The 144,179-nt window shown below is 34.0% G+C and overlaps 3 protein-coding genes, 1 long non-coding RNA gene and 1 pseudogene across 4 annotated transcripts in view; 1 reads left to right on the plus strand and 4 right to left on the minus strand.

The window, feature by feature from the left end:
- LOC100917620 (transmembrane protease serine 11G-like) overlaps window positions 1-8,964 on the minus strand; it is a 22,937-nt gene extending 13,973 nt beyond the window's left edge. The window contains exons 1-4 of the mRNA XM_031942200.1: window positions 8,808-8,964; window positions 4,576-4,682; window positions 1,429-1,496; window positions 507-670 (exon numbers count right to left, since the gene is read on the minus strand). Coding sequence (XP_031798060.1) covers window positions 507-670; window positions 1,429-1,496; window positions 4,576-4,682; window positions 8,808-8,952 — 484 coding nt within the window. The 5' untranslated portion in view covers window positions 8,953-8,964. The remainder of the gene's footprint in view (window positions 1-506; window positions 671-1,428; window positions 1,497-4,575; window positions 4,683-8,807) is intronic.
- Window positions 8,965-26,221: 17,257 nt separating this feature from the next.
- LOC100917361 (transmembrane protease serine 11F) lies at window positions 26,222-94,001 on the minus strand. Its single transcript, XM_031941598.1, has 10 exons — window positions 93,636-94,001; window positions 51,683-51,837; window positions 44,576-44,694; window positions 37,546-37,613; window positions 36,981-37,144; window positions 35,778-35,816; window positions 33,922-34,123; window positions 30,563-30,822; window positions 30,036-30,178; window positions 26,222-29,531 (listed from the first exon to the last, which is right to left on the minus strand). Exons 1-10 carry the CDS (start codon window positions 93,644-93,646, stop codon window positions 29,370-29,372), a joined length of 1,323 nt encoding a protein of 440 aa, XP_031797458.1. The 5' UTR covers window positions 93,647-94,001; the 3' UTR covers window positions 26,222-29,369.
- LOC116419738 lies at window positions 70,551-93,356 on the plus strand. Its single transcript, XR_004230027.1, has 2 exons — window positions 70,551-72,252; window positions 93,262-93,356. It is a non-coding gene; the product is annotated as an uncharacterized LOC116419738 (long non-coding RNA).
- Window positions 81,090-81,208, minus strand: LOC111721361 (annotated as a pseudogene).
- Window positions 94,002-135,992: 41,991 nt separating the features above from the next.
- LOC100916586 (transmembrane protease serine 11B-like protein) overlaps window positions 135,993-144,179 on the minus strand; it is a 13,537-nt gene continuing 5,350 nt past the window's right edge. Inside the window, exons 3-8 of the mRNA XM_031943501.1 lie at window positions 144,066-144,133; window positions 141,336-141,379; window positions 140,328-140,366; window positions 139,936-140,110; window positions 137,147-137,428; window positions 135,993-135,996 (exon numbers count right to left, since the gene is read on the minus strand). Coding sequence (XP_031799361.1) covers window positions 135,993-135,996; window positions 137,147-137,428; window positions 139,936-140,110; window positions 140,328-140,366; window positions 141,336-141,379; window positions 144,066-144,133 — 612 coding nt within the window. The remainder of the gene's footprint in view (window positions 135,997-137,146; window positions 137,429-139,935; window positions 140,111-140,327; window positions 140,367-141,335; window positions 141,380-144,065; window positions 144,134-144,179) is intronic.

Here is a 144,179-nt window from a genome sequence, read left to right on the forward strand (position 1 = left end):
AGCTTGAACTAAATGATAGCTGAGGTCCCTTTCAGCTCTATATCTACCATCTAACCAATCTACTTTGTGCAAGGCAGTATATTAGGTTCTAGGAATTCAAAAATAAGAGACACTATAGCCCAAATTCTCATGATGTTTGATCCAAGGGTTCCCCACAAACAAATGTTCAAGGTAAATTTGTGTCAAGACAAAGGGAGAGACATAAAAATGTTGTAGGAAAATATGAGGCGGGAATGGGTGCTTTTATTTCTTGAGGTAAAGAAGGTACTGGAGAGGTAGGTAGATCAAAAAAGATTTTAGAGAAAAAGTAACTGAGTAGCATAAAATTGTATGTATTGTGCGGGACCTAATTCACGTCCCAAGAGATGACAAGTTAAAAATATTTTTTAAAAACACCTTCATTTTATAAAAGTATAGAAATGAAATTATAATGGAAAGCAATGTAAAGGTTAATGAGGAAAAAACAAGGGGCCTAGTATATTGACATGAAAGAAAATACTCCTTACCTTGAAGATAAGGTGAGGAACCATCTACTTCCAAGAACTGTGTTCCATCATGTAGGTTCTCATTCAAAATCTCCTCAGCCATCTTTTTTATTGTGTTTTCATTATTGGCATAAGCAAATTGAAATTTAAGCAATACATCTGCTTTCACACTATCAATGCCTGGCCTGAAAATTAACATCAGCAAAAGAAAGTTAAATAAGGATGCAAAGCACGAGCATTTCCTTAATTTTTTTTTAACTTATCAGGAATTACATTCTCAAGAAACCATAACTTATAATTCTGGCAAGAGTTATTTTAGTTACATTTTTTACCCTCTCAAAAAAAAAAAAAAAAAAAAAAAAAATATGCTGGCAGATTTTTTTTTTAATTTTGTATTTTTGGGTATTTTGTCTAAGGTATTAGAAGCAGTTTAATTTTTTCTGAAGAAAAAGTTTTTCTTGTTATTTCAGCCAACTTTGTGTATAACTTAGACCTTTAAAATTCATATCAATTATATGAGCATGTCTGTTTGAGCACAAAATTTCCTGACAACTTGGGCTTCCTGATTGGTTTTAAAGAAACAAGCAGCCCTCCAGAAAAACTAAAAAACAGTTTCATGTTTTTCACACTTCCTATGTTTGCCAGCTTTCTGAATATTTTTCTTTTCTTTCATTGTATATGCTTTGTTGTTCTTCAGTCATTTACTTTGTAACCACATGGACCTCTCTCAGTAGGTTTTTCTTGGGAAAGATACTGGAATGTTTTGCCATGTCTTCTGTAATATATACTTAGAAATCATTTGATTGTGAAATTATTAAATTACTCATCCTCTAGGGGTATTTAAAATTATAATGATCATTTTCATACTATCAATGTATGTCCAAAGAAACACTAAAATCAAATGTCTTCTTTTTCAGCTTGTAAGATGATTATTTGTGATTACCTGAATCTGACAACATGAGAATTGATGTAGTATCCTTTTAAACTGGATTTTCTAAAAATATCATCTACCTGAAAAAAGAAAAGAGAATATTAAGGGAATTGAATTTGATACCATAAAGAACACCTTATTACTTAAATCTATTTTTAAAGGAACTTGAATGGAATAATGTTACAACGTTTATCTCAATATTTAATTTAACTGCCTTCAGAAAACATTTTGTAGATTAGGCAAGATCCTACTTGTATAAAGATCAGTTTGCATAAAGTGAAGTGGAACAGATAAATTTGTAAATTTGATTTGTAGTCAAAGATAGATGATAAAATTGGTTTAGGCTACTGCTAATATAATGTACATTGAATAATGAATACTTTAAAATTAGGCACACAGAGACAGGATATCTATTCTCACTGAAGGATCATTGTGAATAATCTTAATTCCTACTCTGCGGTCATCATTTAATCCCCAAATCATTGATTATCATTATCATTGAACCCCAAAACCTGATTCACCCACATACACATATGCACACACACACACACACACACACACACACACACACACATACAAATTGGGGACAAGTAGGTGGATAGAGTCCTGGGCCTGGGATCTGAGAGATCTGACTTCAAATCCATCCTCAGACACTTATTAGCTGTGTGACCCTGGGCATGTCACTAAACCCTGTTTGCCTCAGTTTCCTCATTTGTAAAATAAGTTGGAAAAGGAAATAATAAACCACTCTGGTAGCTTTGCCAAGGAAACCTCAAATGGGGTCAGACAGATATAATTAAAAATATTTTCGGGTTGTAATTTTTGATGGAATTTGACACTCTCATTCTTGTAAGAAGATGTTTTTGCTCTGTTGTTTGTGATTTATATTTCCTGGGGTATATATGCATTGAGCACTTTCAAGAAAAGGAAAATACTAACTATGTTAGGAGAACTATGTAGAAAAGTACAAATAGAATATAATTACAAAAAATACTTCTTTCTCTCCTTATATTGCCCCATGGGATGAACTCCTAGAGTAAATTGTTATTCCCCAAACCACAACTTGTTTTTGAAATATGTGATCTTCCCCTTTTGACTCTTTATTTACCTGTCAAACTGGATTTGGGGGAAATGACTGATCATGTGCCAAACCTTAAGTGAATGTATGGCTCAGTATCTTTTAAAAATAAAGAAAGAGGGAGGAGATGAAAAGATCCCAAAGTAGGATCATTAATTCCTTAACAATTAAGTTTTGTCTTTATTGTCTGCTGCTAAACCTTTTGACGTCAAAAATACTGCTGGATTCCCTAGTTCCTTAAAGTTCTGTTGTTAAAATTTCCTCCACCTTCACTATTTTGTCCCTTTCCTCCGTCTTTCACCAACTAATAACTTTAGACCTTAAATAATCTTCTCTCTAGATTTTTGTGGCACTGATTTCTCCTGATCCTTACCCTATCTCTCTGACCTCTCCTAGGTCTCATTTGCTATATCTTTATTCCCATCACACCCTCAATACCCATAAACTCCAATTTTACAAATGAGAAAACTGAGGCACAGAAAGGCTAAACAGCTTGCCTAAAGTCATAAGTAATTAGTAAAGAATCCAAATGTGTAAATATATGAACTTCTATGAGTACTGTTGTGCTGTAGGCCATTTATTGTATCACTTTATCTTATTCTTACCTATTACTTTTATTCCTATGTAATTTTACCCAGCTCTCCCTTCTTTTCTGTATATTCAAATTCTACCCATTTTTCAAGATCACTCTCAAGTCAAATCTTCTTCATGGAACCTTCATTCCCTGATTACTTCAAGCTGTAGTGACTTCTACCTCTTCTCAAGTTCTATCACATTTAATAACTATAATTCATTTAGTATTTAAAAATATGCCATCATACATTGTAATTTAACTACTTCATTGGTATTTGTCTTGTCTGCCTATTTATACCAAACTCTTGGGATCCACCATGAGTGTTATACATTGCTTTGCATTTTCTAGAATGATTATCGTAGTGCTGTCTTCAAAAAATTTGCATTAATATCTGTCTCTGTCAGGTTAGTTCTAGGGTTAGAAGATAGAAAGTATATAGTGGAGGTGAGATAGGATAATTATGTCTAGTTTAGAGCTATTCTGGTATAGTTATAGATGTCTAGAAGGTTAGCTTAGGGGTATGAACAATCCCAGTTCATAGTTTATAAAAATTCCTTGCTTTTGTTTCTTTCTCCCCAATTTTGGGTTATTTTTCTCTTTGTTATTCACTACTTTCCATCGATAGAATATGTAGATAGTTATAAAAAAGGAATATATAGTATTATGTTATGCTCTGTGAGTTCTGAAACTAATTAAAATGCTTAGATGTCTATAAAATTCTCCTTCTATTCAGGATGTTCCTAACTTTACTCCTAACTTAGACCTATGTAAGATTATCTTTAGTGTCCTAAAAGCTTCTGAACTAACATAGAATTTAATAATATAAATTGAATTATACATGTACACAGTGTGTTTGTCCTATAGTATACCTAACAAGCCAGTGATTCTTATATTGGCTTTCTCCTAAATGGAAATTAATAACATTGGGCACTGCCGTCTACCCCATTCCATTACTATGATACTGGTGGGTCTCATAGTTGATTACATTTTCCTAGTTAAAATGTAATAATTTAGTATTTAATTTTTTCTAAATGTTTTTGAAATGACTTATATACTCCACCTTGTTCTATCCCCTGTTCTCTTCACCGTCTGCTCATTTTCTCTTTAGAGTTTTCTGAAGAAATATTTCTGAGCCTTACAGATATGATCCAGCTAAACATCCCCTTCCTTTGTTAGTTATTATGTATGCTTTTGTTTCTGAGCAAGAGAATGGTCTAAACGACAGTTCATTCTTAATAAATTGTAATTGGTGATGAAGGTCATTGTAACTATTCAGATGTCTTCAGTAACTCTTTATTGCGATGTACTTACATACAGTATTTTCTAGCTGACTGTTGAACTCTCTAAGACTGACATAATTTTCCCTTTTGGTTATCCTTTCGTAATTATTTCAGACAGATTTACTCCAATTTACTCCAACTAACCTTTCCCTCCAGCAGAATTCTTCCCAACAGCATTCCTAGGTATGCACTGATGCTGGCAGAAGGTCAGCAAAAATCCAGCTTACCCGATTGGTGATCCTTGTTTTAACTTCAGAATGGTCTGGCTCCAGTTCTTTGCTATATTCAATACCAGGTATCCTGAAGGACGTTTGGTAGTAGTGGGGCTTTCGATCTAGAAAGGAAAGTAAGATCAGAGGGGTTTACAGTGTATAACTGGGTTTCGAGAATAAGAAGAAATTTGCCAAGCAGAAAAGTCACAGAATGTCCCTTCTCACAACAACTATTATTCTACCACTATCATCACTACCAACAAATATTTATTTATTATTTATTATATATATTTATTATTTATTAACTAATACTATGTGCCACACACTGTGCTAAGCACTTTATGTTTATATAGTTTGATCAATATAATTCGATCAATCCTGATTAAAACCCTGGAAGATGGATGCTATTATTATTTCCATGAACCTGAGGCACATAGGGATTAAGTGACATGTCCAGGGTCATACAAATGTTAAGTGTCTGAGTCTGCATTGGTACTCAGATCTTCCAGACTCCAAGCCAAGCCCTCTATCCATTGTAGGACCAAGAGGCCCAAGTTTAGAATTATATGAATATCTGATCCAATATATCACAACCTTGATCTCTGTGTCACAGTTTCTTCATATGGAGATAATAACAGTACTTGTAGAATTTTTATGAGCTTCAAATGAGTGTAATATGTATACTATGTATATAGTGTGTATATATATATATATATATATATATACTTTATATGTGGTAAATATATATAGTACACACACAAACACATAGACATGTATGTATATGTACATACATATATAGTATACATATTTATGAATAAATAACTTAGCAAACTTTAAAGTGCTAGCTATAATGATACTAATCATTATTATTATTATCATCACTTCAAGTCCTAGGTAAGAAGTGTTCCCTGTATATCCAACACTTAATGAAGGGTCTTGGACATAATAAGTACTTAATACATTTTTGTTGAATTGAATTAAATTATAGCTGTGTCTTCCCTCACCTATTAGATTGTAAACCTATGAGCAGGGCCTTTGCTACATCTACCTTTTTATCTCCAATGTCAAATACATAGTTGATGATTAATGAATGCCTCCAAAGCTACTTAGGATTTCTTAATAGCCAAATCTCATAGCTTTTTTCTCAATCCTTGTCCTTTTTGATACTCTTTTCTCTAGATTTTTGCGGCACAGATCTCTCCTGGTTCTCACTCTGTCTCTCTGATTTCTCCTGTGTCTCTGCTAAATCTTTATTCCCATCACACCCCTAATACTGAATGTCCCCATTGCTCGTTCATAGGCCCTCTTCTTTTCTCCCTCTTGTTGTTTGTCAATCGTTCTCAGAGGACATGATATCAGGGAGTGGATATTGTGACATGCAAGTGAGTTGGATTTGAGGGAGGAAGGGCTGGGCAAGGTCACCTGCCTCAGTTTCCCCATCCAAGATATGGATCAAGGTGACTGGAGATGGTCCTCCCTCTAGGCTTTCCCTTAGTTACCATATAGTTTTAATCACCATCCCAAATCTACTTGTCCAGTCCTAAACTCTCTCCCAGACTAGAATCTCACATCTCCAACTTGCTTTTTAGATATCTTGAACTAGATACCCTATAGACATCTTAAACCTAATATGTCCAAAATTGAAATCATTTTTCCTCTTCCCCCTCCTGAAAATCCCTACTATTGTCAAGGGTACCGCCATCCTTTCAGTCACTCCAGCTAGAAACCCAGTTGTCATCCTTGACTCTTCATTCTTTCTCTCTTCCATATCCAATCACATCTTGTCATTTTTACTTGTCATATAATGTTTCTCAGGTATACCCCCTTCTTCCTTCTGATATTGTCATCCCCTGAAGCCTGGATTAATGGATTAGTATGTTTGTTGACCTGTCTGCTACAAGTCTATTTCCTATAATCCATGCACAACTTAGTTGTTAAATTCATCTTCCCAAAAAAGAGATCTGGCCATATTATCCCTATATTCAATAAGCTTCATAAGCTCCAGGATGAAATGTGAAATTCTCTGTTTCAAAGCTCTTTGACTCAACTTTATTGCTATTAACATTGCAGTATACCATCTTCTACATTATCAACAAGCTTTAACAAGTTACCTGCCAATAATAATGCTAAGCATAGGGAATAAAGTGAGAAGTAAAAATCTTTAACAAGTTACCTACTATTTGCCAATCATTGGGAATTAAGAGCTAGGTAAAACAAAAAAAAAAAAAGTCCTTTTTCTCAAGGAGCTTTCAAACTAAGGAGAGAGAAAATATGTAAATAATTGTGTGTAAACAAGATACAAACAACTACAATTGGAAATTATCTTAGAGGGAAGGCACTAGCATTGAGGGAAATCAGGAAAAGCTCATTGCAAAAGTGAGATTTTGGTACAGCCTGATGAAAAACAGAAAAACTTGGGCATAAAATAAAACTTGGGCATAAAATAAAATATAGTCCCTGTCAACTTGGTGCTCATAGTACATGGAAGAATAATGAACAGATAATTAAATTTATATAATATTATATAGGAAGTAGCGAAATGAACTCAGGAGAATACTTGATGGGTGGAGTAAATGAAGTCTATGTGCATACCCAGTATTCACCCAATGTATAATGATTGAAGATAATGTTTGTGGCTGATGAAAACTAGCAAATCATATAGGTAATTTTGTAGCCTCTTACTCTCTAAAGATGGCACATGCTTAATAAATGCTTTCTTATTATAAATAATAATGAATGACCTTTTCAATCTATAAAATGTAATATTATTCTTGTATTAATTACTGAATCATTCTTGTATTTTATTAATTTTGATGTGAAAATTATTATTGAAAAACTGAAATAATTTAGTAAAAGGAAAATGTTACAACTACTTTGTCCACTTACAGATGAGAATGTGTTGAGATAACATACATCTCTTTTTTTCTTCCTTCCTTCCTTCCTTGCTTCCTTCCTTCCTTTCTTCCTTCCTTCCCTCTTTACTTCCGTCTTTCCTTCTCTCTCCCTCCCTTCCTTCTTTCCTCCTTTCCTTTCTTCTTCTTTTCTCCTTCCTTCCTTCCTTGCTCCCTTCCTCTCACCAACCCCATCTCTGAGTAGTTCTCCCTATCTCATTCAGGCTGTAAAGTTAGGAACTATTTGTGGGATCAGTCCTGTTCTAATTGGCCCAGGAACTTTTGTCTGTTCTGTTTTTCCAACCTAGGCTAATTTTTCCCTCTTTAGGCAAACTAATAGTCCCTCATTCTTTGGGCTCATCATATTTCTTACAGATTTATTATGGATAACTGATAGACTTAACCCATTATAGATCAGAATTTCCTATCTCAAAAGATCCACCAGTATCAGTCTCCTGAGGAGCAGTGACTAAAGACATGAGCTTTACATTCAGCATTTTCATGCATTTCTAAGTAACCTAGTGACCTATCCTTTGAATGCATACATTTCAGTCCTAAAATTAGTAGTTTGTCAACTGATCTAAAGATTACAGGAGTCCATAAAAACTTAATTTTCCAAAAACTGTTGATGTGTAACAACTTGAAAAAGAAAACTTGTATAGATGGCCCCTGGTGACTGGGATAAGGGGATTTTGGGAGAATGATACAAGTTTGAAGAGCCAAATTGAATATGGTAGAGAGCAGGATAAAGATCAGGACTTGTTTTAGGTTGAATTGTAAATTTCAAGAAATGGGCTAAATCTGTGATTTCATTGCTGTAGGAAACTCTTAGTTAAGGACGCTCTCTCTACCAATGGAGGTCAGCATTCATCTTAGCAAATTGCCAGGAACATTGAAAGGTCATATGATTTGCCTACAATCATGTAGCTAATATGTGTAAGATATAGATTTGAACTTAGACCTGACTTGGAAGACACTTTCAAGGGACGATTCCATGCTGATTATCAGAATTATTAAATTATGCGATTTCATGATCACATTACTGTGAGAAATGTGAGAGATAAGAACACTAATACTTGGTGTCCTATTTGGCAAGAGATATTATGTGACAACATCTTTATATGAAATATAATTCTATATCAAGATCAATATATAAGATATTATATGGAAATAGCAATATATGAAATAAGCCAGAGTTTAAATCAAAGGGAAATTATTATTTATAGACTTGTTGCTAAGTGTGATTATATTGATTTAGATAACAATTGAATGTTGAAATCAATAGAAAATGCTATGGCATTGAAATGGAAAGGAACTGTAATAAGACTGACAAAATAAGCATAAATTAATACTTACCAAATACTAAAAAATGAACAGGGAGACCAATGACAAGTGCCAAAACCAAACCTATAGCCACAATGGTGAGACCAATCATCCAGGGATTCATAGGGAGCTTTCTGAAGCCCAGTCTTGGTGGTCTAGGAAAGAAAACAAACATCATACTTGAGATAGAGGTCTGTGGGGAAAAGGAAAGAATACTGCTTGCTCAAAGAATTAAAAAACCTCAGTGAGAAGCCTGGCCTTGATTCTCACTGATTTTGTGATTTTAAGCAAATTAACAAAACCTATTTGAAATCCAGTTTCCCTATCTGCAGAACAGGTATATATATTAATTCTGTTTTTACCTTATGAAGTTGTGAGGAAAACATTTTGTAAACCATAAAGCATTATACTAATGGGAACTCTTTTATGTAGGTAGTGGTAATAAAAATAATTATTTTAATTCTGTCAGTTTAAACTCAAGATCTATTTTTTTTAATTATGGAGGAGTTACAATTGGCTTTTAAAACATTAGATTTTCCTCTAAACATTACATTATTCTCCTAAAAATTACATTTGATTATCCTCCTAAAAGTTACATATACCTTATGAAGTTGCGAGGAAAACATTTTGTAAACCATAAAGCATTATACTAATAGAAACTCTTTTATGTATGTAGTGGTAATAAAAATAATTATTTTAATTCTGTCAGTTTAAACTCAGTATCTATCTTTTTTAATTATGGAGGAGTTACAATTTGTTTTTAAAACATTTTATTTTCCTCCTAAAAGTTACATTATCCCCTAAATCATAGTATTTTTTGATTAAGGATTTAATTCCCTATCTATCCTCTATGTTGATGAAGACATTGATCACTGTACTGCTGATAACTCATTTTAGATATCTAGTTTCCTAAGTTCTTGTGAGAAATATGCTTTATAAACTATAAGACTGTAAAAAAAAAAAAGAACAATAAAACACCAGTAATTGTTAGCTATCATCATTGCCACCATTAATTCATATTTTACTTAAAGGATAATTTTCTCATAGAAGCTCTGAACTTTTTGGTTTTATAATTTAACTAATTTCATCTCTTTGGTTCTTTAAGTCATAGCATCATAGGATTTTATACATGGGGGCAAGATGGGGGGAAGGGGAAGTAAGTAAGTTATCTAATCCAACATTATTTTGCAGAAGGTAGAACCAAGGCCCAGAGGCTGAATATCTAGACAGTGGCTGAGCTAGGAGTAGAATTCAAGTCCTTTACTCCCAGTTGTGTATTCTATCTATAAGTCTATAAGTAGATTACCATTTGGAATAGGAGGAGAGAAAATTTAGAAAGAAATAGCAATAATCTAAATCAGGAGAAAATTATCAATACACAAATAAAAGTCTCCAGCCTCTGGTGGGAGCAAAAGATTCACTGACAAAAAATAAAAATGAAGAAGTAATTGTTTCCTAAACCTGAAGGGGCAGAGCCAGGCTTAGTGCCCTTCCTACTGAGTCAGGAAACAGGAAATATTTTTGAATGAGGAAATTTATTTGGAATAGAAATATTTGTCATCAAAAATATATCAAAATGTCCCAACTGAGATGTTTGAAAAAATTGCAGCCTTGGAAGTGAATTCACTTATGAGCACTACTCATCTGATGCCCTTGGGTTATAAATTGCTCCTTTTATCATATTAACACATCTTGAGACATTTGCAGATTTCTTTTAAAGGAAAAAATTACTCTAGTGTTTTATACTTGACTTGACCCGGTTGCTTTTTGAAGACTTTTTTTGTTTATGTGCTGCTTTTCATGGGACTTCTGACCACCTCAACTCCTCAGTAGCTGTTCAGTTTTCAATTATGAGTGAATCAGGGAACAAATCACAAATTACAAGAGTTTGCAGCATGAAGACTTCTCTTGACACTGGCTTTTGTTACAAGTGACATGCTCCACCTATACCAGGAAGAGGACTAAAGAAATACATTCAAGGGGAAACAAATGCAGACTGCAAGTCTTGCATTGAAAACATCTAAGCAAATAATTATTTTTCTTCCCAGGTTTCTCTTACCACTTTCTATAAAAAATTAAGCTTTAGACTGATTCTGTTCTTAGGAAAAACTAAAAGTGTCACAGCTACAGAAGTGAACCCAATCTCATAGAAACTACTGACATCCAAACAATGTAAACCAAACAATCATGACCTCACCCTTGATGCATTCATGCCAAAGTGAAGAAGAGTAGTGACAAAAGTTGCTCTTTAAGCAGGTTGATCCAGAAAATCCTTCCAAGGAGTCAAGGCAGTTTTTGAAAGTCTCTTCCTTCTAATCCCTTCCGTACCTTTGCAGTAATTCCACATGGCTCTTTGCCTACATTGGTCTCAGGTGTTCCCTGATGCATTCCTCAAAGAATTGGAAACTGAACTGCCCTCTCTGTACTCTAGCCCTTTAGAAGCTTTCCTTTTTCACCCACTTTTATTTTCTTCATTTTTTCCCCTTTTCTCCTCTGTTTTCTTCCCTTTCTCTTTTTTTTTTCCTTTTGTTCCCTCCCACTCTGTTGAGAATTGGTGATATATGGTTTTTTCTTCCTCTTCTCTGACTTCCATCATCTCCCCTCTTTTCCTATTCTCTATCTTCTCCTCTTTTGACATTCCTCCCTTCCCACTTTTCTTCTTTAATTACAGAGCATTTCCAGGTCATAAGGATGCCATAGTCTTATATAAATTAAAACAGGCAACACCATCAACTGGAAAGGACAAGAGATTTGGAAATGGAAGACTTGAATTCAAGTTCCAGCTTCATTAATGATGAATACTTTAGCCATGATAACCCATAAAAAGAAAAAGAAAATGTTGTATTATTAATATTACTAATATTTTGGATATTTACTACCTAAGTGATTTGGGGCAATTAATTTCCTTTTTCTGAATCTTAGGGTCTGGAAAGGCCACTCAAAAATGAAAAGATTGGATGGGGGGAAGCACTGAGATCCATATCAAGTCTGTATTATCCCATGATTATAAAGTCTACAGTCATTAATTCTATGGCCTCCCTTTTCACTTATTTCTCAACCCCTTGAGAGTTGTCTTGAGACTCATTACTCATTTGAAAGTGTTCACTTGCCAAAGTTACTAATGATCTCTTAGTTTCCAAATGAGATAGATTTTCTAACTCCAAAATGCCCAATCTCTCTCTAGCATCTGACACTATTGAATAACCTTTTCTAGGTTTTCTTTCCTCTTTGAGTTTTCTTGATGCTGCTCTCTTTTGGTTCTTTTATTTTTCTGACTCTGCCATCTCATTCTCCTTTGATGTGTTATCATTTCCTTATTAGCCCTAAACTGGAGTTATTCTTCAAGACTGTTCTAGGACCTCTTCTCTTCTTTCTTTTCTCTTTCCCTTATGTATGCATCATTTTCCATAGGTTCAACATCATCTTATGCAAATGAATCCCAGACTTCTATATCTAGCCCCAGTTTTTATCCTGTATTCCAATCCTGTATCAGTTGATGTTCAGTCATGCTTCAATCATATCTGTCTCTTTGTGATTTCCTTTGGAGTTTTCTTGGCAAAGATTTTGGAGTGATTTGCCATTCTTTCTCCAGCTCATTTTACAGATGAAATACTGAGGCAAACAGTGACTTGCTCAGAGTCACATAGTTAATATTACTTGGCCTCCCAGTCCTGCATCATCAGCTGCCTTTTTAATATTTCAAACTGGACATGCCTTAGGCAACTGAAACCTAGCAAGTCCAAAACAGAACCTCTCTAAACCAGATAGATGATCCATAGATGGAGCATTTATTAGCCACTTATTGTATATCAAAAACTCTGCTTAGTGTTGGGGATATAATGAGATCTAAGAAGTAACACAATACAATAATATCAGATTCTTATAAATACAAGAAAAAGAATATGTCTTCTATTTTCATGGAGCATACATTTGAATAGAGGAAGAAAAATATGAAAAGAAGGAAGTGATGGTAAAGAGAAAGTACAAAATTTCTGAGAAAATAGAATAATCAAGAGAGTTCATTGAACTTGAAATGAAGTTGTGATGGCAACAACCTTTCAATAAACGACAATACTGGCCAATCAGGAGATTAATTCATCTCAAAGCTGGTAATAATAATGAGTAACTTCTGCATTTCCCTTAATTCCATCGAGGGCACCAGCATTCTTCCAGTCACATATATTCTAATCAAGTTCTCATCCCACGTAACTAATCTGTTTCCAAATCTTCCTAATTCCATCTCCACAACTTCTAATGGAACTGTTTCCTTCTATTCACATGGTGACCACCATACTTTATCCTCCAACACCTCTCCTCTAGATACTTGTGATAGCTAATCGGTCAACCCAATTTAGGTATCTCCCTTCTTTCTCTAACTGACAAAATGATACTCCCAAAGTGTGGGTCATACTTCATCATTTTACTCCATTGAAAATTACAATGGCTATCAATCAAATCTGTGATAAAATATGAACTACTGCATTTAAAGACATCCAAAACCTTATTTGAAACTATTTTTCCAAGTTTATTATGCATTAATTACCTTTATACATTCTGCAGTACAGACAAACTGAACTTGCTATTCTTGACATATAAAAGTCCATCTCTCATCTCCATGCATTTTGAACAGGCTGTCCTCATTGTCTTGAATTTCTTTTTTATACTCCCTACTTCATTATTTTAGAATCCCTAATTTCCTTCTAAGCTCAAATGCCATGTCCTCAGTTGATAATGCTTGAAATTACCTCAGATTCATTTTGTATATTTATATATATATATATATATATATATATATATATATATATATATATATATATTTATGTTATCTCCTCTGATAGAAAATAAGCATACGGAGAACAGAAGATGTTTGGTTTTCTTGTGTGTGTGTGTTCTCAGTTCCTAACATAATGGAATGGAATAATAATTCCAACACTTAACTATAATATCAATTGCATGACATTGATGAAGATAGTTGAAGTTTTCCAAATGCTTGATCAGAAATCATGATATCTATTCTGTCAAAAGAATAATTTGAAGTTGTCATGTTTTAGTAATAAAAATAGAAAGATAGATTTCCTTCATCTTGTTTATATGAAATTAAACAAGACATCCTATGTGTTTTGTTTACATGGTGTAGTCTTATATTATAAAAATTACATAGACAAAGTCATGAATTGAAGGGTGACTGATTTTCAGAGATGAAATGCAATTAAATTTTCTTCTTGTGGCATTAAGAGTTCCAAGACAATGATTCTACTCAAAAAGTAACTGTGATAGTAATAAAGCTGTGTACTTTTTCCTCAGGGTGATGTGCATTGTCTTACATTTGAAAATGGAGATGACAACAATTAAACCTCTGTACAGCCAAAAATTGATATCTGCAGCCAAACAAAATTTTTAAATTTTGTAAAAACAACCAAATTTATTTTATTTCATAAGAAACTGTCAAGTCTTCAACTGTTTTCTTGTTGAAGCCATTTTATGCATCACTTAAAACCCTGATAAGTGCCAACATGGTGGATTAGCTGTAGCAACCCAGTTGAACTCTCAATATTCCCCTCCAAACAACTTTCAAATAACATCTAAATCAAATTCTGGAGGGGCAGAGCCAACAGAAGGTCAAAAGGAAATATTTTTCTGACTTAAAAACACTTAGAGAGTCACACAGTGTTAAGTGTCTGAGGTCAGTTTTGAACTCAAGTCCTCCTGACTTCAGGGCTGGTGCTCTGGTCCAACAATTCTGAAGAATGATTTAGAATTATACCCAAAGGACTATAAAACTGTACATACTCCTTGATTCTACAATCCACTATTAGGTCTGTAACCCAAAGAGATCAAAGAAAAAGGAAAAGGATCTATATGAATGAAAATATTTATAGCAACTCTTGTTGTAATGGTAAAGATTTTAAGTAGCATATCAACATTGATACCTGTAATTTTGTTATGGGCAGCTAGGTGATCTAGTGGATAAAGGACCAGATCTTAAGTCAGAAAGATTAGAATTCAAAACAAGCCTCAAACACTACTAGCTTTATAATCCAAAGCAAGTCACTTAACTCTGTTTACCTTATCTGTAAAGTGAACTGGAGAAGGAAATAACAAACCACTATTATCTTTGCCAAGAAAATCCTAAATGAGGTCACAAAGAGTAGGACATAACTGAATGACAACATCAATGAAATTTTGTTAATTATAATAATGTGATGATAAAGGATAGTGTCAACATACCTCCTAGTTCACTCTTTCTCCCCACTCCAATTTTTCTACTTCTACTAAGCAAGAGAACTGAGTAAAAAGGGCAAGTTCCAAATAAGATGCATATCAGGTGTAACAGCCAGTCCTTTGTCTCCTCAGACTGCTGCTAGGGAACTAATTTTTTTTAAAGAAAATAAATAAAGAAAATGTTCCCTAAATCTCCTGCCAATCTTCATCAGCACAGGCAGTAACACTATCCAATTAAAGCCAGAATGAGTGAGAAGGGTTTCTTCCCTCTTACTAGGAAATTGAAAATGATCTTTTCCCTTGATTTGCTCTATAATTGCTTCTGGAGTCCCATGAATACAAGACCCTTGTATATAGTCTGACCAGTATGTCATTTCTTGAGTTCTTGAGTTAAGGATCAATTTTAAAAATTCACAGGTTTAAGAATTACAATTGACCCAACTAGATAAATGTTTGAAATCCTATTTAGAATTAGAATTTTCCATTTGGGAGGCAACTTAGAAATCTGCTAGTCCATCCTTTCATCTTATAGTGGAGAAAAATGAGCTCCAAAGTGATTGGGTGACTTCTCTAAGTCACAAACGTAATGAGGGGCATACCATTGAGCAAACATATACAAATTATGGATGTATATATGCATATTTCTGTATATGTGTATAGATGAATATTTATGTATAAATGTGAATATGTATATGTGTGATTGTGTGTATATGTATACGGCAGTATCCTTGCTCATTGCAGATGGACATGGAGCTGGGTCCAGAATTGACTAGATCTAAGAGGGGGCTACATTCAATCTGGGGAACTGCATGACTTTTTTGCGAGTCTAAGCTACTCCTTGCCTTAAAAACATTTCTTTTTTACATCAATATTCTCTTACATTTAACTTCTGACTATGGAACATCATAATCTTAAAAGAATAAAAATTGCAGGTAATATGGAGATCAATGAAAAGCTGCTTGGAGAATGTAAGTAGACTGTAGAATATTATTAATGGTTACTTGATCGCAAGACATGATATGAAAAAGTCTTTGAATTGTATGATTGGCAAAGGAGACAGGCCAATCTTGTATTGAGAACAAGGTTAATAAATAGCATAAATTGAATATTTATCATCAAAAATCTTAAAATAACCAGATAATGACTTTCATCATATTGATCCTCTTTGTTTTTAAACCAAGAATTGTACACAGACTAAGAAAATATGCATAGATTGTTTGGTATAGAAGTGTCCTGGTTGATATAATCACAAATCTACCAAAGAAAGGAATTTTCAACTACTTCTAACATGACCTTAGAGACTGCTGGGAAAGCTGAAGTCAGCATAACACCTAGAAGAAGAATCCCCTCAAACCCTATAAACCTCATTTCTTTATCAATCTCATAGTAAAATGATAAACAGGGACATAAATCATGTTTATAAATATAGACTTTTTTGTACCTTTGACATTCTAATTGTGGCTGGTCTCAGAATTTCAGAGGAGGAAGAGATCTCAGAGACAATCTGGTCCAATCCATAATTGCTGTACAGCTCTAGGATCTTAGCGGTTCCTAGACCTTAGAGGGACCCCTAGACCCCTAGACCTAGAGGGGTACATCTCAGCATCTCAGAACAAAGCACCTCACTCTTTGCCTTGGGAAACTAGGATTAGTACCAGAGGATTAATTCTTATGCTTCAGTGGAACTGATGAATGAATTCAAGAAAACCATAGATCGGGCAAAACATACCCCTGATAATAAGACCATTGACTTGAAGTAACCATATTTTTTTTGAAAGGGAGCAGATGTGAGTGAATAATTATATCACTGATTAACTGTTAATCCTTCACTAAAGCCTTCTTCCAATAATTCAACCTGGAATGAAGATCACAATGGGTTTTTGAAGTCTCTATACCTCACAGGACAAGCTGTAGCAGATCCCAGCAAGCTGGAAAAGTTTCAGTTATCTTCCTGGCAGCAATTTGAATGCTAATTATCCAAAAAGCAGCCTAAATATATTCACAGTTGTTTACTTAGAAATACTGACTTAATGATGAGATTTCCAGGTACTGAAAGCCCACTTTCTTGACTCTTTCAGGGTCAGAAAAGTTTTGCGCTCTCCTTGTATGACAAAGAATAACCAGAGGTATGACTTGGAGTTGTTACCTCATTCATGTGGAGGCTCACCTTCACAACTTTTATAACTATTGTTCATATCCTCACATGAAGCTGCCCAGGATTTTGGGGAGTCTGCAAATTCTATGGAGCATAGTAAACCATGAAACTATGATTTTAAAAAACCTAAACAAAAGTTTGATTGTAGATAGGCTTTGGACTCTCATATATATGTGTGTGTGTGTGTGTATACAAAGGATCCCTTTGATCCTTTCTAGTGTTCAGATTCTGTGATTCAGGAATTGCATGACTTCATTACTCACACAGGTTATGTCACTAACTAGCTACATAAAACCTTGGGCAAGTTATTTCAGTTCTCTGAGACTAATTTTTTTTTCTTTCTCTCCTCACTCCTCAAATTTCAGAATTAAGAGAACCCAATGGCCATATTTTTTAGGCCTTCCCTGAAAAACAATTCATTCTGCATAATACTCCATAAGTGAATCCCCAGACATTGTTTTAAGACTTTCAAGGAGAAGAAACTCCCTACTTCCCGAGGCAGCCTATTCTACTTTGAGATAGGTATAATTATTAGGACATCTACATTTTTTGCTTGGTAATTCTTACCCATTGCTCTTCTTTTGCCTTCTAGCACCAAAGAGAATAAGTCTAATCCATCATTCAGGTGACAACTCTTCCAATAACTATACCCTTTCCCTAATAGGTCATTCTTTCCAGTCTATCAGACTTCTTTTTTTTCCAGGTTTAATATGCTCAGTTCTTAAAACCAATACTAACAAGGTATGAATTCAAAATCCTCTCTTTGTTGTCATCCTTTGGATGCTATACAAAGTCCTTTTCAACTATAAAATTATATAATTCTGTGAAGAGCATGATTTAATCATATTTACCTTGGGAATATGCTCCTTCCAGAATGTTTCTGCCTCTTATTACATTGCAAGAAAAGCCATTTAACTTCTTCCCCCCCCCCTTATACTTTCACTCATGTTCAATTCTACCCTAATGATATCATGATGACAGCTTAGAATCAAATTACTATTAGAGAAAGAGTAAAGGAACTTGCAGTTCAAAGTTTTTTCCTAGTCTTATCTGATTTAATTTGACTCCAACAAACTTTCTCAAACTAAATGTGAGCCACTGACCACATTTTTTTTTCCTACTGACAAAATTCATTCATGTCTATCATTGTAAGAGATACAACATGGTGTAAATATTATCTTTCTATAAGAAATAATCACCAGAATGATTTCAGGAAGGCTTAGAGAGACTTTCATGAACTGATGCTGAGTGAAGTGAATAGAACCAGAAGAATACTGTACACGATGATGTGATGAATAACTCTGATCACATGGGTCTTTTCAAAATGAGGTGACTCAGGCCAATTTCAATAGACTTGGGATGAAGAGCTATCTGCATCCAGAAAGAGAATTATGGGGACAAATGTGGATCACAATATAGTATTTTCACTTTTTTTTTTTTTTTTTTTTTTTGCTGTTTGCCTGCTTTTTTCCCCTTCTTTCTCATTTTTTTCTTTTTTTGATTTGAGTTTTGCTTGTGCAGCATGATAAATGTGGAAATGTGTATAGAAGGATTGCATATGTTTAACATATATTGTATTACTTGCTATCTAAGGGAGGGGAATGGGAAAGAAAGGAGAAAATTTTGAAATACAAGTTTTTGCAGGAGCAAATGTTGAAAACTATTTTTGCATGTATTTTGAAAATAAAAAGCTATTATTTAAAAAAGGAAAAAAAGAAATACAATATGGATTTAATTCTTTGTAGATAATGTCATTGAGAGGCAGTATAATATAATAGAGGGTGTGCAAGATGAGATCAGAAGAATCTGTATTCAAATCTTAACTCTTTTAACTTTCTTAATTCTATCAGACTGGGTTACTGACTAAGACACTTTTCTTATCTGTCAAAAAATAATTTTTTTACTACCTACCTTTCAAAGGGTTCTAAGAAAAAGATTAAAGGCTTTATAAACCTCAGAGTGCAACATAAATATGTTATTATGAAAATGGATATTTTTCTCTGGGAACTAAGCACAGAGAAAGTCATAATTAGTCTCAACATCAATTATTCTCAATGTCTTGTCTTGTCTAGTAGGATCTTCCCTGTAACCAGGCCTCCAAACTATTACTTGGTCATTTCCAAATCAAGTTGTGTGGCACCCATTTAGAATATATGTGTTGTTATCTCTCATTAGAATATAATTCCATAAGGACAGAGACTGTGTTACTTGGTGGTATTTTTATCTCTAGTAATCACTTTAAAATTTGCTATTTTGGAAAAGGAACTTAACAAAATCCATCTCCTAATCATTTCATTTTGATAAAAAAGAAAAATAGAAAGGAAAATGAAAAATAGAGTTTTACAAGTCTGCAAAGTCTTCAGATTATCTATAAGCTCCTTATTGGAAGACTAAATAAGAATTTTAGAAGAATAAATATTTTAAGGAGTAGATATGTCAAAGGGTTGAAATAATACCTTAGAATGGCTAGGAAAGTAAATGATATTACTGCATGATAGAAATGGCACCTATAAAAATGGAAGGGTAGTTCAAGAAGTATGAATGGGGAAGTCCCCATTAAAGATAATGTGCAGGGCAGCTAGATGGTGCAGTGGATAGAATACCAGCCCTGAAGCTAGGAGGACCTGAGTTCAAATGTGACCTCAGACACTTAACACTTCCTAGCTGTGTGACCCTGGACAAGTCAGTTAATCTCAATTGCCTCAGAGTGATAATGTGCAAATTAGATATTAAGCAGGTCAAATGTAACAGTACATCTTAAAAATGACACAAAATCCAATAATTAAAGAGAGTTAGATTTCTTCAGGTTTTTGAGGAGTTTGGGACCTCGAGAACTACATTTTAAGCAAATTTTTGAATAAAAATTTATATATATATATTTATATTTATATATATTATGATAAGACTTGACTTTTCAAAGAATATGAGTGTAAACTCTGACAAATTTAAGCTAAAACATTTTCAGATATGAGCCTAGGAACTGTTCAAGGACCAGCCTAAACTTGGAGCAATTGGCATTCAGCTGGTGTTTTTTTTTTGGACAAAGCAAATTATAAAACCATGTTCTGAGTCATAGAGATTTTTCAATAAATATCAGTAGAGGGAGTGTTATTCACACTGATGAAATAATGGATCTCTTTATGTACTGAAGCATCATTAGGAAGGTAGACCAAAACATATAGAGAGAAGCAGAAACTTGAATGGGGTGTTTATAGGGTCGGAGAAGACTTAATGAGCAAGAGAAATTAGCCTTTTTAGATTCCCTCAATCTCTCTCATTTCCATCCCCTTCATAACTCCGTTTCATTCCTCTTTCTGTGACCTTAGTGCTGTTCTTTTACTAGATCTTTCTCTTTCTCAGATACCTTTTACATTTAATCATTTATAATTTGGAGCCAAAATATGGTTTTAAAAAGTTTTTCCTTAAAATAAAGTCCGGAGTTTTCATTATAACTTGAAATGCATATAAAGTACAGCTTAAAAAACAAAAATCCCCCATCTTTCAAAAAATAATCTCACTTTTAATTAATCTTGATTTAAATTTTTGCCCAAATAGAAGAAAAAAAAAGCCTCAAGATTAGTTCAGTATTCATTTTTTAAGTCTCACAAATTTGAAATTTAAATAAAGAATTATAAGAGAAGGTAGAGTGAGTACTTATGACTTGAAACCTGGAAAGTAGGAAAGTGGTAGGGAAGAGACACTGGGTCAGAGATTGATATGTAAATAAACAGATTAGTAAAGTTTCTAAAGGATGACAAAAGGGAGAACCTTAGGGACGAATAAATAAGTTTTACAAAACATCCAGTGGTGAAAAGTCAGTCCTTCACTCTCTGCATTCACTGCTGTCATAATAATGAATGAGAAATTCATTTTCTAAGAATGAACTATGTCAGTTTTGCTATGAGGGAAAAACAACAGGAAAGAACTAGGAATTACAAAAAATTGTAGACAATTTCCAGTAAAATTATTTTTAAATCATGTAAGTAAAAATTTCTATGAATCAAATATTTGTCTTTTTCATTTTATTTAATTTTATTTGTGAAAAAGATTTTATGATGGAATGCTATTTTTGTTTGATATATAAAATTATAAATGCATGTGTTTTCTTATGGCAAGAATTTCTGATAAGAAGTTTTCACCAAATTACTACCCAACGTGTCATTTCTTTATTTTAAAATCTCAGAATGATGATTTAACTGTAACAACAATATTTACAATAACTCTGTCTCCTCCTCCTTTTGGTAAACCATTCTTTCCTGGATTAAAAGAAAACTCAACCCAAAGCTTTATTTAACTTTTCTTTGTGGGCTTAGGTGAAAGAATGAGGAATTTTTCCTTCTTGCTACAAAGAAAGACATCCTCCTTTTTCATATCCTGCTATCTTCTTCTCAGTGTCTGTCATTATTTCTCTGTCCTCCCTTTCTGCCTTTATCTTTCTTTCACACAGATACCATACTAGATTTAATTTTCCAATTCTTAAATGTAATACCTTCAGTAGCATTCAATTTCTTTAATAGAAAATGTATACAAAGAAACTGTCAGAATTTTCTCACAAGAAAATTAAGAAAATGATATAGTTCATAAGCTTAAAAATCTTTGTGTTTGTAAACATATCCAATAAAAAAGAAAACAAATTGAACTTACTGATACATTTTGCCCTGCCGAGAATGGCCAAGTCTCTTCCACCTTTGTGCTGCTTTTACATTCTCAATCAAGTGAGTGACATCCTGAGCATTATATGAGGCTTGTACACTGACTTAAGTAAGGGTAGAGGGATTTAACCTAAAACTAGTTTAACAAGTCAGGAATAGACAACTTTAACCAACTGTATGGTTTGAAATGAAGAATCGTACGCTAACTTTTTGTAAGGAAGTAAAAATTTCCTGGTTCTACCCAATTAAAAATGTTAGAAAACAATTGCGATTTCAGCATCCCAGGAACACCTTTCTATGTTTTGGGAAGTGATCTTTTGTGAATCAGGGGTTGGTATTATCCCTTCTGAGTCAACACAGAGCTAGTCATCTATAAGTGTTGAGTTTCTGTCTTCAAGAAAGGCAAAATTCATTAAAAAAAAATTATTTAGAAAGGAGTTACTATTTGTCTTGTGTCTTCATTTCATTTTGGCAGTTAATTTTTTCTTTTGTATCTAAAAATTCATTTGAAGTCAAGCTTAAGGAGGGACCAAAATAGAGGATGGGAAACTAAAAGAACATTGATTACTACTACTATTTGTTGTTGTTGTAACTATTTCAGTCACATCTGATCCTATTTGGGCTTGATTACTACTATTATTTGTTATTGTTAATTATTTCAGTCATGTCTGACCCTATTTAGGGTTTCCCTTGCAAAGGTACTGAAGTTATTTGTCATTTCTTTCTTCAGATTATTTTATACATGAGAAAACTAAGACAAACAGTATTATAAGTGATTTGCCTGGAGTCACAGAACTATTAAGTGTGTGAGGTCACATTTGAACTCAGGTCTTCCTGACACTCTCTATTGTGAGCTGTCCCAGAAATATTTAGATACTTATTTAAAAGATTTTCACCAGCAGATTTACACAATTCATATAGTCACCTCTCACTTCTGTGATCCTAGATTCTAGATCTTAGTTGCTCCTTTTTATGACTTCTCCTCTCATTTTTCCAGCTTTCAACTTTACTTCGATTCAGGTTGCTCCAAATCCTAGGAAGAAGGTTCCCTGTAAGAGTACATCCTTTACTACCTTCAAATTACAGCTAAAATCCCCCTGGAAAACTTATTATTGTGTGGCTGTGTAATCCATATCTTTTTGTGATAATCCATGTTTGCATGCTATCCTTCCCCCTCCTGTGCACATACACCCACTCTCCCCAGATACTCTGATTTGGTTGTGATTTTAAGTCTGGGAATGCAGGAGAACCACAGACACAAGAGAGCCCCAGATAAAGCTTGGGGAGCCCCAGATCTGTGCCAGGAAGAGCATCTCACCCAGATTCTGGCCCAGCTGTGGCTTCAGGAGTCACTATCTCTTGATCAGCTGCCTTTTCCATCATTCATCATCATCATCCATCATTCCATCATTCCCTTGAGAGAAAGCCAGGGTTTACAGCCCCACCAAAGTCTCATTTTCTTCAGAACCAGGACAACTCATCAGGCTTGTAGGCCACATTGGTCCCAGGATTCTTGGGCAGTTTTTACCGGATGCCTTTCCCCAACCCCTTCCCAGTCTGTAGTCTTTCCTTCATCTCCGGGAAGGAGGACCCAGGGCAGGGCCATTTGTCACCAGAGAAGTAGAATTAGGTGGTACAATTTGCTCAAATTAAAGAGGCAACAAGATGGCTCAGTGGACAGAACATTGGGCCTGAGAGTGTCTGAAATCAAATCTGACCTCAGATACTTACTAACTGCATGACACTGGGCAAGTCACTTAGCCTCTCTTAGCCTAAATGGATTAATCCTTAATGGATTACATTAGAGAAAGTAATGGCAAAACACCCTAGTATCTTTTCTTTAAAAATCCCATGCACCGCGTGGTCCACAGGGTCACAAAGAATCAAATACAACTGAATGGTTGAACAACAACAAAGATAATTTGCTCGAGGACTCACTAAGTGGTAGCAAAATTGGGTCTATTCTCAATAAATTGAATTTTATTCTACAAGAGCTTGCTACTTTCCTAAAGGTTGTAACTAGGTTCAGAAACAGAAAAGAGTGTGGAATAAGATATTTCATCTTGCCTAAGAGTCAGAAGCATGGCCTTCTGCTACCCATGTTAGTCTGGAATCAATCCATGCAAAAATAAAACTTCCTACTATTATAAAGTTTCCAAACACATTTCTATTTGAATTTACCCTCATAAGCAGAAGATTAAATCCAATTATTAGTAGCTGAGAGTTAATGAAGGAGAATTTGTGGTATGACTTTTCTGGCCATTTGGACTGGGCTTTGAGAACTACCTAACAATTCAGTCATGATTAAGAGAACCAATAGACACTTCCTGGAAGAAGGATTAATTTAATCCAGGAGTTGTATAGATTTATAAAACAGGGATGTGTTGGAACCACCTTGAGTTTCCCTTTCAGGAGATGATTAATACATTTTCAATAGGAGCGTTTATAATTCTGAAACTGGTGAATGTTACAAATTATGGCTTGATTTGTTGTTCTGTTGATTTTTTAAACTTATGAAAATGTAGAGAAAATATTAGTAATATAGATTAAACTTATATTGTATATACTCCTCCCACCTTAACCCCTTGGAGCTCCAGTTAAACATTTATATATATAGCCCTGCTTTAAAGTCTCCATGGTCACTAAAATTTGGGCCAGGACCATAGTAGCCCTGGAAATCCAACAGTTCCAAATATTGGCTATAATGTATAAAACAGAGTACTATTCTTTCAATGCTATGGGTGTACCTACTTTTTAAAGTGATTTTTCCTAATATAATACTTGAAGAACTGAACCAATTTTATGTCATAGAATGGCAAAGATAAGCATTAAAGAATGGGCTAATTATAAATCAGAACTATTTCAAATGATCAAAATTTATTTCTACAAATTTCTATAATTTCTCCCTAAGGATCAGAGGATATTATACTATGGCATAGCAGGTGAGGGAGTGTGTATGAGGGGCACAGGGCATGGGCAGGGGTCACTGATTAATATTCCCAGGAGAGCACTGTAAACTAGAGATCCAATTCAGATTAATATGATATGTTAGAATAAATGTCCGGTTAGCTAAATTTGGACAATAGATTATCTATATTCTTTTCTTCTTATCAAAGGAATTATTGATTGGAGAGGGAATTTTTGTGCCATCCTCCTAACTTTGTGCAGTTGATAAAAGAAACAAATGCATCTCAGCGGGCATATAAGTTAAAATTCTGTCTTGATCCTAAAGGAAGGGACTACATTGGATTGAATGACAGTCTTCTCTATCTATACACATTAAACCATTATACTTTGTGTGTGTGTATGTGTGTTGGGGGGGGGGGGTGTTTCTACAAAGAAAATACTTCACAACAAATTATAATTTACAGCAGGATTTTTTTTTTTTTTTTTTTTTGGAATTCGTAATTCTTCTAACTGACCAGAAAATAAATACCTACATGTCTTAGGGATTGTCATTTTCTGCTCTTTAAGATGCTTATTTAAAATAATGTTTAAAATTGCCCTTTATGCCTCCCTTCCTATCATGTCTTTGGCAGCTGCCTATTTTTGCCTATCATCATCCCTGATTCTGTTAAGGAGACCTGAGTTGTAAGTCTGGTTCTACTGCATGTATTCAGACAAGTAATATCCCTTACCTGGATCTCAGTAGCCTTAACTATTAAAATTAGGACTCTGTGCTCTGTAAGGTCTTTTGAAACGTTTACATGCTCTCATCTATTGACTCTCAATTTCATTGTCACCAATAGTGGTTTGTAGGGTTCACATTTTGCAAATATGCACAAGAAACTGCTATCCCACATTAATTTTACACATAAAAAAGAAGTAGCAAAATATTGGGTTTGTGCAAGGGATAGAATGGTGCTAGCGTTGCAGATTTAGGTCTTGAAAAGATCACAGAGGCTTTCTGATCCAACTTTCTCATTTTACAGATGGGGAAACTGAGGCTCAGAGAAGTGAAAAAGACTTGTCTAAGGTCACACTGGTAAGAAGTAGCAGAACTGTTTGAACGGGTTTTGTTTTTAGCATGGTACACAGAGAATTTTGTAATTGTAATTCCATTGGAATTACAGGGGCAGCTAGTTGGCACAGTGGATAGAGCACCAGCCCTGAAGTCAGGAAGACCTGGGTTCAAATCTGGTCTCAGACACTTAACACGTCCTGGCTGTGTGACCTTGGGCAAGTCATTTAACCCCAATTGCCTCAGGGCAAAAAAAAAGAAAGAAAGAAAAAGAAAAAAGGAATTAAGGAATTATATGCTTAATTATTTATCCTAATTTCTAGAAACAACGAACCAGAAAAAATTATAGAATGGTTTTCTAAAATCCCAGAATGTGAATATGATTCATCATAGAAGACACAAAGACCAGGTTCTTTGTTACCATAAATATATTTGTAAAATATACAAAGTAACACCCTACATAAATAAAAATACTGACAACTGTATAAAAACTACATTAAAATATCAATACATATGGTGACAGAAAATCACCCTCTGCATTGCTAGCAGTTCACAATAATAGACTTTGCATTTTTATAATAGCTTTTATCCAAACATTCAAAGACAAGTAGATATTAATTCATGTAAGTTAAACCTCACAACAGCCCTGTGAGGTAGGCCAGTATGTCATTCAATGGAGGAATTGAGGTTAAAAGATTGATATCTTATATAATGGGCTGTAAAAGGCCATTCAACAAACTGAGACCAAGCTAGTGCTAGAGCATAAGAAGCCTGTAGTGCACTATGATGCTGGATCACCTTGGCAATGCTAAGACTTATAACTTCAACTTTTATGGTCATTTTCAAAATATGATATATTACAATATAATTGAATTAAAGGAATGGGCATATGTAAATAACATAATAACATTAGGGGAGGAAATAAACTCATATCACAGAGACCAATAGAATATCAGTCTTACTGAAATGAAAATTCGGAGTGAGAATCAGAACAATATAATAGCATGTAGCCATAAGTCCAATACAGAAACTGAGCAAACAGAAAATTTTCAAAAGTATTCTCTGCTCTTTTTTTTAATATCCAAGAGGCTCAAGGATAGCATTAGCAGATTTTGTTGTTAATCAAATATATGTCACCTATGATAGAAATTGTCCAGAAAATTTAGGAAGTTTTTGTCTAGAAAAGAGAATTATATTTTGTATTCACCTTGTTTCCCCTAGTGATAATCAGCTGTTCTCTTTGTTTTAATCTAGTACCATTTCTTTTGTGTATGCATCTCCTGGTATAGAGACTCTCTCCACAAGTGAAGATTACTGATAGGTTTTGTAAAAAACTATATATTTTATTCTTTTATGTTATATTATATATAACAATTCTTAAAGAATTGTTTCTGGAACTGAGAAATTAAGTGACTGGCCAGGCTTCATACAGTTAGCCAGGAGCCAAGTGTGTTTCAGGGGCTGGATTTGAATTTAAGTCTATTGATGTCAAAATTAATGCACTATATACTATACACAGTCTCTCTTTTTACTGTTACTTAGCTCTTTACTTAAAATTCAGGAAATAGCATCTCTGTCAAATGAAAACATAATAGAAATATTTCCTCTTAAATCTAGACAATGCTTTCAGGTAAATAATAATTAAGGGATTTTGTTCAATTTTCTGTCATTGTCACATATGGCCTCTAAAAAATAAAAACAAAAAATCACAATTGGTAGAATCTGCAGGAGTGCCTGACAGACTTTGTCAATATTTCTGGATATTTCAATTTGATTCAACAAACATTTTAAAGTCTTTACCAGGATATGTGTTTGTTTCTGAGATCAAAAAAAGGATTACCTGCTCTCAAAAAACTTGCTTACTACTGTTTGGGTAGGATAGGAGGATGTAAATGTACACAGCTAAGAAATAAACACAAGGTAATGTGGGGAAAGTAGTGGAGGGAGATCAAGACAAAAAAATGAAAAACAGAAATCAGACACTTCATTGGTAATTCACAGCTACAAGAGATGTGCTTTGCACATTAGTCCCTGAGTTGAGCACAAATATATCTGGAGTTCCCTGCTGCTGTTGAAAGCAGTAGATCTTAGTATCCCATGAAATCTTGTTTATGGGCAAAAATTTCTTGAAACATTTTATAAGACATACCAATCATTTTAAAAATGTCAATCCTGCCTTTTTTTTGCAAATGTTATGAAAAAATAGAATTATGTAGTTTTAGAAAGGAACATATAGACTTATTTCAAATTACATTAAATGAAGCCCATGAAGAATTTGTATTGCATATGATCCTCAAATATCAGCCTATTCATCTTAGTGAATCTGGCTTTCCTGTCTAAAAATCACTGAATTTTTCCTGGAGATTTAGGATGACACTATATATTGAAGAAAAGTGGGAAAGCCATCAATAGCAGACATAATAGAACACTGATCATTATACTTTGACACAGTTCTTTATAAATAAGGAATTAAATACATTATTCCACTAGTGATCTGGAAAGACCAACTTTCCTGTCTTCAAACATACTTTAAAACACACACTCAAAAGGAGATTTAGAAATCAGCTATGATTTACCTGAGGCAATCCTTTCTTCAATATCTCCCCTTTGTTCATCCATATTTATCACCAAGATTCCTTAGTTGCATTTAGCACCAAACCAATGATAAGTTTCTTATTGCAATATGAAGAATGAGTATCAGTATAGTAAATAAATGCTCTGTGCATTATATAAAAATGAAAGTTATATATTATAGCTTCAGATAGATAAATGGCAAGTTCCATAGTATAATGGTTAACATTCTGTCCTTTAGGTATTGGACTTGGATAAGATTTCCCGTTTTTATATATCAACTTCCATTCTCTGCCACTAGAAGATACTGTAAATAAGTAACATAATTCAGTTACTGTGTCCCTAGAAGAATTGGTTCTACCTATATCACCTCCAGCCTTAAATCAAGCAGCTATATTTATTATAAGAATCAGGAAGTGGAAAGAATTGCTATACAATGTTGGAGGCTCCCTAGTATCCTAGAGAAAAATGCCTCCTTCTTCACCATAGGAAAAAAAAACAGTTTATAAATATAGTTAGGAACCAAAATATCAGAGAGGTCTTCTTATCAGAGAGATATAGACACCATGGATGCAGAATGTTGAATGCATGGTCAGAGACATTACACATACATTATATAAATATGTACATATATTATATATATGTGTATGTACTAATCTTCTGAATTGGTTTTCATTGATGTAAGAGTGGGTCCAATATGGAGGCAGTAATGATATATTTGGGAATGACTCCAATCTAAAAACAAAAATCATTAGGAAAACATTTTTAAAATATCATATTTGAAAATATTTTTCATTGTTATTGACTTTGTTTTATCTGTCATTATAGATTCCGCTTTTTCATGGGAGGAAGAATATAAGTGATATGTGCAGCAAGGTAGAGAGTAATAAATCAATATGAGTTTTTGTGAAATATGACGTCTTCAGGGCATTGACCCAAACCACATGCAGATGAAAAATACATATGATGTAGGAGTTTCAGATGAACACTATTTATATACAATTCATTCATTTTACTCAACCAAAAACTTTGCATTATACACCAATTTTTGAGTTAATCCAGTTCCGATACTGAGTCACTTGGGTGTACACTCCAGGCCTTTTGGGAAGAGCGCATGATTCTCCCCAACTCACTATTCCTATAAGGTACCAGATATCATGGTGATCAGGATAAACTAGGGGTCCACCAGAATCACCCTGGGAAAAAATAAATAAGTAGATCAATATTCAGTAGAGAAGTGTCTTTTAATAAAATCACAAGCATTTCAAGAATTCTTTCCTACCAAAAGGAGATATATTGAAATTGAACTAAAACTAAATTTAATATTCTAAAATGCTTCCATAATGTGCAAGTAAGTAAATTTTGCATTGAAACACTTTATTATTCAGTTGCATGAATCAACTGCTCTATTTGGTTTTTAGAGCAATTGGATATTATCTCTAATTTTTTAAAGATGAGCAATGTTTGTTTATTAGCATATAACTAATCCTAGTTTGTGAGGACATAGGGAAAATTGCCCCTCAAATCTTTTTTTTTTCAAAAATTGACTTCATTATTTAAGATTTTAAGGATGATTTTTGTTTAACTTGGAGAATATTTATTCTCAGATAAGTTACCACAGTTCATAGTTCTGTAGTGTTTGAGAACTTTGGAATACAGAATATCTTTCTAGAAATACTTGAAGTTAACATCAAACCTACCTTACAAGCATCAACTTTTCCTTCCATGAATCCAGCACATAACATTCCTTTTTTAATAAGACCATTATACACATCTGTTCTGTTACACACATCAGTGCTAATGATTTCCACTCTGGCTTGGTGAAGAACGTTTTGGGTTGGTCCTATAAACACAAAAAGTCTTTAGTTGGCACATCATTGTATATATAGCTAAGACAAGCAAATGAATCATTAAATGTCTCAATAAATTTAGTAGAATCATTTGAATATTGTTCAATATTATTCAATTGAATAATTGTTCAATTATGGCCTTTTTCATGCCATAAAAATATGGACAGATGGAATTATGCACATGTGTGAATAAATGTAACTTACAGATAAGGAAACTAAAACTGAGAATTAACCTATATCTATCTTGACTTTAAGTTCAACATACCTTCTATTACACTAGAGTGCATCTCTTTAAAAGATAAAGCTAAATGTTTTTTCTCTATGATAAATCATTAGGTCTCTGTACAATTAAGCTATACAATTTAAAAAATACTCACCATCATCTACTACAGATCCAAATCCAGTGACAAACACACTTGTGTGAGGTGGCAATTTTATATAAGATTCTGGGAGGCAAACTCGTTGGATCTCATTAGAATATTCAACATTTTCAGCTAGTTGCATCAAGGCAATATCATTTTCATGTGTAATGTTATTATACTTTTCATGAACGATAATTGTGTCAACATTTTGTTTTCTTAAAGGTGGAATGATGGTTGTTCCAAAGGTCACAATCCATTGTGTTGGATTCTTGGTTCTGCAAAATTTAAAATGGACAAATCATATTTTGGCTGATGCAAGATTTAACCTTCATATAATGTTCTAGGTTTAAACTTTATTTTTATAAAAGGAGAGTCAAGATCAGAAGGAAAAATATTGGGGAAGGGAGAATTTATGGACAGTTTCTCAGATAAAGGTCCCATATCTCAACTATATAGATAACTTTGTCAAATCTATAAGAATATAAGTCATTCCCCAATTGAGAAATGGCCAAAGGATATGAATAAATAATTTTCCAATGAAGAAATCAAAACAATTTATAATCACATAAAAGTGATCTAAATCATTACTGATTAGAATAATGCAAATTAAAATAGCCTTGCAATATCAAGATTGCTAAATGATTGAAGGGAAAATCAACAAATATTGGAGGGAATGTGGAAAAATTGGGACACTAATTCATTGTTGGTGGAAATATAAATTGATTTAGCCGTTTTGGAAAAAAATTTAGAATTATCCTCAATGAGTTATTGAATTGCCTATACCCTTTGACCAAACAATATCACTACTAGGTCTATTGCCAAAGCTGACTAGGAAAAAGAAAAAGAATCTATGTGTTCTAAAATATGAATAGCAACTCTTATTATAGTGGCAAAAAATTGTAAATTGCAGGGATGCTCATCAATTGGGGAATAGCTGAACAAGTTGTGGGATAGTTCTGTTCCATAAGAAATGATGAACTTAATTTTTATCAGAGCAAAATAGGATAGACTTGCATGAAATAATGAAGAACAAAATGAACAGAACCAAGAGAATGTTGTATACAGTAATAGCAATGTCATTTTAAGAACATCTTTGAGTGACTAAGTCATTTTGACTATTATAAATACTCAAATACTCAAAGTAACTGCAAAAAACCTATGAAAGAAAATACTATGTGCATACTTCCAGGCAGTTAAGAAGACTTGTGGTTGCTCAAAGACCAGAGTATAAGGCAGGAGAGCAGTAAACACATTACTCCTTATATCAAACTACTTTGGAAGAAGTGAAAACTTAGAGGTCCCTAGAAATATCTTTGAAAAAAACAAACAAACCTGAAGCTTGGGACAGTGTACTTTCCACCCTGGAAGCAGGGCCTTACTCTAACAAAGAGTTAAAAAATCAAGAAATAGGCTGGGAAATGAATAAAGAACAGAAAAAATATTGACCATACAAAGTTACTATGAGACAAGGAAAAGCACAATACACATTCAGAAAAAGATAAAATCAAAGTTCCTATGTCCACAAACTCTAAGAAAATATGGGTTAGTCTCAGGTCATGGAAGAATTCAAAAAAGATATTGAAAACCAAATAAAAGAGGTAAAGGAAAAATTGTGAAGAAAAATAAGGGTAATACAAGGAAATTACAAAAAATGAGTCAACAGTTTGGCAAAAAAAGACATACACCATGCACACACACACACACACACACACACAAATACTAAAGAAAATAATACCTTTAAAAACAGACTAGGCCAAATGGTTAAAAAAAAAAAAAAGGTACAGAAAATTAATGAGGAGAAGAATGCCTTAAAAAGTTGAAATGATCAAATGGAAAAAGAAACACAAAAATTCACTAAAGAAATAAAAACTCCTTAAAAAGTAGAATTGGCCGAATGGAAAAAAGTTCAATGAAAAAAGGAATTCCTTAAAAATTAGAATTGATGAAATGGAAACTAAAAACTTTATGAGAAAGCAAGAAACAATAAAATAAAACCAAATGAATGAAAAATAGAAGAAAATATAAAAATTATCACTGGAAAATCAAAAGAACTAGAAAGTAGATCCAGGAGAGATCATTTTAAAATTATAAGACTACCTGAAGCTTACGATTGAAAAAATGTTATAACTCACTATTGATTGGTGAGATGCAAATTAAAATAATTATGAGGTACTACTTCATATCTGTTAGATTGGCCAATTATATGGCAAAAGAAAATAACAAATGTTGGTGAGGATATGGGAAAAATAAAACATGAATGCACTGTTGGTGAAGTTGTAAACTGATTCAACCATTCTACAGAACAATTTGGGACTATGCCCAAAGGGCTATAAAACCATACATACTTTTTGAATTAGCAATATCACTCTGAGGTTTGTATCCCAAAAGAAATATAAAACACAAAGGAAAAGAACAAATATATACAAAATAATTTTATTGGCTCATTTCTGGTGGCAAAGAATTGGAAATTGAAGGAATGCCAATCAATTGGGAATGGTTGGACAAATTGTGGTATGTAATTAATCTGAAATATTCTGCTACAAAAAGTGATGAGCAGGAAAAAAATAGCCATAGAAAGACTTACATGAGCTGATGAAAAGTGAAATGTACTGTGTACAAAGTAACAGCAATTTTATAAGATGACTCATCTTCTGTGAATAACAGCAATTCTCAGCCATACAATGAACCAAGACAATTCTGAAGGACTCATGATGAAAAGTGCTATCTATCCTCCAGAAAAAGAATCAATGTTGTCTACATATAGATTAAAGCATACATTTTTTTTATTTGATTTGCCTTCAGGGTTTTTTGTCCTGTGTTTTCTTTCGTGGTATGACTAATATGGAAATGTTTTGCATGAATACACATGTCTAACCTATATCAAATTATTTGCCTTTTCAATGAGGGGTGTGGTTTGGGAGAAAAGAAGAGAATTTGTAACCCAAAGTTTTAAAAATGAATATTACACACTGTTTTTACATGTAAATGGTGAAAAATTAAAAAAAAAACTAAGCAAATTTTTAAAAGATAAATATAAAGGGAAGGGAAAGACTTTTCAGGAAGGGAGGAAAGTAGAATGGAGGAGGAAGATTAGAACTATAAGAGTGATCATATTATGTGCAAAGGAAAATGAGGCTAATCTGACTGAATTGGAAGATACATATGACAGGGTTTTCTCTTCTTTACCCCACCCAATATGGTGATAAAAGACAAGTAACAGAATCATAGATTGTTAGAAATTTTAGCAATCTGAGAGAACCTGATCCAAGCTCCTCATTTCAAATATGGGAAAACTAAAGAAAAAAAATAAAAATAAGAAAATAAGTTACCCAGAATCACAGGATAGTTTTATATCATAGTCCTTTTGAACTTACTTCTGAAAGCAGTGTGCTGCAGTCACGATCCAGGTGTTACTGATCAAGCTGCCGCCACATTGATGACCAGAATCCTTTAACTGGAGGCTGGCTTGCCATGGCCACTCTCCTGTTAATGCAGCTGTAGTTCCCATGACTATCCTATCAGTTGTTGAAGCTAATGTCAATGGCAAGGATGATGCAGTCGTACGTATCCCACAGCCTGGCACAATAAAACTGATTAGTTTTTTTCCGTCAAAAAAAGAAACATATGTATTCATTTGATTTACAATTATTGACATCCTATCTGGTCAGTTCTGTGCTCTTTTCCTTAAAATGGATTTGGAGATAGAAGGACTTAATTAATTTTATAAATTAAGAATAAAATTGAGAAATAAATTAATAAATCGAGGCCCAGAGTGTTTAACTTTGGCCCTATTTTTCCATTCATTCTTGAAAAGCACCTTATAGTATTTTTATTGGTCAATAGAAAATTTAGAAAGAATCCTTTCTAATATTGAATATAATGGGATTTTTAGAGCTAGAAGAGACATTAGGGATCATCTAGTCTATCCTTTTCATTTATACAGATGAAGAAACCAATATTTCCAACTTTATGAGGGTAGTAAACAGCAGAGCCAGGATTTGGGCTCAAAGCCTCTAACATGAAACTGAGTGTTCGTTCTATCATCCTACATGATTACACTTAAACATTAAAACCCATTACACTTTGAAATCATTAAATTTAAAAATAAGACTCTAGTTCAATATCTAACATTTTTAAGAATTCATTTCACACTGCCTTTGACAGGATATTGAACTAGCTCTGTTCACTTTAAAGTGAATCAATGAAGTCTTTAGAAAATAGGCTTTTGAGCATCTCTGTTATTGTCATTTAGGGAGAGATCACTCTGATAGGAAAATACCTGGTAACATTTTCCCCAAGTGTAGGTTTATAAATTTGTAATGAATCTGTAATGTCTTCCAGGACTAAGTAGGGGCTTCATTGGAGAGAATTGTATTGGAGAATAAGTTGAAGGGAAGTATAAAGATTCAAAGATGGGAAATGTCAGCTTTTGATTCACATGCCATCCTATTTCTTCTCCAAAACAACAAAAAAAATCTTCAAATTCAAAGACAGAAAATTAGAAAAGTTCTAGTTAAGAAAATATGCTCCAAGAGAAGCCTTATCCTTTCCTTTTTTCCCCTTGTGAATTAGCATGTTATACATAATTGCCCTTTTTCTCAACATAAGAAATATGCCCCGAATCCCCAGGAAATGGAGTCTATCTAAAGGTTTTTGCTCATTAGCTGTTTCTTTCAGAGGAGAGGACTCTGGACCTATGTCTTTCTCAATATGGAGAATTTCTAGTGTGGAAGCTCCCTTCATTGATAATAACTGGCATTTATATAGCTCATTAAGATTTGAAAAGTGCTTTGTAAATGCTATCTCATTTTATCCTTATGACAATCCTGGGAGGTAGGTGCTATTATTATCATCCCCTATGTACATATGTGGATACTGAGGCAGACCGAAAGTGACTTCCCTGGGATCACACAGCAGCTAAATGTCTGAAGCTGGATTTGATTTATTCTATTCCTGATTCTGAATCTAGAGTTCTATCTACTGTACCACATGGCTCCTTCACACTAATTAATTAATTAATCTGCATAGGTGGCAGTTTGTATATGAAAGTTGCAAGAACTACTTGAAACACAAAAAAAGTGCTTTCCAAGGTTATGTCTGAAAGGCATCATTTGATCCACGTTCTCCTGCTTCCAATGTTGCCTTTTGATTAACATGTCACCCTGTTTATCGTCCTGATTATCAATTGTGGATCATGTCATGGAAAAATTAAATATGCTTTTAAACTTACGGCTGTTGAGAAGATCCCTTGTCTTCATATTATCAATGGCTAAAACAAAAGAAATATGAATTGAGTCAAATCAGATTAAGGCTATAGTCCTATGGTATTTGTTTCTCTCAAGTGCTTAGCAATAAGACAATTTGTTATCAGAAGAAGAAAAAAATCACTACTCTGAAGAGTCAAAGATGAAATATTTATCAGAGACAAGAAAAAATAAAAGTTCTGTCTGATTGCTACAAATGGAAGTATCTTCTCATTTTAGATAATGATCAAACTGACATTTTGTTTTGTTTTGCTTCTTGACTGAGCACTAGAATTCTGAAAAAAGATATGGCCAGAGTTTTCCCTTATGTAGGGCAAACTGGAATACTAGTCTCTGGCCCAGATCCTGAAGATCACATTGTTCCTAACAAAGCAATAGAGGGAAAGAGGCAGCCACTTGGAATGAGGTTGCTTTCCCAGCTCACACTAGTGATTCAGATATTCTGATTAATAAATAATTAGCACTGTTATAATATCTATTTTAAGCAATTCTTAAAGAATTGAAGTAAAATAAAATGTCTTAAAACTGGACTTGGTTAATATTATCAGCACTAGTTCTTTAAGACATATATACAGATATATATGTGTCTGTATATATATGTATATATATACATACATACATACACAGACACATATAGAAAAGCCCAGATTAATAGCTGATATATACATATAGATAGATAGGTGATAGATAGATAGATAGATAAATCTGGGCTTTTCTGCCAACCAGTGGTATGACTTCAAGAAAAATCAAGTCTCTGTATATTATTTTCTTCTATGGAATGGCAAAATCATTTTCATCTTTGAGTTGTGAGTAATAATGGCAAAATAATTGAAAAACAGTGCTACATTAGGAAGTAACTATTTCTCTCTCTATGGAAGCCCTCTCTAAGTTATTGTACCATGATACTGTGTTTCCTAAAGTTAAAACTTTTTAAGGAATTTTATTTAGTATTTGAGTAATTTTAGGATTTGAATAACTCACCCTTAAAACTAGCCTGACTTAAGGCTCTATTATAGTTCCAGGGGTAATATATGCATAAATGCACTCTTGGTGTCAGATTTTTGATGAAAGGCAGATGATGACCCCAATCTTTATAACACATAAAAAAATTACATGGAAAAACAAAAACAATGATAAAGACTGGAGGTTGAGAGGGAGGAGCCACTTACGTGTGATTTTAATTGAAGGATTACTTATGGCCAAAGAAAAATTTTTGTTTTTCAGGGCCTGATAAAGTGTATTTCCGATTTTTTTCTTAATTCTTGTTTCACCAATGGAGGAAGGGTAGCGAAAAAGGAACAACACAAGGACTTTCACGCCATCTTTATCAGGGCTATAAATCAAGAACAAAATAAAAGAGAGTTAATTTTGATATTTTCATCATCATTAATTCTATCTATCCCAGGAGTTACATTTACCATCCCAGTGTCATAGCAGATAAAGCATTGGACCTGAAGTAAAAAAGATCTCAGTTCAAATCTGGCCTTGAATATAAATATAGTACACTACTACCACTACTACTACTAATAATAATATCAGCAAACATTCATAGAACACTAACTTTTGAATTATTATGTAATTTGATTTTTACAATAATCCCGGGAGAATGGTCCTATTATAATTAACAATTAGAGTGATTTTAATACAAAACCTTATTGCACTCGTATCAAATATGATTGAATTAATTTCATCTTAAATGCAAATTTTCAGGGATAGCAAACAAGCTTTACATACCTCAGTTTGATAACATGGCATTTGATGTATCTTCCTTTATGAGATGACTGGCGAAATATCTTAGACATCTATTTTGTTAAGAAAAAAGATCAGATAAAACTAGAGATCAATAGAAGCTAACAGAATAATGCCAAATACATAGTTGTAATATAGTTTGTAAATTCTTTCAACTTGAAAACTAAGCAAATGGGATTGTTTAGTCGCAAATAGCAATTTAACTTTTCTATTTGTAAAAAAGATAATAGTGAAATTGGATGACTTCTAGTGAATTTATAGTAGTAATAAGAGAAAATAAGCATCCATGAGAATATAATTTCAACAACATAAAAAACATTCCTCATTCAAGAAACATTGTTATGAGAGGCTTATACAATAAAGTAGCTTACTAAAATCTAGAATATGTTGCTACATATACATTTATTTCTTATCCATATAGTCTTAGGAAGGTATCTTAGGAAGATATCTGTCATAGAACTCCAAGTAACCTTGAGCATTGGTTACTTCTCTGGCCCACACCCAGATTATGCTCACAATAGAGATTATACTTAAAAATTGATTTCAGTGTAGTAAGGTAAATATCTTTTTATCCAACCCTCCGAACCAGAATCATTGATGGGATTGTAAATTTTCACAGTTCCCTGAAGGAACCTGAGCTCCCACAGTTACTGCTGACAGCTAAAAAAAGGTTCCTGAAAGTGTAAATGTGTGAGATTAAAGTAGAATGCATTCTTGAGGGGAATGGGGAAAAGATGGGCATCGATCTCTTTCAATGAATGAATGAAAAAGCACTTATAAAGCACAGTGTTAGATGTAAAGGATACCAAGGAAAAATATTTAAGAGTCCATAGTCAGAGCTCCGTGAATAATTTCAGAAAGTCTGTGAATTTAGTGGGGAAAATTACATCTTTATTTTCACTCAATTCTGAATGAAACATTTTTTAATGAATATAGTCAACCCACTAGAATAGTATTACAACTCATCAGTGTCATGCAGTTGTCAAAGAGATCCATATGTTGGGCTCTTGGCTAAGGAAAGGCAAGAATTCCTTTCAATTCAGAAAATTCTCAGAAAATATTAAAATCAAATAATTTATGACATTTGATACTGATCACTTACATTAAATACCTCAGTAAAAAGTGGGCAGAGTCTAAATATGACTATGTGATGTTTGAGGTTAGAACACAGGTATTTTTTAACAATATCCAGCTCCTCCTCTGCACAAGAGACTATTCGTTAGGAGCCTGAAGCCTGAAATCATGAAGAGGATGATCTGTTTCAAGACTGCTCCATTTGCTTCATAAAAGCTATCATGAGGCAGAAGTTCATGTTCTTCAGTCACAGACTGCAACCAATTTGTGAGTGAACATAATTAATATTTATTGCATTCTTCCTCCAGGCAAGTCAAGAGTTCCTTACATACTGTTCTATCCTGGCTCAAATCTTGACTCCATTCATATAAATCAATTGTCTGCTTCAGTGGCTTCAGGCCCAAGTCATAAATTAGGTCATTTTACACTAAAGCAGTTATACTACTTTGGGCAAGACAATATCTCAAACTTTGGGCTCATGGCCATAAGAACAATCAATTCCATCAAAATCAGTTCTTACAAAAATCCAGCCCTGGTTTGAACTATGATAGTAAGAAACCAAATGACATCTGTAAAGCCATATTTCTTGTTGTATAGTTGTACACACCCAGTTACTGCCTGTTGCAAGTTTGAGCTTGAAGCTCTCCCCTGGTTTGTGATTGCTTCAGGATTAAGTATTCTAGGAAGATCATTAGTCTCAAGTTAACAACTGGGGAAGTCTTCAAGGTACACCCATGAAAAGCAGCTTTCTAAGCCCTGCAGTCCTCCTTTCTTTAGTGCAAGACAACCAGTGGTAAGTACATACCAGAGGGCAAAAAAAGTCCTTAAAGTCAAAATCTCTTCTGTGGCTCCTTTCAGAGTTGTTCCAGCCCACAGTGACCTTTCTCTCCTCAGAATCATGTTGCCTGACTTATTGATTTATGGTTTTTCTTGAATTGTTATAGTGAACGACTAGATATTATTTTGTATTACTCATTTCCTTTTCCCAATTAGGTGGTAAATTCATTTTGGGCTTGTCATTTTTCTCTGACAAATGCTTTATGCCCTGATATCAGCAACCACAGTTCTAGATAGGGTATAGATGGGAAAGGGCATCAGATCCTTTTGAGAACTCCAAAGAACTTGAGAGTCATCCAATCCAGTGCTATCACTCAGATAGAAAGAAAGACCATATATGTGAAAATCTCTGCAGGCCTCAAGTTGATTTAGAAAATCACATAGTAATGTTACCTGTGTTCTACTGTATTTTCATTTATTTTTTACAACATTCCCCAATTACATTTTAATCTGGTTCAGGCCATGCTCAAGCCTGTTGGATGTAGCTTACAGTGTGTTTGATGCCTCTGACCAGATTCCAGTTCATTCCTCTCATTTTACAGGTTAAAAAAGTCAAATCCAAAGAAATCACTCGCACAGGTAGTTTGGGGCACAGCAGGGATTAGATCTCAGGTCCCCTGATCAAGGGTTCTTTCCATGCAACCGCAAGATGAGCCCTGATTTTATTTTAGATTTTTACCAACAGAACCAGCCCAAATCAAAATCTTGAAGTAAGCATCTTTTTTTGCTCTTCCCTTGCCTTTCAGCACTTCCTGATCCTTTCATCTAGCATGATGATAAAAAAAAATTTCCAAAGTATACCAAATTCTATTATCCCTTTAGTCATTTCTGCTGTATCCATACTCATTACCCTTCGAGGTTTCATTTAGGGACAGTGCCCAGTGCTCTGATCTTCCCTGACCCCTTTCTTTTAATCAAAACATACCTTATTTTGAATTTCATCCCCTCAGGGCCTGCCAGATAGTCTATTAGCTAATTTATAAACTGATTTACTCTGAAGTCCTAATGGATGATAATGATTCGATGTGTTTTCCTTTATATTTTGACAGGAACTATAAATGCTAACCTTAAAGGGTGAGTAATTGATGAATTTTAAGGGGGTGGTAAGAGAAGAGAAGGAATAATGGACTTCTTAACCAAAATATCCCTATCATGGATACAGCAGGGAATTGCTATAACTTGTGTAGAAAATAGAAAGATTTGTAAAATATTCTTGATTGTAATGTCTAGAGACAGCCTATGAAAGGAAGACTAGAAAGGAAGAAAGACCCGAGTCCACTTCAGATTATCACCTATTAGTGTGAAGTCATTTACTCTCTCTGAGCCTGTTTCCTCTCTTGCAAATTGGAATAATAATATCAACTTGTTGGTAGGCTTACATGAAATAATGCATATAAGATACTTTACACATCTTAAAGTACTTTATAAATGTCTGCTATTTAACTCATCACATTATTTTTCCTCAACCAGGAATTTTTATCCTTGTATTCTTAGATTACTTCAGTTTCTCTTGTCCGTACACCATACTCTTGAATTTCCACACAACTGTCTACTTCTTGATGCACTTTTCTATTCCATTATCTCTTCTAACTAATCAAGTTATTTTTAATAAGATATTTACCTTTTTTAAAATCAAGTTGAATTTATTAAAAACTCTTGCTGTCCACATTAATACTCAGGCACTTGAAATCATGAGTATCTTTTCTGACTTTGAGGTCAGATGTTTTTATCCTAAATTATGGGTTAATTCCATTTATATTCATTTTGTTGTGTGTGTTTATTCTCTACAACGTCTGAATTAACAGTTTTTGGTCAAAGCTTTTTTTGACCACATTAGGAAGTCTCCAGGATAAATCTTTGGAACTAGTACTCATTAAACACAGTTCATTCCTAATCAAGATCCCATCCTTATTTAAACTTCTCAGCTAGCTATTCACTTCTTATATAAGCCTTTTTACAGGCTCTGTTCTATTTTTAATCAACTACCTGCAGTTCCACACCCTTTCTTCCCAGAACTTGATAATCCCTAAAATGGTACCTGATGTATCATAGCTTTATTACTGGCTATCACATGAATCACTAGAAATAGAAGAAATCTGAAACATCACAGATACTATCAGATTATCAAACCTGTCTCAAATCCTTGCTCTATGAATATAGTACATTTCCCAATTAACCATATCAGGTAGATATGTCCCTTAGTTTCTATCACCACCTGAAAGGAACCAGTAACCATCACAACTAATCTCTTCTGAGATTCATTAACAGATTTCTTTGGCCTGCTGATACCCACTGATTTTCCTTCTTCCAATGAATTTTGCTATTTTTAAAAGAAGATTTATAATTGCCTTCTATGGGAATAGCCTCATGTTTTTTAAGTAGCTTCACCAAAGTTCCTTCTTTGTAGTATATTTTTATATGTCCTTGATGCTTGGGAGATCCACAATGACTCTGATTCTTTTGAATGCTATTTCTTAACAGTTTGGGGGAAAATCACTTCATTTCTCAGTTCCCTCATCTGTAAAATAAAAGTACTTACACTATTACTTTCCTACTGGAAACCCTATCTTGTATAAGATAACCATAGCTATAATATATATGATGCTTTAAGGCTTACAAAATATTTTAGAAATATCCTTTTATTTGTTTTTCAGAAAATCACTGGAAGGTATTGCTATTGTTATTCCCATTTTTACAGATGAGGAAACCAAGCAGAGATTGAGTGTCTTGTCCAACTTCACACAGCTATTAAATATTTGAACCCCAATTTCTTTACTCTAGGTCCAGTACACTATCCCCTATACTACTTAGGTGGCTTATTATAAATGTTTGAACCAATATAGGTCTCTGGGGAAATACTGTTCATTGTCTGGTATTGATATATTCTATTAGCTCTGATGGTAGCTCTGTATTTTTTTCACTGGAAATAAGCTTTCTCTTCACTTAATTTTGTGAATTTTACAACTTCAAGGACAATTGATGAAAGTACACTGAATATTGTTATCCAGAAAGTTCCTAGATTCTTTCTATAGCATGTTTCCTCTCTTGCAAATTGGAATAATAATATTCTAGTTCAGGAATATTCCTTGTTCAGGAAAATGGGTTTGCCAGGAAAAAATTTCCAAAGTATACCAAATTCCTTTGTGTCAAGTGAGAACATCTAATGAAAAATTGCAATTGCTAAAAGTCAGTACTAAGGAACTTTATGAAATAGATAAAATTTGGTTTTGGTCCCATTTCATTTCTCTTTTTATCCCTTTCAGTCTAATTGCCATTTTCTTAATCTTGGTATCCTACATTCCCTTTTTCCAGGTACCCTCACTGTAGTTTCTTGTATGTGGCTTCTTTTTATGGAAGGTCCCAGACTTTAGAATTCTCCACCCATCCCTCTCAAATAAAAAGAATCTGTTATATGTTTCATTGTCCACATATCTATTAGCAGCTGAATGTCAGGTAGGAGAAGATCCTGATGAATTGATTCATACTAAAGTATTAATTGAGAATAAAATTTAATATGTTAGTCTTCACATTGGCATTTGTTTTTTACTAGGAGGAAACTCTTCAATGACCTAAGTGTGGATTTCTCAGGGTGGAATGTTGAACATTAACCACTGTCTGATGTCTTCTAAGCAGAGATCCCTTCTGGGTTCTTTCTGAAGTGATACCATACCTATTACTTTAATACTTCGCACAGTAATAGTTATGCCTGAGGTCAGATGTGCAATAAATGTAGTTTCAAGCTTACTTGAATTAAAATATGAAGCAATACTTGATTTAGTTATTAACTCTCTTTTGATGGCAAAAAAAAGCCACTACTAATTTCTGGGCTGAGTCACTTCAGATTGGGCAGCCTGGAGAAAAGCCTGAATTTATATTTTAAATAATGGGAAGGGGGAAAGTTATACCTACCACACCTGAAAATCTTAATGATACAAATAATTGAAAATATATTGATTGCAGTTGGGCCATAGCAATATAATAAAAAGGGATGATGTCTAAATTATACTTTCAGTGTTCTACCAAGAGGCAACATGACATATTGGGCAAAGAACTAGCTTTAGAGTAAGGTCCTACCTCTTACACAAACTATTGGAGTGATCCGGGAAAATCATTTGAAGTTGCTGAATATTGGCAGATCTACATTAGCATAGGGAGTTTCCTTAAGAAGAATTTCTTATACTGATGATATCAGAAGTCTGGCCCCAAACCAAAATGTGATGCCATTAAAAGTGCCAAGGGTTTTTTTTAAGAGGTAGACAAAGGAATGCCAAAATTCATCTGGAGAAAGAGATTCTTAATGCAAAAAAAAAATAGGAATGAAGAGAAAATGATATTTTAAAAGTTTTCTGGTAATGATTAAGAAAAAAATAAGAAACTCAATCAAGTCCAGATAGGATTGCTATTGAATGAAATCTGATTTTTAAAATTAGGATATATCAATCTGAAAAGACAATATTTGACACAGATTACAATTGAAATTTACAGATAAATTGATCATAGATTTGTCCACCAAACCACAATATGTCAGAAGAGAATTCTAATATGTATGAAAGAAGTCATACTAGGACAAATTCAAGAATCTGTAATAGGATATGAAGACTGGAACATCCCAAGCAGAAAAAAAAAGCTTTCTTATTTTCAAAAATGATAATGAAGAATAAAAAAGAGAAAAGAAATATAATTTTAAATAATTGCTCAGCTTTTATAACAACTACCCTGCCACTAAATGGTAATGCTTCTATTTTTTAGTCATTCAATCATGTCTAGCTCTTTGTGACTCTGTGGAGCAGAGGCCTTTCTGATCTGAGGGCTCATCTTCTGATGTCATGTCTTTTTAGCATTTTGATACTGCCCATAGCATTTTCTTGACAAAGATAATTTATTATTCCCTTCTCCAGTTAAAAAAAAAATTGGCAATACTACAGATTACTCAGTCTAAAGACATTCTATCAGCACCTCAGATATCGGGCATTTATAAGCATTATTTTGTGTGTGGTATTATGCTTACCACTGAAGCAAACTTTCAGTTTCACTGAAAGGGAAGCAAACAGCAGACACTGTCCCAAGGCTAGTATAAACATCTCATAAAGGCAATTAATCTTACCATTCTTTCAATCTGACGACTCCGTTCTACAAATTCTCTTGAAGTTTTTCTTCCATATTTCTCTTTATATTTGATATTAGTGATTTTAAAGGTGACAAGGTAATAGAAGGTCCTTTCATCTGTAAAGTAAATGAAACACCATATATATGTATGCACACGTGGACATATATGAGATGTATAAATTTCTACATGTAAACATATGTGGAATATAATGAATGGGTATGATACACCAAAGTGAAACATATTTGAAAATTATTTTTAATTTGATCACTGTAGAAAGTCCTTCAATCACCATCCCCCCCAAATACCTACTTTGCAAATTTCCCATTTTCTGGATGAATCCATTTATCAAATTAATAATCAAATTGAACAACTGACAATCTGACATCTCATTTAGTATAGTTGTAGTCATAGGCACATATTTATCGGTACATGTACAAGTGGGTATGAAAATTTTGACTATAAATTTTTAAAGTCATATTATGAAATTGTTACCACCCTTATTGAAATGCTAACTCTAAGATTTTTTTTGAGGATAAATTTACTATTCTAAGTTGTTTACACAATCACAGAGTAATTTTTCATTTCCCAAACTTGATTTGTTGTCAAGTATCTTGAAGCAGCATGATATAGTGGTAAGTGGTAGAGACTGGGAGCAAACAGCTCCCCAGTCCCCATTTGATGTTTTCTTGGCAAAGTTTTATACAGTGGTTTGTCATTTCCTCCTCCAGCTTATTTTATAAATGAGGAAATTGAGGCAAACAGTGTTAAGTGACTTGTTCAGAGTACACTTACAGCTAGTAAGTATGTGAAATTGGATTTAACCCTGACCAGGAAAAGCCCTAATGGGGTCAAGAAGAATCAGACATGACTGACCAACAACTTCCTATCTTTCATCCCAGTACTGAGGCACTTAGTTGTAACTCTCCCAGTGCTGCTGATCAATAAATCAAAGCTAGTGGGAGATATGGAGAATATATAAAGCATGAAAATAGGATACTTCTAGGAGAGAGGGAGATACTACTCTGAGAAATTACTTGAATATCACTGAGAGAGAGGAAGAAATAAATTGTCACTGAGTATAAATGAGGTGTGTTTGGGTATAGATTTCAAGAACTTTGCACCCAAATTTGAATATTGACTCTTGGAGAAATGGGTTTGTCCTAGTTTGAATCTTAATTGAGGTAATGCAAGAAAGGTAAGGATTGAGAAGATCCTCAACCTTTGAGTTAGCTGGAAAGAGGGTGTGCATATTGCATCCTAATGTTCTCCCCATGGAATCATTCCAAATGCACCAACAGTGGTGCAATATCCCTGTCATACATGGAATATCTGAACATCCAGTGTTTCCAAGTGGGAAAAATCAGTACCTAGAGTGAAATATGATGTGAAGGGAAGAGGAAGAGAGTCTAGAGCATCAGTAAGTATATTTACAACAGAAAAAGCACTAGGTTTGTTAACAGGAGACTGGGTTCAAATTCAAGTTCTGATATTTAGTAGCTATGTGACTATGTCTGAGTCACTTATCCCCTGGAACTTTTAGTTTTCTTCTCTGTAAACATTTATATTTAATAATATTTCCATGTATTTTCTCCCCTACTATATAGTAGGGACTACATAAATATGAGTTATTATCACTTATCTTATTATTTTCTTAATTTTTTCTGATGGGATCCAGATAAAAACTAATAAGGACAAGTTATTTTTCTGCTCTTATTTTTATATAGACTTTTGGCCAAGTTAATGTTTTATAACTCAACAAAATTTATTATTGTTATCAACAAACTAAAATATTAGAATTTAATTTTAATTAAAATTTAATCACTAAGATAATTTAGTTGATGATTGCCATTGTCAGTCTTGAGTCAGCAAGTAGGTATTGATTATTACCTTCATATACAGCTAATGCTAGGAGTTATGAGAATAAAGCTGATAAAACCTGATTCCTGCTCTCTAAGATGTTTTGGAGAGAGAAAACTGATAAACATGAATAGTTAAATATCAATAGAACACAATGTGCAATTTAATATTATTATATAGAAAAAAGTAGAAGAAATATATTTAAGAAAACATTAGAAAAATAAAATGGTCCTTTTTGAGAAGAAAAGGAAGAATATTGCTGGTTAGATATGTTGCACGAGCAAAATCCTAGTCCTTGTACACAACAGTATTTTTTTCAGCAATTATCTTTAAAGATTAAAAAATAACTATTTGGATTTTCCAAATCATTGCTTTAATCTGTTCCATCTATTTTAAATTGTGCTTTTCCAATAGTACAAATAAACTTTGATAGTTGCATTGCAGTAATGAGATTTCATAATACAAATAATTTTGCATAAATTAAAATGAACATTTCCTTAATGTAAAAGAACCACTGCTAATCACCATGTAATAAATATGCATTCCAATTTCTCATCCTGATTTCCCATGGCGAAACAATGTATTCCCTGGAGTCATGTAGAGGTGAAAATGAAATAATATATGAAAATGTGATTTGTACTTTAACAAGTTTATGAATTCATAGCTTGTTATTAATAGTGCATTAGTTATAATCCAGTCATATTATTCAAAGTGTCAATGAGCAATATCTGCTACTTTTTAAAAGGAGAATGTACATGTTGTCACTCTTTGTAGACATTACATCTTCAGGTTTATGGAAACAGAACAGAATTAGAATTGAATTAAAGATGAAATAAACGGGTGGGAAGACTTTTTCAGGGATTATAGGACGATAACACTGGGACAACAGAAAAGGGAAAAGAAATAAAAGACAAAGGGAGATAATGTGAAGGTCATTTGACCAGACATAATAAGAAATTGGATAGGAGTGGTGAAGGAAAAATCAGATAGCTCAACAGTGGCTGAAAGATGATATCAAAGGCAGAAACAGGAAAGTCAGAATGAGGTACAGGTTGTGTTTGAGAGGGCAGTGAGTCATCCAGGTGGAAAGAGAGAGAGGGAGAGAGACAGAGATGGAGATGTGGGTGAAGAGATGCTTGAGTCACCTAAACAGAAGTGATAGTTTGAAAAGTCCAATCTGGGAGGCAGCGGATGGAGCCCCAGCACAAGAGTCAGGAAGACCTGAGTTTAAATCCAGCCTCAGACAGTTAACACTTACTAGCTGTGTGATCCTGGGCAAATCACTTAACCCAATTGCCTCACCACAGAGAGAGAGAGAGAAAGATAAAAAAAAAAAAAAACAGAGAGAGAGATAGAAATAGAGACAGAGAGAGAGAGAGAGAGAGAGAGAGAGAGAGAGAGAGAGAGAGAGAGAGAGAGAGAGAGAGAATTCAATCCATGTAAGTGAATGAGATTACCAACAGATGGGAAAAGGAACAACCCAAGAATAGAAATTTAGGGATTATCTATACTAAAGATCAGGAAGATAAATCTCTAGTTCCTTTCACTACGGCTATCTTATAGACTCCTTTAGAACAGGATCTGTCATAGTGGTGTTTTTCTATCAGCTTTGAGCATATATATATACAGGGGTATGGACAGGAACTGGATCTCTGATTTAACTGGCAGAGAAAAAGAAAAAAGAAGAGACATTTTAAGGGCTTTTTGTGATCCACTTTCCAGGCATCATTTTATTTGATTTCCACAACAACCTTATGAGGTAGGTGCTATTGTTGTCTGCATTTTCCAGCCCGTGAGAGGCTGAAGGACTTATCCAAGATCACCAGCTAGTGTCAGAGGCAGGATTCAGGTCTTCCTGCACCTCCTGCTGCCTGACTGGTCTCCTCCCTCTCCCATTGCCCGTCCAATACCTTCTCTTAGAGTCTTAGAGAGTTACCTAATAATAATAATTATACTGATAACAATAACTAACATTATACAGCACTTACTATGCGTCAGGCAAACATCTCATTTATCCTCACAACAAACCTGCTAGAAAAATCATATTATAATTCCTATTTTACAGATGAGATAAAGAAAAACAGAGACAGAGATAGAAATAGAGACACACACGGATAGAGACAGCCAGAAAGAGAGAGATTTTAAGTTAGACCTGTCTGACTCCATGCCCCGGCAGCCTATCCATGAGCCTCTTAATTGCCTATTTATAGTGAAGAAACTCCCTCCACCATCGCTCATGTAATACCTTCTCAGCAATTTATGGTTTTGCCCACAACCCAGTGAGGTTGAGTGACTTCCCCAGAGTCACACAGCTGGTATGTGTCACAGATAGAGCTTCCAACCAGGGTTTCCTATCTCTGGGGCCTGTCTTCTGTTCACTGAGAGAAGTTATATTTCAACATTGAGTCTCTAGTTGCTATTAAATAAATACTTGTTATATTGATTTGAATTGAATAAATTGAAGGAGACCATCCCAATAAAGGAGAGAGGAGGAGTTTCAGAAACTGTGTAGTTGCCAAATTCTTATCATATAACACTTTCATAATCACATTTTCATGTGCTAGTGAAGGGAATACCTACGTGTTATAGCTAACTCTTTTACTTCAATGTGGGAAACAGTAATATTCCAAACAAGCCTGATAGTTCTCGTCACTCTTTGGTAAATTTCCACACATTATTCAAGATCTATTTTATCCAAGATGGGATATATTTTGTTTGGCTTTTCAGAAGTCCTTAAAGAAAAAAAGCAAATGTCTTCCTGATTTGGGTAGAATCTTGTAATGGTTTTAGTGGCTATCTGCTATAAATGGTACTATTAAGGGTTATTCAATCATTTTACTCATGTTCAACTCTTTGTAACCCCATTTAGGGTTTTTTTCTTGCCAAAGATACTGGAGTGGTTTGCCATTTTCTTCTCCAGTTTATGCTACAGGTGAGGAAACTGAGATAAACATGGTTAAAAGATTTGCCCAGGCTACTGGGCTACTAAATGTCTGCAGTCACATTTCCTGACTCTAGGTAGGGCTCTCTATCCTTTGAGCCATTTACCTGTATTAGTTATCAGTCTAGATGAGAAACTTCAGGAAATAAACTAGATCCAGTGTGCCATCAGAGTGTAAAGTAAGAGACAGGAAAGGGTGGATTATTTGGATGTTCCAATATGACTAATCTAGAAATGAGAATGAATTAAAGGAAAACTGTAGTTCTATAATAAGAACAAACAGTAAGTCATTTATAAATGTTTGTTGAAAGGGTCTTACATGATTCACTTTGTTTTTATTCTTTCTTTTCCTTTCCTCTCTTTTCTTTTCTTTTTTTTTTTTTTTTTTTTTTTTTTTTTTTGAGAGTAGATCTCAATCTTTTTTCCAGGCTAGAAGTGCAGGGGCTACTCATTGGTTAGAATTACTCTTACAGATCTATAATCTTTTGCATGCTCCATTTTCTGTCTTGAACCCTTAGGCAACTTGATATTTTCCCATCTACCCTGGCTCCCATTCTCAGGGACTCATCATTAATTAATGCTGCACTTAGTACAGAGACCTGGTCGGTTTAGCCCATCGAAGTCCAGAATTCATGAAATCAAAATTTTAAAATAAAGTTTAATCTTTCCAGTTTTTCATTATCTGTAATATCTTTCTAATTCTTAAACTTGCCATTTCCTTTGTTTTACTATCCCTTCTTGAAGACGATAATCCAGAAAACAAATATGAAATCCTTAATTACTTCCCCCAACCTAAGAAAGGCATGAACAAGAAAGGTTAAAAAAATCCAGGGAGGTGCCAACTTGGTTTAGATAAGTGCTTTGTGGTATCTCAGAGCTGACTGCCTCTTCCTCGGTCCAGAATGTAGTGGGCAGTAGGGAGGAGGGAGTCAAGCAGTGAGGTAAGCTGGAGACAATGAATACATTTTCAGCTCCTCCCTAGTTAGGTCTCCGCAAGACAACATTTTAATCTTGTTTGACATGATTTCCCCAAGCATCAGTCACACCCATATTTAGATGTCAGTACAAAAACATGTTCCAAAGACAAAAAATGAAGGACTTCAAGTTGTCTCTCATCTAGGATGGTGTTTCTCCCCTACATTATTAGATATAACTAAGAGTTGATTTTCTATTCATTCACTTATTCTTTGGTCATGGAGCATCTATTTCCCCAATTCCATAATTAATACATTTTGTTATGAATTAAAAATCAGCAGATACAAACATTTCCATATGCAAAAGTAAGAAAGAGAGAATTGGGCAGTGGATAGAGCACTGGATCGGGAGTCTTTCCTATATCATTTTAAATTTACCACAAGATAGTATTACACAATACTGATTTGGTGATATTTCATTAATTTTTGTATCTGTTATTAATATCTTTAGTGTGATATAATCATAGGATTAGATGTGAATAGAATTTTAGACCTTTTCTAACTTAATCCTTGTTGGGAATTTATAATAACTGGGGAAATAAAGGCTCAAGCAGTTTAAGTGATTTATCCAAGATTATACAATTGGCAAGTAGCATAGCCAGGAATCAAACTCCAGCCTGTGACTCCAAATGTAGTGCTCTTTCTATTCCATCAGTCTTTTTATTACTATTGCTTCTTTTGATAGTCTTTTGTATATGGCAGTTTATCTCCTCCTCCCCAAGGTCCTACTCCAGTATCTCAACATTTTACAGAGACTCTCCTGGTTTCTTGATGTTTATTCCAGTAGCTAAAAATTCTGAAAGTTTCCAAGACATTGAATATGGTTATGGCAACAAATTGAGCTGTCTTTCTAAGGTCCAGCTTAGCTAAGTAGAGAGAAACTCATCGTGTAAGGGGGATACTTGATGATGAAGTATTTGGCCATGGCAACAAATAAAATAAAGAATTATATTAAATGCCCTCACCATAAGTGGCACCTATCTGCTTGTACAGAACAGAATAAAAGGGGACAGAAACTCCAAAGAATCATAAATATTTTATAGCATTAATAAACTTTGACATAGTTATTTATACCTTAACTGGATTCTTATGCATTGATCAATGAGTAAACATACTACTAAAAGAAATATTTATATGTCCAGTTTAGATCATATTCTACTGGTCTAGAATCATGGCTGTTTTTGTTTTCAAACCTAAATTACAAATTATTTTCAAAAGTTAACAAATAGAAGTTTTAAATCATTCAAATATTATTCTTAAACATAAAAAAGTGTCAAAGTATTGATTCATAATTAATTTTGGTCAGAAAACAGGGAATAGATTAATACTTACCTGCAATAACAACACGAGCAACAATCCCAATGGCAATCACTATGATGATCACAATAACCACTGTGAAAATAGCTAGCCTGAGAGGGTTCCAAAATTGGTTTTGTCTTCTTGGATAGTTAATTTGTGGATACTTGTCTTGTTGGCATGCAACTGGTCTGTGGTGACAGAAAAAAATATATAAAATTTAGTTTTTTGAGAGATGCCTAAGTAGGGCAAAGTCTACCTCTTGGTAAACTCAAGTCATGTTTCCACATACTTCATAGTCATAGGCAGGAATAACTCTGGGAACTAATACCCGGTGAGCATCCATTCTAAAACATAAGGAGGCGTCCGGATGGCTTGGTGGAAAGAGTATTGGACCTGGTGTCAGAAAGACCCAGATTCAAATTCAGCCTCGGATCCTAGGCCTGTGGCCCCGGACAAGCCATTTAGTCTCTATTTGCCTTATTCCATCCACTATAGAATATAGGAAATGGTAAATGATTCCAATATCTTTGCCCAATGAGATGAGATGAGAGATTGTAATCCTATCTATATTTTTAAAAACCATCTTTATCAGGTAAAACTCCATATATGTTCAACATCATTTGAATTCCTAGACCTTGAATAAGATACTACATTTTCATTCATAGACATTTATTGTCTTATTTATTGATTTATTGAGATGAATATCCCCCTCCAATGGACTACTGATAACTAGATTTATCTTGTGTTCCTTTCATGGAGTCAATTTAACAAAGAACTCATATTTGAGCTCATGACAAATATGTTTCATATTTTCAGAGCTATTTTCTAGTTTTACACATATAAAAAATAAAAAATATTGAACTATGCGTTATTCTACCTTAGGAAAAGTTTCTGTACTGGGGTGAATCATAAATGCTTTCTCATTTGGGATAGTGGACATGGGATGGAGAAGATAGGAAGAATAAATTTTTATTGTTAAGTTATCAACATATGCAAGTGAGAATAGTTTTCCACTAAAATTCTGGCATATTGTCATTTTTGGCAGATTCAACCCACCAAATATCATTAGGAAAAATGTTAAAGGAAATTCAAAAATATTAAGATTATATGTGTTAGGAGGGAGTTTAGATTTCCAATTTCTTTGTTACTGAGAAAGGAACTCCTAATGTAGTTACTCCCTCTCCTGGTTCAGATGGGTACCTCATCTGTAACTTACAGCATCACTAGAGTTGCATAGGGACCTGGGAAGTTAAGTGACTTTAGTGATTAGACTGGTATTACTCATCAGAAGCAGGATTTGAACCCATATTTTCCTGACCCCAAAGCCAATTTTCCATCCACTTACCATGCTGCCTCTCAAAATATGGCGTTAGAACAAACATTTCCATTATATTAAACAATTCTACCAATAAAGTTAATAAAACACTCTTTTTAATTGTCCATTTCTCTTATTGCCTTATTTTTGAAGATGAGAGAAATGTTTCTTTTTATTTGTTTTTCAGATAAAGTTTGATATTCAGAATTAAGAATTTTCTATTCTCATAAAGGCCTGATTTGGTCATATGAAAAGGAGACAGCCTGGTTTTCCATTGAGCAAATGATCTCACCAATATAGAAACATATCTTCCAAATTTCCATGAGATTTCTCCACTTCTACATCTAACTCATTTTGTTGCTTCTTATTTTCCTCATTTTGGGTAGTGGTTCTTTATTTAATATATTTTAAGGAAAATATTACCTGAAGGCTTTGTTAGATATCAAGTTTCTTGAGGACATAGAATGGTCCATTAAAGGTGTCATTTCATATCATTTTAATTTACTTGTCTACTTACATTTCTAGTCTTTACCAGAAGAATGTAAGCTAATTGAAGGCAAGGATTATTTTCCCCTTGTTTACACAGAGTCTAGCAATAGTAGGTAGACACTTAAGAAATGTTTGTAAAAATAAATTGAGTTGATGTGCTTCCAGATGCTATTGATCCCTGGGCAGTTTTCTTCAGTGCTAATTTGTTGTTTGATTTTATCATTAGGTATGAATCAAAAGGAAAACATCTTTGAGACACCATCCTCCTCGCTGTCTCTGTATTATCTCAGCTTGAGTTTGAACTCTGAGGCAAGAAATAAATAAATAAATAAGAAACAAAGAAGTGTATTATATTCTAAGTTGAATGTACTGTTGTTTTTGCTTTATTTTTCAGTCCTGTCCCTTCTGGGGATTTTCTTGACAGACACTGAAGTAGTTAGTCATTTCCTTCTCCAGCTCATCTTACAAATGAGGAAACTGAGGCTAAGAGACTTAAATGGGCCACAACTAGTAACTATCTGAGGCCAGATTTGAACTCAGAAGACTTCCGACTTCAGCCCCAGTGGTCTATCTCCTGGGTCATCTAGCTGCTCTTGAATATACTGGTTTCTGACAAACTAAGGAAACATACTTTCCAAACTGTGAATCATCACCTTGAGACATGGAATAATTCTGGATAGGTTTATCCAGGATGTGCTTTATCTAACACCTTCCCCCTTTTTTTCTTCTGCTTTTTGATCTTCTCCTTTTATTACTAACCCTCGGGAAGAAAGTAGATGTGAAGAGAATCCTAGTGTCCCATATCAATATATTATGCTCATTATACTGCCTATAAACTTAACCTTTCCCTTTCTTCTCTCTCTCTCTCTCTCTCTCTCTCTCTCTCTCTTCCTCCCTCCCTTCCTCTCCCTCTCTTTCTCTCTCTATCTTTCTGTCTCTCTCTATCTCTGTAGCTCTCTCCTCTCTCTCTCTCCCTCCCTCTTCCTCTCTTTCTTTCTCTCTGTCTCTTTATCTTTCCCCTCTCACTATCTCTGTCTCTGTCTCTTTTTGTATCTCTCTCCTACTCTCTCCCTCCCTCTCCCTCCCTTTCTCTCTCTGTCTCTTTCTATGTCTCTCTCCTTTTCTCTCTCTCCCTCCCTCCCTCTTCCTCTCTTTCTCTCTCTGTCTCTGTCTCTCTTTCTCTCTGTCTCTCTCACTCACTCAACATATGTGTGTGTACACAGAGATACACACAAACACACACTCCCTGATTCAGAATTATCCCCTTTGTCTAGCAGCTACATAAAACACAATTGTGTTTTAGTTTTTGTTGTTGAGCATTCATTCCGTCATGTCCAGCTCTTCATGAGCTGAACTGAACTCTACTGTCCATGGGGATTTTTTTGGGCAAAGATATTGGAATCATTTACCATTTCCTATATTCTATAGTGGATGGAATAAGGCAAATAGAGATTAAATGGCTTGTCCGGGGTCACAGGCCTAGGATCCGAGGCTGAATTTGAATCTGGGTCTTTCTGACACCAGGTCCAATACTCTTTCCACCAAGCCATCCGGACGCCTCCTTATGTTTTAGAATGGATGCTCACCGGGTATTAGTTCCCAGAGTTATTCCTGCCTATGACTATGAAGTATGTGGAAACATGACATGAGTTTACCAAGAGGTAGACTTTGCCCTACTTAGGGAAAACATTAAAGGTCATTTAAAAAAAAAAAAGTATTTTTCAAAATGTCAGCACATTTTGAGCTAGATGTGTTAGTGATTCAAATGCAAAGTTACTTCTGGTAAACAGAGTAAACAATACAGGGCAAGCCAGGGACTTCTGAGAAATTCAGTTTAGAGACTCAATTAGACTGAATTAGATAGGCAGAGGAAGGATGCTAAACCAGTTCTCACTTGGCCCAATATTAGTTTACTCTGTTCATCTGAAGGTAGAATAAATTATCCCAGGAGGGTTGAATGGCCTTGAAAGTTTCTTCCACCTAGATGGAGGCCAATTGATCCATTTGCAGGTACATGCCATATATGGACCTATAATTGATCCAGATTTACTTTTGGATGTAAAGTTTTATTTTTTTCTACAGAATTGTGGCTACTACATTAGAATCTATATTCTGCGAATTATTTGTGACTTGGAGAACTTAAACACGTGGCTTGAATAATTTTTAAAAATTGCTTAAGTATAGCAATAATACAATGATTTATCACTTTCTGTTGTATACAGTAATCTCCTCCAACAACCCTGTAAGATAGGTAAAGCTTATACTACCAATACTCAGCCTTATAAGGAAATAAGTTGATAAATTGAAGTATTTTAGATGAGTGTCAATCCAGGCCTCTGATCTACAATGTACCAGTGTTCTTGCCACTACAGACTAAAGAACTCACTTTGGCTTCAGCTGAGTCAGACTGACTGAGGAAAAGTGTGGAACGTATTCCATTTGATCCAAGATACATTTATCTTGCTTAACTAAATTAACTAAATTTAGTTATCAATGATCTTAAAGGTAAAGAACGCTATTGAATGTTTTTTTTTCTATTTGAATCAACATAACATAGGATCAAATTTAGAATTAAAGATAGATCTTAGAAATATTTTAGCTCATTCTACTCATTTTAGGGGCAAAAAGTAAGACCCAGAAAGTTAAGTGATTTGTGCAAGATTGCATTTATAAGGAGACCCAGGAATAGGACCCAATAGTTTTTCTGCCTCTGAATACACTGCTCTTTTCACAGCAATTCTAAATGTCAGTTCAACTCATTTCAGTTAATATTACTTCAATTCATTTAAAATTTATTATATGTACAACAATATGTCTTTTTAAAGATCTCTTCCCTCAAGGAATTTACAATTTAATAAGAATGTATGCCAAAATTTGTTCCAAGATAGAAATAGTATACAATAGTGGTCTGATCAAAGCTTTATGAGAAATTTGAATAGGATGAGATCAGCAGAAGGTGTCTCAGAGAATTTCATGTAGGACAGGGGTCGGGTAAGTCCAGCCTGTGGATCACAGAATCATTTGCTAAAGCAATTCCACAGGCAATAAAGAGCTGAAAGTTAAGTACGATAACCTCCCATTGCTTGAGTTCTATAAGTTGATAATTTTGTATGATCTGCAAATGATGTTGTAAATATCTAAATGGCCCTTGACAGAAAAATGGTTACATATATATCTATATAACATGTATATATATATATATATATATATATATATTGAACAGAATATCTATATATATATAAATATACACAGACATACACACACATATATGTAATATATATGTGTATATATATGTGTGTGTGTGTGTCTGTGTGTCTGTGTGTCTGTGTATACATATATTGGACAATAAATAGCACACAGTCCAGTCTAGATGGAACACATCATGTGTAAAGCAGAATAGTTTGACATGCTGTCAAAAACGCAAATGTTCACATAAGCTCATCTATTCAGATCTTCTCTCTGACAATATGGATTGTAATATATCCATATCCGTCTATTCTATGTGACTTGTGTTTGTAACTTCCCAATATGCTGGAGTCCTTCTTGCTTTCCCCTGACATTAAAATGACAGCAAGGGAGCATTCTGGTGTCTACATCAAATTACCTTGCCCTTGCCTCATGATCATCCTATCCTTCCTTTTAATCCTACAATTATTTTTTACCACTGTTGTTTGGAGCATCATTAGTTATATGCTACCGTCTAATCACACTCATATGCCTTTGCATTATCCTTTATGCATTATTCATTTTTAAAATGTTTTAGGGACTATAAGTTGTTCAAATATTCTGGAAAATAATTTTGAATATTGCTTAGAAAATGATTATAATATCCATACCCTTAGACACAGAGATTGGCACTGTTATTCATATTATTCAAGTAAAACAAATACAGTAATTTGTTTTCTACATACTTTAAAATGTTTCTACAAACATTTTTTGATGGCAGCAAAAAACTAGAAACAACATAGATGCCCACAAATTGTAATACATGAATTTAGTAGAAAACTACTATTCCATAAGAAACAATGATTCTAAATTTCATTGATGCATAGGAGGAAATTGAATCCACTGATTTATAATAAAGTAATAGGGCGCAGAAAACAATATGCAGAATCACCATAACAATATGAATAAAATGTACAACCAAAAGAAACCAAGTGCTCTATAATTATTGTCCTATCTTATCCCAAAGAAGAGATGAAAAATATACCTATCTTATTTTTTTTGCAAGGTGGGGTAATGAATGTGGAATATTACACATACTATCACACTGTTGATATGTTAACTAATTTTGCTAAACCTCTTGCTTATTTGTTTATTTTTTTTTTAGTTATATAGATAACTCAGTAGATACAGAATTATGTGAGGTTATATTAGGAAATTCATGTAATATAAAGGTATTTTTTTAATTTAAAGAAATGAAGACCCACTGGTGTCATTACAATATCTTGAGGAAAAAACCACCATAGAAGAAATTAGATTTTCAGGAAGAAACAGATTTCAACAAATGGCATTAGGAGAAGAGCTATTCCAAGTTGTTGAGCAAGTCATGGAGATAGAAAAGTATTGAGTCAGAATGGGAGACAGAATAATACAGTTGTTCATGAGTGGATATTGTATGAGATAAGATCTGACAGCTAAATTGGCATTCAACTCTAAAGGGAACTGAATGCCAGGATACACAATTTATACTTTATTCAGTAGGTGGCAAAATGTCTCTGAAGATCTTTATTAAATGAGTGATTAAGACCAGAGATGTGCATTTGAAAGAATACTTTTGAAGTTATGTGAGTGATTAAATGGAAAAGAGGAAAAGAGAAGAAAGGGAGAGGAGAGGAAATAAAGGAGAGGAGAACAGCAGAGAGGAAGAAAAAAGGAGGGGGGGGGAAACAGAGAGAGAGAAAGACAGAGACAGAGACAGACAGAGAGAGAGACAGAGACAGAGATACAGAGAGACAGAGACAGAGAGACAGAGACAGAGAGAGAGACAGACAAAGAAAGAGAGAGACAGAGAGAGACACACAGAGAAAGAGAAAAGGGGAGAGGGAGAGAGAGAGAGAGAGAGAGAGAGAGAGAGAGAGAGAGAAAGGAAAAAGGACAGAGAGAGAGAAAGAAAGGAGAAAGAAAGAAAGAGAAAGAGAGAAAGAAAGAAAGAAAGAGAAAGAGAGAGAAAGAAAGAAAGAAAGAAAGAAAGAAGAGAGAGAGAGAGAGAGACTGACTGTGTGAGAGTGAGTTGGAGTTCAGACAGGACAGAACAGTTAGGAAACTATTGCCATAAAGAAAGGAGATGGTCTGAACTGGGGTGGTTAGAGTAGGAACAGAAGGGAAAAGGTCAGATACAAAATAGAAAGGAATTGAATAATTGGATGAAGAGGATCCAAGTCAGTGAAGAATTAAAACAGACTTTGAGGTTATAGCTTTGGCTGACTGAGAATATGGTGCTGGCCACATTGAAAGGTGGTTATAGAGAGGAGCAGGTTTTATGGGAAAGATGATAAATGCATTCTTGCATATTTACAAATAATGTAACTAGTCACTTCAAATACAGTATCAGTTTCTGAATAAGAATGGCAGCATCTGTGTACATGCTGTACGCTTAGGCAACTCAGTAAATATTGAAAGAATATGATCGCATGAGATGCCACCCTTCCTGTGAAGTTTCTGACATTTTAAGGAATAAGATCTCTGGTATACTCTGGCTGCCATTGAAATCATTGCTACTAGAAAAACAACTACAAATTGAGGATTTTTTTCCTGAATCTTTAATTTATCAGTGACAAAGAAAAGTATATCTTAATTTTCATTATATTTTGCAAATATTATTCCTGCTATATTCTTCTTTGATATTTATTGCTAATTACTAGGAACACTTTTATCTAATTGAAACTAAACAGCTGTTATTTTCCAACCCAGTCATACACCATACTATAGAGAGCCCAATAAATGCCATTGTCTGTCAGGTTAGGAAGCATGTCCTAAAATTGTGACCTAAAATCTCTTTTTATATTCTTAAACCTCCTCAACTATGAAAGAGACAAAAGCATGTCAACAATACCCTCCAAATAACCCATCTGGGTGGATGAGCAATTAAGAGTGTGAGCTATGTCTTCTTTAAGAGGCAGGTGCTTTCATGAGAGGGCCTGCAATCATGCTTAAATAGATAGGTGTGAAAGCCCACCCCCTCCCACTAATTATTTTTAATAAGCCCTGTGGTTTGTGATTTCAAAGGTGGCTCACACAGACATTAATCCTATCTCATTCAAAATTTTTAAGCTAAATAGAAATAATTGTCAAATGATAGAATTAAGTATGCTTTTTATAGTCTGCTTAACTTTCCCCAAAATAATAATTGCTAGTCTTTCTGTAGCACTTTAAATTGTGAAAAGGTCTTTGCATGTCATCTCATTTTATTTTCAAAACAATCTTTTGAGGCAAGTTCTATATAACCTCCATTTTACAGATGAAGAAACTGGGGCAAACAGATGTTAAGTGATTTGCCCTTAGTGCCAGAAGGAAGATTTGAACTCTGGTCTTCCTCAAGTCCAAAACTGTAACTACTTTGCTGCTTAGCAGACCCTCCAACAAATATACCAACACCAGAGTAGTTGGGTTTCTAACCAATTTCTTCCAGAGAGAAGATTACAAGTGGAAAAGGAAGAACTTTTGTTTTAGAAGTCAAGAAACTGAGAAACCTTAGAAGTCACCTACTCTAGCCCCTTTATTTCATAAATAAGGAATAAAACCAGACAGGTATAATGATTTCTCTAAAGGATGTGGATTTTGTTAATGGCAGACCAACCAGCAGAACCTATATCTTCTGATTTCTTGCTCTTTGTACTGCAGCATATTGGCTATTGTCACCTCATTACTCATAAGTGCAATATACTCTCCTAAGTTTTGTTATAAATACAAAGAGCAGTCCCTATCCTCAAAGAAGTAAAAGATCACCAAGACTGAGCTCCCCTAGAGCAGGAATTTGTTGTTGTATTTCTTTGTCCCTTTGTTGCTTAGCACAATGTCTGGTATGGACTAGTATTATCTTGTCTAGTAGAATTAAGAAATATAAGCTCTCTTATGGTTATCTACATTTTGCTTCTGAAGGAAAGAAAAAACCCCTTGGTGAACTCTATCATTAAGCTATCTAGCTATTTTTCAGTCTTTTTATCTGATATATAATGTGTATATATATATATATATATATATCAAGATCTATATATCCATCTTCATGTCACCTGATCTCTAGATTTTTTTTCTAAATTACTATTAGACATTTTTATTTGATTTTTCCATAGCCACATAAAACTCAATCTCACCAAAATAGAATTTAATTTTCCCCTAAAGCCCTGCCTCTTCTGAATTTCTCTGTAACTGTTAAAGAGTACCATTATCCTTATAATGACAGATTTTCAACCTTGACTCCCAGTCTTCATAACCAATCATTGTTAAGCCTTGTTGAGTTAGCTTGGATAAAATTACCCAAATCCATTTCCTTCTTTTGTTACCACCCAAGTCCAGCCCTTCATCACCTTTGGTTGGATTTTGTGATAGATTTTTAATCAGTCTCCTTGTTTCTGGTCTTGTCCCACTCCACTCCACACTCTTCATAACTGTTAAAGTGATATTTCTAATGAGTCAATAATGCCCTACTCCCTTTAATATCAAATATAACCCCCTTTGTAGGGTTTTGTAGCCCTTCCCAACTTGGTTCTTGGTAACATGGTTACATATTATTTTAACCTTATTATATATCACTTCCCTTTTTGTTGTCTTCTGCTAATTCCTTTCTGTTGACTGCACTAGCTTAGATTGTGTGTTGTTGCTCACAATATTATATGTCCCGTATTCATGCTTATGTAATGATGGCCCTACCCCACTTCATCCCCCGCACAGAATATACTCCTTCCTTACCTTTACCTCTTAGAATTTCAGTTTCCTTCAAAATTTAGCTGAAATGCCAGCTTCTACTGGAACCACCCCACAACTCACACAGATTACCTTCTGCCAATATTGTATATGTGACATTGTGGAGAAAGATCTGACCTTGAAGGCAGAAAACCTGAACTTAAGTCTTCCCTGTGACACATACTTGTCTCACATGCCCTTAAGCAAACTCACTTGACCTTTCAATATTTCTGAGCATCTTTTAAAGACTGAAAGTTGCATACAAAGCAGAAGGTTTTATTGGCAGCAACATTTTCCTCACTTGGAGTTCCCTATATCAATGAAATCACAAGTCCAGTCCCTATTCATATTTTTTGAAAATTTTGTCTCCTCACTTCTCACTTCTCATTGGATGATAGAAAATAAGCTCCTTGAAAGCAAGGAATATTTGATTTTTATCTTTATATCTATATCTCTTAGCACACTGATTAGCACATAGTAAGCATTTAATGCTTGTTGATCTATTGATTGCTTAGCAGTCCTATTCTGAACAGCAGAAATAAGACATCATTTAAGGTAAATGCTATATCACAGTTCCTAGAAATAAAAGGATTTGGTTGATTAGCCTTTGATTCTTTAATTCTAGGATTCTCTGAATGGTATATTCTTGCTTTTTCTCCAATGCAGCATTTGTTTCAATGCTAAAAGCTTTCCAAATAGATTTTATAGGAAAAAAATCACATCAAGAGCTATTTCTTATTGGTATCTACTTTGTGAGGGAAATGGCCTGATTTTGGAAATTTAGAGCAAGCATTTCTTGCTAAACACTGTTAATTGGTTCTGTGAAAATGGACTATTAGGTGAGATGATGCTACTGAAAGCAGTCAGCTGTATAAGAACAATATTGTAAATGAACAATCATTCAAAAGATGTTAAAGCAAAGTGTCACTTTTTAAATGGGTTTGGTGGTAATGTAATAACGATGTTATTGTAAAATAGCATCACTGAGAATTTGTCTGTACCTTTTGGCCAAAGCAGCAATAACCTTACCTGTAACCTTACTCACTAGCCTTCCCATCAGTGCAAGGCATTTATTAAGTTCTTCTTATATGACCTAGTGTTGTTCTAAATTTTAGTAAAACAAAAATGAAAAAATGGCCCAATTCTTATCCTCAGGCTTATGATATTGTGAGGGTGTGGGGCAGGAGGAGTAGAAGAGAGTGCTAAAATGTCTAATACAGGTTAGAGAATGATAAATACAGAGGTGAGGTCACATGGATATGTCAGATAATGCAAGGAAGAAATCACTTCTAGCAGAAAAGGTTTTATGGAGAAGTTGCCTCTGATCTGGGTCTTGAGGGAAGAGAAGGATTCCAACATGTGGAAATAGTTGGGAAATGTATTTCAACCACAAGTCTCTCCACCGATCATTCCTATAACTTTACAGGTAAAGTATTCTTTCTCCAAGGCTACAACTCCAATGCACTGTCTCCTTGATTAGAATGTAAGCTCCCTAACAGCAAGGTTTATTTGTGTTTCTTTAGCTGTATCTCTATTGCTCACCTCAATATGTAATACATAGTGTTTCATAAAAGTCTTTTTCATTTATTCTTTTCTTGACCCATACTACACCATATGGCCATTTATTTAATACTGCCTTACACTGATTTTCAACTATTTTCTCTGGGAAGCCAAAGAATAGTTTTCGTTCCAAATCATAACAATTAATCTTAAAATGCATGAAAAGGAAAAGAATATATTCTTCTCTGAAGATTTATTGTAAATCTTCATAAGCTTGGTTATTAAGGATATAATTTTAACCTGGGCTCTGTCTAGGGAGATGGTTGGTAATTGACAGCATCAAACAGGAAAGAAGGAAGCCTTGACCAAGGTGGGTGGTGATGGGGAGGGACCGACATCATCAGTTTTGCATTCAGGAGCAGCAGTGTCATCTGCATCAGGGCATAAACTGATATTGCCAAATGGGATGTGAGTTTGATAAGGGATTCTAAGATAGATGCTGTGAAATGAGAAAGGTTTTTTATTTCATCTAGATTGGATTTACAGACATAGCCTAAAGGTGGTGTAATAATTACCACTTTCAAAAGTCTAGGAAACAACTAAAGTTCTTTCTCTTGGAAGACAGGAGAATCTTAAGTATGAATGAGTCACTTGCCAATGCCTTTTATCAGCTGGAACTGGCTGGTGTGGCAGGTGATAGAGGAGAGCAAAGTAGGAAACTGTGGGCAGAAATTGCACAGCATCTAACCTGTTATTGAAATTTCTTATGGCTATTTAAAGGGAGGAGGGTTGCAAATACAATTTTGTTTGTGTGAAGGCAATAGGAAAACACATGGGCCAGAGCCCATTTTGCAGTTTTTAGGTGTTTGCAGTGTTTAGGTACTAGGAATTCCTTGAAACTTCCCAAAAGTTATTTTTAAAGCTTTTTTAATAATGGTGTTTCTAGATACAACAATGGCCTTTTCCAACATTCTCATTTTGACTATCATTGATCTTCAGAACTAATATTGCTATAGATATGTTTGAATACAACCCGAAGCAGTTAGCTCCTTTGTGAAACTCTCAGAAATAGAGTCTAGTTTTATGAGCTGTTCCATCAGCAATAACACAACATATGTTCTCTTGAATTCCCATGAGTTATATTCCTTTTCTATGAATCCTGAATATATTGTGTACTTCAGAATTTTATTTTGAAGTATCACAAGATAGACCAAAGCCCAAATTAGATATCCACTGGGGTCTCCACACCTTGGTTTGTATATTATTGATTAAAGAAAATATAAGGTAACTTGATGGAATGAGAAGTGTCAAAGCTGCTATTTCTTAGCCATCATATGGTCTTGGGCCAGTCAATGAATTTCTCTAAAATTCAATTGTGTTCTATAATATGGAGCAGGTAAAGTCTACTTTACCTTCCTTGAAGGGCTATGAGATTAAATGAAATAAATAATTTTAAAAGGGCTTTGAAAATTATGCAGAACTATACAAATCAAAACTACTGTTTTTGTGAGGTTCGTTAGACTTTGAATAATTTTTCTTAGGTTGGAAATAGAAACAGATCACATGATTGGATACATAGGACTATTTCCCACAATGGCTATATCATCCTTTGTCACTAAGTTTAGGAAGATACATTCATTTTTTTCAGTCCCAGGTTACCATATAATTCTTTATCTGGCATGATTTATTTCCATTTTCATTTAAGAACAAAAAAGATTTCATTCATTGCCAGGAAACAATTTAGGTACAGAGAGCAGAGAATTTAAATTTATTTAGAGTAAATTGGCATTAAGCATTGGCAAGTTCATAGAATATAATAGTAGATGGATTTAAGTGGCTCTGGTGATCTTTGCTTAACTCTACCAAAAATATCTGTAGGGGCATCTAGATGGTATAGTGATTAGAGCACCAGCCCTGAAATCAGGAGGACCTGAGTTCAAATCTGATCTCAGACACTTAAAACTTCCTGGCTGTGTGACCCTGGGCAAGTTACTTAATCCCAATTGCCTCAGTCAAAAAAAAAAGTAAATAAATAAATCTGTAAAATAACATAACCCATAATATTCATTAGCAAATACTCATTATGGGCTTGAATATGTAGAAGACAAATAAAATAAAAATGAACACTGGCAATAAAAGAAGTTCTTATACCCCAGAATTCTGTCCTTACCCTATCTCTCCTCCCATTTTCTATATTCTTCTTTTTGGTGAACTCATTTACTTCCAAGGTTTGGATGATTGCATTTCTTATGTCTAGGATTTTAAAATCTACACTCTAGCAATTCATTCTAGTACTTCAGATTGGTATTTCCCAGCATTCCCTGAATGTTTCTGTTTTATTGTCATTCTGGTACCTCAAACTTGAAATGTCCAAAACAGAAATTATTATTCTCCTCAGTAGACGTGTTTCTACTTCTGATGCTTCTCTGACTTTAGCATCTTTAGATTTTGGCTTAAAAGCTTTAAATTACCTTTTACATTGCCTTTCTTTCTGCTATTCTACACCATCTAGTCAAATGATAAAGCCTATTTTTAAAAAATCTCTATATTAAAAAATCTAAAGAAAAAATTTTAAGCCTATGAAAAAACTCTTCATTTTTATCCCCTTCTCTCCATTCCAATTATCTCCATTCCACATTACTCATTGTTTCTTTTTATACTAGAAAAATAATCTTCTAATTTTTAAGCTCTCTTCACTCTAATTTATAATTCAGTGCCACCAGAGTCATCTCCTAGCATTATTTTGATCATGGCATCCCCTTGCTCAAAGTCCTTCAATGACTTCCCATAAAATAATACCTTACATTCAAGATGTCTTATAATTTGTACCCAAATACCTTTCCAGACTCATTTCACTATATTCCTTTATCATTTTAATGTCCAGACAAATTGGACTGCATACTTTCCCCTGTGCCTTTGTCTACCCCACTTTGTTCCCTTTGCCTGGATATCCTGATCATTCCATCAGATCTTCCTGTCCAATTCCTACCCGTCCTTCAAGATTCCATTCAAAATACACATGACATTGTGACTTGTATACAATAGACCCTCAACAAAAAGTTATGAAAAAGAATGAGCTCGTTGACAGCATGAGAAGGAATTCCTATGGAAGTTCTAATCAATATATCTCCCTTGCTCCAGTTCCCTCATACCCATTTTCTTTATTTCAGTGATCTGCTGAAATTCAGAGAATCATTAACAAAATACTCCCTCTTGCTTCTAGGCAATTAGTCAATAAACTAGTCAATAAAATCTATTGTTCAGTTATTTTCATGACTCATCACTCATTTGGGGGTTTTCTTTCCAGTACTTTTATCCTTCTCCATCTCATTTTATATATGAGGAAACTGAGGCAAACAGGATTAAGTGATTTGCCCTGGATCACATAGCTAGTAAGTATCTGAGGCCAGATTTGAACTCAGGTTTTCTTAATTCTAGACCCAGATCCTCCAAGCCATTTAGCACCAGAGACACAAATAAGAAGGGAAAAAAAAGCAATGTGCCAAGTATTGTGGGAGGGAGCCACTTCCCTACAAATTAGTAAATTGAGATCCAGAAATACTAATTTGTGCAAGTTCCCTGAGGTAATCTTTTTTCCAAGATAGGTCTAGTCTTCTTGATTTCTAATGCAACACTCATTTCACTCAACTATACTGACATTACTTTCAACTCAACAAAAACCTAAAAACTCACCTATAAGACCTAGAAACCTTTTCTCAATTCTCAGTTTCTTCATCTGTAAAATGAGGTTAATAATACAGGTATCCTGTGTACTATACAAAATATAATGATATGATTAAATAATAAATGATTGGTGTAAAAGGACTTTAGAAATTGTAAAATGTTACACAAATATCAATCCATTGACCAAATAGAGTTGCTATGTACCAAATAGATTATAGACTCATAGATATAGAACTGCAAGGGATCTCTGAGATCATCTAGTCCAGTGGTTCTCAAATTATGATTTAAGGTCTCCTGAAGGTCCCATAGATACTTTCAGAGGGTCCAAGAGATCAAAGTTATTTGCATAATATCATGACAATTTAATTGTGACTATGATAAATATTACTAAATATAACACTGAAACAAAAGTTCTTTAAACTGCCCTCAGTAATTTTCGAGAGTAAAGAGGGTCTGAAACCAAAAAAATTGAGATCCACTGATCTCTAGTCCAACTTTTTCATTTTATCAAGGAAGAAACTGAGACTCCTAAAGATTCAGCCATTTATCAGAGATTATACAACTAGTGAAAAGTCCAGTCTTTTGATTAAAAATTTACTATCACTGATTCAAAAACATAAGATATAAAAAGTGCTTTGCAAAGTGCTTAAAATACTCTGGCACTATCAGCTATTTTTATTCATGTGCAGTCTTTTCTCCACTATTTCTTCTGTCTCTCAATGTATCTATGTAGGACCACTGCTGGAAATATACAAAAAGAATTCATTTTTAATGAAAGTAGTTTAATGTCTTGATTTTGTTTTTCATTGGAAGAATTCAATTCAATAAACATTTAATAAGTGCTTACTTAATAATAGGTGCTGAATATTCAAGAATGAAGCAGTTCCTGCTCTCAAAAGTGAAAAATTCATACAAAATAAATACTGAGTAATTCATGGTGGAGTTACTAAAAGCTGGGATAATCAAAAAAGGCCTCTTGTAGGAAGGTCATCTGAGAAGAGCCTTGAAGGGAGCTGGGGGTTTTAAAAATTGCAGGTGAGAAGTAAGAGCTTTCACTATATGAGACAGACTTTGTAGAGATTTGGAAATAGGAAAAAGGAATTTGGAATGCCAAGTACAGGAAAAAATAAGGGTTAGGAATAACAATTGAGAGAGAGAATCATTTATAATTGCCTGAAAAAATAAGCTAATGCCAGAATAGGAAGGATTTTAAATGTGAAACAGTGGAATTTGTTATCTATTCTTATCAGTGAGAAAAATGTTTCCAAAAGTCAGAAAGTTGAAATTATTATTATTATTATTATGAGGGCCTGGGCCCTCAGGAATGAAAAATATTCAAGGTTAGAAAACATTAAATCAGAAATGCCCACTGGTAATTGAGGGAAGCTCACAGCCTTAGTATAAGGTTTACAGAAAGGCTGACACAGGAACATTCTAAAATTAAAAGGGCCTGACTATGGCTCATGTCGAATCTTTGCAATCTTAGCACAGACCCATTTCATATATTTTTCTCCTTATTTTGCATGTTCTTATCACTTGCTATTGGAACAGACCATAGAGAATGTCTAGTTCAATCATCTCTTTGACATATGAGGAAACTAAAGTCCAGAAAGTGCAAGTGACTTTCCCACTGTCACATAGTAAATGAGCAACAATTCACAGTCAATTTAAAAGTAAACCCTTTAGACAACTGCTATTATAAAGGTCCATAGGCACATTAATGACTCTGCTAATCAGGTATCTTAGTAGTAAAAGCCCCAAGGGGAATTTTTAACTAAAAGGCACAGCTTTATAGCAGCTTTTGAAGAACTCTGGCTCTCTATTTGTCTCATCCCTATTTGAAGTTCTATTTAGGAGCACTCCTAGGTATAGGTGCAATTCAGCTGTCATTTATGAGAATGTCCATGGTTACTGACAGTTATTAACAGTACATGTTCATTCTCATTAGCATTTTTTTCAGTACTTCAAGGCTTTGCAATTGCATTCTTGTGGAGATTCTTTTTACCAGTAGAGAAAGCTTGAGTTTAAGAGATGGTCTAATAAATTGTTGTGGCCAAAAATTACAACATATAATCATCACTCTATGAACAATCTTTTGGTGATGAGTCTTTCTTATCCTCAAATGGCAGAAAGTCCTTTTCCAGAGCTACATTCAAACTTTTCCAATTTGGCTAAGATTTATCATAGACCCATGTTATACTGACAAAAGTCAAGAACCCGTGGTCATTTATGCATAATAATAAGGTAGGTCTTTTGTATAAAAATCTAGTTAACAATCTACTTTGAAAATGTATTTGGATATTCCAAATTGATATCATATTGCCTTCTTAATAGGTGGGAGAGAGGTTAGATGGAGGATGAGAATTTGAAACAAATTTAAAAGTAAATATTTTATATATATGTATATATATATATTACGATTAAACAAATTATGTTTTAAAAAGAGGTGGGGCACAGGATGAGCACAGATGGAGTTATCCAAATGACACCTTTGGGGACTTCAGAAGATTGGAAAATTTGGAGATTCATCAGTCTCAATATTAGACTCCCCCAGCATGTCAGATGGGAGTTCATAAATCAATAGTACTAGATTTCCCTTAGAAATATGAGGGAAATAGTTAACTGTCTTGTGGAGCCCCAGCCCATTAATATAATTGAGAGTTGGGAAAGCAGCTTTAGAAGAGGCATTAGCCCCATCTAGTATAATGTTATCCAAGCAAACAAAAAAGAGCAGAAACAGAGAAAATATAATAATTATGATGATAGTATTAATTCTTAGTGTTTATATGGCAATTTAAAGTTTTCAGAATGCTACAAAGACCATCTCATTTAATCTTCACAACAATGCTGTTAATTGGTCCTGCCATTATCCACATTTTAGAGATGAAGAAGCTGAGATAGGTTAAGAGAATCGCACAGCTGTGAGGTTTCTAGTATAATCTGAGAATCTGAGGCTGACCAAGGTTAAATGGTTTGCTCAGGGCTATCCAGCTATTTATAGCTATGGCAGGATTCACACTCAAATCTTCTTGATCCTAAGTCTGGCACTCTTGTTTATCCAGTAAACATATACAGACTCATCATCCTCATACTTACCACTCTCTTTCCACCCCTGAATACTTTGTAATTAGGCTTTCCTAGTTTCAGTCTGGTATGAAGTGGGCTCTAAATATAGGAAGATAATGTAGAAAGTGGATCATCCCCTCAACAATAACTCCAAAATATTTAGCAATTGTTATTTTTTATTTGTAGTGGATAGGAAGCTATAAAGTTTATATCTAATAATGACATTTTAAAACTCTTTTCTATTGATACATGAAATGAATAGATTAACCAAAAAAAAAAAAATAGAATTGGGATAAGGGCTGGCCTTGGGATTTTCTTATATGAGGAATTTTTATACCAATGTGAGACCCTCTGCTTCCGAAAAATGACCTGTTGTACTGAAATACCATGACACAGTCATTTCTTTGAGAATATAAGCCTTAAGTTCATTAATTTATATAATCATAAATTACATATTAATCTTTAAACACTGTTAGTATAATGGTATCTTCAAGAACATAGAAGTACCTCACAGAAGACATTTCCTAGAAATTAGAGGATCTTATATTTTAATATAAGTAATGGGGATACAAAAAACCAGGGAGGGACACTGCCCATGCCCTCAAGAGCAAATATCCTAATGAAGGAGAAAGCATATAAAGATCTAGCTCCATAGAGGATATTTCAGAATAGGGCAAGGTAGTCTGAAAGGGGATGTCATTAGCAGCTGGAAGCAGTGTGTACAGGGAGAGGAAAAGTTGTTTTCTTAAACAGAAACTAAGAGGCACACTATTTTAGGCATGGTGAACAGGCAATGGAGTGTTATAGTCAAGGCATGGCAGTCTACATAATGTGCTAATCAAAGAGTGTATAGAAGGATGTAACATGTAAGAAGGAGGGAAAAGGAGGAAGGAGCCAGATTACAAAGAGTTTTAAATGCCAAATAAGGAATTAATATTTGATCATCCAAGAAAAAAAGAAAGATTCCCTGGATCAAAGATGTGATCTCAAAGTATTCTATAAGCGAGATAATCCTCATCTGTCTTTTTCAAAAAAGGGAATTGTTGACCCCAGTCATATGTCCTAAAACACAAAGATTAATTTAACGCCTAGAGTTTATGATTTGGTCTGGAGTTACTTTGAAATTTTGTTCTTTTAAATACTATTTAAACTATATTGACAATTTCTGGCAACACTGTTTACTTATCTATAATGTTAATCTGCATCTGGATCTATAAAATGAGAGAGTTGGACTAAATGAGCTCTTTCAAACGCAAAGTTACAATCTTAGAGATCTAAAGCTATGATCATTATGCCTCTTTTTAAAAGCAGTTCTGTTTAATATCATGTTGCTTTAAATGGTACAATTCAAATCCATTGATTTCCTTGAAAAATTCCTAGTAGTACTAGCAATAGTATATCTAAGTACATATCATTTTTATGTCAGTCAGTCAGACAACAAGCATTTATTGAGCATTGGTGCCAGAGACTATGTAAAGCCCCAGGGATACAAAAAAACAGGAAAGAAAAACAAAATAAACCCCAAAGTCCCTGCTCTTAACATACATTCTAGTGGGAAAGCTGTGTCTGTATATGACATGCCAACGAAATGAAAGTTATTTGAAATGAGAAGGGAAGGAGCTGGAGAAGATCCAGAAGGCCTTATGAAGGTGAATTTTTTTGATAAATCTTAAAAGAAGCCAGAGAAACTAGAGATGGAAGATAAGGAAGACAGCTTTCCAGGAATGGGAAAGAATCCATAAAAAGTCATAGAGAGAGGAAATAGAGTATCATGTTTATGGAACTATAAACCAGTGTATTTGAATCATAGAGTGTAAAGAATGGTGTAAAGTGAAAAGGAGTCAGGTTATAAAGACCTGGGATTCCAAAGAGAGGATCCTATATTTGGTTATGTTGGCAAAGGTGAGCCACTGGATCCCATTAAGCAGTGGAATCACATGGTCATTCCTGTGCTTTAGAAAAATGACACTAGCAACTGAGTAGAGGATGGATTGAAATGGGGGAAAGCATGAGGCAGAGAGATTAGTTAGAAAATCATCATAATCCAGGAAGGAGTTGTTGAGGGTCTGAACTAAGGATGTTGATAGAGAAAAAGAGATATGTGAGACTTATAATGAAGGTAGAAATGATAAGATTAAGCATGGATATGTGGGGTGAATAAGGGTGGATGACATCAAGATTGCAGGTCTGGTGATTAGGAGAACAGAGGTGACCTTAAGGAATTTCAGAAGAGTTGAAGATTTGGAGGGAAAGAGATTAAGTTCTGTTTTGGACATGTTGAGCTTGATATACCTGTGAGCCATCTAGGCTCACAGTTTAAGATGTTCAAAAGACAGTTGGTTAGGTAGCTTAGGAGAAATGATAGGATTGAATATTTTAGAATTTAGATTTTAGAATCATATAACTGAACCTAAAAAAAAAAAACTAATGAGTTCACCAAGTAATATAATATAACGTGAAAAGAGAAGGATATCTAGGATGGAGCTTGAGGGACAACCATGATTGGAAATGTATGATGAATAAAGAACCAAGAAAAGGCTGAAAAGTGGTCAGAACAATAGAAGGAGAACCATGAGAAGGAGAACAGTGCCGAATGCTACACAAAAGCCAGAGAGTATTGCAATTGAGAAAAGACCATTGTAGGAAGGTAATAGGATACCTTCATATATTTTAAAATTAATTGTATTTTTCTTAATATTCCCAAGCATGAATATATAGAAGTATCACCACACTTCCTGGTGAGGACATATTCAACTAGCTTGCTCTTACAGTTGAAACTAAGGTGAAAACATGGCTAGCCCTATACTTTTTAATCTCTCTATCCAACTTACCAGATCATTTATGGTACTCAAATAGTCAATGAAAATAACTTGGAGAGTCCCTTCCAGTTCTAAATCTGAGATTCTAAGATCCCATATCATTGAGATTTTCAGTAATATAGTAAGTTAAATATATTAACTACCAGAAAGAGAGCAGATGGACCCTCAATTCACATACAGCTTCTTTGGCTAATGATGGGTACATTTGGACAGGTGGAATAATTTAATGGATGAAATCTATGATACAATGACAAAATTATTGGGTTGAGAAATTTTAGCAAAACAATTGGAATAGAAGTTTTGTGAATTCTATCTCTTAAATGAAACATTGGATTTGTAATCAAGGTCTTGAATTCAAAAGCTGACTTCACTACTTAATGCATTGTGTTTTTTATTAAGTCACTTCAATTCTGAGCTTTAGTTTCTTCATCATAAATTGAGGTTAAACTTGATGGCTTTTAAAGTTTCTTCGAGATTTGAATTCTAAGATCCCAGGAAACAGATGAGGATATGTTGGATATAGTTCTCTCTGTGTCTCTTTCTGTGTCTATGTTTATCTCTTTATTTCTGTCTTCTCCTTCTTAGTTTCCTTCTTCTCTTGAAGCTTGACCAGTAAATAAATAATTTAACTTACTTAAATTATTTTAATTTCTATAATAATCCATAAGCAGTTTTTAGTATAGTTCAAAAAAATTTCAGTACCCCTTCCAGATCTGCAATGAATCAGTTTAAATAAACAAATCAATAAATTGATAAATAAATGAATGGAGTTAAAAAAAAAATAAAGCTGTCGTATTTTACTGTTTTCACCATTCAATTACTAGTAGTCCATTCATAAATAAAAGTACAGTTTAATCTACTTACTTCAGGAAACTCATCAAACTACATTTGTAATGGATCCACTATCAACATACTATCTCCAGAGAACCACTGAACTCAGTGCATACAATTCTGTAGGCTCTAGTAATAGGACTCTGGTCTTTAAGAGACATGGAAGAGACAAGCCTGTCGTGAGCAAGGCTCAAGAAAGGAAAAGCAGGCATTCTCACCTCCAAAGGTGGGGCCAATAGAATCTTATAGTTTTAAAAGATGGCTATACTTCAAGCATGGTTTGTTCTCAATGCTAGTAAACTGTATAACCCTAGTAATCAGAATCAAATCAGTTTGCCTCCATCCCAGAAGCCTTCTCCTTCCTGGCTCAGACCATCATTTAATGAGGTGTCTGGGTTATTCATATTCATTTCACTCCAGGTTCTTCTTTTCAGTTTCTTAATTTTTTCACTCCTCCCTAGCAGCCTTGATCTCATAAAGGTTCTCATCTTTCCACCCACTTCTCTTTCACTTGATTTCTATATATTATCTTCCCCTTATTAGGGGATAAACTCCTTGAAGAAAAGGACTATATTATTTTGCCTGTGCTTGTATTCCCAGCGTTTAGCCTTGTGTTTAGTACATACTAAATACTTAAAAAAGATCTTTCACTCCATACCAAAATAAGGTCTAAATGGATACATGATTTGGTCATAAAGGATGATACCATAAACAAATTAGGAGAGCAAGAGATAATTTACCTACCAGATCTTTGGAGAAGGGAAGAATTTATGACCAAAGAACAACCTAGAGAACATTATGAAATGCAAAATGGACAACTTTGCATTAGATTAAAAAGGTTTTGCACAAACAAAACCAATGAAAACAAGATTAAAAGGGAAGTACAAAGTTGGGGAAAAAAATCTTTACAGCCAGTGGTTCTGATAAAGGTCTTATTTCTAAAATATATAAAGAACTGTGTCAAATGTATAAGAATATAAGTCATTTCCCAACTGATAAATGGTCAAAGGATATGAACAGACAATTTTCAGATAATGAAATTAAAACCATCTATAGTCATATTTTAAAAATGCTCTAAATCACTATTGGTTATAGAAATGCAAATTAAAACAACTCTGAGGTGCCACCTCATACCTCTCAGGTTGGCTAAGATGACAGGAAAAGATAATGATAAATGTTGGAGGGGATATAGGAAGACTGGGACACTAATGCATTGATGGAATTGTAAAATGATCCAGCCTTTCTGAAGAGCAATCTGAAACTACGCCTGAAGGACTATCAATCTGTGCATACTCTTTGATCCAGCAGTGCTATTACTGGGTCTGTGTCCCAAGGAAATCATAAAGGAGGGAGAAGCATCCACATGTGCAAAAATGTTTGTAGCAGCTCTTTTTGTGGAAGCAAAGAATTGAAAAGTGAATAGATGTCAATCAGTTGGGGAATGGCTGAATAAGCTGTGGTATGTAAAGATGATGGATTCTTATTGTTCTATGAAAAATGATGAACAACCTGATTTTTAGAAAATCCTGGAAAGATTTACATGAACCGAGGCTGAAAGAAACAAGCAGAAATACATTGTACACAATAACAACACGAATGTGAGATGATCAAGTGTGAAAGGCTTCGTTCTTCTCAGTATGCAGTGATCCAAAGCAATCCCAATAGACTTTGCATAGGAAATGCCATCTGCATCCAGAAAAAGAACCATGGAGATTGAATGTAAATAAACATATGATATGCTCACTTCTTTTTTCTGATTTTTTTTTATCTTTTCCATGGTTTTTCCCTTTTGTTCGGATTTTTCTCTCTCAACATGATTCATAAAACAATATGAAAGAAAACTAAATAAATTTATTAAAAAATACAACAGTTCCTCAGGATCCATCTTCCTGGAGGCATGCTTGGGGCCTTATAGTGAGCTATAGGAAGAGCTGTCACTATCTATTATTTTTATTGGTTCTTGGCAGCAAGTCTATCTATATTCAGTTTCCATTTATATCCCTTGTCTAAGCTGAACTGATAGCAAAAAAGCTCAGCTGTCACTATCTATGTCATCATGAAAAGATGTATTATTTTTAAATTCTAGCTAGTATTTGGAAGTAACAAGTAATGATTTAAGCAACAAAGTCTGTATTGACTATATAATGCTTATTTAAGACTAACCTAGAAGTTTATTTGTTGGCTTTGTCTTTTTTTAATTAGTGCTTTTGCTGTCTTTTTAAGAATTATGGGACCATGTGGGACTATTTAAATTTGTCTTCTTATCTATAAAGTGAAGATAATAGCACTTGTCTTCTCTAACTCAGGGTTTTTGTGGGACTCAAATGAAATAATAAAGTACTTTGTAAAATTTTTTTTAAAGATCTTTCCTATTATTCTATCTATGTGCCATATATCAGGAACTGTGCTAGTCAGACATATGTGAATCCAATAACTAATAATAAAATAATATTCCATTTACTGATTCTTACAGGGCCTGCCATCATAGATGGCATAGATGGCATAGATATTGCCACACTGGCCTCTGTTGTTAAGTAGAGCTACTTTACCAGCAGTTCTGCTTCAATGGCATTTGATTCTAACAACTGTAGTCATCTGGTTAGCCTACCACACCCACAAGGCCAAGAGATCAACAATAGAGCCAGATTAGTCTAGGCTGCTCCATGTCAGTGCAAGAGAGATCCATGACCCTACATGGGCAACTCATATATCTACTCTATCCCCTAAACAGTGGATGTTTAAGAGTGACCGCATTAAACCAACTATCTCCTCAAAGACCAGGTCTTACTGTCTATGGGAATTAACCTTCTTGGGCCTCAGTTTCCACATCTGTAAAAAGAAATTTAGACCAGATGACCTGTGAGATCCTGCTATGATCTTATATGATTTGATTCCTGAGTCTAGAGAATATTATGGAAAAGCTAATGCACAAGAGTGCCATATTTTACTCACATATCTTTTATTATCTTTCAAGTTGTACTGCTGGGCATTTTTTATTAATCTCCACTTGAATGTTAGCAGCAATACTTTGAAATGTAGAAAGCATAATTACAATAACAGCATCTTGCTTTTTTAGCTTATGAGGTGTTTTTCTCACAACTCTGAGAGGCAGATTGTGTCAGAGTACTTATTCCTATTTTACAGATGAGAAAACTGAGGTGTAAAATGTCTAAGTATCATGGGTAGACAACTACAAGTGTTACGATTTGAACATTTCTCTCTTTACTTCAAGAATGGCATGTTTTCCACTAGTATGTTACCTTTAAAATATAATGACTGTTTACAACTACTTGGGCTATATACTGTCTTTTGTGGAAATCAAATAATCTGAGAAAGAAATCAAATAATGCTAGAAAGAAAATGCTAATACATAATCATTTCTGAAATAAGGAAGGTAATTAAGAATTTTTTAAAGATAAAATATAATCCCAAAAGAATTTCAACAGATAATGCTAGAATGAAAATGCTAATACATTATCATCTCTGAAATAAGATAATTAAGAATTTTTTTAAATATAGAATATAATCCCAAAAGAATGACTTCAACAAAAAGTACTAATACAATTTTTATAAGAAAATCAACGAAAAAATGTACAAATATGTCTAAGTAACGAATGCTTTTAGAAGGTGGAGCCTGACTCATTTATGAATTTATATTCCAGCACTTAATACAGTGCATGGCACAAAGTAAGTAGTTAATAAATACTTGTTGAGTTGCATTGAAAAGAAATGAAGCCAGTCTGGAAAATGAAAGAACTAGAATACCAAGATTCTTTCATTCATACACTAGAATGTTAATTCTGTGGGGGCCCATATCATTCATTGGGTCTTATAGTAGGGCTTCCTTTTAGGTTTGGCTATGGCTTAGTCTTGACAGCTACTGAGATTCCTTCTAATTCTCAAATTTTATGACAATTTTTCTTTTTCTTTTTTTTTTTTTTTTTTTTGGTCTTTGTTGTCTTTGGTGCCCAAGTGCTTTGCACATAGCAGGTGCTTAATAAGGATCTGCATTTGTGGAGTCCAACTGCTATTTATTGAGTGCTTATTATCCATGAGTATATTTTTTTGCAAATGACATTTTAAGTTCAATTTTTAAAAAATGATAATAGAATTTTGTTCATAAATTGGGAAACAAAACAGAAAACATCATCTATCCTTATAAAACTACTTTCTCTAAGGCATCTATGATCCTTGAATACAATGGAAACTCATTTTCTGGGGCTCCAGACTACATTAATCTTAATCTGATTGTACATTATGAATTGTTAACTAGAACAAAAAGCAACATGAATAACATTATACCAATCATTATGGATTTCCATAGAAATATGGAGAGGAAATGTTTCTAATTATGATCCTCACATTTGAAGCCCCTTCAGTATGGGTCAGAACTTGCTCACTGCTTGAAAGAAGTCATGAGCATCACAAATGCCTCTATACTGCCAATGCACAAAGACCACTAACTAGAGAGTGGTTTGTCCTTTTACTTCCCCAATTCTTTTCTTGGTGCTGAGGTAACCTACAGTTTATCTGGGATAATCAGCCAGTACCAAAGACAACTTCCCTCTTATCTTTTCTCTTTCCTTCCTTCCCTAGCAAGAACCACCCTGAATCCACCAGGCTAATTTTTTGAGAAAGATTTCTATTCCTTCTGGTGAGATGGAAACCACCAGTCTTTATTTATTACATGCCCAAGGTACTCCTGGTTTTATCACCTGCCTTGTTTCTATATCCTTCATATCACTAGCATTATCAGTTGACTTACTAATTTAATTTAAGGATCCCTAGACTCTATCAGTGTCCCACTACTTCAGCTTTAGGATTTCTGTGACTTTTCATCCATTCTATAGCTGATTTTTAAAAAATATTTTGTCTCCTTCAATTTGTGTGAGCTCCTTGAGAATAGAACTGTTCTCATTTTTTGTTTGTATCCCCAATACTTGGCACATACTAAATACTTAATAAAATATCTTTTATTCATTAATTTATCTGTAGTTTATCTCAGAAGATTTCTTCAGTAAAGGCTATTCTGTTCAAGCTTGTTCAAAAGCATAAGAATTATTTCTAGTAACATTGTGTGGTAAGGAAAGGGATGGGGAATAGACTGTACCTATGATTTTATCAGTAATGGAAATTCCTTTTGTCAGTATAGATTGGAACTTTATCTCTGACCAATATCTAATGTTAGAGAATGATTTGCACATGGCTGGTACTTAATAAGGATTTGCTTGTGGTGTCCAACTGCTATTTATTGATCACATTATCCATGAACATTTTTTTTTTGCAAAATCTCATTTTAAGTTCAATTCAAAAAGAAAGGAACTAGAATAAAATGATAATAGAATTTTGTTCATAAATTGGAAGAGAAAACAAAACAGAAAATGTCATCTCATCCTTAAAAAACTACTTTCTCCAAAGGTCTTACTTGAACCCAGTTCATCCTGATTCTGAGGCTAGTTCTCCATGGTGCCTCTCATTGTGAATTGAATCCAGTCCAAATTAATAAGCATGTATTAATTAAACATGTGCTATGTGCTAGTCACTAGGAAATGAAAAAAATGAAAAGTCATCCTTATGTTCAAGAAGCTAACATCCTTCTTTAACATTTAGGGGGATACAGGAATGGGAATGATCATTAGTTTCAGTCTTCATAGATATTGCTTGTAAATAACTATTTCATTACCATTCTGTTCTCACTTGAGGTTGGTGATTCTATTTGTCTAATATTAACCATGTATTTGTCAAATAGATGGGGTAGGTAGGTGGTGCAGTGGATAAAGCGCTGTCCTGAAGTCAGAAAGACCTGCCTTTCTGAATTCAAATCTGGCCTCAAACACTTATTACCTGTCACCCCACTTAACTCTATTTGTCTCAATTCCTTCATCTGTAAAATAAGCTAGAGAAGTAAATGGCAAACTACTCCAGTATCTTTGTAAGAAAAACCCAAATGGGGCCATAAAGAGTCAGATGTGACTAAAAATAACTACAAAACAAATGATTTGAAGAGATTTGAGAGTGTACCAATTCCAAATGCCCTTTCTATTATGCCTATATGCCCAACATGAGTTATTCATTTTGAAATTATGGTGGACAAGGCTTTAGAATCAAACTTTAAATAGATGTAAATATGATAATCTATGGGCTAAGACGTTAATACTAAAATGTAAAAAAAAAAATTTGCTTATTTCTATTGTCTATATTTTTTTCTTAACTCATTCATTTTTTAAACTATTGCAATACATCGTCACTTAACTAAAATTTTCTCCAAAGTTTCCGACGATTGCTTATTTGCCAAGCCTTCTTCCAAAACAAATGAACAGGTTTTCTAGACTATCTAGTTTGTGCGAACTGCCTGAGATGTGGATAAGTCAAGTGTATTACCTAGTCTCACATAACCCATCTGTGTTTGAAGTTGTGTCTACTTGAATCCTTGTTTTCCTGCCTCTGAGGGCTGGCTCTATCCCCTATATCACAATGAGAATATTTGTTGAATTATTGATATTCTGTTGATAGACTCCATGTATGTATATATATAAATACACCACTGGCTCTAGTTTTAGAAACCAATGCCAGCAGGAGAAAGACTTTGGCAAAATTCCCAACCGAGTCAGTCACTGGGTGTGCATTGCACTAGCTGACACTGAGTCAGCACTTACTAACATGCTGCTGTCACAAACTGCTCTTATTGAGGGATGGAATCTCCAGGTTAAATGCTGATGCTCTCCGCTCTCAGCTGACTCAGTGATTAGAAGCCAGTTATTGCACAATCTAGTTCAGAGGGAGGAGCTGTGATTAATTTCAATTGCTCCAGATAAAAAAGATCAACAAAGTTCTCATTTAAAACTAATTTGATTTGCATGTTAAATAAACAAAATTAGCATGTCCCAGAATCTTAATATGCTACATTTCTAAACGGTCACTTAACATAGCATAGGAAGTAAGTAGCTCAGCAGGCAAATGTTGAAGGTTGAACAGCTTCTCAACCTGAGTTTTTCCTACTGATATTTTATAGGATCATGGGATCATAAGTTTGGAACTGGATTCTACTCTAATTTATTTATTTTTTAAAATAACAAACTAAAAATCTTAGAGGCTAAGTGATTTGCCCAAAAGTATACAAGTATAGTATATGGAAGTATATGAATTGAAGTAACAATAAACTAAATTAAATACTTTCTGACATAACAAGTGCATTACAGACTTGCAAAATGCTTCATGAAGTATGAGAATAGAATTCACTACTATACAGAGTGGGGAATTGTATTTTGAAAAAATTTCCTATAGGAAAAAATATTTGAATTGGACTTTAAATATGAGTTAGGATTAAATATGTGGAGAGAAGCATGTTCTAAGCAAAGAGAGAGTGTGTACAAAAGAATGAAATAGGAAAAAGTAGGATCTTCATTTTTAACATAATTTATTTCTTCTGCTATATAGATAACATAATCCAAGGTGGCAATTAGATTGTAAGTGTTGAATAAAGTGCTGAATAAATACAATGAGTATAGTCATCTTAAACCCAGCAGTTAACTAGATGAAGAATGATATTCTATTATAGAGATAAGCAAATCTTACGTAAGTGCAACTTGAAGTTCATAGTTTATCTGAGTGTCCAGTTAAGTCACTTAGAACTCAATATTAATGATGGTCAAGATCCCAGGATTGCTTATTCTATGTACAGACATAAAGAGACCTTTCTTTTGCTTAGTTTAACCAACTAATCTATCAACAAACATTTATTAAGCATCTACTACATTTCAATCACTGTGCTAGGTCCTGAGCATGCAAAAAAAAATGTATTCTTTCTCTCAAGGAATTTTATATACTATTAGAGAGAAAAATATAATTAAGTGCCAAAGAGTAGGCAGCAATGCCTTAACCACATATATGTTGTAAAAACTTTCATTCTTATCAAGAAAAATACTAGCATTCTTTTTTTTCTTCATACAACACTCTAGACTGAAGTTGTATACCTAGTCTCTTGACAAAAAAAAAAAATCATGAGAGAACGGAGAAAATAATAATAGAAAATAAAACCTCACTGCTAATAGAAAGAAAAAGGAACACAAATTAAATGTATACCCTATTAATGATTAGTAAACAAAGCATTTTTGTAAGTGAAGACTAGTCCAATGTATTGGGTTTATAAGCTCAAAAAAAGAGGCAGAATACAATGAATAGTTTCTCTCCAATTATGATTCAAGTTTTGTGCTATATATTATAAGATTTTATAACTTTTAGCTATAATAAACCCGATTATAATACTAATAAAATGTGTACTAATTATATCTAGAGAATGGTATTCTCACTTCCTTACATTGTGTTAAGATAATTTTGATATGCATGATTCTTAAAGCCATCTCAAGAATTAACCATAAGTGAATTGACTTAAAGAAAAAAAATGAAGAGCCTTGCTGATCTTGATTAATTAGTGACTTATTTATGACCCTTCTAAGACAAAGAATGAAGGCCACAAGAAAAACAAAGTTATTATATCCCAGAAGAGCCTTAAAATGAGCAATATAATTAAACCTCTAGTTATTTAGTAATTTAATTTTATCTGAAACTATGGCTGTAATGATATTATTGAGAATGTCAAATCATGTGATTCTTAAGCTTTAAATTCCAGAGCAACTTAAGCATGAATGTGCTAGAGCCAGTTCAAACAAGAGGGCCCATTCATATTGTTAAATTGTCTGTGTGAAAATTTACTTCTTAAAAATCAGCAAAGATTATAAATCAAGGCTTGATTTATCATTTTTTTGTTCATCTAGACTTAAGAAAGTAGTGGAGAAATATTAATAATGAAGATTAAGCTTGAATATTTGTCTAATTTACTTTTTTTCCCAGAAAATGAGTTTTTAAACGTTTGCTAGTACATCTTTGACCCCATGTTTCAAGTTTCTCCTCTAAAAAAGAGGAGGGAGAAAAAGAGGAAAAGAAGAAAATATAATGAAAGAGGATCAGGGTAAAAAAAATAAGAAAAAAGAAATCAAATAATAAGAAAGCAACAAGAAAAATATGAAGACAAAATATTATGAAGAAGAAAATATAGAAAATAGAAGAGCTAGAGAAAAATATGTCAGTAGAGGCAAGAAAAAGAGAACAAAGAACATGAAAGAAGTCAAAGACAAGAATAATAACTAAGAAAGCAAAAACAAACAAACAAAATACTTGAATAAAGAATACATAAATGGAGAAAGAGAAGTTGGAAGAAAGAGAATATATATTATAAGGAGTATAGTACAGTACAACATAGTATAGTATAGAGAGAATACACATATAGAGACATACATATGTATATCATTTATTAGGTAGTTACTATATACCAGGAACTGTGCTAAACACTGGAAATACAAATACAAGTAAACTAAATAGTTCCTACCTTGAAGAATCTTGCATACTATTGAGGATAGATAATAAAAATAGGTAAGCTAAAAAGGGAGTGAGGAAAAATGTAGGGGAAAAGAAGGCATAAGAAATAAGAAGAAAAGTGTATTTCAAAGAGAAGCAAAAAAGGTCCTTAAAGAGAATCCAGCTTTGAGTGAAGAAACATTACTGACATCCTTCCTGAAATGATGGTACCAGGAAAAGAGTCAACAGTCTGAATAGTGGGCTCTCACAAAAATATAGTAACATATTTCCTTTATCTTGCCAAATCTGGAAATAGTTACAAACAGAGAGGAGCTTTAGATGAGGAGAAAGGAGGAGATGTTCTAACAGGAAGGGATGGTTGACTGAGCAAAGTGATTATAGAGGGATAATACTGGAGAATTTATAGAATGCTTTAACAGAGGGGAAAAAAATAATTCTTGGTAAAGTTGCAGGGAAGAAGATATATTAATGTGACAAATCATGTGTATTAATTGAAATTAGTGCTGAAGCCCGGAGAGTCTGGGCTTTCTTTTTTCACTAAAGTGCCCCTTTGCTCTGAATGGTCCATTAATTTGTAGGCTCCTTGAAAGCAGTTTACAATCTAATGGATTCTAGTATGCAAAGAGCCTTTGCTTATTTTTTTATCCACATTGCTTAACAAATGCCTGGCTGGTATAGGTACTTAATAGATATTGATTGATTGGATTCTTTCTTCAAAAAAGAACCAAATCAGCAGACACAATCAGCAGACACAGTCCTATATCCGAGTTCAGGGCTTGTACTTTGGCTGACATGTAGTCACAGTTTGATATTTTAGTGGAGTGGGGGAGAAAGGCATCCCTCTTACTTTATCCTTCCCTAGATGCACTTCATGTCACATGTTCATTCAAAGGAAGAAAAAAGGCAAGGGAAGAATCATTTCTTTTGTCCAAAAGTCCTCTGAGGTATCAGTCCTTTTTTTGCTCAGGAGCCAAAAAACCCAATTTTGCTTTGTCATTTCCAAAGTACCCAAGACCTTCTGTGCACAGAACCAACAGAAAGCAATCATCATCTCCAAAGCATAAAAGCACTGAGCTAATACACATAGTATCCTGGAGTCAGGCAACTCCTGACTTGTTCAATAATTCGATGTCTCAATTTTAGTGTCTATTAACTCCCCTCAAAGTCTGAAGACCTAAATTGATTCATTGTGATATTGTTCGGAAAAGTATATAAGAGTAGATTGACCTAAAAAATATTTTTACTCTCAAACAGTACGTAATATTGTAGCAAACATATGTCCCTTATATGTGTTCATCTTACACATTTTTACACTAATTTCACACTGAATAAAGAATAGTTCTTTAATCTAGTTATAGTAGATATAGAGTAAATGAAAGTAGTTCAAAGTAGTTGCTTAATAACTTGTAGAGCAAATGAGTCGTTGCATTTTTCAACAAGTGCTTCTTGTGTAAGTAGCCTTATAATGATGATATAATTAAAATGGTTTATGAGACAAAATCTACATGCTATGTGAAATCTGAATCAATAATTTTAGGAATTTCTAAAGGTTATTTTTTAATATTGCCTTCATTTAGTATTTAGTATGTTAGTGCTTTTCATTTTTCATTTTTCCTATTTATCCAATTATATCCAATTTCTATCCAGTTTATCCAAAGAGATTCCTTTCTCCCCTAGTCCAGCAGAAATATCAAACTGTAACCACATGTCAGGATATATAGCTTATTTGAACATATTTATTACACATTTTTTCCCCCATTAGGCCAAACTCCTCTAAAGCAGTATCTTTCATCTTTCTTTGTATTCCCATTGGTTAGCATAATGCCTTACACACAGAAGATTCTTAATATCTTTATGGATTGAGTGACTCAACCAACACTACTGACAAAGTTGCTAAAGAAGGCTGTAACAAATGGCTGGGTCATATAGATTAGTTTATGGACATGGAAGGATTTATGATTACAATTCAGTAGTAGGTAATTACTACCAGAAATGACAGAAGGGCTAATAACTTTAAACATTTGAAACTTAATGATCAGTACCAATTGTACAAGGAGATAGTAGAAAATGTACAAAATATCACTCACTGCAGGCTGCAAAAATTGGTCTAACCAAATACTTAACAAGCTATGATCTGGCAGCAGGAAATTTATATTAGAAGCTCATTATCTTTTATAGATTGTTGAACAAATCCCTCTAATATAATATCTTTGAAAACTCAATCAATAAACTAAATTAGAACTAGAGCATCATTATAGACTGAACTGCTGCCCTCAATCACCCAGACATAACAATGAGTCATAAAAACTTGTGAACAACTTTTAAAAAGAGATGTCACTATGTCAAATATTCAGAATCTTCAAGCTATATGGAATGAAAAGATTTCAAAATACAGAAAAATCAGAATCATCTGGAACCAGGAAGAGGCATATATCCTTGGCAATGTCTATTGGTTCAGCACCAGAAATGGATTTGGTTTTATTAATGGACATTAATGAATATGTATTACTCATCTGCTTTGCCACTAAACCCTAAGGCCTAATAGACATTTTCATCCGACTTTCAGCTGAAACCTCCTAAAAAACTTCTTTATCAGAATGTGAGTTGCTAAAGAACTACCTCACTTTTCTATTTGGATCCCAGGAATTTTCTACATCAAAAGTAGGTAATAAATGTTTTTCTTTCATTGATCCATTTATCCCCTAGGCTACCAAATTTGAATCGAAAATTCTTTCAGTGAACTCATAAAAAATGAACATATTAGGGGGAGCTAGATGGTACAGTGGAGAGAGCACTGGCCCTGAAGTCAGGAGAACCTGAGTTCAAATCCAGCCTCAGGGACTTAACACTCACAACTGTCTGATCCTGGGCAAATCACTTAGTTCCAATTCCTCTCCAAAATAAAAAAAAATAAATAAACTATAAAAAGGGAAAAAAGAAAATGAACTTATTTCTTAATGTTTAGTCAGCTGCAAAAATCAGTTTTAAACCCACCTATGAAATAATCCTCAGAATATTAAATATAAAAGAATAATAGTAGGATAGTTACTTGTCCCAGGACCATTTCTATCCTTCAAAAAAAACCACTATTGATAATGATATTTGGTAGTAGGAGTAGAAATAGGAGTAGTGGTGGTGATATTGATGGTGGTAGTGGTAGCAGTAACAGCAGCAGCAATAATAGTAGTAGTAGTAATAGTAATAGTAGTAATAGCAGTACTTGTAATAATAGTAGTAGTAGTAATAGTAATAGTAGTAGTTGTAATAATAGTAATAGTAGTAGTGATGAAAATGGTGATGTGGTGGTAATAGTAGTAGTAGTAGTAATAGTAGTAATAGCAGTAATTGTAATAATAATAGTAGTAGTAGTAGTAATAGCAGTAATTGTAGTAATAGTAGTAGTAGTAAGTAGTAATATAGTAGTAGTAATAATAGTAGTAGTTGTGGTAATAGTAGTAGTAGTAAGTAGTAATGTAGTAGTTGTAGTAATAGTAGTAGTAGTAATAGTAGTAGTGATGATGATGGTGATGGTGGTGGTAATAGTAGTAGTAATACTAGTAGAAGAAGTAATAGTGGTGGTGATGGTGGTGGAAGGAGTAGTTAAGTGGTGATAGTGGTAGTTAGTAGGAGGTATTTATGTATTCCTTGGAGGTTTACAGAACATTTTATAGTCATTCTATTATTTGATCCTCACAATAGCACTGTATGGAAGGGAGTACCTTCATTTTATAAATAAGGAAAATTGAATCCCAGAGAGGTTGCTCAAATCACATGACAAGTGCATAGCAGGGCATGATCCCAATGTGTTCTGATTCTAAATTTACTGCCTTTTTTATTACCAAAAAGTCTATTTATTTTTGAGACATAAAAGATTAGAGGTAGAAAGGATTCAAATAGTCATCTATATTTTCTGCAGGTGCATGGTATAGTGTAAGATATTAGATTTTCTTTGGGTTAATATGATAAAAATTTAGAAGTTGTCTATAGCTAGGGCTTAGAGGTGCACTAAAAAGCAATCTGGTAGCAGTACCAGATCTGAAAATCTATTACAAAGAGGTAATCATCAAACAATACGGAATTGACTAAAAATAGATTAAAGGATTAGTGGGCTATATTATTGTATACAATAATAAATGACCACAGTGATCTAGTGTTTAACAAACTCAGTGATCCAAGATTTATGACAAGAACTCATTATTTGACAAAAAAAAAATCCTAGGAAGATTGAAGTAGTTTGGCAGAAATTAGATATAAATGAACAGCTCACTCCATATACTGAGATGAAATCAAAATGAGTACATGATTTAAAAGTAGTTATATCATAAGTAAATTAGAGGAGTATGGAATATTCTGCTTCTCAGAATTATGGATAGGGGAAGAATTTATTACCAAACAATAAATGATAGAGAGCATTGTGAAATATAAAATGAATAATTTTGATTAAATCAAATTTAAAAGGTTTTGTACATACAAAACCAATGAAGCCAAAATTAAAAGGCAAGTTGGAAAATGGGGGAAAGTGGGAAGAAACTTTACAGTAAATTTCTATGATAAAGGTCTTATTTCTCAAATATACACACAATGGAGTCAAATTTATAAGAAAAGATATCATTCCCTAGTTGATAAATGGTCAATTAATGGGCAATTTTCAGAAGAAGAAATGAAAGTTATTTAAAGATTTGTATGAAAAATAATGCCCTAAATCAATTTTGATTAGAGAGATATAAAACAACTCTCAGATTGGCTAAAGTGACAAAAAAGGAAAATAAATGTTAAAGAGGAGGTGGAAAAATAGAGACACTGGTGCATTATTGATAGACTTGTAAAATGATCCAACCAATCTGGAAAACAATTTGGAACTATGCCCAAAGGGCTATAAAACTGTACATACCCTTGTATCTAGCAATACCATTACTAGGTCAAAGAGATTAAAGAAAAAGAAAAAAATCTTATTTATGCAAAAAAAAGTTTATAGCAGCTCTTTTATTGTTAACCAAGAATTAGAAATTAAGAGGATGTCCACCAATTGATGAATGGCTAAACAAGTTGTAATATATGGTTTTTGATGGAATTCTATTGTGCCAGGTGGCCCAGTAGATAGAAAACTGGGCTGGAATCAAACTGATCTTCCTGAATTCAAATCTGACTTCTGATACTACTTAACCTTGAGCAAGTCACTCAGTCCTGTTTACCTTGGTTTCCTCATCTGTAAAATTAGCTGAAAGAGGAAGTGGCAAATTACTCTATCATCTATGCCAAGAAAGTCCCAAATGGGGTCACAAAGAGTAGAACATGACTGGAAAATGATATGGCACAACATAAGAAATGACAAGCAGGAGGCTGTGAGAAAAATCTAAGAAGACTTGTATGAACTGATGCAAAATAAAATGAGCAGAAGCAGGAGAATATTGTATACCTTTAACAGCAATATTGTAAGAAAATTAAAAGTGAATGACTTATCTATTCTCAATTACATAATGACCCCAAAGAGTTATGATAAAAAATATTATTGACCTCCACAGAAAGATTAGAAGCTAAAAACAGATTGAAGTACACTTTTAAACTTTATCATTCTTGATTTCTTTTGGTCTGGGTTTTCTTTTTTTCAACATGGCTAATGTGGAGATATTTTGTATGACTGAACATGCATAATCTATATCAAACTGCTTGCCTTCTCAATGAAAGGAGAATGGAAACAGGAAGAGAAAGACTTTGGAATTCAAACTTTTAAAAAATGAATGTTAAAAATCTTTGATTATATTTCATAAAGAAAAAATAAGCAACACATGAACTTTTAAAGATTTTAAAAGGGCTTTGAATGCCAAAAAATAAAATCAGTAGACCTTTCAAAAATATACAATGAAAATTAATCTGTTTCTAAAACTTAAAAGAAAAAGGCATTCATTATTTTTTAAATGTTGAGAATCTAGATAGCGTTCAAACACACACACTTTAAATACCAAACACTATACAAATGCTGTACAGTTTGTACAAATACAAAATACAAATACTGAAAATTCATAGAATAAGGTATTTATATAGATTAGCCCAAACACTAAAATAAAAATGATTGCCTTAAATTTTTTCACTTAAAAATTGAGCACTGATGTTTGAGGAATCCCCAGCTCTTCAAACTAAATATTGAAATGATATAAAAATTTTACTCAAACTAGAAAATTTGTTTTTATATGGCTTCCACTATCATTTGTTCCTGTCATCCCTATCTGGCGTCTTTGTTATCCTCTATATTTACACATCCAAAGAAACAGGCTAAAACAATCAGTGTTTTCTTGATTTGTGGAGGGTTTTCACTCTGTTAGTAATTTTTGTTGGTTACAATTAGTTGATACTTAGAGTCAGAATTATAGATTACATATTCACCAAATCTCCTACCTCTACTTAGTCATGTTCAGAGAAAGGGCAAGCTACTCTATTTATCATCCTGTAGTTTGAACTAGATAGTCTCTGAGATCTCTTAGGGCTCTGAGATCCTATTATTCTCTGAGTAGGATTGTTTGTTGATTTCAATGCTCTTTCCCAACTTCTGCTGCAGTCAGCAAAGATTTGTTGCTATCAACAAAAAGACTTAATGAAAGAAGATGGGAAACTACATGTACACATATTTAAAAGCAAGATTTGCAGAGGAGAATTTAGATAATATGATTGAAGACAAGTTTTGACTAGGTATTATGATTATTCATATTAAAAGAATACTAGAAACAGAAGTCCAGAAAGAAAGTAAACCTCTACAAGAAAAAGAAATGGAAATGATTTGAAAATGTTTTTAAGATCAGGAAGAAATAGAATACTCAATTATCTAAATATAATTTGTTTTGTAAAAAAAAAATTATCATGACTGTTGGATAAATAATGTCCTTGTATTGTTTAATAGATCTCAGATTATCTAAATAGCCAACTTCATATCATTAAATCCTTTCAGAATAAGGTCTTTTCTTATGAAGATCTTTTGTAAACTATATAAGTAGAGAAATATCCTAATAATTTGCCTTGTGGAAAATGAGGAGTAGGACTAGATGAGTCCATGATTTTGTGATTTATCCTTTAATAATTATATAAATTCTAGGGACAGCTGGGTAACACAGTGGATAGAGCACCAGCCCTGAAGTCAGGAGGACTTGAGTTCAAATCTGGTCTCAGATATATAAATATATATAAATTTTATCTTTATTTGTGGCATATTGAGTTCTTGACTCTTTCATTTGACAAGTACAATTGACATTTTTGTGCTCACACTGTTTGGAATAATTATCCTTTAATAATTATATCAATTCTCTTTATTTTTGGAATATTGAATTCTTGACTCTTTCATCTGACAAGTACAATTGATATTATTGTGCTTACACTATTTAGGATCATTTATGAACACATTTTAAAAGACCTTGAATAGTCTCCCTGAGTAATAAGTTGGAAAATAGCGAATTGTCCCTTTCTAGTCATTAGGGTGTCATTTAATCTATCACTTTTATAATGAAAGTGATGATGAAGTTATATAGTGTAGTACAGACCCTCACTGGACTGAAAGAATACCTTCTATATCTATTAAGTGTTGAAAAAAAGAGGATAGAACAAGGTTTAATGACAGTCATGTTGAATTTTTGAAAACAACATAATTATATGGAAGTGAATGACACCTCACTTTTTTTACCTTGGAACAAGATTTCTTTCTGTGAAGAACATCTACTGAAGTTCAGTCTACTAATCACTACCCTTCTGATTCTTCAACAGAACTCATTTGCTTTTACCAACCTACGAAGATCCAGATAATAACAAAATACAATTGTGAATGCAATATGGCAGATATTGCTACAGATCTATTTTGTGCATCTGATAAGCTCTGGGGGAGAGATGATGTTCAGATAATAATACCTTTGCCTTCAAATACCTTAAAGTCAGGTTAAAGTTATTATAATTGCACAGATTATCTACAAATATATACAATTTATGTGGTAAATGCATTAGAGACAGAAAACAAAGTGATATATGAAGTTTTATGTGGAAAAACACTAATGACTGACCTGGCAGAAAAGGGTTTCTGGAGATGTTAGTATTTGGTATAGATTTTACACAGGATTTCAGCAAGAGAAAAGGAAATCTCCCATCCTTGGCAAGGAAATGATATGACCAAAGACAAAGAGATTAAAAACGTATTTTTGGAGAAGGTTAGGGCAGGGGATAGTGAATACATTGTTACAGAAAGGAAAAATTTGTACAGGAAAGTAATATGAGATAAGGTTGGTAGAGAGGGTTCAAATTACTAAAGGTCCTGAATGACAGACAGAAGATTTCAAACTCTATTCAGTAATACTAGCTGACATTTACATGGCATTTTAAGGTTTTCAGTTTAGTTTTATATAGATTAACTCATTTGACTCTGAAGACAACCCTGCAAGGTGTTAATATAGTTACATCTCCATTTTAGAGATGAGAAAACTGTCTATGATTCTGCTGCTATTACATAGCAAAGGCAGAATTTAAATTAGAATCTGACTGAGACCACATCTAGCATTTTCTTACCCACTACCCCACGCCTAGTTGCTTTAGGTCAGCTGTGGAATATTTTTGAGCAAAAGTACAATTTGGTCATTTATGTAAGAGACTACACTGGTATCTATATGGAGGGTGAATTATACTAAGATCAAAGCAAGAAGACCTATAAGTCAGTCTATTACAGTATAGTCCAGGTGAGTGATAAGGGCTTACATGAGGGCAATAGTGGTGGACTAGAGATGCTTTGAGAATTTCAGCACTAAAAATTAACAAACGTTCAAGAGAGAGGCTGTTTGAATATCCAGGTTCTATCTACAAATAAGACCTTTAGAGATAAATATAACATAAGCAGACACAAAGTATATTAGAAAAGAGATTCTTTTTTTTTTTGAAATTAATAAACAGGAATCTCTTGTACTTGTTCCTCCATAGATGTTTAATGTGATTTTTTGAATTGAATTGGTGGTTGTCACAATGTTCCCTTTGTTTATATTTCTATTTAATTTCTATCTGTTTTGTTTGAAGCTAATTATATGAGCTCTAGAACTTTTTTGGAAAGTAAGAAATGCATTTTCTCATATAGTAAATATTCTAATACAGAGAGTCAATTAACTATATCTTAATTATAAAATAAGTAAATGGAAGAAAACTTAGCCAAAGAATATAGTTGTTTCTCCTCTCTTCAAGTGCCCCACTTGAGAAGTTAGTTATTTATGTCAGCATGTATATTCATTTAAATTATTAAGACATTTAGTGAGCTGAAATTAATTTGCTTTTCTTTTCTTCCTGACAAAATCTGAACCCTATGGCAAACAATGCAGCCCTGGTGTTCTTAAGAGTTCATGTACCTGACAAATATGGAAATATTTAACATGATTGTACATGTATGACCTATATTGGATTGCTTTCCTGTCTTGGGGAAGGGGAAGTAAGAGAGGGAGGGAAAAAAATTTGGAACTCAAAATTTTATAAAAATGAATGTAGAAAACTATCTTTACATGTAATTGGAAAATAAAATAAAATAATGTTAAGTGAGGAGAAAAGAGTCAATAGACCTCCAAAACTATGCACTTAAGTGTCAAAAGAATATCAGTCTTTTGACTGGTTGACAGCTGTCAACCAAGATAGAGCAGAGAGAAATCTTGAAGTCTGCTCTTCTCATTTTAGAAAATGAAGTTCATAGTGGTAAAGCAACTTTTTCAAGCTCACATTGATAGTAAGGATCCAAGATTAGAATTTGTTTCTTAGTTTGTAAAGTAATAGTAATCAATCAATCAATCAATAAGCAGTACCTAATGATTGCCAAGCACTTTGCTAGCTACTGAAAAAATGAATAAAAAGGATGAAATGATTCCTACTCTAATGGAGCTTAGATTTTGATGGAGAGATGAGAGGCCTCTATCTAAATATACGCAGTATAAATATAAAGAGGATCAAGCCAATATAGTTAAATAAAGATATTTAGGAAGGAAGGAGATCAGGAGAAGTGACTAAATAAGAAATGTAGTACCATGTCAAATTTATCAGGTGTTTTTTCTTATTTGGAAATTATCTTTACAATGAAAATTTCTGTTCAGATTGTATCATTTTACCATTTATCAAATACATTCAAAGAAGGTTTTTATTTTTAAATCATTTAACTTACAAAGAATTATAGTAACTGTCCTTTTTTTATTTTATCATACTAACATGAATCATAATGTTTTCTTGTCAAATTTGTCAAGTATTCTTCTTATTTGGAAATTTGTCTTTGCATTGAAAACTCATATTTAGATTGTATCATTTTACATTTATCAAATGCTTACATTCAAAGATTTTTATTTTTAAATCATTTAACTTACAAAAATTATAGTGACTCTCCTTTTTTAATTTTATCACACTAATATGAATCATAATGTTTTCTTATCAAATTTATCAAGTATTTTCTTTATTTGGAAATCTGTCTTTGCAATGAAAACTTATATTTAGATTGTATCATTTTACCATTTATCAAATGCTTACATTCAAAGATTTTTATTTTTAAATCATTTAACTTACAAAAATTATAGTGACTCTCCTTTTTTATTTTATCATACTAACATGAATCATGTTTTCTTTTCTTATTTTATATTTCTTTTTCTTAGGAAAAAATGTGACTATCCATTAATAAACAGATCCTATTGAAAATGTAAAACTTCATATTAACAGCAAAATACCAAGATTAAAAACAAGATAAAAAGTAAGTAAAAAACAATTCCTTCCTGGGTGCTAAAATATAAAATACAACTCATATCATTATATCACTTCCCTTTTTCTATTAAAAAAAATAGAAATATAAGTCATTTAGTGAGGCTTCAGTCCAAAGTATCTCTTAAATATTGTAACATAAAAGAGAAACCTGTTGTCCGAATCAATTTCCAACAAGAAAAGACTTCCCGCCCCATCTTTGTCTTTGGTACCTACCTGCTACAGCTCTACCATCACTGCTAAATCTTAGCAAAGATGACAAAGTACTTACGCGTACATCATGTACCCAGGACCTGGGCAACTCTCCTTCTGTCACCATCGGAACTGTATCATCTCAGGATGCAGTCCAGGCTTTGAAGACTGGATGAAGATGAACAATGAAGTCACTTGCAATAAAGACAAAAACCAGTCTGACTAGTTTCAGTGACTGCAGCCTTGATTCAAGCTGATAAGACACATGAACATTTTCGCAAGGGAGGAAGAATTCCAATGTGCTGGCCAACCACAAATAAATATGTAAACAATGACATACTTGAAAAGGCAATTTCTAAGCAGCGCTTATGGTGAGGTCGTAATTCTTCCTTTTCAAGGTTCGAATAATTTGTTCAAGACCACTTGAAATAAAAGTAAGATACTTAAAGATTTGATTATTTGAGGGATGTTTGTATTTTGTCCACTGGAACTTTTGTAATTTAAAGATTTGAGCTTGTCCATGACAAGTATTTAAATACTTTTTATTAGATATATTCATCAAGCATTTAAAATATGAGAACTTTGAGTGAACTCAAGGATCCTGAAGAAGTGGCAAAAGCATTCAATCTGGGTCAAAGTACTTGGTTTTTTTGTCTTGCCTCTACCTAATAAACATTATGGAGGGACAGCTAGCTGGCACAGTGGATAGTGTGTCAGTCAGGAGGACCTGAGTTCAAATGTGACTTCAAATATTTATTAGCTGTGCAACCTGGGCAAATCATTTAACCTGGACTGCTTTGCAAAAATAAACAAATAAATAGCATTAAAGCCTTGGAAAAGCTACTTTTCTTCTCAAGTTGTTTCCTTAAATCTCATTTCAGAAATTCTGAGCAGTTTCCTTGATCTTTTTCCTGAAAAAGTTTTTTACATTTTTCTCAGAATCCTTTAATCCTTAAGTTGTCCCCCTGAATTTCCTGTCTTCAAGACCAGTGGATGTTTGTGTGAAGAACATTTTAAAGACATTTTTGTCTTTTGTTTCTTTTCTTCTTCTTTTTGTTTCTTTTTCTTCACCTTTATATTTGTGTTCTAATTTTGTTGTAATCATTCTTCTTTAAACCTTTATTGGTTTTAGGCCATTCAGAGACATTTATGCACAAACATGGGGGTGGAATATGTGTGGAGGGATTCTCCCATATTTCATTTTCGGACTCTATCCTTCCTTGAAGAAAGAAATGCCCAGGGAAAGAATGAGAACCTGCCTCACAAAAGAAAAACAAAAGACTCGCGCATTGAAAGACTATATTTTTACCTTACATCTCTAAATAGCTATGTGGTTCTCTGTCCTCAGTTTCCATATCTGTAATATAAGGTGAACAGGATCAGATGATCTCTAGAGTCCCTTCTGTTTTACTCTTCTACTTAGTACTATTGGAGATTTCGCAGGCTTAGCAAGGTATACTGCATTTATTCGAATCAGTGAGTAAGGGAGAAATGAGTCTATTCTTCACCGCTCCCTTACTGCTTTTAGTTCATTTATTTAAGTAACCTATTTTTGTAAAATCATCTGACCACAGCAAAATAACTGTATGGACATGTATACATATATTGTATTTAACATATACTTTAACATATTTAACATGTATTGTTTACCTGCCATCTGGGGAAGGGGGTGAGGAAAGGAGGGGGAAAATTGGAACAAAAGGTTTTGCAATTGTCAATGCTAAAAATTATCCATGCATATATCTTGTAAAAAAAAAAAAGTTATAACAAAAAAAATCATTTGGCCAGGAAAAAAAGTTTCAGAAATCACTTATTTAGAGATAAGGAGAGAACCAGTCATTTTCTTAAATGCTTCCCACACACCTAGTTGGGGTATGTGCAGGGCAAGACTGCAGTCCTTCAATACTCTAAGTAGTGGGGTTTTTTTTCTCTTTTTTAATATTTTGACTGTTTTATTTTGAGAAAGGAGATACTACCCAACAAATGCTCAGAATTATCCTTAGAAATTCTAGTTTAAAAAAAATACTAAAACTTTTATAGTATGTCAATCACTTATACTATTTTCTACTTTTGCTATTTACTTATTGTGAATAGAAAGGAAGGATTATTTAGTTTAAGAATTATCACATGTCTTTGACTTGACTATTGTCCCCTCTTAGAACTTCATTCAACATGACTTTACATATCTTATGTTTGAATTCTTCATATGTATCATAATTGATTAAAAATAATATTTTGTCACATTCAAATCTTGCAATTCATTAAAGCATTCCACCAGTTTGGGGGTAAATACTTTTTAGATTTTAAAAAATTACAGTTAATGCTACTTTTGAACACTTTTTGTATGTATATTATATATATATACATATATATGCCTTTTTCTTGCTGATGGACAAGTAATTTTTCACTGTGTTCACATGTGCACATGATCTCTTTAAATATAGCTATAGTTTGATCATTTTTGACCATCCACAGAAAGAGAACCCTAAAAGATTAAAGTAAAAAATCAAAGATTCAAAATTGATATGTTATCATCAAAGGTGATTAATAAATGTTTGTTCATTAATTGAAATGATGCTTTGATTATTTCTGAGAAAGATACTATGTAAATATGACATATCTACAGTTAATTCATTTTTCATGTGTTTCCATTGTCTTAAAATTGGCGATTAAAGTTATAACATATCAATTTTGAATCTTTGATTGCTCAAAAAGTTATCAAACTGTGCATAACCTTTGATCATGAGCCATAGTGTTTCTACTGGGCTTATATCTCAAAGAGATCTTAAAAAAGGGAAAAGGTTCCACATGTGCAAAAATGTTTGTGGCAGTCCTTTTTGAAGTGGCAAGAAACTGGAAATTGAATGGATGCCCATCAGTTGGAGAATGGGTCAATAAATAAATTGTGGTCTATGAATGTGATCTAATATTATTGATCTATAAGCAACGACCAACAGGATGATTTCAGAGAGGCCTGGAGAGACTTACATGAACTGATGCTAAGTGAAGTGAGCAGAACCAGGAGATCATTATACATGGTAATAAGAAGATTATACAATGATCAACTCTGATGGACATGGCTCTCTTCAACAATAAGAAGATTCAAACCAGTTCCAATTGTTCAGTAAAGAAGAGAGTCAGCTAAGAGAGAGAACTATGGGAAATGAGTGTGGACCACAACATAGCATTTCCACTCTTTCTGTTAATGTTTGCTTGCATTTTTGATTTTCTTCTCAGTTATTTTTTCTTTCTTTCTAGATCCAATTTTTCTTATATGGTAAGGTAACTGTATAAATATGTATACATATATTGTATTTAACATATATTTTAACATATTTAACATGTATTGGACTACCTGCCATCTAGAGAAGGAGTTGGGGAAAAGGAGGAGAAAAGTTGGAACAGAAAGTTTTGCAAGGGTCATTGTTGAAAAATTACCCATGCAGATGTTTTGTAAATTAAAAGCTATAATACTAAAAGTAAAAATTAAAAAATAATCTTCAATTTAATACAATTTCCAGAATTTTGCTTCCAGAAGTTAGAAAATTAGAGGAAGTGTAGAATTTTCTTTTTTTTTTAAGAACCTCATTTTTCTTTCTTTTTTTTTTAATTTATTTAATAGCCTTTTAGAAGTGTAGAATTTTCATAAAAGAAACATGTAATGATTACATAATAATTGTAGAGTGATTTCTTTTGGTGAGACTTTTAAAGCCAATGACTCACCATGACATAGAGATAATCTTGAACACTTTAAGACCATGACAACAGAGCACAAGTTTTAGTAGGTCCTAGTAAGCAGCAAAGCCTTATAGTAGTCTATATTTTATTTTAGCCAACGACTGCCATAAGTTCAAAGAGATTCATTGCCAAAAGTTTGGCTGTTGGGAAGATTTTTTTTTAATGTAATTGCAGCAACTCATGAAACCAACTATTATAATAAGGATAGCCATAATCAGTGGTAGAAACTGAATCTATAACGATGAAATTACTATGCATATGTAAATTTCATTCATACATATATATCTATTGTTTCTTTATGTAGAAAATTTCTTTTAAAGAGTTCATCTGAATTTTATCGGTCCCTTCATCTTCTAACAAATTTGAAACTTAAAAATTGGAATACTGACAGTATAAAGATAGGGTTTTAATTTTAGATTTTCCATTCTTACTCACAATTAAGATAGGATATTGATATTCATAAAATTATCTTCAGTTCTTCATCATTACAAATAAAATTCTAGTAATAACAATAAGTATATCTCTTGAACCAAGTGAAAACAAAACACAACAAAACTCTCTAATGAGGAAACCCCTGATACAAGGACCATAAAGTGGTGAGCTTTTTAGTGACTCATCTGATGTGTACATATTCCCTTTGCACTTTGAAAAGTAGTTTGTATTAGGATTTTCAGAGGTTATATGATGCATCCTTCCATTACACTTACACCATAGATGACAGCTTCAAATCTATCCTATTTTTAGAGATTGCCATAAAGAAAGATTTTGCAATATCTCTCAGGATCATAAACCAATATTTTACAGCCATTACTATAAAAGGCATTGTTATGAAAGAAAACTGTACTCTAATTTAGATGTTTCGCCTTTAGCAATTACTGGCTATGTCACTGCCATGGGCAATTACTAAACCTCTGGGTTATTGCTGTAAAGAGGGATAATGGTAATAATTTCAGAGGCATATCGTGAGGCTCAAATGGAATCATGTGTACAAAGTACTTTGCAAAACTCAAGACACTATGTATGTCAGCTATTTCTTCCTAAATCCCTGAAATTCTTTCCCAGTCGTATTTTCTTCATTTGTAAAATGAATAGGAACTGCATTCTCATTCACATCTCTATCATTCAATGAAATTGTTTTAATCTAATTTTTCTTTTGCTGTAACTAAAGCATATTATAATGAGTCAATTGCATTCAATAATTATTTTAAACATTTACTATCTATAAGGCATTTTACTAGGCAATGGAGCTTTTGAAATTTTTTTTAAATTATCTTCAAAGAGCTAATATTCTTTTAGTCACTGTCCTCTGTATGTTATCTTCGTTCTTCACTTTTTCAGAATTAGTGTCATAATCCCAATTATTTTCAGTGTTGTTCATTGGTTACATGTTGTGGGTGAACTCTTGTTCTTTAATTATTAAGAATCTGTTTACTACTAGCTTAGAGGAAAGGTTTTCCACATATATGTATTTATGTGTATACACATGTGTGGATATATATACACACACATATATATCATAATAACACCATCAACTAAATCTTTTTTTTACTTATAGCTTTTTAATTAAGTCAAGATAGGTTGGCCTCCTGTTTAGTTTGCATAGAAATACCAGATATGAATTTTAATCTATTGAATTTCAAGGCTGACACACAAATAAACTTTGATTTCTATAGATTGTCTTTTTTTTTTTTGAGTGACATTGCCTTTAGCATGTATGGAAAGTCAATAAATACTAAATCAGTCACCCCTCAAAATCCATCTAACAAGAATGTGATGCAAACTATCTATTGGCAAAGAAATGGCAAAAGATTGTTACCAACAAGGGAGTTAAAAGAGAGATAAAGTATTGAGCTTTTCTGTAATATTAGTAACAAAGAAAAAAATAGTCTAGAGAGCTCCTAGAATACTCTCTATTAAAGGACTGCAAACATTTATTTATAAGTAGAAAATAAGATCTTAATTGACATACTGATGCAAGAGCTAATTACCTAATTAATAAAATATGACTGTGAAAAAGGAACAGTTTACCTGCTCACAATGCTTAACTGGAAAGTGTCAATTATTCCTGAAGTTTGATGGATTAAAATGTCTTCTAAATAAAAGTGCTCTGAATAGATCTTATTTTAAGTTCATTATGTGGGAGAATGGGAATGAATAGAATATATGACTAAGAGAGATGCCTGAATAAAAAAAGATAACTCTTTAAAAAAAAGTTAGAAGGCTCTTCTAAAGATTCTCCTGTCTACCAAAAGATGCAGGCCATAGATTAGAAAAGTTTTGGATGAATTTCAAACTGAGAAATATTGTGAAGAAGCATAAAATTATGTATATCAGCTCCTGGACTGATTTTGTGATTTCAAAAATATGGGTATTGCCTCTCAAGATATAGATTTCAGCCTGCCCATGCTGAATGGTGTAAACAATTTTTTTTGGAGAAAAAAACTGTTAAGAATACATGAGATAAATCCCAACAGTCTTTATACTGTTGATTGTAAAAGCGATTTTTTTCTGTGACTAGGGAAAGTCATTTGTCAAAAGGAAAAATATAGAAAATAGGATAAAAAAATACTACAGTACCTTTCCAAAAGATATCACCAGACAAAAATAGGTCTATTCTGCCTTTGCCAGTGGTTTGTTGTGTTACCATTTGGCATAGACATAAAGTGCCACAAAGTGTTTTCCTCTTTTTTTTTCCATTCAACTCTAGCCAAGAAGACCTCAATGGAACTTGGGTATCTGAGCACAATATCATCTGTTTCATCTTCTAGGAAATCCACTCATTTGAGAAATAAAATGAGATTCTCAATTAAAAATGAAGAAGGAAGTTCTTTCCCTTCAGTCTACAGGCACACTCCAGGTGTCTCAGTTTAAAAAGTCCTCACTTGACCCAACCACTCCCTCATGCTATTATCCTTCATCTCTCCTCCCTTCCACACTTAAACTTCTAAAAAAAAAAAAAAAAAAAAAAAAGGTTAATGCTTTAACTCTATTTCCTCTTCTCTTATTTCTTGCCTTTTGTTTTCTGAACTCATCACTCAGCTGAAACTCTACTCTCACTAATAATTTAACAATTGACAAATAAAATAATATCTTAGCTCTTTTTGGATTTTTCTTGATTTCTTTGTTGTATTTGACATTATTTACCACCCTCTTCCTCTGAATAATTTCCCCTATGATTTTCTGAAACATTACTCTGTCTTCTCCCTATCTATAACTTTTGTTTTTTTTTTTTTTCAACTTAAAAGGTAAAGTCCTGTGAGGAAAAAAAATGCATGTCTATATGGTAAGTAAAAGATGAAATGACTGAGGAAAACAAAGATTTCATCTTCTGAGCATATTGATTTACTAAGTAAAGCATGCCAATTGACTAACAAAAACCAGCTCTCCTCAGCTTGGGCCTAAAATCCCAATATAGGGGAAACAGAATTTTATATATTAAAAACAATCAATCAAATAATGTCAGTTAATTAAAAGGAAACAATATATTAGGTAATCTGATTTCTAATTGGATAAAAGATTAGGAACCCTGGAAGTTGGGAGGGGAAAGTGAATAATTGTCTGAATTCAGAAAAGGAGATATACCATTCCCCAAGTATCTGTCAACAATCAAACCAAGGGAGCATGGAAACATTAACTTATTGATCATTTTGTCAGTTTTGACATAAGATATATGAATTGCCTAAGATGTACAGTTGTGAGAAAACTTGTAAAATCTATTTTCTGATCTGATTAGGTTTTGAGTCAACATAACCTAGTTAAGGATTTTTAAGCCGGAGGACAAAAGGGACTTCCCTGGCCATGTAGAGCTGTATGTTAAAGCAATGCAATAAGATTTTCTCCCAGTTCTTACAAGTGAATAAAGTTTTGTCAAAAAACCCATAATTGAATAGAAAGGATACAGAACTAATTCTGGAATTGAGTCACAAAATGGAGTTAGTGTGGTTCATTCAATTCTCACTGCTACTTAATGTCCTAATCCTCTCAATTCCCTCATCTGTCAAAATTACATAATATTAATTTCCATATCCTATAGTCTCCTATCTTGTATATGTAACTAGAATATACAATGCATATGGATAAGCATTGGGCCTTCTTTCTGTTCTCTATAGTATCTATCGTAAGACTTTTGCACAGATTAATTATTCAACAAATACTGAAATGATATGAGTGAATAAATGGAAGTTTCCAATTTATTTTAATTAATTAATTTATGTATGATCCTCCAATTTATTCTGATCCTCTATTTTATTTTGACTACTAGACATTTTCTTTCAGAATCTCTGCCATTCCCCCAAATAATTATCTTCACCTGTCCCTTCAATATTATTCTCTGCTCTGTAAGTTCTTCATGTAACTATTCCTTGAATCCAATGCAAACTCCACATGGTGATTCAATGACTCTAAATAAGTCTATCCTGTTCTCTCCAAATATTCTATCAATTATATTCTCTTCTAAGAATGTGACTCCACCTGATAAATATTCTTTTTTTAAAAAAATGTCTAATATTATTGTTTTAATAATTGAAAGCCATGAATATATTTGTTTTTTAACATTTTTTGAATTTTGAGTTCCAAATTCTCTCCCTCCAGCCTCTCTCCCATCCATTGTGAAGGCAAGCATCATGATCTCATTTATACATGTGAGATCATGCAAAACATATTTCCATAGTAGACATGCTTTTTAAAAGCAAAAGTGAAGTGGAAAAAATATATTTCAATTTGCATTCAGATTTCATCAGTTCTCTCTTTGAAGGTAAAAAGCATTTTCCTAAGTTCTTTGGAGTTTTCTTGATCATTGCCTTGATAAGAGTAGCTGAGTCTTTCACAATTGTTCATTATAATATTGTTAATACTATGTACAATGTTCTCCTGATTCTCCTCACTTCATTCTGCATCATTTCATATAAGCCTCCCCAAAGTTTTTCTGAAACTAATCATTTGTCATTTCTTACAACACTATTCCATCATAACCACATTTTCTTGTTGTTCAGTGAATTTTTCAGTTGTGTCAGACTCTTCACAACTCATTTGGGGTTTTCTTGGCAGATACTGGAGTGATTTGTCATTTTCTTCTCCAGCTCATTTTACACATGAGGAAACTTTGGGCAAGCAGGGTTAAGAGACATGATCAGAGTCATCCAATTAAAAAGTGACTGAGTGTATACATATATTGTATTAACTTAGACTTTAACATATTTAATATGTATTGGTCAGCCTGGCATCTGGGGAAGGGGATGGGGGGAAGGAGGGGAAAAGTTGGAACAAAAGGTTTTGCAATTGTCAATGCTGAAAAATTACCCATGCATATATCTTGTAAATAAAAAGCTATAATAAAAAAAATTAAAAGTGTCTGAGGCCAGATTTGAAGTCTTCCAGGTCTGACGCCCTATCCACTATGCCCACTTAGCCGCTAAACATAATCATGTATATACAACTTGTTTAGCCATTAATGCGCATCTTTTCAATTACCAATTCTTTGCCACCATAAAAAAGAGCTGCTGAAAATATTTTTGTATACATGATTCCTTTTCCTTTTCCCTTGATCTCTTTAGGATACAGAACTAGTAATGGTATTTCTGCGTAAAAGGGTAAGCACAGTTTTAGAGCTTTTTGAGTATAGTTACAATTTTTTCTCCAGAATGGTTGGACCAGTTCAAAATTTCACCAGCAGTGTACTGATGTCCCTATTTTCCCACATCCCCTCCAGTATTATCATTTCTGATAAGTGTGAAGTGAGACCTCAGAGTTTAACTTGCATTTCTCTGATCAGTAGTAATTTAGAGTTTTTTTCATATGACTATATATAGCTTTGACATAACCTTCTGAAAGCTGCCTGTTCATATATTTTAATCATTTATCAATTTGGGAAATGTCTTTTTAAAAAAAATTTACTTCATTTCCTTTATGTTTGAGAAATGAGGACTTTATCAGAGAAACTTGATATAAATTTTTTCTGCATTTTCTACTTTTTAATTAGCCACTGTATCTTATTACTTAACAGGAAGGATTGGAATTTTCATTTAGAAATCTTCATTTGATCTAGTTTGGGCTGCTCAAAGATTCCTAGTTACAATGGTAATTTTACGTCAGGTGCCATTTCCCATTGTTCCTTCAGAACAAACCTCTGTTGCTGAGAAAAGGAACACTTTAGAGAATTTTAAAATGTCAAGGACAATAGAGCATGAGGTGTAATTTTCCCTTCATTAGTATTCAAAAGAAGAATTTACATATCTCAGGTGATTCAGTGGAATAGCAGCTGAAAATGGATTACTGCAAGAACAAAAGTATTAATTCTTGATGGACTACCCACAGCATGAGTCGTTACCCACAGAATTCTCCACCAACGAATATTTCCTCCAATTCTGTTGATTATTCAAAAAAGAACCACTCCCAGTGCAGTGCAGCCTGGGCCCAAGGCCGCTCTCACCTGTACATCATCTGAGTCACAGGAATCTTAACCTGTTTCTGTTTAGCATGAGTGACTCAGGGTCTACCTTACTGACATATTTTGACTTCATTCAAGGCATTGGGGCTTCCTGAATGCAGCAAGAATGTGGTAATGTGATAACCCTATTTTGCTTTCTTCGTCATAGCATTTGATAAAAAGGTATACAACCTGACCTACCTAATGATTTTTTTCAGATGCTCATTTGTGAAAGCAAGTAACTCAAGACTCCCCCCTTCCTTTTGAATCCAGAACCCTATGTATGCCAGTTATAATGTAACTTAATGTAACAAAAATATTCTATATAACCCAAGAAATGACAGTACTTTTCTCTCTATGAGAATGATCCTTTAAGCTAGAGAGAAGCAATTGGGTTTTAATCTGTGTTCAATAACCCTTTCAATCAAGTCGGGCTTGACATCCTTTCTTTCTTTCTTTCTTTTTTCTTTCTTTCTTTCTTTCATTCTTTCTACCTTCCTTCCTTTTTTTCTTTCTTTCTTTCTTTCTTTCTTTCTTTCTTTCTTTCTTCCTTCCTTCCTTCCTTCCTTCCTTCCTTCTTTCTTTCTTTCTTTCTTTCTTTCTTCCTTCCTTCCTTCCTTCCTTCCTTCCTTCTTTCTTTCTTTCTTTCTTTCTTTCTTTCTTTCTTTCTTTCTTTCTTCCTTCCTTCCTTCCTTCCTTCCTTCCTTCCTTCCTTTTTTTCTTTCTTTCTTTCTTTCTTTCTTTCTTTCTTTCTTTCTTTCTCTTTCTTTCTTTCTTTCTTTCTTTCTTTCTTTCTTTCTTTCTTTCATCCTTCCTTCCTTCCTTTCTTCCTTTCTTTCTTTCTACCTTTCTTTCTTTCTTTCTTTTCTTCCTTTTTTTCTTCCTTTCTACCAATTTTCTACCAATTTTGCCCTCTCTAAATGAATTATCCCTTTGCTTTAGGTCTCCCCAACTTAAAAATCAAACAAAATATAAAGATTTACTTAAGTCTGTTGTCTCTTCTGGTTACTATCCTATTTCTATCATTTTCACTGCTAAATTTCCAAAATAGAAAATCTGTATTCATTGCCTCCCTTTTCAGTTTATCAATTCTGCTTCTTAATAGTCTGCAATATAGTTTATATTCCCATTACTCTACTAAAAAATTTTTCTCCATTACCTATCTTTTTATGCATTCTTATTCTATTTTTTTTTTTTTTACTATTCATGACCTTCATCTCCTTCTTAACTTTTTTTGGAGCTTCTCTAACATTATGCTATCCTGGGTTTTCCCCTTTTTTTCCAATTGCTACTTTTCTTTTGTTTTCATTAGCATTCTTCTCTAGATCTAGAGCATCTATAGAATGCTCTCTAGAGCATTCAATAATTCTATAGTCTATAAAATGTCATCTTTTGTGCTAAAATTAATATTTGTAAGTTGTCTGAACTTCATTCTTTACCAGGGAGTCCTTTATAGCAGCACTGATATCTTTCATACTATCTATGCATAACTATAGGGCTTATCACTGGAGGAACTACCTTTTCAACATATAAGCACAATATTTGAAGTGTGCCAGGAACATGAATGAAACCCATCTGATTGATGCAATGTGGGCTGGTCAGGATTTCCTCACAAGAGCTATAGTTAGAATTTAATTGATAGTCAGATGAGAGGTTTACATTTTAATGACATTTCAAATGTTACAAATTATGCCTACTTATCTATTACTTTTTTTAGGACAGAGACCAAAAGAATATCTCTATCCTCCCAGTTACTAATTGAGTCAAAAGAAATTCAGTTCAATTCAATAAAAATTTATAGTTTTGATAGCTAATTTTATTGCTAAATTCTTACTGCTGAAATTATTGCTAAAATATATGTGCATATTAAAATGCACATATATATTATTAAATGTTTTTAAAAGAAAGAATTGAATCAGTTGCCCCTAAAATCTATCTTGTCACAGAGGTGAAGAATATATAAATAGTTTCCTAGGACCAGAAAAAGATGGAAATGGTCATATCCATAAAGTAAGAAAAGAGAAGAATGGCAGATTAGAACACTGGGCCTAGAGTCAGAAAGAGCAGAGTTCAAATTTAACCTCAGATATTTACTAGCTGTGTGACCCTGAGCAAGTCACTTAACCCCTGACTGCATTTAACTGGAGAAGAAAAGCATTTCAATATCTTTGTCAAGAAAACACCATGGACAATTGGTCTACTAGATCATAAAGAATCAGACGTGACAATAACAGCAAAATCAAGTTCATAAAAAAGATTCACACAGAAAAAGTCTTTAATTAAAATATGACCAAAAAACATGATTTTGATTTTGATTTATCTGAATTCATTGATTATTACTACAGTTTTCATTGCTGTTTTCTCTTTCTCATTCTCTATCTCTGTCTCTGCTTCTATATTTCTATCTCTTTGTCTCTTTGTTTCTGTTTCTTTCTGTTTCTCTCTCTCTCTCTCTTTCTATCTGTCTTCTCAGTTTCTCTGTCCCTCCTTGTCTCTATGTTTCTTTCTTTCTTTGTCTGTCTCTGCCTGTTTCTCTGTGTGTGTGTGTGTGTGTCTCTGTCTCTTTCTCTGTCTCTCTCTCTGTCTCTCTCTGTGTGTCTCTATCTGTGTCTCTGTTTCTCTCTCTCTCTTTGTCTCTCTGTCTCTATCTCTCTCCATCTTTCTTTCTCTTCTTTCTCTGTCTCTCCACTGTAGAGAGCTCCAAGTGTAATATAAACATTTTTCCCTTGAACCTAACAACTTCAATGAAAAACAGTGTTTGGCAGAGCACTAGATTTGAGGCATCCATGCAGTGCAATAGATAAAGCACTTGACCTAGAGTAAGGAAGATCTGAATTCAAATCTGATCTCAGATATTTACCAGTTGTGTGACCCTGAACAAGTTACTTAACCTTTTTTACCTGTTTCCTCATCTTTAAAATGAGCTGGAGAAGGAAACAGCAAAGCACTTCAAGTATCCTAGCCTAGAAAACCCCAGATAGAGTCATGAAGAGGCAGACGTGACTGAAAACCACTAAACAATAATAATAAAACTAGTTTTGTAGTCTATGTACCTGAAATCAACTTCTCATTCAACTGCTTTCTAGCCATGTGCCTAGTCTTGGGCTACCTTTGAATCTTTTTATCTCATTTTCTTCATTTGAAAAATGAAGAGATTGGTCTAGATGACCTATTTAAGTTCACTTATCATTCTAAATTCTATAACTTTGAGAGGTAAGTGGAGGGAGAGATTTCAAAAGGAAGGTAAAACAATTAGGGAAGGGAATTCTGTAAACCAGGAGTGAAAATTAGGACAAAACCTGGTATATCAATTTCAATGAAAAGCTTCCTGTATTGGCTCACTGATGAATGAAACTTGGAGAAACAACTCCTTTGATGTAAAGTGAGTCAAATTACTTTTTAGTTATCATGTTGCACTACTTATTTGTGGTGATCTTTCTGTCTACTAAAAACCCTAAATATTATTGTTTGTAGTTGTCTGGTTATACCTCCCTTGTTCTGTACAATTTGTTCTTTGATCTAAGATCTTTGATAAAATCCTATTTTAATAGTTCAAAGTAGATTCAAACCATTATTCTAATCTGTCAAAGGTTTTTGGATACTGATTCTGTCTCCAGCATATTAATTATAACTCCCACCTTTGTGTCATCTTCCAATTTGTTAAGTGTTTAACTTCTGCCTTTAAGTCATCAGTAAAAATATTGAACAACACAGGGACAAGATAAATCCCTGAGGCACTTTACTTAGAACTTCTCTCCAAGCTGATAATCTTTTAGTGACAATCCTTTGGGTTAGTTTTTCTAAAACTTCTGAATTAGTCCAGTGAAATGGTAATAAGGAAATGGAGACAACAAAAGCAAATGATATTTAGCCAGTACTCTAATTTTGTATGTTGTTTATCTTTTGTACTCCAAGAAGACCAATGACATCACAATGTTGGAGCCAGGATATGATGTGTTCACCTGTGGCTAATCAGTCCAATACAGGTTCAGAAGGCTCTACCACAGGTTGGGCATAAACAATCCATTTGAACATTTGGGATGGAGATGTTTCTACATTTGCAAATGTTGAGTTGTCTTTATGCTACCGTAATTCTGCTTTGCTCACAGAATACAACTCCTTCTTTGATTTTAGGCACACCAGGCAGGATAGATTCTTATACCAATACTTCTCATGTCTCACAATTGATACTAAAGTTCTTCAGAAGGATCTTGAGAATGTCTTTTATTCTCTTAAAAAAAATGTACATTTGGCCATCAAACAATATGGCCAGCCCATCAGAGTTGTACTCTTTGCACTGGGGTTTAAATGCTTGGCAGTTCAGCTCATGAAAGGACTTCAATGTTTGGGACCTTATCTTGTGAGATGAACTTTAGAAATTTCCTGAAGACAATTCAAATGAAGTGATTCAATCTTGCCATGGCTCTAATATGTTGTCCAAATTTCATCGGCATGCAACAATGAAGTTAGCATAATGACTTTGTAGACCTTTAGTTTGATTGTAGCATAACACTTCTCTTCCACACTTTCTTTTGTAGTCTCCTAAATACCGTCCTAATTCTGGCAATGCGTTGATGTCCCTGGAAAATATACTGTAAGGGGTAAGTAAACTAATCCATAACATTCAAAATTTCTTCATTTATTGACGCCATTAATCATTCCATGTATGGATAATGTGGTGCTAGCTGACAGAGAACCTCTATTTTAAGAGGTGTTAATTGTTGGGCCAAAACTAAAACTAAACATGTTCAAAGTAATTCATTCTCCTTCCTCCTAAGTTCATCCCACTTTTAAATTTCCCTATTCCCTTGAGAGCCCCAACTTTTCTTTTCTTTTTTCTTTCTTTATCTTTTTTTTGCTGAGGCATCGGGATCAAGGAACTTGCCCAGGGTAACAGCCAGAAAGTGTTAAGCATCTGAGGCCACATTTGAATTCAGGTCCTCCTGACTTCAGGGCTGGTATTCTATCCACTATACCAACTAGCTACTCCAACATTTTTCGAAACACACAGATTTGCAATCTGGCAGACATTTTCAACTCTTCACTTTTACTCCCTTTCTCCTCAGTCTAATCCGTTGCTAAGTATTGTTAATTCTACTTCCACAACATATCTTAGATTCTGTGGTCATCATCTTAGATATCTTTGCCTAGACTATGTCAGTCTCCTAATTGATTTCCTGTTACTCTCTCCAAGTTGTTCTCCCCACAGTTGTCAAACTGATGTTTCTAAAAGGACAGGCTTGCTCAAGTCATTCCCTTTCTCCAGAATCTTTAGTGATTCCCTATAGCGTCTAGGAGGCAGCTAGATGGAAGGAGCAGATAGAGTGCTCACCTGAAGTCAGGAAGACCCTTATCACATTTGATCTCAAACTTTAGCTGTGACCCTCGGCAAGTCACTTCACTTTGATTGCCTTGATTTCCTTATCTGTAATATGGCAAATCACTCCAGTATCTTTGCCAAGAAAATCCCCATTGGGGTCACAAAGAGTAGCATATGACTCAACAACAATTGCCTTGAGGATAAAAATGCAAACATTTCTGTTTGATATTTTGAATCCTTCACAAACTGGTTCCAATATTCTTTTCCATGTAGATTATTTATCATTTTCCTTCGTGCCCTTTAATGTCAGACAAATGATCCTACTTCCATTGCCCATAGATGATGCTCTACTTCCCACCTCCATGCCTTTGTATAGACTATCATTAAGCATGAAATTTCTCCCATTCTCACCTTAAAAGTCCTACATTTGTACTACTAACTGGGTTAAAGTTTGTAATTTCTTTTCATTTATTTCCCAAGCTAGGAAACAGACTGTATGTCTCTCCGGGTGGCACAATGGAATCTTTCTGTGATTGAAGATAAATGTTGGTACCACTTTTTATTTGTTCTTTCAGTTCTCATCATTCCCTCACCTACTAAAATCCTGGGCTATATTAATTGTTGTGAAGTTTAGCTAAGCTCCAAGAACATATCTGGGGAAGGACAGACATATTCACCATGCATTCCTGCCCTTACTTACAACCTTTGTATTCATAACACCATCTTATGTGAGTGTGGTGTTTTATGGCTTTCAAGATATTTTAATAACAATAATAGCTTATGTTTATGTAGTATTTTAAGGTTCACAAAGTGTTACATGCTTATTATCACATTTGATCCTCACAGAAATAATGGAGTAACTCCTATTATTATCACTATGGTTATTCTAAGGAAGGGGAGGTTATGGAGATTACTGATTTGCCCAATGACACTCAGTTAGTACATGCCAAACTTACTTCTTATCCAGACTTACTGTCTCCAGAGGGAAATCAAAATGGTTAGGCAGTGAGTGTGCCTTGAAGCCAGGATACATTTAGGCTAAAGTCTCACCTTGGACATACTGCCTTTGTGATCCTAAGGAAGTCGTATGATCTCTCAATGATTTCAACTGATTTTTCAGGCTATAAATTGCAGAGAATGTGCATTGGTAGAAGTTTCCTCATTTTAGTGTTCCCTATACCAGTGAAATTACAAATTCAGTTCCTATCCCCAAACCTTCCTCACTGCATTGATGATTCTCCTCATCCCAATCTTCAATCCCAATCAATCAATGAGTAGCTAGTCCATCTACATCTATCTGAAGCAAGTCTTAACAACACTCAGAGCACCCTTCAATAAAACCCAGAATAATTTTATACATCTCGACTATCTAGGAGAAACTTAGCTACTCCTTTGACTTACATATATCTCTAGTTGCATGCTGCATTACAATATATTCAAACTGAGCCTTTTATTTTTACTAAACCAGCTTTCAATTCAATGAGTGCTTACTTTCAATCGATCAGAAATCTGGCTACAGTATAGACATGTTTTCTGTACACTGTTCTATTTTTACATTAAGGAATTGGAAAGGAGACAATCAAATTCAGTTTTCTATTAAATGCTTGTGAAAACAATTTGAAGGCAAAAAAAAAAAATCTGAGGATTGCAATGTTATTAACTCACTTCCTCAATGAAGTAGAATTTTTTCCCACCCATCTGATGGAGGTATAAGACTAATTATAGTTAGACAAACCTGTAGAACTACAGACCTTTAGAGCTGGAAAGGACCTCAGAAGACATCTAATCCAAAGGTTATCAAAGAGTTTTATGCTCCTGATGAGATATTATGTTAAAGTTTCATGAGGAATAATAGCATACTTCAGGAGAATTGCATGCAAATTGGAAGTTTTAAGTTCCATACAATTATTGATTCACCACATTATTAAATAAATAAATGTTTGTAAATCACTCGACACAATACCCAAGATATAGCAGGTGATTAATAAATGCACCTAGACAAGACCAGCACATTGCTAGGACACACACCTTTTGAGAATCCCTGATTGGATCCAAGCCCTTAATTTTGCTAAGAAACTGTCCTCTGACATTATTACTTTGCCCCAAGAAAATTTCAGGTAATATTTACAAGATTCTTGAATAAGGAAAATACATGTTAAAATGCAGACTTAGCATGCACAGTGGATGGAGAATTGGATTTGGATTCAGAAAGACTCATTCATCTTCATGAGTTTAAATCAATTTCTGACACTTGGTAGTTGTGTGATCCTGGACCAGTCATTTCACCCTGTTTCCCTCACTTCCTCAGCTGTAAAACGAGCAAGAGAAGAAAATTACAAACCACTGCAATACATTTTCCAAGAAAACCCCAAAAGGGGTCATGAAGAGTAAGACACTTGAAAAATTGAACAAGTTAACATTCCAAAATTGAGCAACCAAATCAATATCCCATTTCTTCTGGACCATTCCTCATTTTGTAAAGTTAAAGAAAGGTACTTCCTTCTTCCCACCGCTTCTGGGAAAAGAATGAGGGCTAATCCTGGTCGTTTTGGGTAGGAAATTTGTTTATCACCTTTATGCAGTCACCTCCTAATGAAAAGTCTTTTTTCCCTTTTGTTCTGATTTATCCCCCATCTTATGCTAGCTGGATAAACATTGGATAGAGTGCCAGGAGACACATCTATTTAGCAATGGCTCTTGCTCACCTAGATGGCTGTATAATTAGGCCAGTTTTGCTCACAGTTTTATTGTGTGTCTCCAACTCTCCATTGCTCTTTGTCTAGGTATGGCACCAGTTCTTTGATGCAAATGGTTAGACAGAAAAAAGGAGTGACCTATAGTGATATGAAACTTTCTCTCCAGGGAATCAAAATAATATCTGAATATTGGGTGTCTCTTACTCTGCCTACCCTTTCTTTTAAAAGCCAAGACCATGGGCTATATCAAGTATATAAACTTCATAATCAAGTGAGCATCAATGTTCATCTGAAGAGCCTCATTAAAAATACCCAAGACAATTCAAATCTTGCTAAGGAGAGGAGAGATTCAGCTTCTCTCAACACATACTTGGACAAAGCAACTGAATCTACTAATGAATTACTTTACTGGACTGCTGAACCAATTGGGTGCCATGAAGATGGGCAATAGTCATCCTTAGCCATTTGTTATTTCATGTGTACATTGTTAAGCTGATCTCTTTTGAGCAGATTGATCTAAATAAGGAAATCCTACCCTTATTCTGAAACTTAATTCGACCAATACAATAACAATCATGAACAATAACATCTGGAAGACTTTACAATTTCTAGGAAATTCTTCTACTACTGATTTTTTTTTTTTGTATTTTTCTCTACAGGCCTTATTTGTTATGATTCTTTTTTAAAAATCAACAAAATAAAATTTTATATTTTTTCCTTTAGTCAGGAAAGGATGAACAGAGGGAGGGAGGGAGGGAGGGAGGAAAGGAAAGGGAGGAAGGAAGAAAATAAGGAAAGAAGACAGAGAGAAAGAAGGAAGGAAAGAAAGAAAGAATGAGGGGAAAGGGAGAAAGTGAGTCAATTTCAACTTTTTTCCCTTCCTTTCTCCCTTTTTTTCATACTTTATTTTTCTTCCACCTTTCCTCCCTTCTTCTTTCTCCTTTCATTTTACTTCCTCCCTATCTCTTCCTTCTTCCCTCTCTTCCTTTATTTCTTTTTCTCTTTTTTCTTTCTCTTTTCTTTCTTTGTCTCTTTTATTTCTTTTTCTTTTTCTATCCTCCTTCCTTTCTCTCTCTCTCTCTCTCTCTCTCTCTCTCTCTCTCTCTCTCTCTCTCTCTCTCTCTCTCTCTCTCTCTCTCTTTCTCTCTCTCTCTCTCTCTCTCTTTCTCTCTCTCTTTCTCTCTCTCTCTCTTTTTCTTTCTCCCTTTCCTCCTTCCTTCCTTCCTTTCCCCTTATGTGGAGTTCTTTTAAGTATAAATTGAACATGCCTTTAAAATGTTCTTATTGAATTGGGTTATAAATGTGCTGATTAACAACTAGTCTTCCAAGAAAAAAATGTGCGTAGAACATACTTTTAAGTTTAATCTGCTTTATTAGCATTTTATCTACCACTTTCTTAAAACAATGAACAAGCAATAAATTAAGTTCTAATTTGCTGCAAATGTATATACACTCACATTTAAATTTGATAATTAAATATAATTATTTTATAATTAATTATAATATAATTAATGATTAACTCTTAAAAGATACTTCAGGTTTTCTGCAAATTCATTTTCCCTTCCACTGATTTTTACTATTTTCTATTGAAAAAATTGCTTAAAGTCTTCCACCACTCTCCTCTGTAATTTATTGCCATTGAATTTATAGTCTAAAATCAGAAAATAAGGACAAACATCACACCTGTATATTAAGAATTTTTCCTTCACAAAAGGGTCAAAAGCTCTTTACATGACAAACATCAAACAATATCCCTACAAATCAAATGGAGTCTATCCAGACAGAAAATAACTGGTTACTGTTGTGGGAGTTTTTCTATAGGAGCTAAGTATAGTCATGCCATTAACTAGTTACACCAAAGGTTGAAATCAACTTCACAACAGAAGAAAAATAAAGATTACAAAAACACAGTGTGCAATTATAACAGCTCTGACCTGACCTTACACATAAGTTATGACACTAAAAAAAATAAGAAATGCATAATGAAAGACTTTGATTCTGTTTATCACTCTTCTAAAAACTTCTTTAAAATGACATCATGTAAAGTCATAAGCAAAAGAGCAGGTCAAAAGAATCCAGAAACCACTTCAGATAGAAAAGAAACTAGAAACTATATCCTTCGGGAAGGACTATACTTTTAAAAAACATATTATTAATTGCTCAACCTTTATTTTATAGTAGTGTATAATTCAATGAAAAGAAGATGCTTTCTTATTTATTTTGGCTCAGAAATTAATTCTGGGATCCTAGACAATTCTGGATTTCTGCGTTTATGTTTTTCTGCCTTGAGAGAAGTTGAAACATATCCAATTAAATTAGAAATTCCTTCAGCTCTTTGTATACTAGTTTAAAAATCTCTTAATTCACCCCAGAGTACATAACACAATGAAAGATATGTATAGAAGAACCTTAATAAACACTGACAGAATTGAATTGAATATTTTGCAAAATGATATTGTTTGTACATATATCTCTTAAACTTGGTTCTCCTCTTTATTGAATAAAAATAATATAATGCTTCCTCTTTCCTACTTCTACCAGTGAGACTTACTGAGATATTTCCTTTCCTCTTCTCCTTTTAATTTGACTCTCATGTTCAAATATAACTTAGTCTGTGATATCACAGACAGGAATATTAGCTTGAGGATTTTATTGGAAAGTCATCAATCATAAAGTAACATTATCAGCTCCTAAAATTCTCAGACTTTTCCCTTAAGTTAGTGCCATTCTTTTAATGAATAAATTCTTTTAAGGATAATCAACTAAGTTAGATTCAATTCCAGTTTATCTCATACTTTGGGTGTGCCTTTAAACTTTGACTACAGGCAACAAGAGACAGTGATGAGCTGCTATATTTGATTCAATCCCTGTATAAATTGGCCTAGAAATGACCCCAAAATAATTAGTGCTGATGATATCCTTTTTTCCCTACTTAGGATTTTAGCTAGTATTAGCTGACTTATAATTGTCTCCTCTAAATGGGCATTTCATGGTGAAATTAGATATACTTCATTACCTAGTCAGAATGACTATAGAATACATAAGCAATGTTTATGTTGATTCACTGGATAACTATTTCAGACACACCCCAAATCTTTGTTTTAAAAAAATTATTTAGTATTTTATTTCCCCCAATTTACATGGAAAAACAGTTTTTAACATTTGTTTTTAAAACTTTTCAGTGTCTCTCCCTTCCTCCTTCTCACCTAACTCACCCTTATTGAGAAGGCAAGAAATTTAACATAGGTTATACATGACACACCCCAAATCCCTAAGGTGAACCAGAGAGCAACAAATGCTATGCATAAAAGAGAAATTAGGTAATAAAAAACATTCATCCTTGAACTTCCAAGTAGGAAGATATGGCAATCAAAATAAGGGAAGGGTATCAATGGTAATAAGGAAGTATATTTTTGATCTCCACAAGGTCAAATAGGAGTAGTAAAGAGATTTGAATCTAATGGCACTGAGGACCTGCCTTCAATTTGTCTCTTGCTCCCAAGTAACAAAATGTGATGCATTTCAGACAATGAACATAAGGATCTTCTTGATACCTTTCCATAGGGGAATCATTGGGCTAAAACAGATGGAAGTTTATGAGTATGAAATATTGCATATATTGTAACATTCAATTTTTGTATTCCATGATTTTATGAAACTGCCCCCACTCTTTTAGACTTTGTTATAAGCAGTAACTATCTGTATTAGGGGCTCCAGTTGGAAATGAAGATGATATAAAAATAAACAAACTCTCCAAAACTTAAAATTAAAGGAAAAGTTGGCTTGACCTTTGATTGACCATAGGAAAATTCAACCACTATGTAACTTACGGATTAGAAAAATGTTGAATTAGCCACCTGACTTGAAAAAAGAACATTTCATGAGCAGAACCAAGAGATCATTATACACTTCAACAACAATACTGTATGAGGATATATTCTGATGGAAATGGATATCTTCGACAAAGAGAAGATCTAATTCAGTTCCAATTGATCAATGATGGACAGAAGCAGCTACACCCAGAGAAGGAACACTGGGAAAGTGTAAAGTGTTTGCATTTTTGTTTTTCTTCCCAGGTTATTTTTACCTTCTGATTCCAATTCTTTCTGTGCAACAAGAGAACTATTAGGTTTTTGCACATGTATATTGTATGTAGAATATACTATAACATATTTAACATGTATAAGATTGCCTGCCACTTAGGGGGAGGGGGTGGAGGGAGGGAAAGGAAAAGTCAGAACAGAAGTGAATGCAAGGGATAATGCTGTAAAAATTACCCATATGTCATTGTCAATAAAAAGTTATAATTATTTTTAAAAAATAAATAAAAATAAAAATGTTAAATAACAAAATTTTTAAAAAAAAAAGAAAAAGTACATTTCAAAAAAGAAATGGGATAGAAAAAAATTTAGAGGAGAGCCCTCAAATATCTGAGGATCCTATGTAGGAAATAAAGAGAATTGTTTTTAAATCAGGAGTGAGTTGTAATGTAATGTGAGTAATTCACTCTTGATATATAAACTGTACCATTGACTCATAGTTCCAGGTGTCACAAAGTTTGGATTAAAGATGTTTTGACTGATACCTCAAACTTCAGGGTATTTTACCACTTTATGACTACTCCCCTCCATACATAATGTGATTACCCCAGGTCCCTTGGCACCCTTGGACAACCCACCCCACCTAACTGGCCACATTTTATACCATAGGTACATTCATTTTAAGAGTACAACTGTGCCTTCCCCTGCCTATCCAGTTCTTAGCCTTCCACTTCAATTCCCTCACCTCATTCTAGTGAGGGGAAAGGGAGGATTATAGGATCATCACAGGGACACAAGCCAGAGTTTATTGGACAGGTTGCTTTTCCATAGACCTGCATCTGGGCAACAGAAGGCTGACTCTCTATGTCTCACTACCTCCACTGGGAATCTTCCCAGAAGAAGTCAGAAGTCCCATATTTCTCTTTTCACTTGCTCCAACTTGGACTAACATCCAGAGATGAGAGCTCTTTTCTTCTCCTGTTATCCTCCCCTCCCAAAGCTTACCCTAAATGCTAGAATTCTGAATAATGAGTCTCTAACCAAGATTACCATTTTATGAGGGACCCAATCAAGCTTAATTCACTCCCAGTTCAACTTCTTCTCTGGACACCCTGACATTCATTAGTAGCCTTGTTCCCATGCAGGTACCCACCTCCTCATCTCCCCTTCCATCTCTCCTTTATGTTTTACCTGTTTTTGTAGTTTTTAATCAAAATTTTTAATGAGTATTAACCCTAAAGATGACTGACAAAATTGTTAACTATTATAATAAACTGTTTATAAATACACACACATATATAATCTACCAATAGCTTATAATACTATTATGGTTTTTAAATCATTTCCTTTTCACCAAACCCTATGGAACTTGTTTTTAAAAATTATTTCAAAAAATTATCCCTCTACATTAACACTAAGTAAAAGAAAGTTTCCCTGTTGTATAGGTTCCAATCCAATTAAAACTTCAATATAGGGATGTCGAGGAAGTCTCACCATTATTCTTTATGAATTTTTCTATTAGAATTAAGGGTACAGACTATCTTACTTGCCTGGCATATCATAAGCATGTAATAAATACTTTATTTCTATGTATCTATGAATCCACATATATAGGTATATGTGTATATATTTATCTTCCAGCTATTTAGAAGTGCGATGCAATTGAAAAACACACAAGCATTATGTTAAGCTCTTCAAGGTGAGTGAGTGATCTCTTCCTCCCATTTTGCAAATTTCAGTTAGCATAGAAATAAGTGATGAAAATACCAACTTGTCCTTGGCTTCAATTGTATTCGGTATTATAAACTGACTAGTCTTAGTATGCATAAGAGTATACAGCTCTCTGTAGCCACTTTATTCTTCTTATTTGGCTTTCCCAGAGACACATTTTCTAGATCCATAAATCAATTTATGACAATGGAAAATATGAAATGTCCATAATTAGAAAGAGCACAATATAAGATAATATATATCTTTCTCTTTTTTCTTTCAATCTATTGTTAGGACTTGAAGGAGGCTTTGAACAAAAATTAGATCTGTCAGTATGCTGAAAGCAGTAATTTTTTCTTAGGGACTCATTTTAACTCATAAAGGTGTGGTTGTAGGTTAGAGTGATAACCATAATAGGAACAGGGGAATGAAATAGTTATCAAGAACCTATTGGTATCATAGTCACTAGAGAGATGAGAATAAAACTAGATATCTAGATGTAGGATATGGAAATATAGAAAAAAGAATTGATGATCCAGTGAAGAGAGTTCTCTGGCTCTAATGACCAAGTTATTTTTGGATTCCTATCACTCCTCCAAAATTTAGTATATTTACAATTGGAAGCAGTTAGGTGGCTCAGTAGATGGATCACTGAGCCTCGAGTTCAAATCCAGCCTCACATTTACTAGCTATGGGACCCTGAATAAATCACCCTCTATTTATTTGCCTTAATCTGCTAGAGAAAGAAATGCCAAGCCATTCAGTATCTTCATTCACAGTTCCATCAACAATGTATCAGTGTCCCAGTTTTCCCACCCCCTCCAACATTCATCATTATCTTTTCCTGTCATCTTAGCCAATCTGACAGGTGTGTAGTGGTATCTCAGAGTTGTCTTGATTTGTATTTCTCTGATCAATAGTGATTTGGAACACCTTTTCATATGACTAGAAATGGTTTCAATTTCTTCATCTGAAAACTGTTTATTTTTATCAATTCGATTTTATCAATTTATCATTGGAGAATTCGGAGAATTGGAGAATAGCTTGATTTCTTATAAATTTGAGTCAATTCTCTATATATTTTCATCTCAGTATCTTTACCAAGAAAACCCTACAGATACCACACCTATGCTACACTAAGAATAACAGAATTGATGATCAGTAATGCAGTCTGGGAGTCAGGTTGGGTCTCATTCAAGTACATCTGATTTGTTTTCTACTTTTGGTACAATGGGCAAGGAAATATATGTTGATTTGGATGGGAAATGGAAGTTTCTAGCATTGGAGTTATCATTCACAGTAGTTTCATAAAAGGAAAGAAATTTCAAGATAAAAAGAAACCATTTTGGAGCAAGAACAGCTAATTTGAGAAAGATTAGGTTTCCTCACTTTCATACTATCTTTTGGGGATGCTATTTCTGTTCCCTGGTTTTTAATTTCTGAGTTGAGATTTTCTAAGTTTTTGTTGATAAAAGTTATATATATATATATATATATATCTTTCTTCTTTTAGATCTTCCCTTTGAGATTGTTCTGCCTTCTAATTGACCATGAACTAGCTAGAGGGGATAGTTGTTTGGGATATATGAACCTTGTTCTGTAAGAACACATGTTTTTGCACTAACGATACATGAATATTCATTTTCCTGGGGGGTAAAGTTTGGAAGGGTGGAGCTTTCCCAAATAAAATATTTTTGCCTCTCCAAAGCTTAAATTGCAAGTTATGACAGATTATTTCAGGTGATATAGTCAAAAGAGGGTTAGATTTGGAGCAGGATATGAATTTTTTGACTCGAAGGCTTGGGGACTACATACACTTTAACTATATTACCTTAAGTGTTTACAGGAATCTTAAAGGTTTTTTTTTTCTTTCCCCTGAACAAGGTGTTTACTATAGTTAAAAGTGAACTATTAAACCTTTCATGATTGGACATTTATCTTGTACCTTGTGGTCCTTAATTAGCTATGCTAATAAAAGAAGCTAAGAAGAATCTCATGAAGTTGGTAAACAAAGTAGAGAAGGAAGTTTGTGGGAGCATACATGTTTCAATATTTGACCGTGTACATATTAGTTTCCTCTCTTCCAATTTAAGTCTCTCCAAATGGAAAACTGATGCTACTTTCATTGCTTTATATGGAAGAAGCTCAACTCACATAAAATGGTAACAATTTTTAATTGGAGGCATTGTGATACAGTACAAAGAACACTAAATTTGGAGTGAGGGTTCGGGTTCTATCAAGTTATGTAATGCTGGAGAAATTGAGGCCAGAGAGAGATTAGAGAGTTTTTAATATTTTATTAATTAGAGAGAATAATTGACTGGACAGTACTCTCGTCTCAAATTATCCAGTGCTGAATGGGAGAATCTCAAATTCTTAAATACCTTTTAGAAACAAAGAAGAGGGAAAAGGCGCAAAAACTTCTGTCAGGATGGGGGAGGCCATAAATCCTAAAAACCAGAGACAGGATGTTTGAATACACAGAAATAAAGATGTCAGTGAGGTATCTTGGAATATTTTAGAGGGATATTGTAAATTCTTGAGGACAGAAAAGAGTCTGGAAGTCTATTCTCTTGTTTATCTTGCTTGCATTAACAATTTATAACCTTAGAGCAAATGGTCCTCAGTCTTAATGGGCCAGAGGGGGGTTTACAACTAAGGGGAATAGTTAAGGAGACTGAGACAAGGGAAACTTGTACAGGGAAATTGAGGTAGGACAGTTCAAAAGAGAATGTGGTATAACAGTTTTAATCAGGTTCTAATGAGATCTGGTTCTGCAACAGACTACCTATGTGAAATTGATCAAATTATTTAACTTCTTTGTGCCTCAGTTTCTTAATATGTAAATAGGGAAGTTGGATGATATGATGGATAATAAATGACCTCAAAGTTCTCTTCAAGTTCTAAATCTTAGCTCCTGTACCAGGAGTCAACAGCATTTGTCACTGCACATGTATTTACAGAAAAGGTTAAAATACTTTCAAATTTATAAATTTAACAAAAATTTTTGAGCACCTTCTATAGCCCAGCTTCTTAAACTGTGGCACATGATCCCATATGGGATGTCCTGAAATAGAATATGGGATCATGAAATTATTATTTATCAGTAAATGTTTTGTATGTATACCTATTTTATATATCTACACACCTGGGGTCACATAAAAATTTCTTGGCAGAAAAGGGATCATGGATGGAAAAAGTTTAAAAAGCTTTGCACCATAAGAACTATAGGATCTTAGATTCAGAGCTTGAAAGGACCTTCAAAGTCATCTAATCCCATCATTTTAGAGATTTTTTTTAGGTGGTGGAAACCACCAGAGAAGCGACACAGATTAGTAAATATAAGAGCCAGAAGTGCCAAAATTTGCAGGTGATGCAGAGGTTTGAGCACAGGGCCTGGGATCAGGAAAACCTAAATTCTAATCCAGTCTCAGATATGTCATAGCTGTGTGACCCTGAGCAAGCGACTTTAACTCTACCTGTCTCCATTTCCTTAATTCAAAAATGGGGGCAATAATAACACCTACCTTACAAGGTATTGTGAGGATCAAATGATAGATGTTTTTGTAAAGCATCTGGCATATAGTAGGCATTTAATAAATGCTTATTTCCTTCCTCCTTGCTAAGTGAGCTAGGATCTAAAACTAGGAACACTTATTCTAAATTAGTAATTCTTTCCATTACACAATACTGTGCTAAGTACTAAGGATATAAAGTTGGGGTAGGAATAGCTCGGGGCATCCAGTAGCTTAATGTTTTCCTGGGACTAATAAATTCTTCTTTAAATAAATGTATATTGAATGAGAGGATAATTAAATGGTGGATTCAGGAATGCTTTTGTTTCCTCTGGTTATGTCAATACCCAATGATATCTTTGACTGGGCCAATTCTTTTCTGATTCTGTTTCTCTCTGAATAAATGGGGAGGAGCCTTTGATTAGAGGGAAGAAGGAAAGGAAGAGAAGGCAAGGGCAGGGAAGGAAGGGAAGGGGAAGGGGAAGTAAAGGAAGGGGAAAAGGGAAGAAGGGAACAAAGGGAAGGGAAAGGAAGGAAAAGAATGGGGAGGGAAGGAGAGGGGAGAGAAGAGGAAGGGAAAGGAAAAAAGGGGAGGAAAGAGAAGAGGATAAAAGGGGGAAGGAAGGGAAGAAGAAAAGAAGGGAGAAGGGAAAGGAGGGAAAGGGGGAGGGAAGGGCGGAGGAAAGGAAGGGAAGGGAACAAAAGAGGGAAAGGGGAAGAAAAGGGAAGGGAGAAGGGAAGAGAAGGGAAGGGAAAGGAAGAGAAGGAAGAGAAGGAAAAGGAAGGGAAAAGAATACTTGTGTTTCCCCTTTCCTGTTTCCATAAAGGGACAGGATTCCCCTTCCTGTAACTGCTCCAATTTTAGAGAGAGTTTTCAGCTTTGTGGAAGTATCAGTCACAGCTGCCTTAGGTTATATGAAGGGAAAGCCTGAGATTCATTTGTCAGAGTCAGAAAACACAGAGAAATGACTCTAACAGGGTGGAAAAGGTGTTACTGCTGGTGGGAAGTAGTTTGCAGCAGGCACCCTTTAACACTTTGGGGGAAACAGCAGAGAAGGATCTTATTCAAGTACAGAAAGATCTTACCTGAATGGCTAGAGGTGAAGTCATATTTTTTTAGGGGTGGCAATACAGAAATAACTCTGATTTGGCAACAGGTGAAAAGATGGATAAACAGGTTATCCCACGTGTAAATGTGTATTTATTTATTGTTATTTGGGTTCCCAATGATGTGCTTTCCCAATAAGGTAAATAGAGCATAATTGATAACATTAATCAGGGACACCAGCCAGATGCAGGTGAAGAGAGGGGATCTAGAATATTTCCCACCCTCTTAAAAACCCTACCAATAAACTGAGGGGGATGCCCATGTATACTCTGAGGAGAAGCCATTTCTGATCTGGAAAATTCTATGATGGACATTTATGTAGCACAATTAAAGACAGTCATATTCTAAAGGTGAGGTGGCAGGGCAATACAATGGAAGGAGTAAGGGATTTGAAATCAGCAGAAATGGGTTTAAATTCTGTTTCTGTTACTACATGTGTAACTTTGGTCAAGTTATGTAACATCTCTAGGCTTTAGTTCCATATGGATAAGACATATAAAAAGTTCAAGGGACATAGTTCTTGGGTAATCAATAATTTTATTAATAATGCTAGTTTAGTATTAATAAAAGGATGATCCTTTAGTATCTCTCTTAGACGAAAGACCTCTCTTGGAACCCACTTAGTGCTTATATGCCCTGAGAAGAGTGGGTGTTCCCGAGAGTGGAAGTCAACTCTAATTGGTTAACAATTAATGTCAGAATGAATATTATATTAACTGGTGAACCTTTTCTAATAAGGGTCTGGAGTAAGTGATTCTGATCACTCAGTTTTGGTCAAAGAGAATTATCTGTAACATCTGACAACGGGGAAAATCCATATTTTCCTAGGTTTATCTGAGTAAAACATAATGGGCTGAAATCTATTAATTTACATTTGTCTTTTGAACTCATCTGAGTTTTTCTTCTTAGTATCAGTCCTGCATGTCAAAAGCCTGACTAAATAACACACCTGATCTTATGATCCTATGATAGCAGAATGAAGAATGTGATTTACCTACAACACACAATCAAGAGTCAAATATTGTGATTTTGATAATCGAGCATGTTGAGTGTCTCCTGATCTTAAGTTGTATAGGGGGTAGATAAGATGAGTCACCTAGTGTTTAGTATGCCCTTCAGCAACCTAGTTGCTTAATATACATGAAGGCCTCCTATTCTGAGGCTTCCAAGGAGTTACATAATACATTGTCTTTATCTTACTATGGCTGAGGGTAGTGGGAGTTCAAAATATACTGATGGTGAGTGAGTAGGAGTTTGAGGAGTCTTGAGCATTGTTAAATGTTAAATAACAGGTTGGAGGTGTAACTTGTTTGGGGTAAGGTCAAAGGAGAGAGACAGAGCCTCGACCTGTGATTTCCTTGACATAGAGAACTCTCAGGTAAGAAAATTCTACCAGTGCAGGTTGGCACCTAATTTGCAACTTAAAGGTTTTGAGAGCTCCCTAGAACAATAATTTACAAAATGCAGTTGAAGACCCCTGGGGATTTCTGACAGAATTTTATGAGGTCAGAACTATTTTCATTATAATACTAAGATGTTTTAATTTATAATGTAGTAAATAACAAGAGATAACTCCCATAAACAAAAGCTCTTTGGAGATGCTCAATAATTTTTAAGGGTTTAAAAGGAGTCTAAGACCAAAAGGTTGAGAACATTGCCCTGAAGCAATAATAAGTTAAATAAATTGTCCAGAGTTAGATGGCCAGTATATGTTCTGACACTTATTGGGACTTAAAACAAGATCTAAATGCTGCAGGCAATAGTTCAAAAAAAAATTGATGATGTTCAAGAAGCAATGAAGATAGCTTAGCTTTAAATAACAGGTAGGGATGTTATTTTTTTTAATTAAAAAACAGCCATCAAAGACTTCAGAAGTCTAATTAATACAATGAACAAGTATAATTCCAGAGGTCTAATAATATACATGACATCTACCTCTTGATACAGAAGAGAGAGACTCAAGATGCAGAATATGACAGATATTTTCAGATATAGCCAGTGTGGGAATTTGCTTTGCTTAACTATGAATATTTAACATAAAATCTTTGTTTTTCTTTTTTTTCAATTGGGGGATGGAGAGGAGTGGGGCTAAAGGGGATAGTGATAGGGTAGACTAAATAAAGGAAGGAAAGAGGGAAAGGAAGGAAAGAATGAAGGAAGAGAGAAAGGGGGGAAGGTAGGGAAAGGGAAGGGGAGGACAGAGGGAGGAAAAGAAACAGGGAAGAAGGGAAGGTCATTGAGTCATTGTTTTAATGCAGAGGAGAAAATGGAAAGAAGGCCAGAAAGGAACATAGACAAGCAAGGATAGCTTTGAAACTAATAGGTTAGAACTATTATATACTTAAAAATAAAAGTGAAATATACAAAGTGGAAATATAGTTTCATGTATAATCATCTTTTTCTGTTCTACCAGATATATGGAAATGTCCATTTTTTTCTGATGTTTAGTAAGTTCATAATAAAAAATTTGAAATAAATATATAACTGGTTAGAGGTTTAACTTGTTTGGAGTAAGCATACAGGATAGAAATAGCTACTGGCCCTGGGTTTTATTGGTTGATAAAAGGTACTTCTAGCTGAAAAACTCCCATCTATTCAGCTGGACACCCTCTCTGAAACTTGGTTCCCTCACAATTATACATTTCAAGCAATACATATGTCTTATTTGAAAATCAGCTTCAAACTGATCAGTTATTATTTATCTGAAATTTTGACTTGCTCAAGACCAACTTTCTTTCCATTACTCTATAGTTCAAACCCTAATGAATTTTTTATCCTGGCTCATAAAATTATATTCACATTATTCCATGTAGTTCTTACTGATTATTAATTTTTAAAATATTTATTTATTATTATTTGTCATTTATTTATTATTATTGTTCATTTTAATGACCATGTCTTAAACTCAAATCACTCTGGCTCTCACTGTTGTTGTCATTTGCCCTTTGTTCTTGAAGAGGAGCATGGCATCAGGGAGGTGATACTATATCATGGCTCACATTGACTGACCAACAATAGGTTCCAGGCCAACCCCTACTTGGTTATTATTTGGGCCCTAGTTGACTATTTCTGTTTCGGTCAGAAACCCTAAGGATCTATCTCTTCTACACGAATTTTTTTTAACTAAGGAAAAAAGGCCATTCGCTGCCTCACTTCTTACCTAGCCTTAATCATTGATTGGGCATTCCCTCAGTTAAACTGAGATCTGTTAAAGATTTTAGCTGAAAAAAGCCAAGCTCTCCCAGTGCATCCAGGGACATCTCCAGTCATTCTGATCTACGTTTGGCCACTGAACCGAGATGGCTCTAGAAGAGAAAGTGAGGCAGGTGACCTTGCACAACCCTCCCTCACTTAAATCCAATTCACTTGTATGTCATGGTATCATCTCCCCAATATCATGCTCCCTTTGAGAATAAAGGCCTAAAAAAAAAAAACAACCCAACAAAAGATGTCCTGGACATTTCTAACTTTGATCATTCTAACAAATGAGGAAATTGAGTGGACTAGAACAGAAAATGGTTAGTTGTGGGAATTAAGTGAATCCCACTGACCATTTTGTGACTCAGTTCTGGAGCTAGTTGAGTTCCCTTTCTATTCAATTTTGGGTTGAATCCAATTTCTATCTTGTGGGAAAGCTTTATTCAATTTTGGGGGAATTAAGAGAAAAACTTACTGTATTGTTTGAACCTAGTTCTGTATGACTGGGAAATTGGACCATCTCTATCTACTATTTAGAAATTCTTAACCAAGGACCTAGGTTATGCTGACCAGAGTTTGTCAGACCTAAAGACTGACACAAGAAGTTTTCTCACAATTATACATTTCAATGTTTCTGAAAACCAGATTCATATGTATCAATTATTGTTTGTCTGATCCTTTGCTTGTTTACAGACCTGGGAAGAGTGGGGAATCTCTTTTCCTGAATTCAGGGAATTTAATCTATTGGCTCTCCCTCTCCCAACTTGGAAAGTGCCTAAACTTTCATTCAATTAGAAATCATATTACCTAATGTTGTATTGTTTCCATTTTAATTGATTTGTCTTATCTGATTGTTTAAAAAAATTATTTATCTTATTTTTAATTTATGAAGTAAACATTTCCATAACAGAGTAGAATTTTTTTAAAAAGTGATTGCACATGAAACTTAAAATCTGATGTGTATGACTTGCTGTTGTTGATAACCTGACCCCTGCTTTATCATCTCATCTTGAAACTCTTGTCAGGTTAGCTATGTCTAACTATTCTATCTTTGTCTCCTACTTGCTCTGCCTTGTTTTACTATTTTTCCTGCCTTATCCCTAGCTAAGTGCTAGGAATACAAAGAAAGGTCAAAATAAATTATCTCTATTTTCAAAGAGTTTATGGTTTAAGAAGGGAGCCACACTAACAACTGTGTACTACAAATGAGCTATATACAGAATAAACTGGAGATGATCATCAGAAGAAAGGCAATTCAATTTGGGGTTGAATCCAATTTCTATCTTGTGAGAAATTTTTATTTAATTTTGAGGGAATTGAGAAAAAAAAAATTCTGAAGATCAGACTCCAGAATTAAAAGAAAATGAGAGAAAAGGAAGTGGAAGCACTGATTATAGATATCTTTCTCAAAGCTTTTAGCTTTTAAAGAGAAGAGATGTGGGTGAGAGCTAGCTAGCAGGGATGGATGGATCGAGTGAAAGTTTTTTGAGTATAAAGGAATCATGGGAATGTTTGTAGGTAGCATGAGAGAAACCCATAGTTGATGAGAGATTGAGTATTAATGAGAAAATGAGGATGATAGAGCTGCAAATGATGAAATAAATCAGGATCCCTTGGGTATGTAGAGGGTTTTGCCTTTGGAAGGAGCAAAAAATTATCTTTCGTGTAAAACAGGTAGGGAGGAGATAGTCAGGGATGGCACATGAGTGGTGCAAAATAGGGAGGAAAAGAAAAGAGTGAACTCCTAGCAAATGGCCTAATTTTTTTTTCAATGAATTATGAAGCAAAGGTCTCATCTAAATGGATGAGAAGAGGTGCTATTTTTTTAAATTCCTTTAGGATTCTTGATTTTTTAAATCCTCCAGATGAATTTTATCATTATAAAGTAGCTCTTTAACTCTTTGATAATTTGCTGTGGCATGATTTTATAAGTGAATTAAGATAGTATTGTCACTTTTGTATTTCTATATGTTTATAATCCAACTATAAGCAATGAATAGCTCTCCAATTATTGACTGTTTTAAATAAATCCCTGTTTTTTTTCTGTAAAGTGTTTTCTAATTTTCATTTATATGTGTTGATAAGTGAATTCTCACATATTTTGTACATTCCATAGTTATTTTGAAGGGAATTTTTCTTTCAACATCTTCTTCCATGGTAATATATCATAAAGCTAGTCATTTTTGTATACTTGTCCCTTTTTTTTTTTTTTTTTAGTAAATTCTTCATTAGTACATAATAAAACCATCGATTTTGAGCTACCAAGGACTCCAAAGGCTTTCTGGTTCAAACCTATTTAAATGTAGAAATTGAGATTTAGTGATAGGAAAGGAAGAAGCAGAAGAGTAAAGTAGAATGTAACTCAAATCTTGGATCCAGGAAAATCTGGATTCCAGTTCCACTTCTGATACATGCTGGTTGTATGGCCCTGGCCAAGTCACTTGTCCAGTCATTATTCTAGGTAACTCCATAATAATGTTATTTGCAGAAAAGGGACCTTTACTAGTACCCCAAATTCCTCAACAAGACAATTTCTTACACCACAGCTTCTTTAACTGTGGGTCACAACCCCAAATGGTTTGCATACCTGAATAAAGGGGTCAGAAGAAATTTGGCAACAGAAAAGGTATCAAATATTACATCGATTTAATTCTTTGTGTAAAAATAACCATATCCATCTCATTATTATGCAAATTTCCTTTCTTTTTCATAAATGGTAAAGTGATGAGCATACCAAAGAATTGTTTAAAAATAAATTCCTTTATAATTTATTATCAGTAAATATTTGATTTATATACCTACCCAGGACCACATAAAAATTTCCCCGGGGCAAAAAGGAGTCATGTGAGGAAAAAGCTTAAGAAGCCCTGTCTTACATCAATGAAGTTACAGATCTATTTCCTATCTTCTCCTATCCATCCTATTCAGCTGGATCCACACAGGTAGTAAGTCACAAAAAGGTTTATCCCTGATGATATTTCATTATTAAAGTCAGCCTAAGAGTAGGTTCTCCTCCACTCCACTGCCTCTTAAGTTGAGGAAAGATCTCTTAAACAGTTTGCCTCATGGTTTTTTTAATCTTTTAATTAGAGAAATTTTTTAATGTAACAACCAAAACAAAGCTGTTTTTAAACAGTTATATCAAATTATATCTTCACAATAAGTAAAATATTTTCATTTTAGAAGAAACTAGGACATCATACTGAGGTAGCTGCAGATGGTCTGCAACATGTTATTCCTAGTCCATCCCTAAATACCAGTGTTTGTGGAAGATAAATATTATCAGTCTCTACAAAAAAAAAAAAAAAAAAAAAAAAGCAGTAAACTATATGTAACTGTGGACAGTTAATGCCAATTTTATGACCCCCAGAGAATTATTGTAGGATTAATAATTTTTGAAACCATTTGTGTGAAAGCCTTAATTATCTATGATCATTTGCTTTTACCATTTTCCAATAGATCTCCACAAAGTCCTATGGGGAAATTACATCTAGTAGTTAAAAACTGACTCTAGTGAATAGTTACCTGTATTTAAAGAATGGCTATATAACAGTATGTAATCTTGTCTGAGAGACAATTCATACTAAATTTTGCCGTTTTAATTTTTTCTCTCTTTTCCTTGGTTCCCCCATTTATTACTAGCAAAACAATTAAATAAATTTCAAAATGAGTAATTAAAAGCAGACACAATCTAAGTTATATTTTAATATATTTAACATCTACTGGTCATCCTGCCATTTAGGGGAGGGGGTAAGAGGTGAAAAATTGGAACAAGAGGTTTGGCAATTGTTAATGCTGTAAAGTTACCCATGCATGTAACCTGTAAATAAAAGGCTATTAAATAAAAATAAATAAATAAATAAATAAAAGCAGACACAAAAGTTATTGATTGTCATTTGTTTAGGTTGCTACGCCCCCTGCTGGGCTAAAAATGAGCCAAATTTCAGGATGAGCTAATGGAAAGATAGGAAATAATGCCAGAGCAACAAATATATTAAGGGAGCCAAAATCTATCTAGAAAAAAAAAAAAAATATATATATATATATATATATATATATATTCATTAACATAGTTATTTGCTTTAAAACAGGAGTTGCTCAGAGGCTGGTCCAGATAGTGTTGTCCAGAAGGTGGGGGCTTATTTAGAAGTGGGAACAGCTAACAACAATTTTAATGTACTTGATCAGATTAATGAATAGCATCCACAAGTCTGAGTGTCCACAGAATATCTGACATAATAAAGTACTTAAATTAATTAAAGTTTATTCTCTTTGACTTTTAATCCAAGAAAGCTGCAGATCCTAGAACACCCTGAAAGAGGGTAAGGGTACAACTATGTAGCAAAATTTGATTATTTGGTTGATAAAGCGATGTGTCATGTTGGATAGAGTAAGGATTTTGGAGACTAGAACATAGCAACTTTGTAGTTCTGATATCTTAGAGAAGTAATTTGATGTCTCTGAGACTTAGGTAACCCTCTATTACAAAGTTTCTTATTTTTGTCAAAATGATGTTTTCACATGTTTAAAGTACAATGTATGTGATAATAAAGGAAACCAAAGGTTAGTGAAAATAAAGATTTTTTTTCTCATTCAAATTCAGAGATCCCCTAAAATTTATAAAAGGGAATTCATGGGCTCCAGGTTAAGGACTCATGTTTTATGACAATATAATATAGAGTGAAAGACAATTTGTTAGAAAACATGAAGACTTATAGACCTATAAGTTAATGTAAAAAAAAAAGTCTATTTTACTGAAAGATTTGGAATTTTCTGACTTGAAAAAGGATTTGAAAAAATAGACTTAGTCCTAAAGAAAAAAAAAAGTCAGTAGGTAATTAAGAATGTTAAATGAATATGGAAAATACAGTTCATACTGAATACCAGCCAGGGTGATTGCTTCAGGGATCCCTTCAAGGATACGGAGCTTATGGGAAATCACTGTGAATGGAAATGCCCACCATCATGTTAACAAAAATGAAAGAGACAGGGATGCGTGTAGAACCTGTAATTTAATGGGTATATAAACTCCCAGAGAAGGAAACTCCCACTACCAATGCAAGTTAGCCCCTTCTCTTCAACTTTAAATCTTAAAGAGTTTTTTTATATTCCTGAGAGACTGTGACTTGTCCAGGGTCTCACACAGCTGAGATGTGTCAGAGGTAGGACTAGAACTTTGATTTTTCTGGCTATAAATCTTTTTCTCTAGCCACTGCTCCATGTTTCCTCTCTAATAAAATTAATTTAAAACGAGCACTTGATATAGTCTTGAAAAGGAAAATAAATCACAAAAGTAGAATTTAGTCAAGGCGAAGAGTAAAAGGAGGTAATCTAGGAAATGCTGCTCTCCTTTGTCTTGAAAGTGTATGGAAACATTATAGATAACATCTGGGGGAGTCAGGAATGCAGCCTGGAAAGGAATGGAGACATGGCTGATTGGGCCTGCTCCTTAAAAATAAAAAAATAAAAAAAACGGTTCTGAAAGGAATAAGCCAAACGTGAGTTTCTCAAGGGGGGAGAGTGCTTCCAAGCTGAAGATCATTGGTCATTGTAGAGAAAGTTCTAAAGAATAAGGACTGTCTGAAGTACTTCACCTTTTCATTGTACATAACTATTATTCCCTGCCTGTCTCCACTCTCCCCTTTAGTAGTTGTTTTGCCTCATTTATTACATTTGATTCTTGAGCCATCTATGCTTCTCTTTGATTCCCAGACAACTTTGGGTAGATATCTCTACCCACCCTGCCTGTTTCTAGTTCTTGATTCATAATCAAAGTAATACTGCCATAGCTCCTTTCCTTTGATTCTATTTAGCATCTTTATAAATTTTCAAACCAGAATATCCCTCCCTGGCCACAACTCTTTTATATAAGTTCCCTCTCATTTTATAAAGAAAGCTGCTTGAGATTAGAGACTATCTTCCTTCTGTTTATATTTCCAGCACCTATGCATGATATAGAGTTGGTGCCTATTAAATGCTCTTTCATTCATTCATGGACTGATTTTATGCTTATGAGTTTCAAGGCATATTGAGCAAAGCTGGCTAAGCCTGGACTTAGCAAATGCAACCAATTCACTCTAATCTATGAAGACAGGAGTACTATTATCTTTTATCTTCTGATTCTTATTATTTTTGGAACAATGGGATATGGGAAAGCTGCTGGAAATTTGCACATCCACAAGACACTTCGTGTTTGCTTTGAATTTTATCATGTATGAAAGTGTGTGTGTTCTTAAAGTGGTAAGTAGAGAGAGTGTGCCCCAGTTTTGGAGGGTGCATTTTTACCTCTGTTCTTGCTATGTCTTCTCAGTAAATATCCTTTCTCAAAGTTAATTGATCTTCATTGCTTATCAGAGATATCCATCCAGTTTTTTTTTAATTGAAGTTCAAATTCCTGGCAATTTGTATTAGGGATGAGGACATCTCAGAATGGACACTAGAGCTGGTACTCTTAGAAAAAAATGCATAGACCTTTAGCAGCATCCCTGGAACATTGAAAAGCTCCAGTTGCAGTAGCTCTAGGGACCCAGTCTACCAGTGGAATTAGCTCAAAGAGTCCCCTGTGTGGGCTCTGAAGCATGAGCACCCATTAATCAGTACTACAGAACATCAAAAACAGCTTAAAGACTTTAAGGAAGAACTTACATTTGGAGTGGTGTAATAGCAGGACATTCAGCTTAGAGTTAGAAGACCCTCATTCAAATCCTGCCTTCTATGCATTTGCTGTGTGACTTGAGCAAGTCACTTCTCTGAAGCTCAAGTAGCAAAGTAGGGAGATTAAAATGAATATGCTCTAAGGATCTGTCTAGCTCTCAATCTATGATGCTATGAAATTCAGTGTATGAATACTAAAGAAATTTTCACAAGTAACTTATAACAATAATGAACATTAGTATCTCAAATTACTTAGAGTTTTGCATACTGCAGATCACAAACAAGGACTTAATGTCTGCTTCCTTGAAAGAGAGAAACACATCTGAGATTGAATAAAATAAGTTAGCAAATGTATTTTAAATAGTGCCAATTAATTTAAAAGAAAGGTTATCATAGAACAACCACCACCACCACAAAATAGTGACCTTGACCAAAAAGCAAGCAGTTTGCTTTTAAATACATTTTAATCACAGAATATTAGACATAATTTGAACCATTTGCTATAAGGCTTCTATTTTATATATTTATTTTTCTCCTTCCCACCTTCCTGTCTTTCTCTTGCAAGAGCACACGCCTAGATAGTGTGTAATCTTTATTTTTTTTTTACATTTGCATTTGATTTTATTTTCTTTCTCAATTACATTGAAACAAAAAATTAATATTTTTTAAATTTTTAAAATTGTGTATTATCTCCTTTTCTTCCTTCCCTCCCCCCTCCTTGAGAAAGCAAGTACTTTTGATATAGATTATATATATTTAGTCATGCAGAACATTTCCATATTAACCACATTTATAAAAAAAATGCAAAACCAAAACCTATAAAGTTTTTAAAATGTTTATAATCTACATTCAGATTCCATTGCTTTCTCTGGAGGTGGATAACATTTTTCCTCATAGGTCCTCTAGAATTGTCTTAGATCATTGTATTTCTAAATATATTTCTTCTTCTTTTCTTCCTCCTCCTGCTCCTCTTTCTCCTCCTTCTCCTTTCACTTTCTTCATCATCATCATCATTGTCATTGTCTTCTTCTTTTGAGGCAATTGGGGTTAAGTGATTTGCTTAGTGTTACATAGCCTTTAAGTGTCTGAGGATAGATTTGAAATCAAGTTCTCCTGAGCCCAGGTAGACATTTTCTTCTTAGAGAAAGTTAATACTATTTACATTTTTCTCTAAAATCTATAGCTTCACTGATGATTTTTTTCTATACTTAATCCACATGACTTTCTTACTCTTGGTATGTAGGAGTAAAAAGTCATAATGTAATGTAAGGAAAAAACTAATAAATCTGAAATCAAAATCCAGTTCAAGCCCTAGGTCTGCCACTAACCAGCTATGAGTTTGGGAGAAAATTATTCTCAGTCTGAGTTCCTCACCTATACAATAGGTACAAAACCTGTCCAGCTTACCCCACCCATATGGTGCTTGTGACGTCATTTCTGTATTTTGTAAAGCATAAAGTACTGCATAATAGGCAGCTGTTGATTATACAATGATAAAAATGGTTGTTCTCTGCTCTAGTATAAATAAAAGTACAAATTAGAAGCCAGCCTTCATATTCAGTGCTGAAAGCACATGCTTTCTTACAAATTAAGTCAATAACAAGAAAGTAAATACTGTATATGCAATCCAACCTCATTAAGGCTTTGGTGGCAATGTTTTACAGTATTAAAAGCTAAAACAGGTTAAGTTATAATGGACAAGAATAGACTTAAATAAATTTCTAAGAGCTGAATGGTTAATATCAAAGGCATTGCCAAATCCTGATATTTATTCAAGGGCAAAGAATTTAAGAAAACATCAGAGATCTGTTTGAAGAATAAATTATAGTCCTAAGGACCATGTTGATCATGTGCGATTAAAAAAAACACACAATATTATAATGAACAAATATTATAATATTCCATGTTTGTGGGATCATGGGAGAGAAAAATATAAAGACTTTTTCCTGACATTTAAAATAAAATTTTAAGTATTGGCATTAAATATTTCCCTTTTCCTCATTCAGATTTCTAGTGATTTTTTAAAAAATATATATTTATTACCTATGTGACCTTGGCAAGTCAATTAGCCTTCCTAGTCTTGAGTTCCCTCCTCAGTAAAAAAGGGATTGTATTAAATTGTTTCTGAGCTCTCTTCCAGAATTAAATCCTATATGACACATTAATGAATGGGCAGTTAGAATATTTAAGTATGACATGATTAAACTAACAATTTAAGTGTCAATCGCATGGTAGACACTGGGAATAAAAAGATTTTTTAAAAAATATAGCATAGTCCCTTCCCTTCTGAGTTTACGTTCTGCTGGAGGTATAAAACGTGTCCCCAGGTAAATATAGCACAAACTATATGGAGTGATGGGAACAAAGGAGAAATCCAGACAAAGTGCTTTGTTTGAGGAGAGCAGTACTGTAGATAGATCTTCATGTAAACTTTTTGTTTGAACAGCCATTAGCTGAAGACACTTTAAAATACACATATGATCTGAAACTATCTTTACAAAATGCTTTTCTCAAATACCAGTCTTGGAAGCAATCCATGAACGATAGGAGGTCACCCGAGTGTAGACACCTGGTTTATTCTTTTTGCCACAATCCTCTCCCCAGCTCACTATTCCAACAAGGAACCAGATTTTTCGAGAATTAGGATGAACCAGTGGCCCTCCAGAATCACCCTAAACACAGGAAGATATATTTGTCATCATAACATTTACTTTTATAACTTCACATTAAGTAAAGCTTCCCAAGGATCCCTGAACTCCCAGGCTTCTGGAACCCCTTGTGATATTAGGAACCCCTTAGGACTTGTGATATTTGGTAGAAGGCCAGCCTCCTTTCTCCTCACTCCCCGTCTTATCTGTTGCTAACTGAAATAATTGGATCAAGCAATGGGGATATTGAAATGGGAAGATAGGAAGTAAAATATTTATTTATTTATTTGATTCTTTGCTGACTTAGAGACTGCTATTTAAATAAAATGGGGATATCTAGGTGCCATCATGGAAAGAATGCTTGGCCTGAAGCCATGAAGGTCTGAATTCAAATTTTACCTCTGGAGCAAGTCACATAATTCCTATTTGCCTTGGCTCCTCATCAAATGAGACTGCCCCAGGGAAGGAAATGGCAAACCACTCCTGTTATCTTTGCCAAGAAAATTCCATGGACAAATCCATGGGAGCACAAAGAGTTGGACATGACTGAATGATGAAACAATAATTTAAATATAAGAAAAGATGCATAAAGAATGGAAGGCCAGCTTTGGAGTCATAAAAAACTTATTTCAAGTCCTTCCCATAAAATCAGTTAATCTCTTGCAACTACTAGCAATTTTCTAAAATTATGATTTATAAATTTACTGATGTAGTGATGTGGAGAGAGGACCACATCACCAGTTTCATATAGATAGATATATCTACATAAAGTGTGTATATGTGTAAATATACATACACACATACAATATGCATATAATCATACATAAATATGTGTGTAAATATACATATATGTCAGTCATAGTAGTAGTAATAACTAGCTTTTATATATCACTTTTAAGTTTTACAAAACACTTTATAAATACCAACTCATTTTGAACCTCACAGCAATTATGGGAGGAACATACTATTCCCTCCCCCCCATTTTATAGGTGAGAAAACCAAGTTTCCTCATCTGTAGATTAAGATTAAGGAATTAAGAGACTTCCCAAGGTTATGCAGACAGTAACTGAATGCAGATCTTCCTGACTACAGGACCTATCTACTATAGCATAGATTACCCTCAGTAAATATAAATATTTATATATGGATTAAAATGATATTTTTGTCAATGCTTTCCATAAGTATCTAAGTGAAATTCTTTATAAAAACTGCCTTTGTACTATTTCTCTCGTTGGTATTGACTTACCTGACAAGCATCAATATGTCCTTCTATGTAACCTGCACATAACATTGTGTCAGATATAAGACCAAAATAGGAATCCTTACTATTGCAAATCTCTGTGTCAATAATTTTCACTGGTGCTTTTTGAAGTAATTTTGGAAATTCACCTAAAAGAAATAAAAATTAGGAAATGAGATTTCTTAAAGAATAATCATAATTGAGAAGAGAAAGCCCTGTTAGCTGGGAGAAGGGAAAAATAAAAACAAAAACAGCACATAATCAAATCACTGATTATTATTAGGATGGCATAAGTTTCTAAGGTTCCACTCTCAGAAGTCATAATTCAGGACTTTAAGCTACTGTGGAATGAACAGTATACTAGGAGTGAGGAAGCCTGGGTTCAAGCCCCAGCTTTCTCATTAACCAGCTCTGGAAATCCTTTTTACTTCTCTGAGTCTCAATTTCCTTGTCTATAAAAGGAAAAAATTAAAACATAATTTTTAAGATCGCTTCCAGTCCTAACAATCTAATTATTTAGAACTTCAGATCTAGGAAAAGACTTTCAGGAATAGAGTCTGAATTATTTTGTTTTCCTAGGACATTCCTCACATCTTGGGGGTGAAGGAAGAAATGAACTATTCAATTCAGCTTATATATATTGTGTCTAGCATATGAGGCATTATGATAAGCTACAGATAGAAAGACAAGGTCCCTTTAACCAAGGGAGTGAGGAGGGGTGTGTGTGTGTGTGTGTGTGTGTGTGTGTGTGTGTGTGTGTAGAATACATTCTTCTAAGGATATGTATATAAGTGTGTGTGAGAGACAGACAGAGAGAGATAGAAAGAGAGAGAGAGAGAGGAGGAAGGGAGGGAAGGAAGGAAGGAGGAGAAGAGGAAGAGACAGAAACAGAGAGAGAAATCATGATTAATTATTGGGGAGGGGGGTGGAGAAGGAAATTTAACTAGACTCAAGCCCACCTTAATCAGACTGCAGAATAGTGATTCAGGTTCTAGATTGTTGACCTGGAAGTTTCAGGACCATTTGGATCTCTTAGGGACAACACTATCTACATCAGTCAACTAGAGATGCTCTGGGATTGTCCTTCCCTGGGGATTGGAGCATAGTAGAGAAATTTGATTTTCTCACGTATGGGCCCAAAAGCTTTTCCCTGTCAGCTCCTAAGTGTCTTGAGAATAGGGGTTGTATTGCTATTTATCTGTGTATTCCCAAAAGCTAAGAAAGTATGTTAACTATATGGATAATATCAATGTTTGTTAAATTCCATTAAATTGAATTTTATCCCAGATATGAAAATACAAATTATTATTGGAACATATACCATCTTTTGAAAGAGCTCCCCATCCTGTCACAACAACATCAGAACCTGGTGGAAAGTTCTGGGTAGCTTCTGGAAGACAAACCCTGTGCACATTGTTTGTGAAAGGGACTGGTTCAGCAAGGAGCACAACAGCTATGTCATCATGATGGGCACGTGGGTTGTAGTTTTCATGAACAATAAAATATTTTATTCTGTTCTTCATGTAGGGAGGTTTTACCACAGTTCCAAAGCTGACAGTCCATTCTGATATATTTTTGTGCCTAAAGAAACAAAAATGGTATCTTTAGCCTTTTATTAATAGGATGCAATGGCCTTAAGTAATGGTACACAACAACAGTAGATTGGTTTGAGATAGAACCCAACCACCGATTTTCAAAGATTTTTGCCTTTCAGATATCTCATGGTGGGAGAGAGGACCATATATAAAATGCATCACAAATTTATCAACATCCTTATAAATTAGCCCCAAGCATTAAAAAAAAAATTGTAGTTTTTGGTAGCTTGGAGAGATCATAAAGATCCTTCAGTGTACATATGAGGGAATTGAGACCCAAAGACTTCTCTTAGATCACATAGCAAAACCAATTTAGAATCCATAAATCTTGACTGGTGTCACGAATAACTTTTTCTTTGTATCATAGCTCTTCTAAAGTTAACTATATTGAAGATTTTTCTGTAGGATCACATCTAATCTTACTGCAAAGGAGAGTTTTATTGGACTTTTCCTTCATGTTTTATGGTCACAAATTAAAAAATTAAAATGTCTCTATTGCTTAACACTCTTGTTTAGTTACTGGGAATATCACTTGTCCCCAAGCCATCTTCATACATTTAACTTTAGTCATCACCAGAGTTGGGTTGGAGGGAAGGAGGAAGGCTGTAAGTATTTATATAATGCCTTATATGTGCCAGGCAGTGTTCCTTATACTTTGTAAATATTATGTCATTTACTCTTCACAACAGCATTGTAAAATGGGGGCTGTTATTACCCACATTTTATAATTAAGAAAACTCAGGCAGACAGGGTTAAGTGATTTCCTCAGGGTCACATAGCTAGTGAATGTTTATAACTACTCTTATGCCTCAGGGGGCATTGAGTTATTCCATAGCCAGGATTTCCAACCTATCACATTTTACTCTTAGTTCTTTTTAATATTATTTTATTTTCCCCCAGTTACATGTAAAAGCGATTTTTAAGATTCATCAGATTTTTTTATGTTATGAATTCCAAATTCTGCATTCCTTCCCCTACAGTAAGCAATTTGATGTTATACTTGTGTAATAATAAAAAACATTTCCCTATTAATCATTTTGTGAGGAAGAGGGAGGGGACAGAGGGAGAGGAGACAGAGAGGAAAGAAGGAAGGAAGGAAGGAAGGAAGGAAGGAAGGAAGGAAGGAAGGAAGGAAGGAAGGAAGGAAGGAAGGAAGGAAGGAAGGAAGGAGGGAGGGAAGGAGGGAGAGGGAGAGAGGGAGGAAGGGAGCAAGGAAGGAAGGAAGGAAGGAAGGAAGAAAGGAAGGAAGGAAGGAAGGAAGGGAGGGAAGGAGGGAGGGAGGGAGAGAGGGAGGAAGGGAGGAAGGGAGGAAGGAAGGAAGGAAGGAAAGAAGGAAGGAAGGAAGGAAAGAAGGAAGGAAGGAAGGAAGGAAGGAAGGAAGGAAGGAAGGAAGGAGAAGAGAAATCATGTTTTTCAGTTTGTATTTAGATGACATCAGTTCTTTCTCTGGCTGTGGATAACATTTTTCAACATGAGTCCTTTAGATTGACTTGAGTTATTGTATTGCTGAGAATAGCAAAGTCATTCAGAGCTGTTCATCATATAATATTGCTGTTACTGTACACAATGTTCTCCTGGTTCATATCACTTCATTTTGTATCAATTAATGAAGAATTTCCCAAGTTTTTCCAGAAATCATCCTGCTTGTAATTTTTGATAAAAAAAATAATATTGCATTATAGCCATATACTATAACTTGTTCTACCATTCCCCAATGATGTACATCCTCTCAATTTCTAATTCTTAGCCACCACAAAAAGAGCTACTATAAATATTTTTGTACAAATAGTCCTTTTCCCTTTCTACTTTTATCTCCAGAATAAAGACATACTAGTGGTATAGCTGGATCAAAAATGTGTAGTTTTATAGTCCTTTGGGTATAGTTGCAAATTGTTATTCAGAATGGTTGGATTAGCTCACCACTCCACCTATCCCAGTTTTCTCACATTTTCTCCAACATGTGTCATTTTTTCTTTCATCAGAGTAGCCAATCTGATGGGTATGAGGTATTACTGCAGAGTTGTTTTAATGTGCTATGTGATCTAAGAGAAGTTCTTGGGTCTCAGTGATTTAGAGCATTTTTTTCCTATGATTATAAATAGTTTTGATGCCTGAAAACTGCCTATTCATATTCTTTGACCATTTGTCAATTAGGAAATGACTTAAATTATTATAAATTTGATTAGTTGCATATATATTTTAAAATGAGACTTTTATCAGATATTTGCTGTAAAAATTTTTTAACTCATTTCCCCAATTTCCTTCCAATCATCATTGGTTTTGTTTGTGCAAAAACTTTTTAAATTTTACATAATCAAAATTATCCATTTTACATTTTCTAATGCTCTCCCTGTCTTGTTTGGTCCTAAATTCTTCCCTTATCATAAATTTGAAAGGTCACCTATTCCATCCTCTCTTAACGTGTTTATGGTAACAGCTTTTACGTCAAAGCCATGTACCCATTTTGACTTTATCTTGGTATATATCACTTACTCTTTAAAACAATGAGCTGCAGTCACCAGCCATCTGTTGCTAATCAAAGTTGCCCCACAATAGTGTCTGTCCTTGACCTTGAGGCTAGCTTGCCATGGCCATTCCCCTTCCTGAGCTGCAGATCCTCCTTTAATTCTGTCATATGCAGAGGACATTTTTGCTCTCCTCCCACAGCCTGTCAGAAAGAAATAATCAATTGGTTGCCTCAAAAGCAGCAATATATAAGCTTCTTTAATTATGCTACAGAGCCACAGTAGAAATAATTTATGTTCTCTCAGGAGGTTTTAGGAAATGGTTATACTCTTTTCAATAGGAACTTTCTTCTTTGCGCTGTAATTTCAAAACACTATTATGTATTATCATTATTATTATTTTAAATTTTCTCAACTTACATTTGTTGACTGTATTTTCAGCATGGACTTTACTGACTTCTGAAATAGAAACAAATACAGGATAAGTTTAACACAAGGCAAATATTTCTGCTGACTTCAGTTTCTCTAAATCATTATGTCCATGACGTGGGGTACATCAGGGTCAGAATTCCAAGGCACATCAGAAGAGAGCATCAGTTCAGGAGAATGAGGATTCTTTAAGATGACAGGGATTTGGGTTAGTGTCTGTATGTGTCTGTGTGTGTGTGTGTGTGTGTGTGTGTGTGTGTGTGTGTATATATATATATATATATAGTGCCTTTCCATAGGCTGTCTCCAATGATTGGAAGACACTGCCTCCTTATGTCCAGCTCATAGAATCTTTAGCTTCCTTCAAGTTTCATCTCGGTGTCACCTCCTATCAAAAGCTTTCCTGATCCACTTAGATATTAATGGACTTTCTCTTTTCAAATTGTTTTCCTTAACTGTGTAAATCGGGTAACCTGAAGCAGAATGTAAATTTCTTTGAGAAAAAGTAAGATTTTGCTTTTTGATTTGGGTTTGCATCACAAGACAATTCCACAGTATTTTATACATAATAAGAGCTCATCAATGTTTGTTGAATTGAACTGAATCAGACTGAGCCTAGCACTGTCTCCCAGGGTGAATGTACAATATGAATATATCTTGAATTCATATTTTCATTTAGAGTTCTTGTATAAATTATCAAGAATGGAATCTTGTTCCTAATTTTCCTACATGGTAGTACTACCACTATAAATGTTAACATCTGTTTGTTGCTTTAGAATGTACAAAGCACTGTAAATTAATTATCACATTTAATCCTCACAACAGTCATGTGAAGTAGGTGCTATTATTATCCCCATTTTACAGATTAAAAAAACTGAAACTAAAAGAGATTAAGTGACTTGCCCAGGTGACTTGACTGATGGAGAATTTGGATTTGTGTCTTTCTGACTCCAAGTCTAGTGCTCTAGCCAATTAGGTGACACTATTCCACCTCCTTACTGAAGTGAGCTGTGATAATGTATACCTGAGACTTCTTGAGACCCCTGCCAAAATTGCAATAAAAAAGGGGGGGCTAAAAGATTCCTCTATCTATTCTAAATTGACTGAGAATATAGTATATAAAGGCATATTAGTCAAGTGTAAGAAATGTATCAAGATCATTCATGCATTTATTTATTTAGGCAATATTCATTGGGCATCTATAAGGCATAATACAATATGCTAGGAGGTGATGTGGGAGATTTTAAGTATTATCTCACATAATAATGAGGTTAATACCCTCTTTGTAGAATGTCATGAGTTGGAGAAGGGATAGTGAAGGGGAGGGTGATCCAGGTACTGAGTATAAGGGGGGGGGGGGGGGTGGTTAGTGATTCATACTAATTTTGGCTGTCCAATGATAGAGCAGTGACCTTATTTGTATTGCCAAGTTTAGGGTCAAAATAATGGTGGCTAGAATCCTATCAACAGAATGAAGCACAGAGAGAATGACATAAATGAATGACAGATAAGACACTTGCCTGTAAGCTTAAGGGAAGAGGGATCTGAAGTTAAGGATGCAGTGTTATTCTTTAGCACATGATATAAGATACTTCCAATTTTTCTTCTTATAATAGCTTTCTTTCCCAGGGGAGACTTAAACATGAGCCAAATATCTACTGTCACACCATCAGAGCTTGGGCTGGAAAAAAAAAAAATACAAGTTGTTCAATAGGTTGGAAGAGGCAGTTTCCACTGCATGAGCTCTGCTCTAATGCTTCTTGATTGATTCAGAAAATGTTTCTGGAGGAAAGCAATTTTAGCTCAAAATAAAGACAAAGTTCCGATAATCAGCACTATCTGAAAATGAAATAGGATGCCTCAGGAAGCAATACAATGAATTTCCCATCACTGAAGATGTTTATAAGCTGAGTCTGTAGACTGACCCTTGTGGGCATAATATCTGTAATACTGCAAATCAAATGTGAGATTTGGATAGGGACTGAATCAAATGACCTTTGAAATCCATTCTAATGCTAAAATTATATGAGTAGATGATTCAATTCCTCAAATCTATGAGATGTTCATACAGAGATGTTATGAATATATATGCCCACATATGTATTTATATTTATATCCATTAGTCAATGGCAAAAAAGTACTTAGATTTATTAATATTCCAAGGTTGATGGATATAGGTTAGAGGAATATAAGAAAAGATGTGATTTAGATATAAACTGAGATCAACTATTCATCTATTCATTCAACAAAGATTTATTATACACCCAAGGAAAAAACATTGGACTAAGTGTCATGGAAGACACAGAATAAATAAATAAATACTGCCTGCTCTCAGTCAATCAGGAGAAATCAAACATGTCTGCAAATAATTATAATACAAGGGAGAATGTGACATATTAGTATTCATCTTTACATCACCCAAAAAGCTAAGTGTAGTACCGTACACATGACAAGAATTCAACAGTGATTTGATGGATGAATGGATGAGATTTATGAGCAAAGTTCTCTGGGAATTCAAAAGAAGGAAAGATCCCTTTTAGTAGAGGGTTTAGCAAATAAGCCTGGAGGTAGTGTTGTGGATTTATTGGGGGGAAGGAGGAGAAGAGAAAGAAAGGGAAAGGGAATGAAGATAATCTTTATTGCCAGTAAATCATTAGCCTGTCCACCTTTCTGAGATTGTCTATAGATAACAGATCAAATCAAGGAAAACCAGAACTTTTGGACTAGTGTTTGTTTAAAGTTGGTCCATTTTTACTTCAGTTACAAAGCTGAAAGAGGGGCCAGAGACTCAGGGAGACTTCCATGTAGGAGAACAGTGTTCATTCTAATGCTGTTTTGGTAGCTGCCTGAAATCTTGGGCAGGGAAAGGACGGGGGGGACATAGTGTGGTAACATATCCCCATAGCATACTGTTTGTGACTTGCTAAGGATTATGCAATCACATGGTCATTTAGGCCAGAATTGCATTTTTTTTTTTAATTTGTTGTAAAGGATACACAGCATCTTGAAAATGCAAATGTTTCTTCTCTATTCTGAAACAATCTTAGAGAGAGGAAGTTATAGTCTTCTCCAAGGTGCTTAATAGAAATCTTAAACATTCAAAGCATAAAATAAACATGGATAATTAAAAATCAACTTATATCAAATTAAAAAATCAAAATAACTAGCATGTTTAAGGCATTTTAAGGTTTCCAAAGAGTTTTACAAATAACATTTCATTTAATCCCCTCACCAACCTTATAAGATTGATGCTATCATTCTAATTTTACAAATAAGGATACTGAGGCTAAGAGGTTCAATAACTTGCCTAGGACCACCCAGCTAGTGTTCTGATTCCAAGTATAGCACTCTATCCACTAGCGATCTAGCTCCTCTATATAATATTGCATCAAAGCCAGAGATAAAAAAAAATAAGTATTTGTGATTATGTGAATCATTTATGCTGTGAACATGTGAACACCCATTTATGATATGTCTTTCCCAATTTATCATTTGACAATTGAGCATTAAATTATTCACACCTCCCAAGAAGGGTATTCTTATTTCAAGTAATGACACTAGACATTAGACAGCCACTTAGGCTAATGCCAGACATCATTAGCCTCTTATTGAATATTAACTGTAAAATGTAGCTAACATTTTCCTACAGAAAGATCTTGCAATACAAGGACTTGTATGATAAGCTAATCACTTTTCAGGCTATTTGTTCCTGAATAAAACTTGACTTACGACAGTTTGATGACTTGAGAGTTGATATAATGATTGTGTATGCTAGAAGCTTGAAATGCATCAATCATCTATTAAAAAGAAAAAGATAAATTAATAAGTCAACTCCAATTTCAT

The sequence above is a fragment of the Sarcophilus harrisii genome, chromosome 6 (genome assembly GCF_902635505.1).
Source record: "Sarcophilus harrisii chromosome 6, mSarHar1.11, whole genome shotgun sequence".
In the NCBI taxonomy this organism is placed as follows: Eukaryota; Metazoa; Chordata; class Mammalia; order Dasyuromorphia; family Dasyuridae; genus Sarcophilus; species Sarcophilus harrisii.

Excerpts from the sequence above, each read along its gene's own strand:
- LOC100917361 (XM_031941598.1), bottom strand. Across the intron at positions 44,695-51,682 it reads TGCTCGTGTTGTTATTGCAG|ATGAAAGGACCTTCTATTAC; the intron begins GTAAGTATTAAT and ends TTTACTTTACAG. Across the intron at positions 29,532-30,035 it reads GAAAAGTTGATGCTTGTAAG|GGTGATTCTGGTGGACCCCT; the intron begins GTAGGTTTGATG and ends ATTTTTTCCCAG.